The sequence below is a fragment of the Ursus maritimus genome, unplaced genomic scaffold, assembly GCF_017311325.1.
Source record: "Ursus maritimus isolate PB19 unplaced genomic scaffold, ASM1731132v1 scaffold_20, whole genome shotgun sequence".
NCBI classification, from domain to species: domain Eukaryota; kingdom Metazoa; phylum Chordata; class Mammalia; order Carnivora; family Ursidae; genus Ursus; species Ursus maritimus.
In genome coordinates this window covers 50280034-50424212 of record NW_024424453.1, presented here as the reverse complement: position 1 = coordinate 50424212, position 144179 = coordinate 50280034, and the positions used below count along the sequence as shown (strand labels likewise).

The 144179-nt window shown below is 41.4% G+C and overlaps 2 protein-coding genes across 2 annotated transcripts in view; both read right to left on the bottom strand.

The window, feature by feature from the left end:
• The window catches only part of SCN10A (sodium voltage-gated channel alpha subunit 10), a 103597-nt gene extending 100136 nt beyond the window's left edge, over positions 1-3461 (bottom strand). The window contains 2 exon segments of the mRNA XM_008710144.2: positions 1799-1932; positions 3192-3461. Of these exon segments, the coding sequence (XP_008708366.2) occupies positions 1799-1932; positions 3192-3461 (404 nt within the window).
• A 49670-nt stretch (positions 3462-53131) lies between these two features.
• Positions 53132-133230, bottom strand: SCN11A (sodium voltage-gated channel alpha subunit 11). The gene is made up of 26 exons (XM_008710137.2): positions 132964-133230; positions 129628-129746; positions 128460-128561; positions 120912-121040; positions 119519-119622; positions 114793-114966; positions 113978-114041; positions 109301-109442; positions 108551-108748; positions 107546-107719; positions 104736-104865; positions 103458-103696; positions 99645-99827; positions 97259-97627; positions 95143-95532; positions 84598-84711; positions 83429-83543; positions 81299-81453; positions 78184-78357; positions 72729-72830; positions 71990-72259; positions 71251-71304; positions 68442-68583; positions 62891-62991; positions 57812-58082; positions 53132-54741 (listed from the first exon to the last, which is right to left on the bottom strand). The coding sequence occupies exons 1-26, from the start codon at positions 133228-133230 to the stop codon at positions 53711-53713; spliced, it is 5313 nt and encodes a 1770-aa protein (XP_008708359.2). The 3' UTR covers positions 53132-53710.
• Positions 133231-144179: the final 10949 nt, after the last annotated feature.

Here is a 144179-nt window from a genome sequence, read left to right as displayed (position 1 = left end):
ATTAGAAATATAATTTTGGTGAAATAATAATAATAGGACACTGAGAATTCCATACCTTGAAGAATATCTTTTAGGAGTGGAGCTGCCAAGTTCATAAGATTTAAATATATAAATGCAGGCTTTTGTGAGAAGGAGACACCTAACAGCTTTTCTGTCCAGTTATGACTCCATCCAGCAATTATGATTCATCAAATCTCAAGATGAAAAGAATATTCACTGGTCACTTGGTTCTTTAAAGGGATTTTATTTCTAATTAGTTGTTTCTTACAGTTAATTAAGATATAACTCAACCAGGATGTGTGGAGAGGAGTTTGTATATTTGCTGTTTTTCTTTATTTGTAATTTTTATGTAATTGGATATATTAAAAAAAACAACACCCAAGTAGAGATGACATACTGAGAAAATAAATTACTTCAGTTCATTTCCATTAACTGCCTACTTCCTTATTGCTGTTACTGTTCTAAGCAGGGGGCAGGCAGGACCTCTTAACTGGCTCTGTGAACTTGGACAATTTATTTAATGCCTTTGAGTAACAGTTTCATCATCTGTAAGATGGGGATGCAAATCCCTTCTTCAAAGGTTTCTATACCTATGACAGTGATGACACTTAGAAGGTATTTAGCAAATGGTAGCCTATTATTATTGTTAAATATCCTTCTATAGGATCAGAAAATCCAAGATTGAATTAAGAAAACATAACTCCCATTGCTTGGCCATAAAGATAAAACATGTAAAAGGAAAATGTAATGCAACTATATGGAGCAGAGCAGTTTCATTTTGAGCTGACTTGGTGCCAGAGCTGCCAGCTCACTGAGTGCTGTCCAGCAATCTAGCAAGCTGCCCCAGAGTCGGGGGAGAGAGCTCCTTTTACTGGAGCCTCCCAAGAAGAGGCTGGCTACCATCTGTCAGGCAGCTGAGGCAAGGCTGTTCTTGCAAATCAACCTCCTGGAAGCCAGGGCTGAATTTGTCATTAGGAACTTCCAATTTGGACAGTCACCAGGGAAGATCCTTGGAAACCAAGCCAAAGTCTTTTTTTTTTTTTGTCCTAGTTTGGCTTGCCTTGAAAAACAAAACAAAATAAAACAAAAACTGAAGGCAGAATCTGAAGCTACCTAAAGCCATTAATGTAATACAGACATTTGGCCGATTTGTCTCTAATCATTACTATATTCCCCAGTGGCATGAACCTTGAACTATTAACTTTTTTCGACTACTGACCTTTGTAACCTGCTAGTAATTTGGGGGTAACTTGGGATATTGGCAGTGCCCATGACCAATGTGGTCCCACTGAGACAATCTACGCTCTGCCCATTGTGGTCTGTCCTCTTTGTCTTCCAGCAGGTGCTGCTCTTTTGCCCAATAAAGAGCTGGTCCTCATCATGGCTAGGGCACAGAGTAACAACCCATGCCTATTTCATCTGCCCAAAGAAGCCCTGGGGCCCTCTTATTGCTTATTATGTTGTGAGATGAGCAGGTCTCATATGGTAAGAATGTGCCAGGGTGCATCAGCAAAGTTCATTCATAAGAAGGACATTTTTTTAGGTAGTGCACGCACAGGTGTGTCCAGACTAGTCTAGGTGAACCCAAACCCATCTGTGGCTTTCATGAGCACCTCCTCTGTCTTGGGACTGCTTTCACGTATTGGATAAATTAAAGCCACAAACATTTTTCTTTCAATGTAATGATTTCATTGTTTCAGCATTCAATTAGAGGACACCTATATTGCTACCCTCTGAAGAAGGTACTCGACACGGTGGGCAAAGCCTGATTCTAAAAGGAATCATGTGGAAGAAGCACCAGTGCAAAGGATATGAGTGGACAGACACTTTGATGGCTGTTCTTCTGATCAGGTTGAAAGGACTGAATAACCACAAGGCCCGAGTGGCACTAAACCGGGAAATGGTCCTCCCTTTGTTCAGCACCATAAACGTCTACAACAAAACAAAGCAGAAGGTGGTCCTGATGTAAGAAGCACACATCCTCACACAATCATGTTTTTGAGCACGAATGGTATCATTTCAGACTTATGAGCAAGAAGGGCTCTGTGAACCATGCATTCATCAGTGGAGAGCCAAGTGGAGGGGCAGAGTTAGTGGGGATCAGGGACTGAGAGCCATATCCTCACCCTCCTAGCAAGACCCCAGACCTTGTCAGTGACTGTACATCAAGATGAGCCCATTGAGAGTGCCCAATGGGCGGGGATCTGACCTGGGCCTGGTAGGATGCATCAGCCCTAAGGCCAGGAATCTGGCAGCAGGAGGATGTGGTTCTGGCTGCATTAAATTCCTCTTCTGATTAGTGGATCGTCCCTGGTGCTGGGATGCTCCCTCTGCTCTGTGCCTTCCAGGTCTCCCCTTTTAAGCCCTCTCTCTATTGGTTCTCTCTGAGCATCTTGGAAGGTGAGGGCCCTTGGCCCATGAGAGAAGGGCAAAAGACATTTTAATGTCTTTTTATTTTCTCTACAAACCATATTTGAGATGGATGATTTCTGTCCCTCCCAACTCCCAAACATGCACACTTTGTTTTTTTGGGGGGGTGGTGGTGCTGTGTGGAACATCTAAGACACAGTACGAATGGGGGAATTGTCATGAAACAGCTCTCACTTAAACTAGTGGTTCTCAAACATTTTAATTTCAGGGCCCTTTTGTACTCTCAAAAATTATTGAGAACCCCAAAGAGTTTTTGTTACTGTTTATATCCTTTTGCTTATACCGTTTGTGTGTCTGAGAGAGAGAGTTTTGTGTGACCTCCTGAACCCACTAAAAGGGTTTTGGGAACCCCAGGGATTCTGAGATTATACTTTGAGGACCACTCATTAAATCATCCTGATTTCTGCTCCCCTTCTCTACTCTACCCCCCACCCGCAGACTCAGGATCTCTGCTCCCCACTTGCAAAAACAGCCAACATCTTTGGAGATCCTAGGCCAGTGGTCATCCAAGAGAACGGCCAACTACCTCTAAAAATTTCAAGCAGTTATTATTGCTTTTGAGGATTTGAGGTTAATTAGTCTCACCATAAATATTATAAAAATGTGAAGACAATATCAAAGAGGTGAGTTGGATATATTTGTCATTAACTGAGTCTAGCTCCCCACCACATCACCCAGGTCAGGAGAACTCCCTAGGCTGAGTATGGCAGAGGCTTCCACTCCCAGAGCTGAGAACAGCCTTCCCAGGCAATCACCCTTACCCGGTGTGTGCTGTAGAAGGGGTCCAGATCCTCCAGGGGCTCCCCAACCAGCTCTGCCGGGAGCTCACCATAGAACTTGGGCAGCTGGTTGCAAGCTTTCAAGTCTAGCTGGGGTCGAGGTTTCTCTTCTTGGTCCTTCTGCTCCCTGTGCTTATCTTTGGCTTTCTTTGCTGCCTGCTTGGCGGCAATTCGCTTTTCAATCTCCACCAGGGACTCTGGAGTGAATCGACGGAAGTTGGTAGTTTCCAGGGACCCAAAGGGGAATTCCATCTTCTCATTCTTCTTCAGGAAGAATTTATACTCTTATGAGAGTGGACACCACCACAGAGAGGTAACAGCCTGCCCACTGGCCCTCTCCCTCCAGTTCTTTCCTTAACTCACACTTCCTTGCTGGAACAGACCCTCCCTCCCCCAGTTCCCTCCTTAACTCACACTGAGCTCTCCCCAGAGTCTCACTGCCCCTGTGGCACTCTTGGGGGAAGGCTGTTTATTCCATCCTCCTCCGGGCACCTCGGGATTGAGCTATGTTCTCCATGAGCTTCTATGGCATGGCTCCTTCATCTATTGCTCCTTCGCCACCACCATCACTACCACCAGAATTAGCCATACTGCCCTCTCTTCTCAGTTTTAGGACCACTGAGCAACAAGTACTCTCCTGCATTCATCAAAGACTAGTTCGTGTGGTCTGTGGCAAAAACAATGCTAGTAAAATTTCCCCCATTGATAAGCATTTGTTAAAAAGTATGGGAGGCATTAGCATTTTTCTTGTTCTTTTATTATGCAATGATATGCTTTTAAGAAGTGACAGCCATTCCTGGACATGACAGCGAGAGGAGAAGGCCCAGTACCAGACAGCTGAGAGTGTGCTGTCTGCTGAATGCTTTAAGCTTGGTAGCATATTTGTATTTTTTCTGTTCTTAATAAAATACATTATTTAATTTTCCTAATTGGTTGCTCTTTCTTCTAATGTAAAGTTTTTCTTTAAAAAATCATACGAAAAAATTTTGATTATTTCTTTCTTCAAATGATTGATTCACGAGCCCATTCTTGCTGTTTATTTTAATCTAAGTGCACCCACATTTTCTGACAGCCTATTGATGACTTAACAGGTCATGATGATTTAAAAATTGTTCATAAGTTTGTAAAATCCTGATCTAATACTTGGTCTCTAATGCTGCCAGACAGGGTCTTTGGCACTCTGGTCCACCGTGGTCCATACAAAGATTGGAAGGCACCCCAGTGACTAGGTTTTCTATGGGCTACAATATTCTCAGGAAGCTTATCACCCTTAACACCCCTAGCACAAGTCTGGAAGCAAACAGGATGGCTCGCCATCACAGGTAGATAGAGCAGTATCTATGTGGCATTCTCCTGACTTACTCTAGGGAAGCTAGATCTGAAGCTCTGCAACAGGCATCCATCCTCTTAGTTCTCTGCAGTCACCACTAGTTCTGTGGATAATGTAGTTTTCCCACCTACTCTAGTGCAGTGATCTTTAAATGCCAGTGTACAGTGTGGTGCTGCACCAGCTGTGTCATTGTCACAGGGGGTGTGAGTTAAGATACAGATTGCTGGGCCCCTACCTACAGAGATTCTCATTCAATAGGTCTAAGGTGAGATCTAGGAAGTGGCATTTTATAGGCTCATAGCTGAAGCTTTTGAAGGTGTTCTACCTTTGAGAGGCAGTGGAAGCCACTGCAACTGTAGACGTGAGATGGAGTGAAGGTCAGGGTTACAAGATCAGAGTAGGATCTGATGACCTGCTCGCACAGCTCTAGAGTCTGGAGGAAAGTCTTCCTGGATTCTAAAGGCAAGTCAGAAGCCAGTGTTGGTTGGATTAGAGAAGAAGAGACCTGGCATCAAGTGGCTGGGTGTTCTTGTTGAGTGACCATCCAAAGAAAATGACTCCTCAGAGGTTTTGGTGGGGCAGTCTTTGGGACTTCCTCCCTTCTGTTGTCAGAATTAGGGCAACTGCTAGCCAGAAACTTCAGGGAGTTCATACTGAGACGATGGGAACAAAGAGTGGAATTTGTTTCTGAAGATTAAGTTTCTGTAGGTATTTGCTCTGTATCTGGGATTTCTGGGCTACAAAAGGACCTACTGGATCTCCTCTGGATGGGCCATAAAGACATCTTAACTTGGATTTCTGAGCCCTGGTGGTAGGCGGTTTCTAAGAAGGACCAAAGGTAATTGAATAGATAACAGGTGTTTCACATTTTTCATTTCACTGGTGATGGAAATAACTGCTTGGTCTTTAATCAAGATCTATGATCTAGGTAGGCCAGCCGACTCAGGGCTGCTAACTGGAGGAGGATGTAAATAAGGGTAAAATCAAGGGTCTCCTTGAGATTACAGTGGGCAGGGTAGATATGACATTGTGATTTATAATAAGAAATACATATTTGGTCTTTGTCCCCATTTCTGGCACAGAGCTCTTAAAACCCTTGGAATTTCCTAAGTGATGTCTTTTGTATGTTAATATTTTGAAAATTGTTTTGAAAGTCACCTAAGGATGGGGACTGATTGCCAGCAGAACCAACCATTAGAGGATTGAAACTTTCAGCTCCCCACCTCACCTCTGACCTCCAGGGAGAGGAGAGGGGCTGGAAGTTGAATTCAATAACCAACAGTCAATGTTTCATCAATCATGCCTATGTAATAAAGCCTTCATAAGAACCCCAAAGGACAGAATTTGGAGAGCTTCTGGGTTGGTGAATACATGGAGATTTGGGGAGAGAGATTGCCTCAGAGAGGATATGAAAATTCCACACTCCTTCCCCATATTCTGCCCTATGCATCTCTTCCATCTGGCTGTCCCTGAGTTGCATCTTTTTATAATAGACCTGTAATCTAGTAAGTAAAATGTTTCTCTGAGTTCTGTGAGCCATTCTAGAAAATTAATCAAACCCAAGGAGGAGGTCACGGAAACCTCTGGTTTATAGCCCATTGTTCAGAAGCACAGGGAACAATCTGGGCTTGCAACTGGCGTCTGAAGTTTTGTGTATGTGGGCAAGGGGCAGTCTTGTAAAACTGAGCCCTTAACCTGTGGGATCTGATGCTAGTTGAACTATAGAACACCCAGCTGATGTCTGGAGAATTGCACCTTGGTGGAGTGGGAACCCCCTTCCCCCACCAACACATACACACATTAGAACATCTTAGCAGGACAGAGGTTTTTTTTCTTCCAGCCTCTGTTGTCATTAGTAGAACAAATGTTTCTGTGGTCACGCAGCAAGTCTGAGTTGTTCACAAAAATGGCTGAGCCTCATGAGAAGAGTTACTTAAATTATCAATCCATGGTGACAACGAGAGTGGGCACAATTATCTCTCTCTCTCTTTCTCTCTAATGAGAGAGAGAGCATGCACACGTGCACCGTGGGGGAGGGGCAGAGAGAGAGGGAGAGAGAAAATCTTAAAAACACGGGGCTCCATCTCATGACCCTGAGATCATGACCTGAGCTGAAATCAAGAGTCGGATGCTTAACTAACTGAGCCACCCAGGCACCCCCACAATTATCTCTTTTAATTCCCATGGAAATCCTATAGAGTAAGTAGAAGGCATTTTCTTACATATAAGACAATTAATAACCAGCGATTACTATAGGTTATAAAGATATTATTGGACTAAACAAGCTAGTTTCTGAGTCTTTTGATTCCATACCCAGTGTTCTCCTATTTCTGGGATGGGTCCCACTGGCTGGAGCAGTTCTGGAATCCTACTGACTGGAGTATTATTGAAGAGGACTTGAGAGGTATGGATTGATCTGAATGCATTCAGATTTGATGAAGTTTCAAGGGGTCTCAGAGAACAACCTCTTTGTGTTATATAGTCCACTGATTCTCTTAAGAAACCAATGGAGGATTTTCCCCACTAATGTAGCTTTTGCCTCTGTATGGCAGATATGATGTAGGCAAACAGATAATTATACTTTTTCCAGAGCCTGATTAGTAGGTGAAAGTATCAGCCCCCATCCCATGTAAGATTGCATCTTTTCATGTTTCTTATGGCTGTTCTCATCTATTTATAGACAACAAAAATGATCATTTTCATGTATGTGAGTCCTAAATCTGGACCTTGCTTTTGAGCTCTGGACCCACTAATCCAATTTCTTTTACATATAGCCCTCTGAATGCTCCATAGACACCTAAACGTCATTGTCCCCCATGATCTCTCCATCCTCTCTACACCCCAAATTTTCCTCCTCCTTGTTCCCTATTTCAATAAATTATATAGCCATTTTTCCTAAATGGAAGCTTAAGAGCCTTCTTTATGCCTCTTTCTCCAACAAGTCTTCCTCTCTTATGTTTTCAACTCCAGGGATACAGCAATGAAAAAACTATAGACTTTTGGGAACTTAAATGTAGCTCTGGGTCTCAGCCAACTTAGGCCAGCTTCCTAGAGAGAGACTTTGCAGAAAAGATTGAACTTATGATGACATCATGGGAAGTCCAGAGTCACATTTGAAACATAAATCTAAATTTATGTCTTCAGCTTGGACCTTTCATGTACATTCTAAATTGTTATATTTAGCTAACCATTCATTACCCTTCACAAAGATGTCTGATAGATGTATAAAGCCTAACTATTGATATCCTCACCCCAAATGTGCTTTTCCCTTTGTCATTTCAATAAATTGAGATTTCCTCCTTCCAAGGGCCCAAACCCTGAGTCTTGAAACTTTGGAATTATCCATTACTTCACTTTCTCTCTCCCAAATCTCACATTTGGATGGCCAAAAAACCCTAATGACCTTGCATCTGAAGAAGAACTGTCTACTTCTCCTCACAGCCACTGTTACCTCCATAGCCCAAACCATTATCACCCACCTCCGTGGCTACCACCATGATCCAACCACTGCCACCCATAGCCACTGCTACATCCATGGTCAAAGCCACTGTCATCCACCTCTACTGCTACTGTCATGGTCTAAACTGCTGTCATCAAACTACTGCTACCTCCATAGCCCAAACCATTGTCATGTCCTGCTTGGGCCACTATTATATCCATTCAACATGTCTCACTGGTAGGATTCTCTCAAATCTTTGCAGCCTACGCTTTTGGAAGCAATAGAAGTGATTCTTTGAAGTGTGTTTCTGTAAACTTCATCTCTGAGCTCACCTCATATCATTCTCTCCCTTGCTTACTGAAATATAGGCCCATAGACCACCTAACTGTTTATTGGACACAACAAGCACACTCTTGCCTCAAGGTGTTTGGATTTACTATTCTTTCTTCCTACTATTCTCTTCCCATTTATAACTACAAGGTTCATTCAAATATCACCTGTTAGGGAAGCCTCCCCTGACCATTCTTTTTTTTTTTTTTAAGATTTTATTTATTTATTTGACAGAGAGATGGCCAGCGAGAGAGGGAACACAAGCAGGGGGAGTGGGAGAGGAAGAAGCAGGCTCCCAGTGGAGAAGCCTGATGTGGGGCTTGATCCCAGAATGCCAGGATCACGCCCTGAGCTGAAGGCAGATGCTTAACGACTGCGCTACCCAGGCGCCCCTCCCCTGACCATTCTTTCCCAAACAACAGCCTTTGGCCACTCTCTACGCTTTTACCTCCTTTCACTATTCCTCAAAGCACTTTTAACTAATATTAACATTTTTATCTATTTACTATCTCCTCAAACTAGTATTTTTCCTTCCTGAAAGTATGGATTTTGTGTGTTTGTTTAACTGTTGAACCCTTAACACTGAGAACAATGCTCAGCACATACTAGATGATCAACGAACATTTGTGGACTACGTGAATGAATAAACTCAAGGGATCCTGAATGGGTATCAGATATTTACAGAACACTGCTAGATTTTCATCGGAAAGCAGAATTGAGTTTGGGGAAAACAAGCCCAAGTACTTAAACTGTGAGCCCAGAGTGGGTAGAAAATTTCCCGTGTTGCCAGGAAAAATGAAAAAAGTTGTCTGTTCCATAACAACTTAAGGTTTAAGATTCCAAAAATCCACCCTGATTTGGATAAAATTTGTTCTCCAAGGTGAGAGGAGAAAAATGAAGGCTGGAACCTGAAGGGCTGTGGAGACACAGAAGCACTGAACATTATAGAGATGCTGTAGCCAAAAAGGAAGAAAAACAAGGAAATATTGGTGTCATAGAAATAGTAGGAAGAAAAGTTTTAAGAACTGCTGAGCTTTGTTCTAGTAGTGGGAATGGTTTTAGTCAGGGAGAGTTTGTTTGAGTTGTTGAAAGAGACTAGCTGGGGTGTGGGTGTAACTGTAAACTTGAATAAACTAATTACATGGGGTACCAAAAGAACAGGACCATAAGAATGAACTGCCCCAGATTCTGCTGCCATGACTTGGCTGCCTGATAGAACAGCAGGCATGCTGTAGGATGTCACTAAGACTGAGAATGTAGTTGGACCTTTCATGGCACTAGATTGAGAGAATGATGAATTGGTGGTGAGAAATAGTAACCACACTATTGACACATTTGAATGAAACTGTGTTGCACATGGTGCTGCACATGGTGCTGAGAGTGTGGTTAGGCTCTCTAGTTCATGGAATGAGCAACCAAACTAGCTTTTGCACAGGTGCCATTGCTGGATTCTCTAAGCAAACAGGAGCATGGAATTAAATGTCCCTTTTTGGAGGGATGTGGCCAGACTAGTCAAAACTTAGGAAAGTCCCTAAGATGTCAGCATTTTAAATCATCAGTGATACTAACATTTGCTTATCTGAGCCATCCATTGCCCTGAAACTTTTAATCATTAGGCACCTGATTGAAGCAACAGGGCACTGGACATGTGAGCAGGGAAGAGATAGAATTTGAAGCAGCTATGTCACTGGGAAAGTGTAATAAGCTGTTTATAGTGATGAAAGTGAGACCACATTATCCATGATCCTGCCCAGTAGTCAAAGATTGAGCCTTAGCTATCTGTGGCACCAGGAAAATATCACTAAGCCATCTTTGAAGCTGAATAGTCCTGATTTGCCCCTGTTGCTAAAAGAATGGAGTTGTGGAAATCCTTGCTAAACATAATTTACCTCCAAATAATTCAGAGATAATAGCTAGCTAATCTGGTGTCCAGGGATGGAGTACAAGAAGTGTATTTAGAAGGGGAGAAAGCACATGCACTGTCCATGTTCTGAAAGAGCAAGACTGTCTTGTATGGTCTTGAGCTGTCCGGGGTGCTGAACAAGAACTGTGCGGATGGGTGAGAGTTGAGTGGGAACAGTTTTTGTGACGTGTGGTGAATAACTGATATGTTTGTAATGCTGAATCAGTGTGCCATGCTGAAGTGCTGAGAATAACTGAGTTTCTGTGGGGGCTAAAATGGAAGAAAGGAATAATTAAAGGAAGAAAGAAATCTGGGAGTTTTGGGAAGTGCAACAAAGGCATTTAATCAAAACGTCTCTACTCAACAGAATGGATATCCAAATGAAGTTAAAGAGGAGGAAAATATTCTTTTGTGAATGATCTGTGCCTCCCTACCATCTCCCCCAAACCACTGAAATGGGATTACAAGGAGGAAAAAGATTTTCATCGTTAAGGAAGAAAACAAGTTGCTTATCACATCACAAGTTCCTGGCAGTGTTGTGGACTTAGAAACTCAGGATGGTGGATTGAGTCAGCTTTAGAGACTTTGAGTTATAATTATTCAAGAAACCCAGAAAGGTAGTGTGGTTTTGTCAAAATAGCACTGGACTTGGGGACAGAAAACTTTAGTTCTGACACTAACTAGGTCTTTTGAATTGTCTCTCTCATTTCCATGATTTGTAAACTGGTGATGATAACATCTGCCCTGCTAATTTGACACTGTTGTTGGGAGAATCAAATAATGTATGTGAAAGCATTTTGTAAGCTAAGTGCTGTACAAATGCACAATATAGACAAATATTTCCCATTACACATTCTATTTAATAACCAATAGTCACTTAGCCTGTTTCAATTTGACACCACTAGCTCTCAGCATATAATGAAATAAACATGTGGGATTATTTACAATTAAGCAGTATAAAGAACTCATAATGTTGCTGCTTTATTTCTCTATCTCCCATCTTTAATGTGTGAATACTTTTGAATATGGTTCTGCTGCCCTAAATAAAAGTGTTTATTTAATGGGGTAATACAAATTACAATAGACTCAAGAATTTGAAGGGGATTTACGGTGTGGATAAAATTTTTTATTTAAAACATATAGAATATACTTCCTTTACCCTATTTTTAATTCTCTCCCCCAACAGAATTCCTGTCCTATTCAACAGGACCCTATCAGAATATATCACTAACAGACCTTCAGAATTCTTGCAGAAGGGGGCCTGGCATGTGAGTTTCTTATAATTTTTTAAAACTGTGGCTTAACTGTGCCCAGGTATATTCAAGTAAGCCAACCATTTTGTAAGGATAAAGTGCAAGCTTGATTTAACAAGAATATTGAAATCACCATATAGACAATTTTTTGCCATTGTAAAACCTTGATGGACAGTAGAATTTGGGCAGTCAAGTTTACAATTGATTAATATTTTTAGGGATGCTGGAAGTTTCTAGCATTAGATTTAACTGGATGACATGATATTGCAAAGGACATGCATGACAAATGCATTCTTTAATACACATCATTATACCTCAATACACTCTAATATGTCTCTCCCAGCACCCTTCATCAAAGCTTTTATTAAGTCGAAAATGACCTCTGGTGTGCCAAATCCAGAGAAACTTTTAGATTTCTACTTATTTGACTTCTTAACAGGATTTGACACAGTTGACCATTGCATTTTTCTTGAAATCGTCGCTCTTTGTCACATCTGAGACACCATTGAAGGCTTCTTTTCAATCTGGCTACTAAATACTGAGCTTCTTTGGGTTCTGTCCTAACCCTCTTCTACATCCCCTCTCATGGAAATCTAATCCTCTCCCATGGTTTTAACTTCCACTCAAACCTCTCTTCTGTGCCAGACCCGACTACCTGCCTGTTTTATATATATTTCCTTCACCTAAATTGGCTTATTTCCTATTCCCTATTTTGTTAAATGGCACCATCAAGCACCTTTATCGTTGCTTACACCATAAACCCATAGACTCTCCCTCTCCTTCACTGTTCACATGTGCCTCAACCACCAAGCCTCAGCCAACTCTTACCTGATTTCTGTGCTTGCTCATTAACAGGTCTCTCTGTACATTCTGTTTTCCCTATTTACATACCAACCAACACAATCTTTTAAAAATGTAAATATGATCATATCATTACTCTGATTATACTTTTCAAAGGCTTCCCAAGCCCTTCAGACAATGCCTAAATTCATTGCCATGCCACATAAGTCTTGGCACGATCTGGTCCCTGCCCATCTCCTCCATCTACATCCCCCTTTCCCTTGCTTTTTCCTAGTAGTTACTCTGGTTTTCTTTCAGTTTCTCAAATTTATCAAGCGTACCTGATTTGACCTTAGAGTGAAAAAAAATTATTCTCATTGTCCCCCAGCGACTGAGCTTCTTTGGTATAGGACAAGAATCCTGGAGCTGTCCATGGATGCAAGAAAACTGAAATGGGGGAAAAGATGACTGAAGGAGAATTCAGTGACATTTGAGGAAGTCCTTGTGATGCAATGGAAAGAACTGACGGGAGTGAGGAGACCTGGGTTCACCTTTGGTCCTTCTGCTGACTTGCTTTCTCATGTTGCATATGTTTTGTTTGTTTTGTATCTGGGAAGCAGTTACCATACAGGAAGATGAGGAAGTACTCAGAGGCATTGTCTGTGAGCTCTGGTGGCTTATGAACCTGGAAGAAATGCTATGGCTTTGACTCATTCTGATTCCGATCTTGTGAGGAAACTAGGTTTTTTTTTTTTTTTAATGATTTTTTATTATATTATGTTAGTCACCATACAGTACATCCCCGGTTAGGTTTTGTTTAATGAAGGACTAGGTAGTTTCCATGAAGATGGATTGACTTCCCAGCAGCAGGACTGGGTTTGATCATGACCTGGAATGAGTATTTCTCCCTCACATGATTGGCCCCTTCAGTTGCCTACTGGTTGCAACTCCTGGAGGAATAAGAGAATTGCCCTTCATATTTATTTTGATTCTTAACTCCCTAGGGAAGGAGAAGCAACAGAACTGTGTTCTCTTAGCTACATTCAAATATGTGCCTGTAAGTTTCAGAGGCTTCTCTTTTCAAACTGCCACAGCCTGGAAGCGTCCAGTTGAGCTGCCAGAGGTTGCAGGGTGAGTCAAGAACACTTAGCTCTCCCTCATTTTGTCAAATACTCAGAAATTCTTTCATTCTCAGTAATTGCTGAGGGCTCACTGTGTGCATTTAGCACTATTAGGTGTTGTGGAAGATGGTGTGGTATAGAAAGAAGAGCAGTGGGCAGAAGTCAGAAGACTGAAGTCCCAGCCATGGGTCTGTAATAAACCATGTTCGGTCTTTGGGTATTTTCTGTCTCTGGACTTCAATTTATTCACCTGTACAATGAGGGGATTGGTCTAGCGGTATACTGAGGCCCTTTCATTTCGACAAGAAGCTATGTTTCTTGTGTTGGAGATCTCTGAGTCTTCTCAGGGAGAAAAGAAACCTTTATGACAGAGGCACCTGGGTGGCTCAGTTGGTTAAGCATCTGACTCTTGATTTCAGCTCTGGTCATGATCTCAGGGTCATGAGTGTTGGGCTCTGTGCTAAGCCTGGAGCCTGCTTGAGATTCTCTCTCCTTCTCTCTTTGCCCCTCCACCACCCCTGTGCACATGTGTGCACTCTCTTTCTCTCTCTCTAAAGAAAGGAAAGTGAATAATTAGAAAAGTAAATAAGGGCTACATTGTGTGGTTCTGACCATGGGTTTCAAGCAATAAAGACAAATGCCTCAAAGTTTTGAAGAAGGGAGAGGCTAAAATAGGTAAGAGAAGCTCAGTGAAGCCTTCCTGGAGGAAGTTGTTTGTAGAGCATCTTTATGATTGTATGTTTCACAGTATGAATCCCCATGTTCTAGCTTGAGAGGAATTAAGTATACTCTGGGTGGGGAACCCTGAAGAATATGCAATTGCATACCCACTGGGTATGCTGAATGCTCCCTCTGGGGCACTTTCTGGCTTGGGCTGAAAAACCTCTTAAAAGCAGAGGCACCTATATGAGGCTTCTTTTTGTGAGGAAATTCTATGGCTGTTAATCTTCTTAAACATTAATTATTTTAGAGCCAAATATGTTTCTCATGAACAATAACTTCCTTTTTCCTTGCTAAGTTTCTAAAGAAAACATATGCAAATTCTGACAGGTAGAAATGGGTTTTGGACAAGGTTCTAAGGCAAGAGCACTGTGAATATTATGTAAATGCCAACCAATATAATGAAGCCCATCAGTTTATTCCAGGGAAGCAAAGGGTACTCAGAAAATCCATTGCTGCTGCCCAGCTCCCGACATTGAAGGAATCCGTCTTTTGTCCACAAATCACATTGTGATTTGGTCCTCAAAATCTGCTTCCAAATGGCAAATTCTGACAAAAATAGTGTATTTCATTTTAGTCCTCCACTTAAATGTCACTTCCTCAAAGAGGCCTTCTTTGATCTTGCTTTTCTAAATTAGGAGACTTTAAGATGATCTCCCAAAGAATCCTGGTCTTTCCTGACACTTGTCACAGTTTATAATTCTGTTTATTTGTGTGTTTATTTAATATGTATCTGCACCACTAGACCTATGAGGGCAGAAACAAAATTTCTTCTGTCCATAGCTCTGTGTCCCCAGTGTTTGGTACCATGCACAGCATGAAATATTGTTATTAGGTAAAAGTGGGGTCTCAGTGAAATAGTCACATGTTTCAGATCATGTAGCATATGCTTATGTTTCAGACCTCTCAAAATGCATTGTGCAATTGCATCTAATATTTCCGTCCTCTACATTTTTTAACACATTTTTTGCACTTATCTTTCTCCCAATACAACAAACTATTTTCCACTGGTTAAGAAATCAAAGTGTAGGGGTGCCTAGGTGGCGCAGTCGTTAAGTGTCTGTCTTCAGCTCAGGGCGTGATCCCAGTGTTCTGGGATCCAGCTGCACATCAGGCTCCTCCTCTGGGAGCCTGCTTCTTCCTCTTCCCACTCCCCCTGCTTGTGTTCCCTCTCTCGCTGGCTGCCTCTCTCTGTCAAATAAATAAATAAAATCTTAAAAAAAAAAAAAAAGAAGTCAAAGTGTATAGTGGCAACAGAGTGTAATGGTTAAGCTCCTGGATTCTGGATCCAGACCATCTGGGCTTAAACCACCACTGCAAATTACTAGCTGTGGGACATTGGAAAGTTTATGTAAGTTCTCTGTCCTTGATTTTCTCATCCATAAAACAGGCATAATAATAGTACTATGAGGTGGTCATCAGAAAGAAATGAATGCTTAGAACAATGCCCACAACATTGAAAGCATTATATTAATTTTGCTGCTATTATTATTTTCCCCCAAGGGAACGTGATGATTAAGAAGTTGACCCAGAAGTGTCACACAATCAGTTTGATTTCACATCAACCACACATACAGTCTTCCTGGAGTATAACTATCTCCAATCCACCAATGAAGAAGCTATGACCCAGGTGGACAATGGATCTTATTCAAGTACTTCAGCTAAAAAAAAGGCAGAGCTGGGACACCAACCCAGATTTTCTAGTAATTTCCATATTCCAGTATCAATGCTATCAGTCATCTCAGGATTCCCTTTTTCCTACCTCATCCTGATTTCCCACAAAGCTGGTATTGGAATCCATTGGAGCAGGAGACACAGTGCAGTGTCTGGATGAGCACTGAACCAGTGGGCCAAGCAGGACATGCTGAGTCCCTCCTCTCCCCTCACTTGGTTACAGCTGGGCACTGAGCCAAGAATCAGCTAATATTTTCTGAGAGCCCTGATCTGTGCATGCCTGCCTGCCGATGAGCTCTGAGGCACTCTGAATGCAGCCTCTGAATAATGCTGACCCACACTTGACCTGTGATCACCCCACTGAGCCAGCCAGTACTTTAAAAAAATTAATCACAACATTATTTATTGAAAAATTGAACAAAGAAGATGATGGTCTTATTAATAAACATGTCTTAGTGTTTGCTTTCTATATGCCAGACACAGTGCTGTGTATTTCACATACATTGTGTCATTTAATCCTCACAGGATCCTAGGAAGTCTACCCTATTATTAGCCCATTTCCACAGATGAAGCACAATGCCTTGAGGCTGGCTTAGCCAAGGTCATAGCCTATTGGATATCTAAATCATCATTCTTATCTCTTCTGTCCAGAAGGTAAAGAATAAAAATATGGACATAGATTATTCTTTGGGAGTCGTATTATTGGTGATTTTTTTTAAATAGAGGGAGACTATACATATACAAAATAAATGAGGTGCACTAATCTTAAATTTTAGAGTTTGATGCTTTCCCAGTGGTTACTCTGGCCCTGCCTGGAGAGTACCACTATTGTGACTGCTGTCATTAGAGCCAGAATTTTGTAGGTGTCTCTGAACCTTTGCCCATGTCACCACACCCAGGGCACAGCAACCTCCCCTCTCTACTCCATCTCTCTAAAGCCCACCCATTGTTCAAGACTTCCCTGAAGGATCCTCTGATTTGTCCTGCTGGTCAGCTCTGAAAAGACCTCAAAATAATAATAATAATTAATAATAATCATAATATCACAATTCACTCCACCTGCTTTCGCCTAGGTCTGTGTCTAATGCAAGGTCAAGTTCACAGCTGATGCATTCATGCAGAGCTTCAGGCCTTGGCCCCTCCCTACAGAATGCGAACAAGGCATCTCCAACAGGCCTTCCTCTTGTCACCCAGGAGTCAGTCAGTGCCACATAGTGTTCAGGGTGGGACTGGGTAGGGGTGAATGTCTCCCACCATGGGCAGGGGACCAGGGTTCCTGCTCCTTGTACCAGGAACCAGCTATGTGACCTTGACTAACTCACTGGAACTGAACTTCTAAGTCTCAAAGCTTCTTTATGTATAAAATGAGGGCATCAGACTAAATAATAATGGGAATAGTAACTAATTGGCTGGGCTAAGCCCTTTATACATCCCCTGGTTTAAATCTCTTGTATTATGAACTAGGTATTACCATGGCCATTTTGCAGTTAAGGAAACAAAAGGATTGGGGGGAAGTTGCCTAAGGGGTTAATAAATAGCAAAGCTGGGATGTTAACCAAGGTGTGGCCCAGCCCACAGGCGTGTGTTCTTCGTCACTATGCTTTGCAGGTTAATAAATAGCAAAGCTGGGATGTTAACCAAGGCCCAGCCCAGCCCACAGGCACCTGTGTTCTTGTCACTGTACTTTACACCTATCTGGTGATGGTGACTGCCTCTTCTTCCTGCTCTTGTGAACCAGTTCATAAAACATGGCTCTAGTTGTCTTTGGAGAGCCAGGGAAAGAACAACAGCAAGTAGCAAAGTAAGAACAGTGACCATCGACTCTAATGGGCAAGATGGACCAGAGTGACATCTTGACTCAGGACAGAGTTCCGAGTCTCTCAGAATTGTTGCCAGTGGGGGAAGGGAGAGACCACCTTTGCTTGAAGGGGGAAGGTGAGAGAAGGTGCTGTCTGTCATATCTGAAACTCCTTCCCACATGATCTAGGACAGACACCAAGTCATGATTTTTACTCAGGAAACATTTACTGAACTGCTAATGTGTACAAAGTTTTGATGGAGGTATAAAAATCAAGGAAGCTGAGCCTCTGTCACTCATAAGTTCAGTTTGGTGGGGACAGACACTAGCAGGAGCACCACTCTAATGGGAGATGTGCTTATACACACAAACATAGATGAAGAGGTGATGCCAAGGCAGAGAAGGGAGAGGGGGCATGAGGTCTTGTGGGAGAACAAGGTCTCTCCAGGACCTTGAAGGACAGGTAAGGTCTGGGCAGGAAGTGACTATGCAGAAAGTGTGAGCCCAGTGGGTGAAGAATGTATGAGAAAGTTTACAGCAGCCTCAGAGGGGGAAGGGAAAATGTCTTTCACAGGCTCAGGAGGCATGGACTCTAAGCTCATGGTATTGGTTTTTATGTGGGACCCCAGGACTCTAGGGACTCTGGGAGGGAAGGAGAGAGAATGGGAAACATGGGGCTGCTGCTTTTGAAGGAGCTGGGGTTTCAGGAATCTTCTGGACATGATGGGCTTCTGATATAAGGGAAGGCATGGCCGTGCACCTGCCCAGAGTCAATGGTCACTGGTTTTCCTCCTCCTAGAATAGCATTTCCTTGGCAATATTTATTTGTGAAAGACTCTTTATCCACTATTTACGATTACAGAACATCCTCAGGGTCCTTTTCTATTTCCTTCTGATGATGATTTTCTCAAAACTATCTTTTCGCATATATGTTCTTTCATATGTCAGTGTTCACTTTCAATTCCTGTTCATTATTATTATCATTATTATCAACATTAGTTGACTGCTAAGTGAGTGGACAGGAAACTAAGAAATTGCTTTTTAAGACCACTCTAAATTCTTCCTAACATTACAAACCAACTTTTTGCCATTTCAAACAAATTTTTCCATCAGACTAAAAGCAATTCATTTCTTTGCGTCATTTCCACCTTCTTTCCACACCATGTGGCTAGAAAGCCCAACCTTTTGGCTTCTGCCACTCAAAATACGTAAGTGCAATTGACTCTATCTGCTTCATTTTGCAAGTCCAAGCTACATTTAAAAAATCATAGCAGACTTTTCTTTTTCTGGCACTGATCCAATCAGGTAATCTCAAAGAGCAAAATCATGATCTGGAATCAATTTATACTAAGTGCACTTGAGCTATGGGGGGAAAAGCCAGAACCACAGAAATCTCATCTCTCAATGAATCATTCTTCTGGATTTCAGAGTTGGGCTAAAAACAAAGGATAGATGGCTTTGGCCCTACCTGTTGTCAACTTTCTGGACATGTATAAATGCTCCCTGCAGGTTGGAAAACACCCTTGGTCCCCTGGATTTGTATTGTTTCATCATAATATCTTTAAACAGGAGGCCCTCGACCTTGTTGCCCATTAGAGTTTTGGGGAAAGCATCGAAAAAACGTAGATTCCTGGCTGTCACCTCTGGACAGTTAGATTCAGGAGGCTTAGAGTGGGGTCCCAGAGTCTGTGTCTCTAAAAGGTTCTCCAATACATTCTGATGTGTGACCCAGAGTGGAAACTACTGCGTTCAACCTTATCCACACTTTTCTAACAAGAGTACTTTTGCCTTGAGTTTGAGGCAAAACTTATCTCTGAAGGAGTGTATCACCTCATACCTGCAGACTATGGGTTCTCTGCTTTCTACGTCCATTTTTATATAGCTGTAACATTTTCCTCAATACTTCTAGAATATTTAGCCTCTGTTACCACAGCTTTGGTAAAATTTCTGAAATCCCATCTGCTAATAAAACATCTCTTTGTATCAATACGACTCTTTGAAGAACTTGACATTGATCTGGCATGTAGAGATTGCTAGATTTTGGATTTGGCTATAATTTTTCCCCTTATCTTTCAGAGGATGGGAAATAATGGGAGTCTTCTATAGAAATAGATTAATAATACTAGCTTTCTAAGAACTGTGGGTGTTTTGGGAAGGTCGATTATTCAAACAGCCCACAACTGTGCTTCATTTTTGGCTCATGGGTAAAACCTGTAATTCTTCCCATATAACCCCAAGCATATATCTTTACACCATTAGCCATAGATTGGCCCCCGAGTCCCACAGCCAAACCTTTGCTGGCTCAATCTTGCTTGTCTTCTAGGTAAGAGATCCTCTGTTCTATCCCAGCTCGCCTCCACTGGAATCCATGAGCTCCTGGAACACACGTTCAGCTTAATATTCAGGCAGAGCAAGAAGAAACTCCGTCCATCAGATGCCTCTTCTGCCGGAGAGGCTAGTGAGCAGCTCTGGTAGGGGAAGTGAGTCAGAGACCCCCAGCTCTGCAAAGACTTACACTTGTTTGTGCCTTCAGTGAACGTGCTCCGGCCTTTCTGATAGGAACCTCCCTGGTGTTCAGGGAACTGCAAGGACTCAGGCTTCCCTGGGTGCCATTCCCATTTCCCGTCACGAGTCCCACCCTGGCTGCTGGTGCTCCAGAAAGTGCACTCCTTGGACGGAAGCAGGGCGGGGGTGGGGGAGGGGGGCGCAGGGAGAAGCTTATGTGTGATTAGATGGTAAAGTAACAAATGTGATTTTAAATGGTCTCATGGGAAACGCTGAAACCCGAGGAAGCAAAGAGGCTGCACTTAGATACGGATGCCTCCAGCATGCACAATAGACTCCCAGCCCAGAGCACGGCAGCCTAAGAGAACTGGATGGGCTGTTTCCCACCACTGACCCAAAAGAGCAGAGCTGCGCCCATTCATACGGTGCCTTCCTTGCCTCTAGGTCCTTGGTCCAGAACAAACACTCATGTTTATTAAAATGTTGTTCCCCTTCTCAAACCAAAACCTAAAAAAAATGTACTTTTTTGCATTTTGGGAAAATTTAATAGAAAAAAGAGTTTGAGTGATTTTCATATTCTTCATGCATGCTCAGTAATAGACCAGGTCATATGAAACAATAGTTTGAAATGAAATTGTAGGAAAGGTTTCAAACCCCAGATCCGATAGAAGAAAAGAGCAAGAGAAAATGACCTGTACACATGGCCATGGGGTCAAGAGGGATGGGAGGTGATGCAGAAAGTCACAGCCCATCCTGACCCCACTGTGTCTGCCTGGCACAATGTGGGTTGGCACAGTAAGTGTCCCTCAATGCCAGTCTATATCACAGAAGCCTAACTGGATGCTTTAATGTATTTCAACTCCATTTATTCAAAATCTCCCAAATCAAACAAAAAGCAGCTTCTTCAGGTCAGGATTCAGATCACATGAAATGTTCATCTCTCTCTGCAGGGACCACAATTTTCAAAGGGTCAGGCCAAGGAGGGCCAATATCTCTGCTCCAAGGCAGAGCTCAGTAGAAAGGGTGGAGGCTGGAGGGTTTGGGTGTTGGGACACCATCATGGGAAGGAGAGGAGGGAGGATGGTGCTTCCTTGCCACCTGTTCCCTGCAGCCTCCTCAAGACACTTCTTCTTGTGGTCCACCCAAGCAATGGAATCTGCAGTGCCTCCAAAGATGATGCTTCTGAAATACAATTGATCCTTGAACAACTCAGAGGGTTAAAGGTGCTTGACACCCCCTCTTGAAGTTGAAAAGCTAAGTACAATTTTTTACTCCCCCCAAACTTAACTGTTAATAGCCTGACCTGAAGCCTTCCCAATAGCATAAACAGACCACTGACACATATTTTGTATTATATGCGTTGTATACTATATTCTTTACAATAAAGTAATCTAGAGAAAAGAAAATGTTATTAAGAAAATCATAAGGGATCATCGAACTTTACATCAAAAACAAGGGATGTACTGTATGGTGAATAACATAATATAATAAAAATATTATTATGAAAAAAAGAAAATCATAAGGAAGAGAAAAATACATTTACAGTGCTATACTGTATTTATCTAAAAAAAAATTCTGTGTATAAGTGGACCCACACAGTTCAAACCTGTGTTGATCAAGGGTCCACTGTACTTATGATGGAATGACATGCTATCTGCGATTTGCTGCAGAATAATCTAAAGGTACTGGGTAGGGTATGGTGAAAATGAAACAAGATTGGCCATGAGTAGATAACTGTGGAATTAGAGTAGGTAAGGATTTATCACACTATTCTCACCACTTTGGTGGATGCTTGAATTTCTACAACAAAGTTTTTAAAACCTGATGTTCATGCAAAGGCATTCAGTCTAGGCTCTTACATGAAAAGTGGATTATGACACTATAGTGATCCTGAACTTTATGAACAAATACTTATCTATCTGCAGAAAATATTATCTGGAAGGAAAGACACCAAAAGTTTATTTGTTTGTATATATAAGGTGGGATTAGGAGTGATTTAAAATTTTTCCTTTTTTAACCTCTCTTTGTATAATTTTTTCCACAATAAACATGGTAATTAAAGACAATATATAAAGAGCATGGTTAGGGCTCCAGCTCCCAGGATCTCTGCTCTGCAAGTCCTGTTCTGGGGGGTAGGAGGGAGGGGCTGCTGGGAACGCTGGCTGTGAGAAGGAGAACCTTGCACTTAGGGGGTGTTCCCTGAGCTCCCTGAGGTGTGTGCTAGACCCTGTCATCACTATGGGAGAGCATCTTCAGCATTCTCAGGGGTGACATCCTTAAAGGAAACAGCCTTGGGATTGATGTCAGGGAGGTTTTGTGTCCTGGGACAAGTCACCTGAGTTCTCTGGGCCTCATTTTCCCCACTACCACTTCCCACCTTCCAATACACTCTTCACACCGCAGCTAGAATGTTCTCTGTTAACAGATGTCCGATCAGAAGTCACCTCTGCAGGAATCTCCTGAATGCAGGCCATTGCTATTACAATGAAATCCCAGATCCCAGACATAGCTTGTGAACTCTCTGCCTTCTCTTAGCTTGGTGGTAACAATGGCCCACCCGCCCCATCTCCATGCCCTAGTGATACTGGGCTGCTTTTGGACACATAAACACACAACGCTGCCTTCCAACTCAGGAGTTCTTGCAGATGTTGTTCTCTCTCTTGTTTCCTTGCATTTAATTTCCTCCCCTTTCCTTTACTTACTAAAAACTGGTTATCCTTCACTCCTCAGACTAAACATCACTCCCTTGAGAATACATTCCCTGATCCTCCAAACCAGGGTAGATACTCATGTTACACCCTCACATTAATTCATTCTTTCATTCATTCAACACATTTTTATTGAGAGCCATCTATGTGCCAAGAGCCCACATGATGAGGGAGCAGAAGGCTAGCTGAGGACAAAGCAGAAGCTGGCACCCTACAGCAACCCCCCTCCCCATGTGATATATGTGAAATTCCTCAGGCACTCCTGACTGCCTTAAAGGAAAAACAAGTGGTTAACTGATGGAGATCACAGTCCTGCAGGACAGGAGTCTCCCTCAGTTTACAAATGTCCTAGTGATTTACAAGGAAGAAGCTTTCTTATCTATAGCCTATGTTCCAGAGACCCATAACTCAGATTTCTGAAGCCCTAACATCACCCTCCCATCCATAAAATTGGGGGGAAGCTGAGATGGAAGGAAATGTAAATAAAATTGAATTTCTTCTAAACCTGAAGCCCATTGACCAGGACGTGTGATAGAAGGAATGTAGCATTCCTCTAGGAAACTCCCAACTGTCTTCCTGTTAGCACCTCATTAAGGGAAAACAGGGTTGGCTTGACAATAACCAGGACTCCAGTATCCTGAGAACCGTCTTTAGCATACGACAGTCCTTCTGGACACCCCCTTTGTCCTCACCTCCCCAACTCCTGAGTATATAATCAGCCACTCCTCAGGACCGCAGTGCAGCAGCTCTTTCTGCCCATGGGTCCTGTCCCCATGCTTTAGTAAAATCACTTTTTTTGAGCCAGAGATGTCTTAAGAATTCTTTCTTGGTCATCACCCTGGACCTCACACCACCGAACCTCACCTATATTCTAAAACTTAAACACGCAGTCTAGTGTGGGAGAGAGATATTGAACAAATAGTTCTGATAATGACCATGACAATGTGTCTTGTGATGACATATCCATAATAATGCAAATTCAGATAGCAACGGGTGATTGGCTCTCATTCTTAGCAGCTGGCTCATGAGCCTCATGATAATGCATCACACATCTGACATGAATGGACTTTTTGGGCCTCACTTAAGGCATTGTGGCAGGATTCTACTGTGCAGTCAGTTACAATAGGAAAAAGCAAAGGGAATGAACTGTTTATATGACTGAGGATATAAAGCACATCTTCAAGCCATTTGTTTAATGTCTATCTTCCCTACTATTTACTTATTCAGCTAGTGCTTAAGAAGAACCTACTCCATGTCCATGCTGAGTGCTGAGGATACAAAAATGAAAGGATGAAGTTCCCCTCTCGGGGAGCTTACATTCTAGAAAGGGAGGTAGAAAATAAGCAATTAAAAAATTAATGAATGCAAGATGCCCTTCAACAGATGACTGGATTAAGAAGCTGTGGTCCATATATACAATGGAATATTACTCAGCCATCAGAAAGAATGAATTCTCAACATTTGCTGCAACATGGACGGCACTGGAGGAAATAATGCTAAGTGAAATAAGTCAAGCAGAGAAAGACAACTATCATATGATTTCTCTCATCTATGGAACATAAGAACTAGGATGATCAGTAGGGGAAGAAAGGGATAAAGAAAGGGGGGTAATCAGAAGGGGGAATGAAGCATGAGAGACTATGGACTATGAGAAACAAACTGAGGACTTCAGAGGGGAGGGGGGTGGGGGAATGGGATAGACTGGTGATGGGTAGTGAGGAGGGCACGTATCGCATGGTGCACTGGGTGTTATACGCAACTAATGAATCATCGAGCCTTACATCGCAAACTGGGGATGTACTGTATGGTGACTAACATAATATAATAAAAAATCATTAAAAAAAATTAATGAATGCAAAGTCAAAATACTATGGTGTTAATGCCAGACAACTGCAACCAGGACAGTTATTTCAATCATCAAACCTACGTTCACAGAAGGAGTCTCGTTTCTCATTAAAATAAAAATTTTAAAAATTGTATTCAGAGAAAACTTACTGAACACATACGCGATGTGATTTAGAAGAAATAAATACATGGTCTTGCCCTGTTTCTGGCACAGAGCTCCCGAAATGCTTGGAATTTCCGGTGACGAGAGTCTGTTATCATGTTAATAACGTGTCTTTGCACTGGGTATTATATGCAAGTAATGAATCATGGAACTTTACATCAAAAACTAGGGATGTACTGTATGGTGACTAACATAATATAATAAAAAATATTATTTAAAAAAGTACTGAATTGGGGCGCCTGGGTGGCACAGTGGTTAAGCATCTGCCTTCGGCTCAGGGCGTGATCCCGGTGTTGTGGGATCGAGCCCCACATCAGGCTCTTCCACTAGGAGCCTGCTTCTTCCTCTCCCACTCCCCCTGCTTGTGTTCCCTCTCTCGCTGGCTGTCTCTATCTCTGTCGAATAAATAAATAAAAAAAAATCTTAAAAAAAAAAGATTTAAAAAAAAAACAAAAACAAACAAAAAAAGTACTGAATTGGGGATCAGATGAATTTACTGTCTTTATATAATAAAGTCCTAGAAAATCATAAAAAAAAAAATAACGTGTCTTTTGGAACTCCCCAAGGTGGGAGCTGATTACCAGGAGAAACTACCAATGAGTGGAGGGTGGGAATTTCTGTCCCACCCCCTGACCTCTGGGGAAGGGAGGGAAACTGGAGGTCGAACCACTTGCCAGTGATTTAAAGGCCAGTGATTTAATCAATCGTGCCCATGAAGTCTTCATAAAACCCAACATAGCGAGGTTGGGGGTCTTTTGGGTTGGTGAACATGTGGAGATTTGGGGAGAGTGGTGTGCTAGGAGAGGGGGTGGGATCTCCCTGCTTTTTTCTGCTTTCATGAACTCTGCCCTATGCAGCTCTTCCATCTGGCTGTTCGGGCGGAATAGCCTTTTATAATAAGCTGGTAATCTAGTGAGTAAACAGTTTTCTTGAGTTCTGTGAGCCACTCTAAAAAGGAGGGGTTTGTGGGAACCTTTGGTTTATAGCTGGTCCATCAGAAGCACAGATGACAACCTGGGATCATGATTGGCATCTAAAGCAGAGGACAGTGTTAAAAAGGAGACAGGAGGCCTATAATGGAGTCATTTTTGCTAAATTCCACATCAGCAAGCCAAGACTTAACACCTAACCTCACTGCAGTTTCAGCCCCTCAGGAATGTAACCTTTAGCCAGTCAACATGGAATTACCGGGTCAGCACTAGTGAGACAATCTGCCAGATAGACCCCTTCTGTTCCCCTTAGGAAGTTGACCTTGCCAGAAGCAATGCATTCTTTGCTAATAATTTCCATTTTCCGCTCCCCTTGTTGCCTTTAAAACGCTTCTGGTGGAGAGGGTAGTGGTGGTGGCAGGATAGGGCAGTGGAGATCCTTTCTGTTTGTGAGATGGGATGCTGCCCTACTTGTGAACTGTTGAAGAAAGCCAATTAGATCTTTAAATTGACTCAGTTGAATTTTTGTTATTTAACAACAGTCTTGGGGGTCTGACCCCTGAGCTGTGGAATCTGCTGCCAACCCCAGGTACTGTCAGAACTGGGCTGAACTGTGGGATACCCAGCTAGTGTTGGAGGCTTGCTTGTTGGATGTGAGGGAGCCCCCCCAACACACACACACCCAGTTGTTGAAATTGGGAGCTCATGACAATCTTAGTATATTAAAGGAAAAGAATAATTTTCCAGAAAGCAACATATTTTTTGAAGATTTCTTCTGCCCCAGAAAACCACAGAATTATTGGGTGATGCAGACCCATTTTACTTCCTTTTACCCTATCTTTTCCTGTGCTTCAGCCTAGAGACCTTCCTGTCCCTAGTAAAGACACCCTTGAAAGTCTTTTTCCCCAGTAAGTTACAGCCCCCTCTGTGTCTTGTATGTCTTCTGTTCACCTCCCTTAGTTCTCTTTGCGCTCCTTGAGAAAAGCGTGTCCATGCCTATTCTCGCACACCTCACAATGCTAGGTGCGCAATGCACCAAGAAGGAAACCTTCTGTGCTGCTGGGACTCCCTCCTGGTAAGGGCCCTTGACTTAATGCCTGGGTCCCCAGCACCTGGCACATGCCCGTCTAGAGAGGTACCCAGCTAATACTTAAAAGGAATTGTTCTTTTTTTCTTCATCAGGTATTTGCCCTGCATGCATTTATCTCATTCTTTTGAATACAGGTTATGGTCTTAGCCTGCTGTAGCAACCATCCCTTATCTGTAAAAGGGCTTTATAGCTTACACTTTACTTTTGCATAATAATACCTGATGATGTCTGGTGGATCAAATGGTCCTTATTTTATATTATGTGGGGAAACTGGGTTGAGAGCGGTTAAGAGGCTTCACAAGCAACACCAGGCCATGCAGTATGAAGACAAGAAGGAGATTTCAAAGTTTCTTACTCCAAGGCTCTTGGCAACATAGATTTCCCAGCTGTGACTCGTCTCCTTTGATTACTGCTCCTGGGGCAAGCCAACTCTTTTCAGGCAGTAACTGGAATCATGGCAGTGGTCTGATGCGTGGAAGGGAGAGAATCATTGCCAGCGCCTTGGTTCCTCTGCTTTCCCTGCTCCTCTGAGCTCTTGTCATCCATCTCTGTGCCTGTGATGTGCCCTGGACACAAGTTGTGTGGGCGAGGGGGAGCCCGGGGTGACGGTGCTCTGTGGAGTCTGGCCTCCTTGTCAGAACTCCAAGCACCAGGAAAGGCGAACAGCTTAGTTTCCATGGCAACCTGCCCACCCGGTCCCTGCAGCTGCAGCCCCTCTCGGGCCCTTGAGGCGGGGGTTGCGGGTGGCCTGGTCAAGCCCTGTGCCCACGTCAGCCCCCACCGGGTTCAGGCCTGAGGCAGGCTGTTCATTCTGAGCTGGAGCTTTGCCTGACATGGTTCCCATGGGGACGGCTGTGGGCACATGCTCCCTATGGTCAGATCCCCAGATCAAAACTGCCCTGCAGTTCAAGCAGCTCCTGCTCAGAGCGTTTGGAAGAAAGACTGAGTTTCAGGTACCCCTGTCCCCCAACCATAGGTAGATTTCAGTACATGGCACAGTAGGGTTTTCTCTGCTATGCATGGGGGTATTCCCCCAAGCCAGGGCCTAGGAGCACCAAGATGTCAGAGGCATAGTCCCCACCCTTAAGAAGGGGCAAGAACAATGGCCCGTGGGGCTGGTAATTACACTGCAGCTTGGCCTGGCAACAGTGGAACTAGGAACAAGAAACAGGAAGGACTGACCAATTCTGGGGAAGTTTCAGAGGGGGAGAAGGAGGCATTCCAAGCACAGAAAGAATATGTTCTGTGAGATAACAAAGTTTGTATGCTATAGGAAGAGGGGAAGGTGGAGGTGGGGCTGGGGGAATGTGCAAACCTCCCCCATGGAGGGCTGTAGAGCTCGGGCTGTGTCCCATGGGAAAAGAGGAGTCATTTCACACAGGAAAGCAGCATGGCTGGATTAGTGTGAATTAGAAAGGTCACCACAGAGGCTGGGAAGAGACTGGTTTAAAGAGGGGATGAAAGGTGGGGAGGACAGTGAGGTGGCTGTAGATATCCTGGGGAGGACTCAAGACTGGTGACTAATCTCTCTGGGTCAGGGGCCTCCTTCCATGTGAGGTATGGCCAAGGGCATTGATTCTGTGCCCTTTGTGTGGAAATGGCAGGAACCAGGAGCCAGGAGATCTAGCTGTTTGCTGTCAATGCCTCACCCAGCTGCTGTCATGTGTCAGGTTTACAAGAAGACTCTCAGAGGGGGAAGTTAGCCTACAGAGCTTTATTAGGGAGAGCTGTTGGGTCAACACCTGTGAAGGGAGTGGGCTGGTGGAAGGATAGCGCAGGGGAGAAGTCAACCATCATGCAGTCCTTATGGAGACTTGGCCAACCCCACAGGCAGCTCAGGTGTTGAGGGGCCTGTCAGAGCTGTCCTGCATTGGGTGGGATGGCCAGGCCTTTATGACCCTTCTTCAATTGGTCATCAGATGTGGACCATCCTCAGAAAGATATGATTCAGGGATGCAGCTGCCAGCAGCTGAGGCATCCCTGGGAGGCTGGCAGGTGAAGTCTGCCTCCAGCATTCCCAGAGCTGGGCAGAGAGTCCTAACTGAAGGGAATCTGGCATGGTTCCTACCGTATCCACCATATCTACAAATTCTCCCTGCTTGCATGGGGTCCTGGGCAGCTCTCCCAGTTGGAAAATTGATGGGTCTGGATTATTTGGTCTAGAAAGTCCTCTCAGGCTTGATTCTAATTTTGTATGCCTCTAATGTCAGGGAGTTAGTAATAATAGCAAAAATAGCTATCATGTGCTGGGTGCCTACTATACACATGGACTCTAGGCCTTCATATTTTACTCAATATCATCTTGTTTCAACCTGTGAGACAAATACATGTATTATCCTATTTTCTAGAGGAGAACACAGGGGTCAGACAGGGGAAATAAGCACCTAGGCCCTCAGCACCCAGGTGGTAGAGTCTGTCCCTAGCGCCAGGTATGTCAGCTCCTCAATGCTGCAGCCACTGTGCCAGAGGCTGCTGCAGATGGGGCCCCGGAGTTGCAGGAAGATTTGAGGGATGAATATGTGACTGTTATATAAGTATGGACCAGTCAACAAGGTGTCTTTACTTGCCAGGATCCTCATGTTTTGGGAATGAGTCTGACAGCACCCCCTTCTTTCACCTACCCACTGCCTAATGAAGCATCCATGTCTAGGGCCTGGAACTGTCCTCAGGGCCTCGGGGTGGAGAAGTGACACAAGAAGAAAAGACAGTGCCATCAGTCTTGAGAAATGCACGTGTCTGGTTTCTAGGCAGAAATCCATTCAGTGAAAGTACTGCCCCTGAGGTGGACTTTGTTTTTCCCTCTCCACCTCCCGAAGGTGTGAGACACTCACGACCTCATTCCCTGAGCAGCTGAACTTTCCAGGCATGCACCAGGACCTCCTCTGACCCTCATGTCAGCCCTGGGAGGCAGGTGTTATCCTCTCTACCTTGCAGAGGAGGAAATTGAGGCTCAGATGGGTTAGGTCACTTGTCTGGATCATGTGGCCATGGTGGGGCAGACCTTGACTCTGGACTAGTCTGTCTGCACAACGGTGAGGCAGGGGATCAAGAGAGGGTCTGAATGAAGGGACCTGCACTGCAGAGGACGGAAAACATGGTCTGTGGGCTACAGCAGGAAGGAGGGGAAGTCAAGAGGGGCCAGAGGGAGGTGGGGGCTGGTTGTTCTGGGAGTAATGACAAAGGAGATCCTGAAGTAGCATCTTGGGATTCAGAGTTGTGAAAAAAAGGCAGTCTAGATGAGCTGGCTTGGTGAGTGTGGCAAGGAGTCTTGGGAGGGCCTTTAAAAGGCAGTGCTGAATGACAATCAACTGGGGATGCAAGAGACCTGGTCTCTCGTGTCTGGGTCTCAGGGTTCCTTGATGCAGAAACGCCTGAGGGGTGGGGAGGGTGGGGAAGGTGGAGAAAGATGAGATAGAATGGTTTAGAGAAGTGGTTCTCAGACTTCAGTGTGCATTAGCATCACCTGGAGAGCTTATTAAAACAGATTCCTGGACTCACCCAGTGATCCTGTCTCCAGACATTGAGGGTGGGGGGCAGGGTGAAGTTCCCTATTCCTAACAAGTGCAGCAGATGCCGATGCTCAGGTCCTGACTCCACTGTGGGGAACACAGGAGTGATGGCCTCTGTGGGCTCCTGCTAACCCTGGCATCCAGCTTCCTGAGATTCTGCAATGGGCTTCCCCAGCAGCTGCCCTCTCCCTAAGGATGGCCACTGCTGACTCAGGCAGGGGAGAAGGGGCCCCTGCTGCTCCAGGAGCCATGATTGAGAGTGGCTGCCATTGGGTAGATGCTTTTGTTTTTTTGTTTTTGTTTTGTTTTGTTTTTATTTATATATGCATGTATGTTGCTGTTCTTTTATTATTATTATTATATTTTTTTATTATATTATGTTAGTCACCATACAGTACATCCCTGGTTTTTGATGTACAGTTCCATGATTCATTAGTTGCATATAACACCCAGTGCACCATGCAATATGTGCCCTCCTTAATACCCATCACCAGCCTATCCCATTCCCCCAACCCCCCTCCCCTCTGAAGCCCTCAGTTTGTTTCTCAGAGTCCATAGTCTCTCATGCTTCATTCCCCCTTCTGATTACCCCCCCTTTCTTTATCCCTTTCTTCTCCTACCGATCTTCCTAGTTTTTATGTTCCATAGATGAGAGAAACCATATAATTGTCTTTCTCGGCTTGATTTATTTCACTTTGCATTATCTCCTCCAGTGCCATCCATGTTGCAGCAAATGTTGAGAAATCATTCTTTTTGATAGCTGAGTAATATTCCATTGTATATATGGACCACATCTTCTTAATCCAGTCATCTGTTGAAGGGCATCTCGGGTCCTTCCACGATTTAACTATTGTGGACAATGCTGCTATGAACATTGGGGTGCATATGGCCCTTCTCTTCACTACGTCTGTATCTTTGGGGTAAATACCCAGTAGTGCAATGGCTGGATCATAGGGTAGCTCAATTTTTAACTTTTTAAGGGACCTCCACACTGTTTTCCAGAGTGGCTGTACCAACTTGCATTCCCACCAACAATGTAGATAAAAAGCTTCTGGACAGCCAAAGAAACAGTCAAAAAAACTAAGAGGCAGCCCATGGAATGAGAGAATATATTTGCAAATGACACTACAGATAAAAGACTGGTATCCAAGATCTACAAAGAACTTCTCAAACTCAATACACAAGAAACAAATAAACAAATCATAAAATGCGCAGAAGATATGAATCGACACTTTTCCAATGAAGACATACAAATGGCTAACAGACACATGAAAAAATGTTCAAAATCATTAGCCATCAGGGAAATTCAAATCAAAATCACACTGAGATACCACCTTACGCCAGTTAGAATGGCAAAAATTGACAAGGCAAGAAACAAAAATTGTTGGAGAGGATGTGGAGAAAGGGGATCCCTGGGTAGATGCTTTTGATGCCAACTTTACAGATAGTAAGCCTGGAGTTCCCTGAGTTCACACGGCCAGCAAGTGCTAGAGCCAAGATTAAATCCTGGAGCTTAGCTGAGACCTGAGGGCATGAGGCATAGACACTACAGGGACTCATCCAAAACCTACCATGACCTAGAATGCCCATTGCTCTCAGGGAGGATATAAAAAGACATTCGTTTGAGAAGCCTGGGGCTCTGTAAGCATGAGATTCATTGAAACACCTCCCACCCCAAACTCCTGAGACAGGAAGGTCACTGGAGTGAAAGAGGGACACTGCACAGTGGTCAGGGAGTCATCTGGAAGGAGATGGAATGATACCATGGCTTTCCCCCCTTGTGGCTCCAACTTACCAGGACATGAATAGAGCAAGTATAGTAAACATCATTCAGATTCTTGAACTGTGCCTGAGCAGGCCATACTAGGGAAGAAAGACACTCTCACAGGGAACAGAATGGGGCTTGGAGTTCTACGAATTTGAATACTAAAAGAGATGTGGTTTTATTTTCTATCTGAAGCTCCTTGTTACAATAGGATTGGATGGGGCTGGCGCAGGAGAGATGCACTATTACTCACATTATCTTTGAAATAGTTTCACATTTGTTTAAATGACAATAGTTTTAGAGTCATAATTGATACCTGTTTTTATAACTTCAAAGTGAGAGAAAAAAATAGGTGGAAGAAAAGGTGCCTACATGAGCAGTGGCAGAGAAAGCTGAAGGTGCCATGGCAAGACAATAGCATCTACTCTGACAGAGTGCCATTCAAAGGAAAAGGCATTGCCTGGTGTGGATTCAGGAGAAGTTGGCCAAAGAGATTTTTAGAAGAGAATACATATGGAATCTCAAATATCTTAGCTCTTGACTAGAGGAAAAATTCAGAGATGGGCTGGAAGGAGCAAGGTGCACTCTAAGAGCTATGCCATGCCCAGGAGAATCGGGAGCTTGGAATACAACTTCATCTAAATGGACAAAGGAAATACGGAATGGCTGTTAATGGATATCTCAACCCAAGATGAAATAGGAGTCCAAGGAGCATTTCAATATAATATATATTTAATTGAAACGAACTACATATCTTAAATCAAAATGATGTTAGCAATTCCATGCAGAGTAGGAATTGCTCTGTGACCTTTATTTTCTCCCTCTCTAATGCTTATTTTGGGAGAGAACTCTCAGCTCAAGTATTAGCTGAATGAACGATTGATTAAATGAATGAATGAAGTTGAAATTGTTAGAAGTTCTTGAAAATGGACTTTAATAATGCAGTTAATTTCCTGTGCTTTCCAAGTTTTCTATGGTGAAAAGATATTACTTTGATAATTAGAATAAGATTAGAATGTTGTGTGGGAGGTTGGTTAGGAGTCTGTTCTCTCGGGGGAGAGTTTTCTGAGGGGGTCGGTGGATGTGTGCCCTCCCAGGCCGTCCTGGCTCATGAAGCAACCACAGGGTGAAAGATGAACTCAAACACTGGGCAGCAAGACTGGGGCAGTGAACCAGCTGGGCCTGAGTCTCTGTATGTCAGAAGTTGTGCACAGAGTTGGTATTTCAGGGGAGGACACTCAGATGGTCTCTCCCTCAGTAAGCCCACGGTTTGGACTGTGAAGGTTCATGGACTGGGCACATGTAATTCTAGAACAATTTGTGCCTGGGGCCAATAAAGATGGCAGTGCCATCTGAAGCTGAAGAAGGACGGCTAGCAGGTGGGTGGAGACTGTGTGTACTCAGAAACTGCTATTAATGCAAAGGAGAAGTGTGCATCTTGGCCCACGACTTCTTTCTCTGGTTAGAAATGACTGCAACATGGTAAACCATTTTAGATTTCCCAAGGGTATGCTTCCTGGCACTCAGAGCAGATAATTCATCTGAGCATTTCACTGGAGGTAGGTCAGGGTGGGCTGGAGCCCTTCCTGGGCAGGGCTCCTCCATATGAGGAGGGTGGAGAGGTAGGATGGGAGCAGGGGGAGACCCAACAATGGATGGGCAGAGGGTGGCCAAAAGTCACTCGCAGGAATATCCTGTCCAGAAACACCTGTCAACCTTAGGAATTGCCTTGGGTGATCCTAGATGTATAGTCCAGAGCCCCATTCCTAAAGATATTTTCTTTTCTCTTTTCTTTTTTTCTTTTCTCTCTCTTTTTCCCTTTTTCTCTAATTTCTTTTCTTTGTAGGTTTGGAGTGGATTCCAAGAATCTGCATTTTTCACAAGTACTGTGGATGATTCTGGTGCAGGATGTCCGGCATTACATTTCAGATAATATATTAGTGTGAGCTGTCATAAAATACCACAGGCTAGGTGGATTAAACAACAGAAATTTATTTGTTTATAGTTCTGGAGGCTGAAAAGTCCCAGATTAAGTCTGGCAGGGTTGGGCTGCTGGTGAGACCTCTCTTCTTGGCCTGTCGACAGCCACCTTGTCACAGTGTCCTCACATGGCCTTTCCAGTTTACACACAATCTCTGGTGTCTTGTGCTCTTCTTATAAGGACACAGTTCTATCAGGTGAGGGCCCCATCCTTATGACCTCATTTAACCTGAATTATCTTCTTAATTACCTTCTATCTCTAAACATAGTCACATGGGGAGTCAGATTTTCAAACTATGAATTGGGGGGTGGGCTGGGGAACGATTCAGTCCATAGCATGTGCCATTCGATAGAATAGTGGGGCCTGACTGCCTGGTAGAGGATGGTGGGGAATACTCAGTGACAAGGACCAAGACTCTGGTAAAGGATCTTGTGCAAGCAGGAGACTGATGTCAAGGCTGCTACCTGTCTCAGATCATGGGGAATCTCTGTGCAGCAAGCAGGGGTTTTACTGCACAACAATGTTCAGGGACAAGTAATGGTACATTAGTTTTCTAAAATTAAATGCCCTGTGTCTGTGAGCTGCCATCCATCCAGGAAATGAGAACCCCATCTCAGTCATCCCTGGGGCTCTTCCTCTCTCTACATCCTCCCAGGACTGAGTGAAGCTCTCCAGGCCTCCTTACAAGGTCCAAAACACCTGGGGAAGGTGCTCTGCCTTGGTGACACATCTGTCACAGCAGCCATGCTTATCATCTAAACCTGCATGGTCTCTCAGAGGTGCTAGGTGGATGCTTGGTGCCCTGCCTGATGGGACATCTTCTGCCAGGGCTGAGGCACCCAGAGCCTGGAATACGGCTTCCCTGTGGTATGTATATGCAGGATCACTCAGGCCTGGAAGGCAGGGGAGACCAGGAGGCATATCTCCTGTCTGAAGAGTAATGTGACCAGAAGAGATCCACAAGAATGTCTCCACAAGAATGAGTAGAACATTGAACATCAGTGCAGAGAGAGAACTGAGAGCTCACCTCATCAGTCTCCTTGTTTTGCAAATGAGGAACAGAGGCCCAAAGAGAGGAAGGGACCTACCTAAGGTTACACAAATGGCTAGTTCCAGGGAAGGAGTAGATCCCTAAGACCCCCTTCACTCTGGCCCTGCTCTTCTCCTCATCTGGTATGGGCCTATTTCCTCTGCTCCAACTAAGTCTTATAATTTACCTAGTTTTGCTAACCATAACATTGCCAGGTGCTTCATCAGAAAACCTACAGTACTTCTAGAAGCCCTAGGGACACGTGCACCCATGCCCATGCAGGCACACGTGAAACATGCACACTCATATATGCATATACTCCACCGCTCCAAGGTAATCCCTGTTAGCACAAGAACACTTGTTTTTCCAGAACATGGGCAAAACATCCAGCCCAGAGCTCTGGCATGTAGCTAGGGCAGAGAGCTTTCACATTTGCTCCCCACACTAATGTAGAGTGTGGATGCTGCATCCTGCTTTCATCAAGCTCAGAATGGGAATGGGTGTCCATAAAGGGACCACAACCAGACCACAGAGTCAGGGGAGAAGATTCAGAGACTACCTTTGAGGAGTGCTAAACCCACTATGCATGGCCGAGAGTCCATGAGCCATCAGAAAAGTGGGGAGCCCCTTACTGCATTTGAGATCTGGCAGGACTGCATCCTGATCTGGGCATGCTGCCACTGAAGTAAGGTGGGAAGGGGACCTGGGTGCAGCTCCAGATTCCTTAATCAGCACTGACCCTCTGCAGCGAGCTGTTCTGACCATGAAGGATGGTGAGAGCGAGAGAGGACAGCACTAATGCTAGCAATGGCACGGGCTGACCGTTGTTGGTGCTTATGTGCCAAGGGCCTCACACGGATCATCTCATTTCAGTCCCAGAATGAGTGTGGACAAGGTGGGGGAGCAGCAGATGAAGAGAGGGGGCTTGATGAGGGACTTTGGGAAGGCTGGGATTGCCAGGGCTCGCTGCTGGATCAACGTGGAGCACAAGGGAGAGGGAGGAGCTAGGATAACTGCCAAGATCCTCTGGTAAAATATGCTAAGTGAGTTTTGGATCTTCCCAGAACTTAGCCCTGAACTCTTCAGCCATTAGCTGGAAGTGACCCCAGGTAGTGAAAGCAAGTGTGTCTGTGTTCTGCCGGCCACAGATCTACAGTAAGGGTGGAAAGGGAGCAAGCAAAGAAGGCTGCTCTCGGGACCCCTGCCCTGTCTAATTCTGGCCCCCGGCACCATGTTCTCCCTCTCCTGGTATCCACTGACTTCTTCCTGACCTGCTGCTGCCAGGAGAGGCAGCCAGTGGGAGGTGGGGGACAGGAGGAGGCAGCTCTCAGAAAAGAGCGGAAGAAAGGCTCACTTGGTCCAGTTGTTTCTCTGGAAAGCAGCTCGGGTTAGTCAGACAGATCTCAGAGAGTCAGATGTCAGAGGCAGCCACTGCCTTCACTGCCTTGCAGAGCATGTGAGTCCCTTAGTGGGGTTAAGTGTCCCTTTGCCGTAGTTATTTAGGCAGCTCCCTCTCCTTGTGCTCCCCCAGGCCCAGCACCAGGGGGCCTACTGCAGTTCTCCATGGCCAGCCCTCAGGGAAGCAGCAGGTGGGGCTGGCAGGCAGACCCCTCAGCCAGAGAGGAGTAGAGAAGGAGATTCAAGTGGGGCCAGACACAGCGGAGGGAGGGCAGACACAAACCATCATCCTAGGGGACAGGCAGCATGCCCAGCCTCCTCACCTATAAGCATCACTGAGTTCTGACAGCAGCCCTGAGAGCCTAGATGTTTTATCTTTCCCATTTTAATGCCACTCACTGTCCTTGCACTGAGGATGGTGTAGGGTTGGGGGCAGACAGCACTCACAGACCCAGTGGCACCCTCTCTAGCTCACTCCACCCAAATTTATCCATTTCTGGTCATTTTATTTTACTTTTTACGTTTTTGTTTTAATTCCAGTTAGTTAACATAGAGTGTTATATTAGTTTCAGGAGCACAATATGGTGATTCGACACTTCCATATAGTACCTGGTGCTTATCACAACAAGTGCACTTCTTAGTCCACATCACCTATTTCCCCCACTCCCCATGCTCCCCTCTCTAGTAACCATCAGTTCTCTATAATTAAGAGTCTGTTTCTTGATTTGTCTCTATTTTTTTTCCTTTGCTTGTTTGTTTTGTTTCTTAAATTCCACAGATGAGTGAGATCATATGGTATGTCTTTCTCTGACTGACATTTTGCTTAGCATTATACTCTCCAGCTCCATCTATGTCATTGAAAATGGTTAAGATTTCATTCTTTTTTATAGCTGAGTAATACTCCATTGTATGTATCTACCACATCTTCTTTATCCATTCATCTGTCGATGGACACTTGGGCTGTTTCCATATCTTGGCTATTATAAATAACACTGCAATAAACAGAGGGATGTGTGTATCCCTTTGAATTAATGTTCTTGTATTCTTTGGGTAACTACCTAGTAGTGCAATTGCTGGATCATAAAGTAGTTCTATTTTTAACTTTTTGAAGAACCTCCATACTGTTTTCCACAGTGGCTGCACCAGTTTGCTTTCCCACCAACAGTGCACAAGGGTTCCTTTTTCTCCACATCCTTGTCAACACTTGTTCTTTCTTGTGTTGTTGATTTTAGCCATTCTGACAGGTGTGCGGTGACCTCTCATTGTGGTTTTGATTTGTATTTCCCTGATGATGAGTGATGTTGAGCATCTTTTCATGTGTCAGTTGGCCATCTGGATGTCTTCTTTGGAGAAATGTCTGTTCATGTCTTCTGCCCAGTTTTTAATTTCAGTATTTGTTTTTTGGGTGTTGAGTTTTGTAAGCTCTTTGTATATTTTAGATACCAATCCTTTGTCGGATATGTCATTTGCAAATATCTCCTCCCATTCCGTAGGCTGCCTTTTAGTTTTGCTGATTGTTTCCTTCTCTGTGCAGAAGCTTTTTATTTTGATGTAGTCCCAATAGTTTATTTTTGCTTTTGTTTCCCTTGCCTCAGGATCTGGTCATTTTAAATCCAATTTAAACTCCATTATTTTGTTCTGGGAATGGAATACATAGGAAATGTTGTATTACCCTTCAGGGTTGATGACAGAACTGTTGTATCAGTTAGAAAATCCCCACAATTGCTTGAAACAGAGATTCACTAAAGAGCGGCTTGAAGAAATGTGGATCTTTTTCTCTAACATAATGTGATGCACAGAAGAAGGTGGTTCTGAGTATAGCAGAATGTAACTTCCATTCTTTAGGGTGCCTCAAAGTCACAAGATGGCTATTAGAGCCACACCATCACATCTGTATTCCAGGCAGGAAGAAGGAGGAGGTGGGAAAGGATAAAAACACATATCAACTGAGTTAGTCCCCTTTTTAAAGGAGCTTTTCTAAAAGCCTCATTCAGTAATGGTCACTTACCCCTCATTGGCCAGAGCTTAGTACAAGTCCACTCTTAGCTTAAGGGTGAATTGGAACTGTATTTGTTTTAAGGTGGGCACTTTGGTGCCACTAATAAAATCTGATTTCTTTTACTAAGAAAAGAAGAGAGTGGATATTGGGTGAGCCCCTTACACCCTCTGCTATAACTTTAATTTGCCTTGGCCTGACTCAGGTCACGACAGTCAAGGACAGCCCTGAGAAGCCTTTTTATAAAGACTAAGCTGTAAGTGGCTTGACCATCAGAAACTTTGAGATGAGACTGGCCAGCTCTCAACTCTTCCTAATAGCATCCTCAATAGCACAGCCTGTCTCTGGGTTAACCTCAGGTAGGAAAGCACCTATATACGGAGAAAAATTACATTTGTTTTGGCTATGCCCTGGGGCTGCTATAAGTCTCAGGGGAGCTAATGCACGTAGCAGCACCTCATATAATATGAAGTACTACCGTTGTCCAGGACTGCACTACTAAATGGGGTCTAAGAACCAACAGCATTGGCACCACCTAGGAGTGTGCCAGAAATGAAAATTCTCAGCTTCACCCCAGCCTTAATGAGCCAGAATCTGCATTTTAACAAGATCCCAGGTGAGGTGCATATTTAAGCTTAAGAAGCACTTCTCTGAAGCGTTGAGGGCTTGTCTCCTAAGGGAGGGCAGGTGACAGGAAACAATTCAGCTCACCCAGGACACTTCCTCAAGCCTGATGAAGTATCTTGGGAGTGTCACTCTCCCCATCTGGGCTCATCCTGCCTGTTACAGCAGTGGTATGTATCAGACCCTTGCTCCTTGAAGTATGGTCTTGGACCAACAGCATCAGCATCACTGTTAGAAATGCACAATCTCTGACCACACCCCGGAGTGATGGAATAAGTCGTCTGCATTTTGGCAACCTCCCTAGATACTGCGTCTGTCCATTCAAGTTTGAGAAACCCCACACTAGGTGCTCTATGTGCCTTGAAGTGAGAGAAATCAAAGTAATGTAGGCAAGTGATCCCAGGGGCCTGGACTGATGTGGATGATGAGAGACCACTGATTCCTGCAGTAGCACAGGTTGGGCTGAATGCAGATAAACTCCCTCTGAAAGCTCAGTGACTGGCAGACTACAGGGTCAGGGAATGTAGGGATCCCCACCACTGGTACTGTAGATAGATGCCTGGGCTACGTCTGGAGCAGGATCAGCTGGGGATTTCTCATCTGCTACTTCTCCTCTGGAGCTGGATGGGTACCTGGAGATCAAGGCAGGAGCTGCAGGGAGGGCTCTGGAGATGGCTCTGAACCATGCCTCCCTCTTCCCCTTCTCTCTTTCCAGGGTAGGTGGCACAGCCGAGGTGTATGGGTGGGCAGTGCGCACACCATTGAGTCAATGCCGCTGGCTTTCAGCAGCAGAAGGAAGAGGAGCGTACCTTGCCAGTCTTCTTGCCACTCAACACTTGGTTATTAAAAAGAAACCTTTAAGACTGTTTGATGTTTGGGACTAAATAAAGCTGTGCTCCCACTCCATTTGAGCTTATAATGGAGTCTAATTTTATAAAGAAGCCGATTAATGGCTTTGTAAATATAAAAGAAAGGATCCCTGCTTTTTTCTTGACCAGAAGGCCCCAGAAGTTAGTCCTGTAAAAATGTCAAATCTTGCTTTAAAGAATGGCAGGACTTCTCTGGGGAGAATAACAGGAAATGACTCACAGAGGGCACCCCGAGGCAGCTTCACTCTACAAAGGGGCCCCCTGCTCAGTAAGTGAGGCTGCTGGCAGCTGCAGGAGGAAGGTGCCCTGCCGGCCCACGTGTGTGTGTGTGTGTGTGTGTGTGTGTGTGTGTGTGTGTGTGTGTGCCTGTGCCCATGCTGTCTTCTCTAGGCTGGGTCTGTGTGTGGGGCCTGGGAACTGCTGGCATGCTGGTCCACGGAGACAGAGCAGCATGTGAGGCTGAGAGCCGACACAGGCAGCATTTGTTGCTTCAAGAAAACTCACCTAGAAATAATGCTAAACTAACCACACCAAGCTGTCAGCCCACACTCTTACCTGTAGTAGACTCTCTTTGGCTCTCACCTTGATCCTATTTGATGAGCAGGTGGAGACAAGGAGATGGCTCTCCTATTTTCTTGTGGACTAACTCAGGCCTGAATCTTCTGTCATCTACCCCTTTTCCACCATCCTTTCTCCCCCTTGTCCTATTCCCGCCTCAGTCCTGAGGCTTGCCTTGCCCAAGGTCCTCACTGCGGATAACGGCTCTACCCCAGACTTCCAGATCTCATGTGATGAATGGAAAGGAAGATATTCAGATGGAACACGCTGGTACAACCACAGCATTGTTAAGATATTGAATGTTTTCCATGCAAGTTGTTAAATGGTTACTGCCTTGAGCCTCTGTATTAGTCAGAAAGCAGACTCCACCTCAGATGGTTCAGGAAATGTGAATGGAGTGACTGTTTACAGAGGTATGGATGCAGTTGTATTAGTTATCTACTGCTGGGTAACAAATTACCCCAACATTTTGCAGCTTAAGCCAATGAACATTTATGAGCTTACAGAGTTTCTGAAGGATGAGAACCTGGGAGTGGCTTAGCTGGGTGGTTCTGGCTCAGGGTATCTCATGAGGTGGCATCCACGCTGTTTGCAAGGCCTGCAGTCATCTCAACACTTGCCTGGGGCTGCAGGGTCCATGGCTGGGCTCACTCAGGGGATTGTCTATTGGCAAGCCACAGTTCCTTGCTGGCTATTAGTAAGACCATGTGGCCCTCTCCCTTGCTCATGACCTGGTGGCCTGCCTCCCCCAGAATGAGTGACAAAGAGAATGCAAGACAGAGGGTACCCAAGACAGAAACCTGCAGTCTTTCATAGCCTATTCCCCAAAGAGGCATATCATCACTTCTGCTTATTCCACTGCCCATACAACACAAACCTGGCATGGTGTGGGTGGGAGGCACTCAAGGCAATGAGTACCAGAAGGGAAAGATCACTGGGGCCATCCTGGAGGCTGGGTCCTGCAAGCATTGAGGATGTTGAAGCACTCAGAGCCCAGCAATGGCAGGATGCTTTTCTACCCTCAGACCCAAAGGGGTACCCAAAGGGGTAACCAAAGGTATAAAGTGGAGCTAGACCTGTGGAAGAGGAGCACATAGCAGGACACAGCCACTGCTGGAAACACAGCCTGGAGCAAGCAGGAAGCAGGGAAAATAGCCTGATTTATTCCTCTTCCTTCCCTTCAGTCTCCTCCTGGTGCCTCCAATGAAGTGAACGCAACTGGAAATCAGGCGGCAAGTGAGTCCAACTGATGCAGCCTGAAAGGATCATAGAAGGATGCAGAGAATGATCTAAGGTGAGCATGTGGATAAATGGATTCTAACCAGCACCCCCAAGTGTTCTCTGGCCACCTCACTGCCCTGGTTTCTTCCCTGTGACCGCCAACCCCAATTAGGTCCTGTGATCCAACAGTTCAAGGGCTACACTGGCCATAGGCCTAATCCCCACACTCACTACCTGCACACTGGCCACTCTCAAGGACCCTCCAGTATTTAGTGACATCTATTCTATCTGGTCAGTGCCCAAGTCTTACCAGTTTAAATATTTTGAATACCACCTCTGATCAGAACAGACAGCAAAGGAAATAATTTAAACCAAAGCAGAGAATGATGGCCCAAGGAGAGTTATATGAAGGAGTTCTGTCTAGAAAAGGGGGAGCCTCCGGTTCACACACTGTCCCACATTTCTGAAGCAGCCTGAACCCAGAGCAGATTCGGGCTCTTGGGTCCCATGGGGAAGGACTCCGTGGCTCAAAAGAGCTGCCTTTAGCACATGGAATGAATCTGTCAGGGTCACCAGCATTTTATCCATTGTTTGTCGTGCAGTGTGGGGCCCCAGTGGTGTGATGGGAGAGCAGATAAAATATGTCTCCAGACAGAACCTCCTCTGAGCTGTTCCCTGCATAGTGATGGCATATGTAGAGTTTAAGGATAGGAATCTTCTAAGGCATCTCGGAGTGAAGTTAGGCAGAGCAGTTTTCTGAGGTGGAGCCCAGAGCTGCTTTGGAAGGGAATAAGAAGGGGAGGGCATTCCAGGGGAGGGGATTGAGGGGAAGAGATTGGGTGGGGGGGAGCAGGAACCACCAGGATTATGCAAAGATCATCTGAGGGATGGCAGGGCATGAACAGGAAGTAATGAGTGGGTAGATTAGAGGTAAATTCCTCATCCTGGCCTGCACAGGAAGACCCAGGCCCTGGGGCCTGCCTGAGACATGTAGCCCATACCCGAAGCAAGCTGTGGCACATCTGGGGCCAGCTGATGAGATGTCTGGAATGGCATACAGGAAAGGTGGCCAGGTCACTGTAACCTGGACTGTGCTTTGCATAAATCTCTGCATGTTAATTGTAATATATTTACCCTCGAAAAGAACAGAAACCCATCCAGAATTTCTCTCCCTTTTCCAATACTTCTGTTTTGTGGCATTTCTGCCCCTGGCCATCCCCTTCCAGATCTCTAACCTGATGTGTCCTCCTGTTCTTGCTCTGTTCACCCAGCGATGGGGGACTGTGAGAATGACCAGGTGAGCACATGCCTCAGAGAGCATCCGAGGCAGCCCTTCCTTTTTACTCACTTCAAAGTTAGGCCCACAGAGCGGATGGGCCTTGTTCAAGGTCACATAGCAAGTTGGTGGCAAAGCAGAGGTCAGAACCCTGCTCCACTGTGAGGCAGGGCAGAGAGGTTTTCTCAGCATCGTGTAGAGGGAGCGGGAAAGCAGCTGCAGGCCCCAGTGGCTGTGAGAAAAGGCTGCTGTGGGGCTCATCAGAGCATTCTTAAGTGTAATTGACTTTTAGGCATTAAATTTTTACCAGAATGAGCTCACAAGGTCTTTAGGGAGAAGGAAAGTGCCTGGCATTTCCTGCCTCTTGGGGCAGTGTCTGGGGTGCAGAAAAGCTCATCCTCAGGGCTGCAGTATGGAGCCCTCCCCTGGGAGGGAGAAGAGGGGTGAGGCCCCGGGAGAGAATGCAGACCAGGATACGAGGTTCAGTGGCCTAGTGGTTCTCATTAACTCTAGGGGAGGAAGGGAGGATGGGAGTTCAGTACCCACCCAACAGCCCCCAAGCAGTCCTGTCTATGCCACGAGTGCCTACTGTAGGGGTAGGATAGAAGAGATAGGTAACTCAGTCCCTGCTTATAGGGAGCATCCCTCCCTCCCCTAACCATGCTCACCTACCATTTTATCCCTGAACCTGTTCCACCATCAATCATGGACCTTGAGTTGGATCACTACCAATCTCAGGGCAACGGTGTTCTTACGTACAGACTTTAATGACGAGTTGGTCAAATTGATATCTGGAAGTTTTTTTGAGCTGTGTCGTTTCTTAGTAAGGTAGTTATCCAAGGTCTTATCCTAAGAGCTTCTTTGCATCGGCTCCTTCCCCCCAGGCAGGATGTCACCTTTGATATTCCGGTGCCAAGGCTTACGTCCCTGAACAACAGCAGCCACTCCCTTCAGACTTTAGTGCTAAAATAAAGATCCAGAGGCTTATGGACATTTATTTCCATTTAGATCCAAAAAACTCGAAAGCTGCCCTTTTTTTTTTGAAAGCAGACTTATTGACATGTAATGGACATACTATGAATTGCACATTTTTAAAGTGTACAATTTAATAAATTTTGATATGTATTATTCACTTATAAAATCATCATACAATCAAGATAGTGAATATATCTATTATCCCCCAACATTTCCTCATGAGCCTTTATCCACCCTTTTACCAACCCTTCCTTCCCCTAGCCCCAGGTCACCGCTGATTTACTTTCTGTCACCATAGTTCAGTTTACATTTCTTAGAGTTTTATATAAATGGAAACATAAAGTGCTTATCTGCTTTTATCCAGTTTATTTCACCTAGAATAATTCTTTTGAGCATCATTCATGTCATTACTTGTATAAATAGTTCACTCCTTTGTACCAAGTAGTATAGCCTTGGATGGATGTACCACAATTTATTTATCCACTCAGCTGTTAATGGACATTTGACTTGTTTGTCCTTTGGGGCTATTAAAAATAAAGCCACTATTAATATTTGTAAATAAGTCTTTGTGTGGACATATGCCTTAATTTCTATTAGATAAATTTCCAAGACTGGAATGCCTGTCGTGTAACAGGTTTATGTTTAACTTCATAAGAAATAATCAAGCTATTTTCCTAAGTGTGTGCACTACTTTCCATTCCTACCAGTAGCATGTGACAGTTCCCATTACTCCACATCCTTGCCAAAACTGGGTGCAGACTTTCTCCCTTCTTTTCTCTTTTCTTTTCACTTTTCCAATAAATGTGAGGTGGTATCTCACTGAGATTTTAATTTGCATTTGCCTATTGACTAATGATGTTGGGCATCTTTTCATGTACTTTCTTATCAGTTCTTCAAAATCATTCATCCCCTTTTTTTTTAGATTGCTTTTCTTCTTATTATTGAGTTGCAAGAACCCTTTGTATATTCTAGATACAAGTCCTTTGTCTGGTGTATATTTTTCAAATATTTTCTCCCAGTCTGTGGCTTGCCTTTTCATTTTTTTAACAGTGTTTTTTAAGAACAAATGTGTTTAAGTCTGAAGTCCAGGAATACTATATCCAACAAAACTGTTCTTCAGAAATGAAGGAAAAATGAAGGCACAAACAAAAGCTAGAGAAGTTCGCCCCTAGACCTGCTATAAGAAATGCTAAATGAAGTTCTCAGGTTGAAATGGAGGGATGCTAAGGGCCAACAGGAAAACATGAAAATATAAAATCCACTTGTCAAAATCAGAATACTCTAACATTATAATGGTGGTGCACAAATCACTTTTATCTCTAGTATAAAAGTTAAAAGTCAATAGTATTAAAACTAATGTAGCTACACTACTGGGTATTTACGCCAAAGATAACAAATGTAGTCATCTGAAGGGGCACCCCGCCCCAATGTTTATAGCAGCAATGTCCTCAATAGCCCAACTAATATACACATACACAATGGACTACTATTACTCAGCCATCAAAAAAAACCTTGCATTTTGCAATGACATGGATGGAACTAGAGCGTATTATGCTAAGCGAAATAAGTCAACCAGAGAAAAACAATTATCATATGATCTCACTGATATGTGGAACAAAACAGAGGATCATAAGGGAAGAGAGGAAAAAATAAAACAAGATGAACCAGAGAGGGAGACAAACCATGAGACTTTTAATCATAGGAAACAAACTGAGGGTTGCTGGAGGGGAAAGGGTCGGAGGGATGGGGTAACTGGGTGATGGACATGAAGGAAGGCATGTGATGTAATGAGCACTGGGTACTATATAACATTGACCAATCACAGACCTGTACCTCTGAAACCAATAATACATTATATGTTAATTAATTGAATTAAAATTTAAAAAATGTTAAAAAAACAAACAATACCTTGGACGTATATTCAGATACAGTGAGTCAGAGATTACTGTGGCATTTTTTCCTTTATTTAATAATCATGTTTACTCAATTCACTTTATTGTGATGAACAATTTAATAAACATCCTTCAAGTTATTAAAAAAATGTAGCTACAATAATTTGTTAATGGATGCATGACATAAAAAGATGTAAAGTATAGCATCAATATCATGAAATGTGGAGAAAGGGGAAGTAAAGGTGTACAGTTTTTGTATGTGATTGTAAGTTTGTTTTTTTTTTTAGTTTTAAATAGACTGCTACAGCTAGAAGATGTTTTATGTAAGTCTCATGGTAATAACCACACACACACACACACACACACACACACACAATACCTCCAGTAGATACACAAAAGATAAAAAGAACGGAATTAAAGTACACCACTCTGAAAAATAAATAACAAAGGAAAAAAACGAGAGGAGGAAAGGAACTATAAACAGGCAGAAAACAACAAAATGGTAATAGTAAGTCCTTACTTACCAATAATTACTTTAAGTGCAAATGTATTAAATTCTCCAATCCAGAGATGTAAGACCTGACACCATAAAACTCTTAGAAGAAAACATAGGGGAAAAGCTCTTAGACATTGATCGTGACAATGATTTTTTAGATATGACACCAAAAGCACAACAAAGCAAAAATAAACAGGTTGGACTACATAAAACTAAAAGCTCCTGCACACTACTGGGTATTTACCCCAAAGATACAGACGTAGTGAAGAGAAGGGCCATATGCACCCCAATGTTCATAGCAGCAATGTCCACAATAGCTAAATCGTGGAAGGAGCCGAGATGCCCTTCAACAGATGACTGGATTAAGAAGTTGTGGTCCATATATACAATGGAATATTACTCAACTATCAGAAAGAACGAGTTCTCAACATTTGCTACAACATGGACGACACTGGAGGAGATAATGCTAAGTGAAATAAGTCAAGCAGAGAAAGACAACTATCATATGATTTCTCTCATCTATGGAACATAAGAACTAGGATGATCGGTAGGGGAAGAAAGGGATAAAGAAAGGGGGGGTAATCAGAAGGGGGAATGAAACATGAGAGACTATGGACTATGAGAAACAAACTGAGGACTTCAGAGGGGAGGGGGGTGGGGGAATGGGATAGACCGGTGATGGGTAGTAAGGAGGGCACGTATTGCATGGTGCACTGGGTGTTATACACAACTAATGAATCATCGAGCCTTACATCGGAAACCGGGGATGTACTGTATGGTGACTAACATAATATAATAAAAAATCATTAAAAAATAAATAAATAAATAAAAATAAAAAAAAATAAAAAATAAAAAAATAAAATAAAAAAAATAAAAGCTCCTGCACAGCAAAGGAAACCATCAACAAAAGGAATAGGCAACTATGGAATGGAAGAAAATATTTGCAAAGCATATATCAGATATGGGGTTAATACCCAAAATACATAAGGGGTTCATACAACTCAATAGCAAAAAAACCCCAAATAGCCCAATTAAAAAATGCACAAAGAACCTAAGTAAACATTTTTCCAAAGAAGATATACAAATACCTAACAGGTACATTAAAAGGTACTCAGTATCACTAATAATCAGGGAACTGAAAATCAAAAGTATAAATATCATCTCACACCTGTTAGAATGGCTACTATCGAAAAGATAATACATAACAAATGTCAATAAAGGTGTGGCATAAAGGGAAGCCTTGTATACTGTTGGTGGGAATGTAAATTGGTACAGCTATTGTGGAAAACAGTATGGAAGTTCTTCAAAAAAATCAAAACATAACTAACCGCACAATCCAGCAAACTCATTACTGGATATATATCCAGTAATGGAAGGAAATGAAATTACTATCTCAAAGAGGTATCTGCACTTCAATTATCATTGCAGCATTATTCATAGCCACCAAGATGTGAAAACCACCTATGTCCATCAACAGATAAACAGGTTTTTAAAATGTGAATGGAATATCATTTGGAATGGTAATGGAATACCATGTAGCCATGAAAAAAGAAGGAAATCTTGCCATTTGTGACAACACAGAAGAAACTGGAGGGCATTATGCTAACTGAAATAACCCAGACACAGAAAGACAAATACTGCATGACCTCACTTATATATGAAATATAAAATATGTCAAACTCATAGAACCGGAAAGTAGAAAGGTGGTTACCAGGAGCTTGGGGGGGGGGGGTTGGGGGGAGTGAGGGAAACAGATACATTGGTTAAAGGGTACAAGATGGTGTATAAAGGTATAAGATGTATAAGTTCTGGGAATTGAATGTACAGCAAGGTGACTGTAGTTAATAATACGGTATTGTATACTAGAAATTTGCTAAGACAGTAGATCTTATGTTTTCTCAGCATGCCCCCCCAAAGGAAACAGAGGTGATGGATGTGTGAATTAGCTTGATTGGGGTAATCATTTCACAATGTATACATATATCAAACCATCATGTTGTGTACCTTAAATATATACAATTTTTATACCTCGATAAAGCTGGGGAAAAAATAGAGTACACGCCATCAGTGTGATTTGGATTCAAAAGTGATTTTTAAATGTAGAAAGAGGGGCGCCTGGGTGGCACAGTCGTTAAGAGTCTGCCTTCAGCTTAGGGTGTGATCCTGGAGTCCTGGGATCGAGCACCACATCAGGCTCCTCCGCTGGGAGCCTGCTTCTTCCTCTCCCACTCCCCCTGCTTGTGTTCCCTCTCTCGCTGGCTGTCTCTGTCAAATAAATAAATAAAATCTTTAAATAAATAAATGTAGAAAGAGCTTTGAAGAGGTAAAGGCACTTGAAGTTGCAATGGCTCAGCAGACACAGTGGTTTTTGGTGGACTGTATGCTCCTTGAGGGTGGCTTGGGTTGGGGGACTGATGGAGATTAAGGCAGACTAAATCAGAGTGGCCACCCTACTTCTTGTACCACCACCATTACATTAGCACACTTGAAGCCTGCATTAATTGCTGTACATATGTTGTCCAAAAAGAGGGGGGATTCTGCTCCTGCCCCTTGCTAGAGGGGACCAGTATTCTGCTCTCTTTGCACCAGCTGCTAGAAGAGTTTGCCCTGAGGAGGAAGAGAATGATAAAAGGATGGAAAACTAGGTCAAAATATTAGGGAACTGAGTACATTGACAGAACTGAGGATGCGGAATTTGCAGAGCGGGCACAGCATCTGCATCTCCCCATGTAGTGGATGCTTCCATGATGGAAGAACTTTGAAAACATGCATCATCTCCAGAGGAGAGGAGATGGATGGTGAGACATTTACAGAACGTTACCAGGGAAACTGTGTCCTCCTTCAGTTGCAGTCATACTATCCCTTCGTGTCTGGCCAGTGTGATGCAGTGGTTGATAGCTTGAGCTCTGTGGCCAGACTGCTTGGGTTTGAACTAGCCTCTTACTTCCTCCACATGCCTCAGTCTTCTCATCAGAACAATGAAGATTAAAAATAGTTTATGTCTAATAACGCTGTCATGCAGATTAAGTGGGGTAATCCTGTTAAAGTGGCAGCCAAGTCCAGAGTAAGTGCTCAGGAAATGTTAGCACCTGTTTTCTCACCGCCTCTATGATTACTCCTTGTGCAGCGACGGACAGGATTGCCCAGCGAACGACCCTGGAGCTTCTCTGTGGGTTGCCAGGCAACAAGCTATCTGGGACCGGGGCCCCCCTCCTTGAGCAGGAGGAGCTGTACAGGATTTCAACTTTCCCAAGGGCACGGAGCACTAGTAGCTAACATTCCAAGACAGCTCCCCAGAACAGCTGGCTCCTGAGCCTGGATTGTTTATAAGGCAAGCTCTCATGCTTGCTCAATAAAAAGGTAGAAGAGTAGGGATTGGGATCCTTCCCTGGAACACAGCTACTCTGTGTCCTGGCTCCTTGCTTGCTTCTTGGTGGAAGGGATGAAAAGGTGGGACCATGTCACTCATCTCATTGGCTGTGAATTTCTCATGAAGTCTGCTCCATGCCCAAACTGCATGTCATGGTGTTTACCTTCACCTACCTCCCTCACACCCTTCCCTGAATTGTCTCTCCTCCTCATCTTTACTCTCTGAAAGCATGCCCCCAGGACGAGTCCTCTGCCTCCTTCCAGATCTGTGTGTGCTCCACTCCCCCATAATTTCATCTGCTCCTGCTGTTTCAAATGTCATCCCTGTGCTGAGGACTCCTGTTCATGTCGTATCCTCAAGTTCCTGGCTGGATTCTGTCACTTGGAACTGGCATCTTAAACCTTCAAAATGTTCCAAACTGAATTAATTTTAAAATTTTCCTCTGCCATAACCATGAAAGCAAACAAACCTTTGCCCTCCTATACTCATTAACTTGGTAACTTGTACTGCCATCTACCTCGTCACCCTGACAAAACTACTAAGGTTTCCCCTATCCTTCTGCCATGGCCATTTAGTTGGCACAAACGTCCTAGGGTCACACTTGATTGCCCCTGCCTCTCTCCTCACTCAGTGCCTCTTCTCCTTCAGGACCAGTATTCTGCTTGTTTTCCACTGCATTCCACCCTGCATACTCTGATTAATTTTTCTCCCCCTTTCCAATACCTTTAGTGCTTCCCTATTACCTAAATATGTTATAACTCCTCACTCTGGCATTTAAGGCTCTCCACTAAACAGCCCATTTCTAAGATTCTGCTGGGGTTGTTCCACTAACCATACTCTTAAGTCTCAGTTGGTCACTTGGATAGCTGGTACTTCCTTACACTTTCTCCTTATACTCCTTACACTCTGGGGTCCCCTCCACTTCAAACATCTTCCCAAACAAATCCCCCTCCATCACAATTCTGTACATCTATCAGTCTCATCTCAGGTCCCCACTCTCTCTCATGAAGCCTTCCCAGGAGCCTGCCTACAGCGACATTCTCAGAGCAGAGGGGTGTCCCTGGTTTACTGCACCTGTTATGTTGCATTGTATTATCATCACATAAATGCTTGTCTAATACTCTTTCCAATCAGCATATATGCTCTTGAGGTTAAGAGCCATTGATTGAAAGGAGTTTATACAGGGTGGCACTGCACTGGCTCTCAGGAACATGTCTGTTGGTTGAATTAAGCAGGGGTAGATTTGCCAGGAAATAAGACTCAGAAGACAAGTCGGTTGGCTTCTTGTGCCTGTAGGGCTGTTTGCCCTGGACATTCAGCATGGCCCCAGGAGGATGGAGCTCAGACTATCATCTCTGAGTCTTGGGGGTGTCTTGGATCCTCACACAGTGAGAGCAAGCTCAAGGGAGAGAGCTTTCTAGCATCCATCCATGATTTAGATAATTCACCACTTCCTGCCTTGACTTTTCTCCCTTAGCCCTCTGGCTCTTGGAGGGCCAGGCTCACAGGGATACTGAGAAGTGCTCAGAAAAAAAGCATGTTGGGCATTTGCTGCCATCTAGTGAAGGAAGTGTGGCTCAGTTTCTTGCTAAAGCTAAGCAGATCCTGTGCTATCCCTGAAAGCTGGCTTCAGGAAGCCAGCCTTGGCAAAAGGGGTGTATGGAAAAGGTGAAACCTCTGCACAGAACAGATCACACCCAGGCCCCTAAACTGTAATCTTGGATGGGCAAGACCACATCCTTCTAGAACCTCCCCTACTGGGTATCCCTTCTGGAATGATGGCCAACCACCTTGTTCAGAAAACTTGGTAGGCATCTGTAAAACACCCAGTGTTCATAATCAGAGGCATCTTTTAGGGAAGTCATCAGGCATCCACGGTGCCTCAAGTGGAACTGGCCATGACTTTGGAACTGGTGATTTCTTTTTTTTTTCTTTTTTTTCTTTTATAAATTTTTTTAAAGGTTTTATTTATTTATTTGACACAGAGAGACAGCCAGTGAGAGAGGGAACACAAGCAGGGGGAGTGGGAGATGAAGAAGAAGCAGGCTCCCGGCCTAGGAGCCTGACGTGGGGCTCGATCCCAGAACGCTGGGATCACGCCCTGAGCCGAAGGCAGACGCTTAACGACTGCGCCACCCAGGCACCCCTGGAACTGGTGATTTCTACAAGGTCCTTGCAGCCCTGTAGGGGAGCCCCTGTGGCCCTGTCTCAAAGCTTTCCTGGCTCTGGGACGACCCACTCCCCTTCCCCAGCATGGCACAAAGGCTCAGGCTCCACCAGGTGAGTGACCGAACACTCATTAGGTTACTGGGAGGTACAGCTGAGATTATTCATGACAAATGCTCAGCCAGTGCCTGATGCACAGCAACCACTAAGTAAAAATCAGGTATTGATAAAGATTAGATAATGATAGTGTTGCTATTTTGCCAAAGCTCCAGAGCATAAGGCTGCCTACAAAACTCATAAAATTCAAGTCCTGGATATGAATACACACTGAAAATAATCACCGGTTCAGTGCACTGGAGCACCCAGTGCTAGACAAGGCAAAGCAGGTCAGAGGCTTGGAGGCTCAGGCCTCAGACGTTGGGCTGCTGATGGCATGCCAGCCCCTCCAGCCTATCTGCGGGACTGGTTCGCACATGGTTTTCCTCCACACTTCAATTATCACGATGTAAGTTTTCCACCCCCAGGGCAGCCTCTTGCCAGGCCTGATGTCTTGTTTGGTCTCTGGGCATCTCCAGTTTTTAGGGAAGTCCTGGGCCTTTTGATAGGCCTGGCTTGTTCTCTGGACTGCATTTCACGCATTCAGCCAGAACTGAATACAGAGGTCATCAAGCTAAGATTTCTAGCTAACCAGTACATTCTCTGGCTCTCCAACCCCAAGGTCCAGGTGTGGCTAAGAAGGTGCTCTCTCAGTCCAAGGTGGCCACCACAGATATTTTAAATGAGGCTTTCTTATTGGTTCCAGCCAGTGGTGTGCTGGAACCAGCTAGGGCCAGCTCATAAGAACTGATTGGGCATCTCATCACACCTTCACATTCAGGATTATCATGGTGGTAGCCTGAACTCAGTCCTGATGGGAGTAGTCACCACAGAAATCAATACATGTTACAAATTGTGGTGCTTTTTTTTTTTTTCTGAAGAGCCAATCATTATACACTTATCAGCATATGATGGGCTCCCATCTCAATTTCAAGCAAAGCACCACTTTTGAATGGCTACTTAATGCAGACACCAAAGATTTTTTGAATGAAATGTACCACCTAAATGAAATACATCTGAATGAATGTACCATCTGAATGAAAATACAAACTGAAAGTCCAATTTATTTATTTTTTTCCAAATGTAGGTAACGGAGACTACAGCTGGTGAAAGATAGGGTGGTAAATGACAAGTCAAGATCACACCTTTTGTTCAAAATAAACCCAAAATACTAATGTTGGTAAAAATATCTGTAATAAGCTATTTGTTTATTGGCAGGTTTTGAATTTTTACTCAGCATGCAAGAGAGTTATATGTGATAAGCCACATACTTGCATTGGGGAAATCATTGAACAAAGGTATTGAACAATGTACCTAGAAACAATATGGAAAAACACTATCTAAATTTTTAACATGTTGTTTCTTATTCTTTTTTTTTCTTTTGATGTGATTTGAACTGTGTTTCAATCCTAACATTGGTGTGTCTTCTATAGCCCTTCTAGTGTCTTTTTCCTTGGTAAAACTGTACCAGTGATTCATAGTCAGGCAGCCTTATCTTCTATCCCTGTAAGACCTGTTTGAAATAAACATTGAAATATTATTTCTTTTAGACAGAAAAAAAATGGGATGGCTAGTCATCCCAGTTGACTAGGGGAGTCAACTCCTTGTTCACACGCTGAGCTGTGGACCCCTGGAGCTGAGACACCAGAGGCCAGGTTGTGAGGCTATGAGGTAGGAGTGGAAGTAGGGGCTCAGTCATAGTGGACCTTGCCCTCGGTCACCCCAGAGCTGGACAGGTCTCCATTGCAGAGTGTGTGGAGTGGTGAATGAGGCCTGTCTTCCAAGGCACCTGTGGACATCTTCAGCCTGTATTTTCGAAAGGCCTTTTGAATAACAGCAGCACATCTTTCCTCTTCCTTCCTTTTGGTGGTGGTGACTATGGGTTCATATAACTTCTTGGAAGGGTTGGCTTCCATGAACTTCTCTTCCATCATCACTTTCATGCTGTCCAGGCCATCAGAGTCACCAAGTACCCTAGTGGTGAATGCAAAGAGAATATCCAGGCAGTGGAGACGATCTCCACTCACCATGGGCAAGTCCATCATGAGAAATTGAAATTTATTTGGCTTTGCCACACGCAAAGGCTCAGGAAGGGCATCAGCAAAGTCAGAAAGAACAGAATATTTGATGAACTGTGTTGCTTCTGGGTCAAACTTTTCCCAGACTTCATAGAATATCTCAAAGTCATCTTCACCCAAAGGGTCCTCACTTTCTTCAGTAGCTGTGTTGAAGTTCTCTAAAATCACAGCAATGTACATGTTGACAACGATGAGAAAGGAGATGATGATGTAACTGACAAAGTAGGTGATGGCTATGGCAGGGAGGTGACGGCTGTCTAAGTTGGGGTTGCATGAATCCTTTGATTGCAGCATGGGCTTGAGGAGAGCATCCCAGCCTGCTGAGGTGGTGATCTGGAAGAGACAGAGTATGCTGCCGACGAAAGTTTTGAAGTTAAATATGTCATCAATTCCATGCTCCTCCTTCACTCTGCAAAAACAGCTCATACCAAAAATGGCATAAATAAACATAACCAGAAAAAGTAGAAGACCGATGTTGAATAGAGAAGGAAGAGACATCATCAGAGCAAAAAGCAGAGTCCTAATTCCTCGTGCTGCCCGAACAAGTCTCAGGATCCGACCAATCCGAGCCAAGCGGACAATCCTGAAGAGTGTTGGAGGGAAAGGAATGTGCTCCTGGTTCTCCAAGGCAGAAACCATTGTACCTTAAGAGAAGGAGATAGGGCAATTAATTTCCAGCAGGCACCTGCTTTCAGATCCAACCTGTCTCTCCTGCCTTGGAATCTTAGTGGGACCAACTTTTATCAGTACTTTGTAATTTATGCACTGAACAAATTAAGAACTTTCTTTATCAGTATCGGGGAAAATATCTATCTGTGCCTTAACTTGGAAAATAATTACCGAGCACGGTACAACTTTAGATGGGACTTTAGATGAAATAGGATGTCTATAATATTGAAGACACCCAAGGAAAGGAAAGAGAGTGCAGTTTATGAAAGGCTATTTTGTGACTTATACGCTTGAAGTACATTATCTATGTTGGGCATTGAAAGTCACTCATGGGATAAAAAATATAATAGTTTTCCATATTTATTGGATACATAGAATGGAAAGCAGAAAAACTAAGGATGGATTCCTTCAGATTCGTGTAAGGAAAAACTTCTGATACTGATTGATGGTTGGCTTGAACTTGAGCTATCAGTGGAAATTGTGGAACTTCTAACCCCAAAGCTCCTTAAAAAGGCAGGTTCTAATTTGTATAGGGGAATTTGAACACAACCTGCTACAGGTGAGGATAGGACAGGACTGGAGTGAGATGGTGGTGTTGGGATGTTCAACTCTTGTGGAACTTCTAACCCCAAAGCTCCTTAAAAAGGCAGGTTCTAATTTGTATAGGGGAATTTGAACACAACCTGCTACAGGTGAGGACAGGACAGGACTGGAGGGAGATGGTGGTGTTGGGATGTTCAACTCTTGTGGAAGAGTTCTCATATTTGTCAATATGCTCATTCCAAGGAAGGACTCCTGAGGTCCACTCAAAAAGCTTAAGGGACTAAGTTGGAAATACTTTCCTTATTGTTGTAGACACCTCCAAAAATAACATCTCAAGCAGAGGTGTCTGCAAACAGTGGAATATTTGGTCTAGAATGTCATCCTGTTCTCTCATTGTCTATTCTGTAAGCAAGTGATACAAGATTTGAGACAAGTCACATTTTGGCCCAAATATTATGGAATGGCTGGGACATGCTTGCCTTGTGTAGACATGGCCTTGCTCTTGCTCTGGGGGGTCCTCAAAGTCATTAGGGGTGATGGGCAGCCAAAATTGTCTGCTATCACTTAATGACTAAAGAGAACTAGTTCATAATATATTTCACCAACTGCCCAATTGTGTCAACAAAGCTGAATTCATAGGTTAATTGGGCAGTCAACACTAGTGAGATGTGGAATTTATTAAGTTCCAACTTAACAACAACTGAAGGAGGTCCACTATTTAAGGCTACCTCCTTCACAAATATTTCTTTGACTAACGAAGCCCATAGTAATCTATCCTTTATCTGAGCTCAGTTCCTCTGTGTACCATGGGATTTGGTGTGCAGTTAATTTCTCTATCTTTTTCTGACTTTAAGGTGAGTAAGTCTTAATACTTAAACTGCATTGTTAACTCCTCGAGAGGGATTCACTTTGGCTCACGCTTATTTTGTATCTCTCTAAAAGCTTAGAAAAGACGTTGGGAAAGTGCAAAGGCTCTGTGTTGGGTGGCAGATCTACTGGCAAAGGCATATAAAATGCTGCCCACATTGGTGAGTAGGATTTGGCTCAATGTGTGGATTTTCTCATCCACTGGAGCAAAATGCTTTACAGTGCTCTGCTGTGTAACTGCAATTGCCTAGCAGCTGTTCAAAGGATGGAAGTAAGAGATATCTCCACAACCTGCACGATAGCTGGCACTGCCTGGAAGGAGTTCAGTAAGTAGTGGAATAAATGAGCTGCTCTCTGCATAGTGGAGGAATGGGCTCTTCAAGTTCTCAGAGGGCTGTGCCAGAGTCATTCTACCATCATTTTCTGACATTATTTCTGCTGTGAGTTTCACCAGGACTTGGAATTGGAATTGACTGATAAAGATTAGCAGTCTATTTCACTGGAGGCATGTGGAAAGATCTGTTGCTAAACTTTACCTCCATAAACTTCATGGCTTAGAAACCAGAACAGACTATGAACTGTACCATTTTTTTGTTCTTGGAAACATCTGCATTGCTGCTGTAGTGATAGGAACCAAAATATTTTGATCTCACATATCTGTTTAACACATCATTTCCGAAATAGTACAAAAGCTTCCACTTGTGAAATCAGTTTTCATTGTCTTCATTGCTTTTTGAACTATGAGAACGGCCCCTGGGTGTTTGCACACAATTACAAAAAGTCGAATTATCAGTTTAGTTAAAAGCAAACTGCAAAAACCCAGAGTGTAAAGTCTTACGGTTTAGCCATGGAGAATTTAATTTCAAAGTTTGTGTGTGTGTGTGTGTGTTTTATAAAAAGGTATATGGCAACAACCCTTTTTTTCTCTATTCTTCTTCCACAAACCTTATAGTTAATGCTGCCTGTGTTAAGAAAAATATACTCATTATAGAGTAAGACTGATTGGTGAAGGGGGTCCTAGCAATTGAGACAAGCATAGTTCATGCTGTGGTTTAAGTTAACATAGGATACAGAATAAAAAGAAAGCACTGCTTGTCCTCATGACATACTCTTGGAAGTACAGTCTAGGCTGGGCCATAGAGGTCCTATCTAGAAAGCAAGAGAAGGCTTAGCAATATCACAGGGGTGTAATAATTGTGATCTGATAGCCACATGGATTTTGAACTAAGGAAAACCATGGGAACTAAGTACCAAATCCTTAAAACTAAAAGATGCTCATGAGAGCTTATAGTTGTAATGGAAAGGTAAAACTTTGACTCAGTTACCTGGATTTACCAGATACCCCCACAAAGACTTTAAGGTCATCTTAATTTTGTCTATCTCCATTGAATAAATGGATCTACACAATTATTTAACTCTCTATTTCAGTTGTGTAAACAGTCAAGGGAATGAAAATTGCCCTGTATCTCCTAGCAATTTCCCAGTAGAGAATGGCATCAGTATACCTGTTTATTTTTTCAGAAACCACATTAAGCCTAATTTGTTGCTTTGCGGATAGTTTGGACATACTTCCAAATGAAAAGATTTACTTGTAGCTCTCAGATTAAAGACCCTCAGGCTTCTGATATTACTTACTAACAATAGAAAGAACCACGATCACACAATCAAATAAATTCCAGCCAATGGTGAAGTAGTATTGCCTCAAAGCTAAGATTTTGATGAGACACTCAATTGTAAAAATAACCACAAAGGCCAGGTTGAGACGCTCAAGGATGATTTTCGTGGCTTCAGGCTGGTCATTTGATTCAGCCATCATGCTAAGCATGTTGAGGAAAATGAGGATGATGATGATGATGTCAAAGACCTGGCTTGTGACTAGGTCAAACATGAGACCCTGGCATTTATTCTGAGAGGGAAAAGAAAAAAGGAATCTTAGATCATTTTGCATTGTAAGAATGAAATCATATACATAAAAAAGGCACATACAACAGAATTTGTCCTCTCTTACAACTGAAGCAGTTTCTTGAAAAAATGCATACCCTTTTTAAACAAGAAATTCTTACATTTACATTTTCATTTAAATTCAATTACATAACTTTTGAAGTTGTAGGCTTAGAGCTTTAATTCCATTTTAAAACGAAGAAAATGTTTGGTAATGACATAACTTTGATTTGATGGATGATGTTTTGCTGAAATAAAACAGCTCATGTTGGATTTAATAATAAAAAGATGAACTTTGGTTTCTGTATTTCATCTTTTCCTTTATTTGGGCTTCAATAATATTAATGCAGATACCTACTCACATAATTATGTTGGACGGAATGGAATTAACATCCCCAAGCCTCCATTTGTTAATTCAGAATAATCAGACCTAAGTATACTTAACCAAAACTCTGTATTCAAGCAGTTCTTGAATGCCAATTTTCTAAATATGGTTCACTTGAAAATAAGGCTGGATAAATGGGATTGTGAGGTAATGATTACTAAAAACAGAGATAGAAAAATAGATTATTTCATTTTACTATTGAGGGTGAACTTACATATTGGCTGGTACATAGATGGTCATACTGCTCACAAAGTAAGTCTATGTTAATTGCTCCAGTACAGGTTCCAGCTCAAGTTTGCATGCCTAATCCACCATGTGCAATGAAATGGCTCAGTTGTCTCACTATATTTTCTGTAATCTAAGAGCTGTGAAGCACTACTTCTCTTTACTTAGTGGAAAACTATTCTTTTTTTTTTTTTAAGATTTATTTGTTTGTTTATTTATTTATTTATTTATTTATTTATTTATCAGAGACAGCCAGTGAGAGAGGGAACACAAGCAGGGGGAGTGGGAGAGGAAGAAGCAGGCTCATAGCGGAGGAGCCTGATGCGGGGCTCGATCCCATAACGCCGGAGGCAGACGCTCAACGACTGCGCCACCCAGGTGCCCCATTGTGGAAAACTATTCTTAAACACAAACTCAGACATTAATATTGTATGGTATTCTTGACTATAAATTGATTGTTTTACAATATATGTATATATTAAGGTATTTTATATTATATTATAATCTAATCAAAATATACATACACTAGTCTATTTAGAAAACTCATAAACTGCTGAGAATCATTTGTAGAACCCTAGGTATCTATTATGGTAATCAGGCAAAAGATGATGTTGGTTTGTGGTGGTAGTAGTGGAGAGAGATGTAAGCATTTAGGCTTAAGAGCTAATATGGAAGTAGATGTAGAAGGAATCAGAGAGTGTTTGAATGGAGGTGGCTACGGGAAAATGATAGGCTGAGGCTATAATTTTTGGTTGGTGGAGCCATTCAAGAGAACAGAGAATGAGGCGTTTGGAGGGAAATAATAAGCTCTGCCCTGAGAACATTGAGTTTAAGGGGACAGTGGGGAATCTGAGGGCCTTGGGCAGGTAAAGGTATGGGTTTGGAGTTCAGGTGCGAGCTGGAATGCAGGTGTAGAATTCAATGGCACCAATACTGACATGAATTAAAACCATGAGAGTGGATGATATCAGTCAGGCAGAGCAAGGGCGATGAGAAGAGAGAGGGTAGGGACAGCACTGGAGGATACTACATTTAAGTTGGTGTCTTCCAAATTTTGTTCCAGAATCATTAAAACTTTTATCAAGGAGTCTGCAGAAGAAACTTGAAAGTCAATTGCATTTGCTGTGTGAGAACGCGTCTAGGAAGTCAGAAAGGACCTGGAGAAAAGATGCTTTTAAGGGTGCTCTCCAGGAAATCACAGTGAGTGGCAAGAATAACAGTGAAGGAGAGTAAGCCTAGACCTAATAGTTTAATACTTAGAGAAACAGAGGCAATCAAGGATACAAGTTACCTAAACTGGAAGATATCAAAAAGCATTCAATATCACTTTAGAATGTACAGGGAATCCTACACCTCAGTATCATTTTTAAATCAGTAATGAAGCCCCCCTGTATAGATGGTTCAGAAAGAATCAGAAATTATTCCAGATCCCTTCCTCTATTGTTAAAAACAAAATGCATCACTACTCAGGTTAAAACAGCTAGATTCCAAACCCCCCACCCCCATGCAATTGCTATTCATTTGTTTCAAAGGTCAAAATAATATTTAGATTTCAGAGATAAAAAAGTCTGTGGGGAGATAAAGTTGTGAGTTAAGGTTAACAGCTGATTTAAAAGTCTTAAGTCAAATTCAGGGACATCTGGAATATGTATTTATCTCATGCAACACTGCTCTCTGGAATATAAAAGTTAAGGTAAATGTGATGCATTAACTGGGGAGATGATACCTGCTGGTTGGAATTACTCCTTGTGAAGTCCGAACTGGAATTACTCCTTGTGAAGCCCTGACTACACAGGGAGGGCTATGGCATGACACCTATTCCCAGATGAACCATGTGACGAACATGCCAGAAGACATAGTTAAAGCATGGAGGTGGAAGCTTGCCTCAGGTAAAGTAGTCCTTGCCCACTTGAAGCTTAGCATGCCCAGTGCAGTGGAGAGGCCTTGAAGCTGCAGCTGTGTCATTGCAACTTCTGTTTGGCTATGTGCTGCCTTGCTTGATTTCATATTCTTTATGAAATAAACAGGTAAATATGTGGGAACCTTTTGTGTCTCATGATTCTTTTAGTTAATTTCAAATCTAGGATCAACTAGTATTGAGTCAGTGGTTGCACAGCATGCACATACAAATAAAAATTCTCTTTGTCTTTTTTGTTGGCTCAGGTTCAAATAAGAACCTTTCCAAATATAATTGTATCATTAACCTCTCAGTAAAAAATTCTTCATTGTATAAATTCTAAACACTTTGCCCTAACATTCCCAGATATTTTTAGTGCAACACATATATTTAATCCTAGTGAGATGGACTCTGTGTGTACCCTAAAACATACTCTTTCATTCAATTAATAATTACTGAGAATACACTTTAACCCAAGCTCTTTTCTGAGTCATGGGAATAGCAGTAAACTAAACATACCTTTGGTAACTTGGGGTCTCGTGTTCCAGTGAAAATCTCCAAATCCTATACATGCTTCAAATATCAAGCCCCTCTTCCATACTGCTTTCCTGAACTTTCCCACTGACCCTGCCTTGAAAACCTTCGAACTTACTTGTCAGAGCTACCAACTATGCCTAGTGTATTGCTTTATTATCATAATGCACTCAAGTTCTAGCTCCTCAATTACATTGCAAACACGAAGCATCTCTGGAGTATCTGATAAAGCAAGATTCATCGAGAGCAAGGGTCAGCAAACTATATCCTGTAGGCCAGATCTGGCCCACTACTGGTTTTTGTATAGCCCATGAGCTCAGACTGGGTCTTACATTTTTTAATATTTGGGGAAAAACTCAAAAGGAAAATAAAATTTGGCATGTGAAAATCAAAGAAATCCAAGTTTTAGTGTCTACGAATCAAGTTGCACTAGAACACAGCCATACACATTTGTTCTATACTGTCTATGGCTGCTTTCTGTTACATGGCAGAGCTGAACAGTGGTGGCAGAGACCACGTGGACTGCAAAACGTGCAATATTTACTATCTGGCCCTTTTTTTGCCAACTCCCGAAATAGAAATTTTATCATAAATACTGGTGGAGTGGAAGTCAGTATGTATGACCTAGACTTTATACCAGAAAAGACTGGTAAAATATATTATAAATACATTTTAGATTGGTCAAGATTTAGTCAAAACTATAACAAGATATCACCTGTCATCATTCTCACACCTGTCAGAATGGCTAAAATCAACAACATAAGAAACAAAGGGTGTAAGTGAGGATGTGGAGAAAAAGGACCACTCACGTACTCTTGGTGGGAATGCAAACTGGTAGAAAACAGTATGGAGTTTCCTCAAAAACTCAAAAATAGAACTACCTTAAGATCCAGCAATCACACTACTGGATATTTACCCAAATAATACAAAAATACTAATTCAAAGGGATACATTCACCCTGATATTTATAGCAGCATTATCTACAATAGCCAAATTATGGGAACAGCCCAAGTGTCCATCAACTGATGAATGGGTAAAGAAGATGTGAGATATATATTATTCAAAAGAAGAATGATATCTTACCATTGGCAATGACATGGATAGAGCTAGAGAGAATAATGCTAAGTGAAATAAGTCAGAGAAAGGCAAATGGCATATGATTTCACTCAAATGTGGAATTTAAGAAACAGAACAAATGAACAAAGTGGGGGAGAGGGGAAGAGAGAGGCAAACAAAGAGACAGACTTTTAACTATAGAGAACTGATGGTTACCAGAGGGGAGGTGGGTGGAGGGAAGGTAAATAGGTGATGGGGATGAAGGAGTAACTTTCTGTGATAAGCACAGGGTTATGTATGGAAGTGTTGAATCACTACGTTGTACACCTGAAACTAATATAACACTGTATGTTAACTATACTGGACTCTAAAATTAAAAAAAAAAGATTTAGTTAAAACAAACTATTACATTTACATCATTGCAATGAGTATATACTAAGCACCTATTGTGTGCTCACTTAAAAGCAAATGAAAGTTGTTGCTCAAGTTCTTATTATTGAGTTTGAATGTCTAATTTTCCTTAGGACTTGAGCCAGACACCAGTGTATCTAGGTCTTTGTTGAGTTCTTAGATAATGTCTGTAAACTTAAAAAATAAAGGAGAACAGCACTGCAGAAATCTGAGCTCAAGACCACTTAATGGATCTATGTATTTAGAATGAATCAATTGCTCTCACCAGAGGTCTTGGAATGGGCTTTTGAGGTTTTTTGGATCCTAATTTTTTCATTGCATTATAGTATTTCTTCTGTTCTTCTGTCATAAAAATGTCTTCACCACCTAAGTATATAGAGAAGATGTGAGCTAATTATCATTAACAGTTTTTTTGGAAACAAGTTCTGAATTTTCAGAAATAGTTTCAAAGTTACATTATATTCTATCAATAATTCCTAAAATTCCCATGGGAAGCAAAAGAAGCTGAACTCTATAAGAGGACTGAAACAAGATTTAAGTTAAGGAAAGGAAAAAATGTTACTTTTATCAGCTATATCTTTTTAGAATATGAACAAAGATTACATACTCTTTGCAAACATCCACCACATCTTTAAAAAAATTGAGTATATTTTAGGTTGCATAAATCAAATCACAGTGCAAGAAAAATAGATATTAGTAACAAAAATTTAAACAAAAATCTCACAAATGGCAATTAAATATCTCCTAAATAAATGAATAAATGCATATATCACTATTAATAAAATTTCATAAATTTTCCAGACCCATTCTCAGGAAAAAAAAATTTATAGAGCTTTAAATGTTCTCACTACTGAACAAGAACAAATAGAAATATGAACAAGAAAAATGAAAGGGGGGTAAACAGAGGGGGAAATGAACCGCAAGAGACTATGGACTCAAGGAAACAAACTGAGGGTTTTAGAGGGGAGAAGTGTGGGAGGATGGGCTAGCCTGGTGATGGGTATTAAGGAGGGCACATATCGCATGGAGCACTGGGTGTCATACGCAAACAATTAATCATGGAACACTACATCAGAAACTAATGATATACTGTATGGTGACTAACATATCATAATTTAAAAAAAAGAAATATGAGCAAGAATTTTCACTTCTGGAAATTTTAGGAGGAAATAAAATATCTAGAAATGCTGGTAAATTAGAACAGAATTCTTTTAAAATGTATAGCTAAACTTGCACAAAAGTAAGAAAAATCTCTGGGGTCTGAAAATCAACAGTGATCAAAGAGTAGTAAATTAGCCTGAAGCCATTGTTGGCCTAAGAGCATTTGCTAATCTCTGAAAAACTAGAATCTTGGGCCTTAATAACTACAAGGGAGTCATGGGGAAAAGGCTGTGGGTTTATGCCAAGGTTCCTGCATGAATCCGAGACTCCTTAAGTGCTGTCGATGAAAGGGTGAAGAAGAAAACAGAAACTGTCAATTGGCAGTGGAAGACAAGTAGGAAACTATGTTAGTCTGGACTATGGATAAAAACCAGTCTTCCCTGACAATCTGTGAATCCAGGCCTGCCTTGATGAAGGTGTGGGATTTGAATTTTCACCACTACCAGTATGGACCAAAAATATACAGCCCTAGGACAGTCTTTTCAACAATGGTGCTGGGGAAACTGGATATCCACATGCAAAAGAATAAATTTAAATTCTTACTTAACACCCTACACAAAAAAATAACTCAAAATACACCAAAGACATAAATGTAAGATCTAACAACAAAACTCTTAGAAGAAAACATAGGGCAAAAGCTTCACAACACTAGATCTGGCAATGATTTCTTGCATATGACACCAAAGGCACAGATAACAACAACAACAACAACAAAAAGACAAATTGGACTTCATGAAAATTTTAAAATTATGTGCATCAAAAGATACTATCAGTGGAGTAAAAAGGCAACCCACGGAATGGGGAAAAATACTTATATATCATGTATCTGATAAGGGATTAATCAGAATACATGGAAAACTCCTAAAATTTAACAACAACAACAACAGCCAATGTCAGAGAAATTACTATCTGTGTTCTCTTCTAGAATGTTTATGGTTTCAGGTTTCACATTTAGGTCTTTAATCTGTTTTGAGTTTATTTTTGTATATGGTGTTAGAAAGTGGTTCAGTTTCATTCTTTTACATGTTGTTGTCCCGTTTTCCCAGCACCATTTATTGAAGAGACTGTTCTTTACCCATTACACATTCTTGCCTCTTTTGTCATAGATTAATTCGCTTTGTAAGTATGAGTTTATTTTTGGCCTCTCTATTCTGTCATGGATCTATGTGTCTATTTTTGTGCCAGTACCATACTGTTTTGATTATGACAGCCTTGTAGTATAAAATCTGAAACTGTGATACCTCCAGCTTTGTTCTTCTTTCCTTAAGATTGCTTTGATTATTCAAGGTCTTTTGCAGTTCCATACAAATTTTAGTGTTATTTGTTCTAGCTCTGTGAAAAATGCTGCTGGTATTTTGATAGGGATTGCATTGAATCTGTAGATTGCTTTGGGTAGTATAGACATTTAAATAATATTAATTCTTCTAATCCATAAGCATGGAATATCTTTCCATTTGTTTGTGTCATCTTCAATTTCTTTCATCAATGTTTTAGTTTTCAGAGTATAGGTCTTTCACCTCTTTGGTTAAATTTATTCCTAGGTATTTTATTCTTTTAAGTACAATTGTAAATGGAATTGTTTTCTTAGTTTCTCTTTCTGCTACTTCATAATTAGTGTATAGAAGTGCTACCAATTTCTGGATATTAATTATGTGTCCTGCAGCTTTACTGAACTCATTTATTACTTCTAGTAGTTTTTTGGTGGAGTCTAGGATTTTGTATGTATAGTATCATGTCATCTGCAAATAGTGATGGTGTAACTTCTTCTTTAACAATATGGATGACTCATTTATTTTTCTTGTCTTGTTGTTGTGGCTAGAAGTTAACTAGGTTGTTTCAGGATGCCTGGCAGATACAAGTGCCTTCAGTAATTACATTCATCATGGTACTATGTATTAATACTATTATTCTGAGACTGTCCTATGTGTGTGTTGGGGGATAAAACAAAAATGAGTAATTATGGAAATTTTTAATTCTATTATTTCCTGTGCCCATGAGAATCAGTTTTCTCAGTGTGGAAAAGAGGAGATAGAGATTACTATTAGAGAAGAAGTTAAGTGAAAACCTTGTAGTTCTGAACTTGAATAACTAGCATTCATATTTCCAAATACATTTCCTTGAAGTCCTAAATTTGAAGTAGGGCTGCCCGCTGAGAAAACATTGAAGCAATGACAATGAGCATTTCGGGTTGTGATCTCGGAATACCACCTCCCCCCCCCAAAAAAACAGAATTCCTTAGCGAAATGGCTGATTCTTGATCTGGCACAAAAGTGGTATGATTTAGCCCTGAAATATCTTGTCATTCCAGAGAGCAAGGAATCTATCAAATGGGAGGACCTGACTTCAATCCTAACTTTAAAAGAATATTAATTGATCAAAGAATGAATAAATGAATAAATATTTTATGAAAATGAAAGACTCAAAGAAATTTGAATGTTGGCTGGATATTTGACAAATTTAGAGAACTCATGTTAAACTTTTTAGGTGTGGTAATGGAATTGTGGTTATCTTTAAAAAGAGATATGTTTTGAAATATCTGTGGTTGAAACAGTGTGATGTCCATTTGTTTTATTAAAAAAATCTGGTGATAGGATTGGATAAGGGCACAGATGCTATGAAGATGTTCTTAAGTCAATAAATGTGTTGGGTGATGGATCTTTTAGGTTCATTTTAGTATACTCTTGTGCATGGTAGAAATTTTCTATAATAAAAAGTAGAGCAAAACAAAACAAAATGCCATGGCCTGATCAAAACAGTGATTTCAAATGTAAGCTTCCCTCTAAAATTACAAGGTCTGACATCCAAATTGCCAGGATTGATTGCAATCAAGCTGCATATTACAGGGGTGACTCCACACAGCACACTTCCAAATACCAGCAGCAATGTAGTTACAGAAGGACAATGAGTGACTCTCCCAGCAGATACTAAGAAGGCTGATCAGTATCAGGATACATTTTGTATAGATTGCAAGAGTTCAAAAAAAATTAAGAAGATCCATAAAAATAATTAGGAAAACCAAAGGTGCATATTTAGTTACCCTGTTTTAGGATTTTGGGATTCAGTTCCTACATGCAAGAGAAGAGGCCAAAAAGGACAAGATTGGGAATCTGACTCCACAAAAACACTAATTATAGAAATATCAGAAGTCACAAATTAGACTTAATATTTGAAAACATAAGAAAAAGATGACAATCTTGACTTTAAAAAAGAGACAAAGGGAGAAATACGTACAGCCATCAATCTGTGAAAAAAATGTATAACCTTACAAATGACCAAATAAATGAATATAAATCAATGAGATAATACTTTTACCACCAAGCTGGAAAAGATGATAAAAAGTATAAGAAGGAAGGGGGGGTAAAAAGAAGGGGGAATGAACCATGAGAGACTATGGACTCTGGGAAACAAACTGAGGGCTTTAAAGGGGAGGGGGTGGGGGATTGGGATAGGCCGTTGATGGGTATTAAGGAGGGCACGTATTGCATGGTGCACTGGTTGTTATATGCAAGTAATGAATCATGGAACTTTACATCAAAAACTTAGGATGTACTGTATGGTGACTAACATAACATAATAAAAATTTTTTATTAAAAAAAAGTATAAAAATAAGAATGGTGAAACAGAGCAAACAGGCATATTTACATCTTGCAAAAGGAGAGTACCCAGCATAGCATTTCCAAAAGGTTATTTGATAATATATCTTTAATGCCTTAAATTCTAGAAACTTATCCTGAAGAAATAATCACAGATACAGAGAGAATTTCAAGAATGTTCATGATTGTTTTAGAAGAGCAAGAAATTTGGAAATGATCTAAATGTCAGAAAAAGAAAGGAATGATTTAGATAAATTATTATTTATCCATAATATGGGATGCAATTTAGCCCTGAAAATTCTTATAAAAAAGATGATTTCATCACATGGCCTCATAACTAATGGGGAGGAGGGGAAAGTACAAAATTAAAAGTATCATGTAATCGCAACCATGTACAAGGAATACATACATATTTAGTGAGAAAGTAACTGGAAGAGATTATGTCAAAATGATGAAGCTTAATCTAAAATTGTTATCATTTGGTGGTCACCTTATGGGTGGTTAAATTTTTTTTTTAAATCTTTCTTTATTTTCCACATTTGCCACACATCCCCTATGAATTATGGAATCAGAAAAAAAATAAACATCTGTTTATTACAATGCATGAAGAAAAAGATCTCCCTAAAAAAACCTGCCACTTCCTCAAACATCTTCTTTCCAAGTTCAATAAATCTGCTGAGACTTACATGCTGGAAGCTAGGACACAAGTTTGCTGGAAGAGGAGAGTTTTTCTTTTTATCTTGGATAACAAGGTACACTTGAAAGGTTACTTAAGTATGACTACAGTGTCATAAATACTAATACTGGTATTTGTTTTTCTGTTGGGGTTTAACAATGCCCTCCATTTAAAGAGGGTAGAATAAAAAGTAAAAACAATGATTTAATAAAACCCAGCTGTGCTCAGTCTCTTTTCAGCCATGTCTTCAAGAATCTTCTCCAGGTGGCTTTGTTCCCATGCAGATGATAAAGGTTACTTTGCACAACAATCTAGATTAGAACTGTGTTCCATCCAAGCCTTTGGAAAAGAGAGGTGAAAATACCAAATCAGGACAACTCCCATACTTATCTTTTTCTGCTGTTGGTTGAAGTTGTCAATAATAACACCAATAAAAAGATTCAGAGTAAAGAATGAACCAAAGATGATAAAAGCCACGAAGAAAAGGTAGTTCACTGGTTGTTCCTCAAACCCGGGCTGTAGTTCTTTCTGTTAGGGATTTTTTAAACAAGAAAAGAAAACAATTACTGGAGAAAATTATAAGCCATCTTAACTGCCTTATCTAGAAGTCCAAAGTGTTTCTCAGCAGTAACATTAACTATTCAGGCCCTTGAACAGCCATGGCCTCTCCAGGGAAACCCACTTTCAGTTTCCCCTAGAGGAGCTTGACTGGTACCATGCAATGGGGAGGGGATGTGACAAGAGGGTTACGTTTTTTCTTCTAAGCAATGGAGAACCATGAAAGGGTTGTAAGAGAGAGAAATGATGTGATCACATGTGTCCTTTGAGAGGGTGTCTAGGATGTGTATATGGACACATAACTAGAGAGAGCCAGACTGGAGAGGAGGCCACTGTAGAAGGGGCATAGTCCCATCAGGCACAGGTGACTGACTACCAGCTCTTGATGAATGATAACATCCTTCATATTAGAGCCCACTGTTGTATTTAGTCTGTGGTTGTGTCCTGTCACTCTTGAATTCCTAGGGCCTAGTATACTTTGTGACATGTAGATTCTCAATACACATTGAATGAATGTTTGGATGTATGGATGGATGGATGGATGAATGAATAGTCAAGCTATAGAACAGACACAAAAATGGACTACAACCAAGTTCCCCCAACTCAGAGTATGACCGAAAGCATACAAAATCCCTTTCATCCAAGTTCTTCACATTGTCATTGGCTTTATGCAGTTTGGGCATAGGTGGCAGGACAATTTCTCTTTTCTTTCTCCAGATCACGTTCAAAGATATAGCTATGAGTGTTGATAGCTCTATCACCTGTTGAATGTTTTTATGATATTTGTTATTCAACACCCACCATACAGACTAATGTAATGAAGGTAATATTTGAAAATATTTTTCTTTTGCCTTGAAGAGTACATGACCTTAGTACCAGTTGGCTTGAGATGTCCATTTGTTCAAACTAGGGGTAGGCATTAGTACAGAAACAATACAGTGAAAAGAAAGAATTACTGTCAGCATCTGACATTTAAAATAGGATTATATAGCAGACTAACTATCCTGCAAAGAGAGATTCAGATAGGAAGAAGAAAGACAAAAGATCACCCCTCTTGTACCTAGGGAATTGTCAGAAAAAGAGAGACAGAGAACATCAGAGCCATGAGATGTGTGTCCTGATTCACCCTCTTTGGGTTTGGAGAAGGGACTTGGGATTCAGTAAATTGAAGGTAACATGGGGATATAAAGAGGATATTCTTGCTCAAATTCTGTATTTTTCTAAGAGAAAGCTGCTGCTGGGAAGGCCTGGGATACACTGCACAGGCAGGATGACTTAAGAGGCTAGAGTAGCATAATTAGACAGAGAAAGTCTCTCAAATTTTTCAGTTTTCATGAGGCTTGGACATGGAGTTGATGTCCAAGGCCTGCCATGATGGGCTTTTGGCAAGAGATGGGAGTAGACTGCTGGGCCAGGGGACCAGGTAGAGGACATGGCAGAGAGTCAGTGTTTGAGGCCAGGAGGAATTGAGTGGGAAGAAAGGCCCATGGTTTCACCAATATTTGAGACCAGCAAGATTCTCTGTGATTACACAGACAAGGGCATCATCATGCTAGAAGCCAGTACATACACACCAGCTATAAGGTCCCAGGACCAGCATCAGGATGGGCATCCCACCATACACCTCCACTCACCTATCATTCATTCTGAGAACATGTAAGTCACACACCTCTTCCTACATACATCTGCATAAGATTTCCTCCCCATCTCCCATCTCCACCTCAAGGCACATGGATGCCTAAGTTAAACTAAGGTGAAGGTCATGTATTCAAAAGACCAAAAAAAAAACACAAAAGCACGTTAATATTTTAAAATACTGTCTTAGTTATAAATTGCCTCCATTACTACTACTATAACATTTCTTGGCATGCATGAGTGGCTCAGTCAAACATCTGACTCTTGATCTCAGCTCAGGTCTCGATCTCAGGGTCATGAGTTCAAGCCCCATGTTGAACTCCACACTGGGCATGGACCCTACATTTAAAAAAAAAATAACCCACTTCTCATACCACCTCCACTGCCACTACCAGCTCACACACCTACTATGTGTCAGGTATCAACTCTGCAGATTCTCAGAGCAACAACACGTGTGTGATTACAGGAAAAAATAAACAATGCTGATTCCATTCTTAATTCAACCATTTGCTTACTCCATGGCTTTGGGCAACACTCTTCCTTTCCAATTCTCAATTTTCCCAACTAGAACATGGAAATGAACCATGAGAAGGTCTCTCTTATCAGACCCTAGTCTAGCTGTAAGGTTTTCCAACAGTTCAGGGCTAGTGCCTTTTGAAATTTGGTTTCTGCCTGAATACCCAGTTGAAAAAGAAGCCAGAGAGGAAAATCAAGGCATTCTGTGATTCTATTGTTTCTGGCTCCATCTCCTCCATGAGAGGTTTCTCCCTGGTCGCTATGGAGAAACAGGACTGGACTTTGGAGCAAGATGGGATGCAATACTCATGGCAGGATGAATAAGAACCTCTTTTACCCCTATGTCATAGTCATTGTCCCAAGGAAAACAAGGCACAGAACGCTTGCTGGTGGAACTATGATGTGGGAAGTTCTAGACTGTGTGAGCAGTCATGATATCCCTGATTTGACCGTAGCACTCTAGAACAAGGTAGAACAAAAGCTCACCCCTCTGGAATCGACAGCTGCATACATAATATCCATCCAGCCCTTAAATGTTGCCTGTAACAAAAGCAAATAAACATGAACATAATTATAGACTTGCTATCAACAGACAAGTGCCATACAACAGCAAGCAAGGCCCGCTGGGCAGATATATATAGATGGATAGGACCGAATGTCCAGGACAGAATGTCCAGATAAAAGAACAGTAGAAGGGAACTAAAAAATGGGTATCTTGGGTTTTTTTTCTTCTTCATTTGTACAAGATAAAAAGTATTTTTTTAAAGGAATTTCTGCTTTAAAATTTTCTAGAGAGGCTGTGTAACAATTGCTGGAAAGAGCCTGGCTGAGGCTTTCCTGATGCCACATGTTTGCACTGTCTGCCTAAGACCTGGCAACTGTGGTTTGACCAGGGGACTGACTTCCAACAGAGAACTGCTACTAATGGTGTGGCTTTGCATCTGAGGCTCCAGTCCTCTTTGGCTGGAGCTCTGGAGAGTAAGGAACCATATAGGACAGGGTGAGATGTAAAGGAGCATTGCTTGGAGGTTGAGGCTTAGTAGACAGTAAAGTTGGAGATGCTCAATGGGGAACAATTCCAGAGGGCATCGGCTTCCACTTGGGAAATTGGGATCTGATTCTACTATCTCAATGGAGTCAATGTATTTTTATTAAACTGAGAAATGATTTATGCTTCTTTTAAGGTTTCTCTCCTCACAGTGAAAAACATACCAACAGTACTTACCACTTGCAGCAGGGCAAGGTAAGCCATTCCCACATTGTCAAAGTTGACTGGAAGGATGACCCAAGATAAATTTCCACTTTCACATTGAGTTTTGCTTGCAACAGTGTTGTAATTTATAACTGAGTTTATATCTGTTCTATTAATGCATCTTCCAAAATTTCCAGAAAAGAAGTTTACTCCCAGGATACAAAATATCAGCCAGAAAATGAGGCAGACAAGCAAAACATTCAGAATGGCAGGTATGGCACCTATGAGAGCATTGACTACAACCTTAAAAAAAAAAAAAACAGAAGAAAAACATAACAGATGCATGGGATTCACCAAGCTGTGGATCTCAGGATGGGCCTGATATGTGGGACTGGACTTCTTGGAGCTCTGTCTTTACTTTCTACCTCCAACTCCCCCAACCCTGTATCCTATGACAAGCCCTGCTCTCAGCTCCATACATAAAGGGTCTTTCTTTATCACTGAGGATCACTTGAGAAGTGTCCTTTGATGACAGTGTTACAGGCTTATGGGACACCTGCCCTAGGATTGAAAGGAAACCAGAGTCCATCTTGGCTACCACAGAATGGATGCTATATCTTAAATTTTCCTCCATCTCTCAAATTCTAAGCAGTGGACTGGATGGGAAGGAGCCCAGGAAAAGCTTGGCAATTTAATGGAAGCCCAGCCCAAGAAGAGCAGTTGGCTCTTCCACCTCTCCCTGACCTTCCTCCCATCTATCTGAAGAACGTACCTTCATTCCTTCGAACTGGGACAATGCTCGTAGGGGCCTCAGGGCTCTTAGGGTCCGGAAGGACTTCAAGCTCTTTAAGTCAATGAGACTGGTCACAGAGACCTGGTGGGAAGAGAAGCCACAGGTAGTGTACCTGACTTGGTTTCCAGGGAAGCAAGTCAGGGACTGGCAGCCCTCATTCTGAGAGGCAGACACACGGTGTCTTCAGCGGATTATCCAGAAACAGAAAGCAGTCAGCTCTCCCTGGAAGTGGGAGGGCAAGTGAAGAGGCTATTTTTCTCCTTGCTTGCCAAAGCTACAGCCCATACAGGTGAGGACAATGCATTTACATTATTTATTTAATGAAAGACAAAGAAAGGCTGAGAAATTGTTGTGAGTTAAAGGAAACCAAAGGGACATAACGATGTTGTGTCATTTGGGGTCCTGAATTGGATCCTGGCTTGCGGGGAGGTGAGGGGAGCCAAGGTGGATGGATAGAAAGAATTATCCATAAAGGACCTTGTTGAAACAATTGACAAAATTTGAAAATGGATATGGGGTTTGCTATTGAGTCATGTTAAATTTCCTAACTTTGATAATTGTGCTGTAACTGCGAGACAATAACCTTTTTCTTAGGAAATACACACTGGAATGTTTAGGGGTAAAGAGGTGTGGTGCCTGCAACCTAATCTCAAGCAATTTAGAATGAAAAATGGAGAGAAAATGACAAAGCAGATGGGGTGAAATGTTAATAATTCGTGAACCTGGGGAAAGAGTATAAGGGGTTCTTTACACTATTTCTTGCAACTTTTCTTTAAGTTTAAAATGATATAATAAAAAATTACAAGAAAATAATAAACTGTTTGCGAATATTTCCCCTCACTCAGATGCCTCCTTTTGGAGGAATTAAATCCAATTTTCTCTCCCAACATACTTCTTCCCAATGGGTCAGAACTAAGGAGTGGAAAGTTCTGCAAACACACTAAATTGAAACAACTATAATGAGCTTAAATTGAAGACCACTATTCACAGATTCTAGTCATTCTTACTGATAATGCAGAGCCTTCAGAGGTTGAACTTGAAAGAAGGGCTGCTCAGCAGGACAGGAAGTGAATTATCATATGACTGACTATGCTGATATCAGAGTTCATGATTATCTAAAATCAGTCCCCTACCAATCTCATTGTAGTAGTAAAATACTAGCAAATTGAGAGAAATTAAGTGAGTTAATATGGCAGAATGAAAAAATTTTAAAATGTGTAAATCACTTTTTTTATATCACCATCAATTCAAAATGCTTTTATTTATAAAGGTTTTCCAGGGGTGCCTGGGTGGCTCAGTCAGTTTAGTGTCTGCCTTTGGCTCAGGTCATGATCCCAGGGTCTTGGGATCGAGCCCCACATTGGGCTCTCTGTTCAGCGGGGAACCTGCTTCTCCCTCTCCCTGTGCCTGCCCCTCCGCCTGCTTATGCTCTCTTTCTCTCTCTCTCTGTTAAATAAATAAATAAACTCTTTATAAAGGTTTTCTAAAATAGGCATTTTGTTTGTTCTCTTGTTTGTAATAGCACTGCCTGTTGGGAAAGTTATTTCAGCAGATTTTCCACAAATATTTCCTTGTTCCTAGCCAGAGGGAAAAGGATGGCACAGTTCAGCAGTTCTTCTGACTTTACCAAATAACTGTTATCGCAGGTGGGGAAGAAGGGTCTCTAGAGGGACACTGTACACCTTTTCACCTGATAAGGTTATCCTTAGTCTATTCCACCAAATTGGGAAGCATTGATGAGACATGTAGACATAAAAATGCTCACATTATTTCCCACTCTATAGTACTCTTAAGGTGGGAACTCTTCTGCTGGTTCTATCTTTTTTTCTATCTAACTTGCATTTATTACTCTGTACTGTTAGGACATTCACCATTTTGATATACATATTCTTGTGGTTTGTTCCTTTTAACTGTTATAAAATATTACAGGATAAAAATATTCATATTTTATGGATCCATTCCCCCTTGGTGTTATTTCCAATTCTTTGCTATTATGAACAACAAACTGGACAGGTGTGTGCATTTTTCTTGCATACATACACAAGAGTTTTCCATAGATGTATAACTAGAAATAGTATTTCTGGATAATAAATTGGGCACATTTGTAATTTTACTTAATGTGCAAAATTTTCCCTAAAATAACCATTACCAATTAAATTGTTAGTGATTAGAAATTCCATTTTCTTATATCCTTCTCAATATTAGAGATTATCCAACTTTAAAATTTTTGTCAGTCTGACAAATAATACAAAGTCTCTTATTTCAATATGCGCATCTATGCTAACTGGTGAAAAAGCTAGTGTGTATTTCTTCATATATTTATTTGTAATTTGTGTTCCTTATGTGAATTACCTGTTTGCATCCTTCTCCCATTCTTACATTAAATTGTCTTTTTCTTGTTGATCTGTAGAGAGTCTTTATATACTATGGATAATAATTTTCTGTTATGCATATGGCAAGCACTGTCTCCAGGCTCTAGCCTGTCTTTATAATTACAGTTCTATTGAAAAAAACCCAAAAGTTTTACATTTTGATATAGTTGAATTTAGATATATATTTTTTGTGGACGTGTTTATATTTTCTACTTCAAAACTATAAAGGTCATTTTATATAATGTTGATTAATGAGCAACATAAAAGGATTATTCACGGAGTGCCTGGGTGGCTCAGTCAGTTGAGCATCTGACTCTTGACTTTGGCTCAGGTCATGATCCCAGGGTTGTAAGATCAAGACCCATGATGGGCTCTGTGCTGAGTGTGGAGTCTGCTAGGATTCTCTATCTCCCTCTCCCTCTGTCCCTCCCCCGCCCCCCACTTGCACGCTGTCTCTAAATTTTTTTTTTTAATTTAAAAAGGTTTATTTACATACTTTCTCTTATTTAATCTGCACAATAATGTTCTGAATTAAGTAGCAGTATATATCACTTACCATGTTTCAGACAAAGAAAGTTGAAGCTCAGAGGATTGGCAACTTGTTTCAGGTGGAACTGGGATTCACAACTTGGTCTATATGATACTAACGCCAATAATAGTAATAGTAGACCATACTTATCAAGTACTTTGGGATTTATAAAAATAAATATTTACAAGATTATTTCTTTTCTTGTTCTACTCATCTTTGTTCCATTCATTTTGTTACCAAGATTATACTTATCTCATCCAAGAAAGTCTGCAAGCTTCCTCTTTTTTAATTCTTTGTAACAATTTGAATAAGGTTGGGGTTAACTATTTATCTTAGTTCAGCCTGCAAAAACAGAATATCAAAGCCTGGGCTGCTTGTAAATAACAGAAATTTACTTCTCACAGTCTAGAGTCTAGGTAGTCTAAGATCAAGGTGCCAGCAGATTCAGTGTCTTGTGAGAGAGCACATCCTGACTCATAGATAGTTTTCTTCTCCCTATGTCTTCACATGGCAGAAGGGGTGAGGAAGCTCTGTGGGGTCTCTTTTATAACATCACTAGCCCCATTCATGAGGGCACTGCCCTCATAACCTAAACACCTCCCAAAGGTACCACCTCCAAATACGAACACATCGGTGGTTAGGCTTCAACATATGAATTTTAGGGGATGCAAACATTTCAGTATATAGCACTATTCCTTGAAAGTTTGGTAAAACTTGCCTGTAAAACCATCTGCACCTGGTGCCCTTTTTTGACAGTGTGGAGTTGAACTACTGTTTTGATATTTTAAATGGTTATTGTTAGATTTATGTTTTCTATTTGTATCTGGTCTAATTTGGGCAATTTGTAGTCTATACTCTCATTTTTATTAAGGTGAAGACTTACTCAAAAGGGGGAAGTACTTTGCCTAAGGTTACACAGAAAGAGAACAGACAAGATAACTTTAGGATCAGTTTCCTGAGTTTAGGTCAGTAGACCACAGGTCCCTAGAATGGAGATACCAATCATCTGTCCACTGTCTTATGGGTTCTTCACTATACTATAAGATAATGGGTGAAATCACCTTGGAAACTGATAGGGTTTACAGACATGTGGATATTTTTATTCCTTTTTATTATTGCTGTTGGAGCTCCCATGTTACTGATGCTTTTTTAATGCTTAGTGAAATAAGTCAAGCAGAGAAAGACAACTATCATATGATTTCTCTCATCTATGGAACATAAGAACTAGAATGATCAGTAGGGGAAGAAAGGGATAAAGAAAGGGGGGGTAATCAGAAGGGGGAATGAAACATGAGAGACTATGGACTATGAGAAACAAACTGAGGGCTACAGAGGGGAGGGGGGTGGGGGAATGGGATAGACCGGTGATGGGTAGTAAGGAGGGCACATATTGCATGGTGCACTGGGTGTTATACACAACTAATGAATCATCGAGCCTTACATCGAAAACCGGGGATGTACTGTATGGTGACTAACATAATATAATAAAAAATCATTATTAAAAATAAATAAATAAATAAAAGAAGAGAGAGAGAAATAAAAAATAAAATTCCTGAACCACATGCCTACTTGTATCCAACAACAACATTAACAACATTATGGTTCTCCAGTTGCTATGTTGACCACATGGCTTATGCTTATGCATTTGTCGTGTCTACTTCTTTAAATAGCAGGGACAAAGTCTAACTAATAGCACATGATAGAAAGAATATAGATGTTAAAATCAAGGGCTTCGGAGTAAGGCTTACTGGGTTCAAGTTTCATCTCCAACACTTCTAGCAGGCCAATTTTTGACATGTTTCTTAACCTCTCTATTACTTAGTTTCTCCTTGTGTATATGAAAAAATAATAGTACCTACCATATGGAGTGGTTGTGATAACTAAAAGAAAGAATGCTTATGAAGCATATGGCAGAGTACCTGGGATAGAGAAAGCACTCGATAAATGTGATGTATTATTATTAGCCTTAGCATAACACAGACCAAGGTGTGAATTCCAGTTTCATCTGAAACAAGTTGCTGACCATCTGAGCTTCAAGTTTCCTTATCTGTAATGTGGTAGGTAATGTATGACTCTGCTTAACTCAGAACATTGTTGTGCAGATTAAATGAAAGAATGTATGAGAATAATCCTCTTATGTTACTTGGCAGTTAAGATGGAGACCAGCCTAGTCTGTTGGCTGCTCACCTGCTTTGAGAAGTTTTGAGAGAAAATAGAAAGTTGGAAGAAGGGTGGGACACTCAAAGTTATTCTATGTATACATCAGACATAAGCAGTGCTTATGGAGAGAAGTGGATGAGTGCCATCATGGAAAGTACTGGTGTAGTGAGAATATGAAGCGCAGTGTGAGGAATAAGATCCAGGACAAACAGGACTGCTGATGGATAAATGACAACTACTTACAAGTACTGTGAAGAAAAATATTTTGGAGGGGTACCCAAATAAGGCACACAGGAAAAGCAGCTTCCTTATGGTATCTTCCCCTCCCCTACCCCAACCCCTGCTGCATGGAACACAGAGATGGTAAACTTACAATCACAATGACGAAATCAAGCCAGCACCAGACACTGGTGAAATACTTCCCAAATCCAAAGGCCACCCATTTTAGACCCATCTCCAGGATAAAAATGTATGTGAAAATATGGTCAGTACAATTTAGTAATGCTTGGATATTGGGTCGTTCCTCAAGGTGAACATCTTCAAATACCTGAAATGATAAAGCATAGCCATAGGCCAGGTTGAATATTTGCTTAGAACTACTCGCTGACCTTACTTTTTAATTTTTCTTCCTTATTTGAATAAACTAGAATCTCCTTTGGTGACAAGGTTTTGCTCAAAAGGTATTAAGAATGAAATTTCCCAGTGGAATAAATTCCTTGAGTAAATAAAACTGGAAGAAGGAAAATTCTATTTCTAGACTCCTATTGCCACAATAGCTCCCTAGGCTCTCATCACTGATCCCTGAAATATGAAAATATTTTCCTAACAGATCACCACACAATTTCCTGGTCTTCCTGATCCTTTCAACTCTTGCTAACAATATCTTGCCAACTTTTCCAGAACCACCCAATGGCATACTCCATCCCTTTCATCCTCCTAGTTACCTTAGTGGCTCTATATAGAGGCTCTCCATTGCTCGTAACACCTTAGTTCCAAACACCTTAGTCTACACTATATATTTTGCCAACTCTGAGGCCAACGATCTACAACAAACAGCCTTATGACTTACCCCAGTGCTCCCAATGTATGTGCCCATTTTTTGTGTACCAAGACATGCAAAAGTTTGGGAAGCTCTGAGCTAGAGCTTCCAGTGTAAATTACCCTGAATATTAAACATTTGTTGAGTGTGATCATGAAAGTGAGACGTCCTAGCCTCTGGAGAGACCCTTTTTCATTCTACATCCAAACATCCCCCTCAACTGAAATGTGTATGTGATTCTCTGGGGTCTATATAACTAGGGTAGAAGCAGTCCTTTTGGCCTTTATAAAGTTACTGAGAATGAAAAAAAGAAGATAAGTCTCCCTGGTACTTAACCTGTCATGACATTTGGGCAAACACTGAAGGTAAGAAAAAAATTGGTCCTGCTGTTGGGTACTAAGGTAATCTCATAGTCCCATGGTCCTGGGGAAAAAGAATGCAAAAGAATAAAACAGTCTGACTTCCAACTCCTAAGTGGGCTTCCTGTCCTCTGCTGGCTCCTCATCATTGTTAAAGTCTCATTTCGTTTGATATTTTCTTTGGAAACTGTCCTTCTTTCACCAAGACAATTAGGTGACTGTTCTGCATGGCCCCATGTCATCCACTGCTTCTCTGAGTGTCACTGTGGCCTTGGTCTATAACTGCTTGGACCCCATCTGTCTTCCATACTAGACTCCATGCTCCTGGAAGTCAGGGACTTGTCTTTGTGCCTCCTGAAGAGAGACAAATCTGAATAGTATTGGAAGCTCATTTCCTCTCTCATTTTGGAAGCTGAGCAACAACCTGGCTCAGCAGATCAGACTTTGCTCAATCAAAGAATAGGTCAATATCAGCAACTGAACTTTGGAGCCTCCCACATTATAATGAGGCCATTTCCTTGTCCAGAAAGCTCCCAATATTACCCAGTTGCTCAGACAAGAGCTTCCCAAACTCTAATGAGTCCCAAAGCACTTAGGTTCTGATTCAGCGGGTCTGCGGTGGGCCCAAGACTGCATTTCTAACAAGTTTCCAAGTGATACTGAGACTGCTGATCCATATACCACAGGCAGTGGCAAGGGACTAGATGTTTCTTGTCTCCATTTGTCTACAAATATGTAAAGTGAAACAGGACCTGAGTCCTTCTCCTAGAACCCTCTGCATTGTGTGTTCAGTCTTGCTCTGCCCAACCTACACTTGCCTCATCAGAAGGCAGATGAGAACTAGGAGGATGGTATCATATGTCCTTGACCTTCTGACAACACCATGCTTTCCCACTTACAAACACAGGGCTTGGTAGATACCAATTATCATTTGTGAAATAAATTAAAGAACCCTATTACTTGAATAAGAGTAAAGAGCCAGTGCAAATGTGAGCACCAGAAGGCTACAAGGAATCCTAGACCAAGGATAAGCAATAAAAATAATTAAGAGAGTTCTCTGGCATGGTTTAGAAAAATTTACTGTTCTTTAGCTTGAGAAATAATTTACACTGTAGTAAGTAGATAAATGGAGATGTGTGCTGATCATAGGCTCTGGTGGGCCCCAATGTGTGCTCATCTCCTTTCACCCAGAGATCACATAAGTGTAAAGCACTAACCAGGACGGCAATGGTGAAGAAGCAAGACATTTCCATGTCTCTTCTAATTGCTAGTGACTTACTATGAAACGTTCTGTGATTCTAAATCGATAAGGGGGAACCTAAGACTCCATTCACTTACACAACAAATAGTAAGAGAGTTTGGTTCTATATTATGGCCATTTTAAGGGAAAATATAAAATAGAAGGGGGAGAGAAAAAGAGAGAAACATGTAGGTGATAAGAGAGAAGATGCTATTACTCAAGTAAGGGAGGCAAGAAAGACCAAAAGGTGAGGAGAGAGAGCAGGAAGGAGTTTATGACTACATGCTATTGGAGGCATGGATTTAGTTATTTCCAAACCTTACTGGGACCACTACACCTCGATCTGGAAGGAGCTGCTATGTGAATAAAGCAGTATCTGTTTGTCTCTCCTCTCAAGGGACCATGACTGATGGACAATACCAAGACAAATTATTATATCCAAATCTGGTCCCCGTAGCCTTCTCCTCCTAATGTTCTACCTTTAGGAAACCAGCATTATGGTTTTCCAGGAAGGAGAGGTAAGAATATTGCTGTCTAGAGGAAGAAACATGTAGAATAGAGTGAAAATGTCTAGAAATTCTCCAAGAATGAGGGTCAGGCATGGGGTTCAGGGCCAGACTCCAGTAGCCACTTTAAAGTGTTGATTTGAACCATGCTTCCCCATAAGTAAAGTGTCTTTGGCTTGGGACTTCCCAGTTGGAGCTGGACTCCAGAAGTTGTGCAAAATCCTGCCCTCAAGGGGAACCAGCAGCAAAGATCCCACTTCTGCCTCCCCATATTCACAGCCCCATGTCAGAATGTTGCCTAGCCACCTGATGCCCAATGTCCCCACAAGACTGTGATAATTTACCAGTGCCCCACTGCTCAGCAGAATCACAAAGATAATAAAACTCTCAAACCAGCTGTGTTTCACTATTTGGTAGCAAGTTTTCCGCAGGTTCCACCAAATGAGCCCGGGGGACTTTCTCTTGTCTATGGCACAGCATGGGAAGCAGTGACCCAGGCCTGCAAAGAATGAGCAGCAGCATTATACTTAGTGTCTGTAAAGAACTGCATTAATAACCCTAACTCTTCACCCCTCCCTTTATGCATGTCCCTTACCTCTGCAATTCTTCCCACTGAAGAGGTGGAGTCATTTTGCAACCTCTGAATCTGGGCTCAGCCATGTAACTTGATTTAGCCAATAGAGCAGAGTGAGAATCATACACACCAGTTCTGAGCTTCGGCCTTGAGAGGCCACTTGCTCTCTGGCACCATCTCCATAAAGAGAGGAATATTTGCGCCAATCCACTGGTTTCAGGAGAAGGAGAATGGACATGTGATACAGAGCCAAGGGACCCAGTTAAGCCAAGGGGCCCAGTTAAGCCCAGTCCAGATTGGCCAACTCCCAGTCATTATCACATATGAATAAAGCCAGCCAAAATCAGTAGAAATAACCAGCCTTGATGAGTGGAGTCATGTAGACACATGTTTATTATTGTGTGCCACTGAGACTTCATGGCTGTTTGTCATGCAGCAATTTCTTTTGGTAACAGTAAACAGTGTTCTAAGGACTGAGGGGAATGAGGTAAGGATGGGCACAGGCTCTATGAACAACCCAAACCACACAATCTGATCAATTGTCAAGGCATTTACACATAGCTAAGGCATTTACACTAGCCTTCAGCATGAATTACATCACCCTTCTCACCTTGTCTCCTTCACCCACCCTCCAAGTTCCATGGAGGTTAATTTCATGGTGATTACAACATTCCACTCCTTTCCACATCATCTTCCTAAGCTACTGTGAGGTCTCCTCAGTCTGTCCCTGCCCTCTTCCACCGTTCAGAACATCAATAGGTTAATCTCCCTTAAAGGCTTTCTTTCCTGTCTTTTATGCCACTTCTCCCTTCTTCTAGAAACCAACCTTTCTTCTCCAACTTCACTGTTGACTGATCCTGTACGCACCTCAAGCACCAGTCCAAATGTAAGTCAGGATAACTAACAGTAGTCTATCCCCAGCCTGACCTCTGACCCCGTGGGCAGTTTGGGGGCTGTCAAACAACCTGGAATAAGTTTGAAACTCATTCTTGGTGTCCATTCTGAGACCAATCTAGTGTCAAACTTATGAAGAAATTTTAATTTTAGATTCATTCATTCATTTAAGTCTCTATGTTGAGCCCATAATCTGGGCAAGATTCCATTCTTACACTAGAGATACAATATTGATTAATTCAGTGCCTAAGTTCTTAAGGACCTCACAAGAGAGACAGACACAAATAAATTTCCCACAATGAATACAGGAAATAATAAAGACACATAGAAAGGAACCACTATATCCACTCAAGGAATTAGGAAAGACTGCATTTATTGATTGCTTATTATGAGCCAGATATTCTTCTAGGTGATGCACATTCACTCATTTAAGACCAACAATAATTCTTTGCAGTATATACTATTATAGCCATTTTATAAATAAAGCATAGAGAAGTTAAGTAAATTGAACAAGCCATACAGCTAGTAAATAAGGAGGCCAGAACTGAGCTCAGAGCCAAAGCTCATAACTACAATATTATCCTTCTTCCAGAAAAAAATCTTGAGGGATGTATTGAGGGTCTGGCAGGGCTCCATTCAACCCTGGACTTATGGTCAGCTTCCCTTGGTCTACCACCTCAACTACATCTTGACAACAGATGTACTGGGGGCTATAGAAAGTGGCAGACATACTGGCCCAGTGGGAAAAGTTTTCTAGAGGAAAGTTTTCTACAGTTTCTGCTCTGATTGTTAGGCTGTGTTAGTTGAGCACACCTTAATCAAGAATTTCTGAAATCTCCTTTGCCTGGATCTGATAATGGCCCAGAGAACCTATAGATGCCCTCTCTTCACTTCTGTCTCCAGTAGAAGTAGAAAGAAGGCATCTATCAAAATCATAGCGCTTCAAAGAACAAGAGAATCTCATCCAAATATTCTGTGAACTGGATGCAGGAATACTGCCACTTACCTTTGGGAAAACATCTCTCCGGTTCTTTTTTGGGAACCATTTCAGGAACGAGCCCAAAGGGATCCTGTGGATCAATGGTGCTACATTCTGAGAGCACACTGGTAGTATCACACTTCTGGACAACAGAACAAAGGAAGAGGGGAATCATTTACTAAGACTGACTCTCACAATGGTAGCACCTAATACCTTAGTGTATAACTTTTTAGGCATGAAGCTAGCTAGGCAAAGGATTCTAGGTATAAGTGTATCTAGAAACTATCCCTCTCACTAAGTGCTTTTTAAAATGCTCTAAGAAATAGCAGGAAGGGAAGAATGAAGGGGGGGTAAACAGAAGGGGTAATGAACCACGAGAGACTATGGAGTCTGGGAAACAAACTGAGGGCTTCAGAGGGGAGAGGGGTGGGGGATTGGGATAGGCCAGTGATGGGTATTAAGGAGGGCACATATTGCATGGAGCACTGGGTGTTATATGCAAACAATGAATCATGGAACACTACGTCAAAAACTAATGATGTACTGTATGGTGACTAACAAAACATAATAAAAAATTTAAAATAAATAAATAAATAAAATGCTCTGACTAGCTCTGATTTTAGGAGAGAATTCTCTAACTGCTCTCCCCTGGCTGAAAAAAGGTGAGATATATAAGGACACAATATCTCAACTTTTTCCTCCCTACAAATCATATCTCTGATACCACCTAACTCCAGATAAGAAGGCTGGGTGATGAGGTGAAGGCTATTTGACTGAGACTAATTTTTAGCTCTTTCAATTCCTGGAATAATAGGTCTAGACTCCAGAGCCGAATGAGTCTAGACTCATTGTTTTGGTGGTTCTTATTATTTTGCCCTCCAGGAGACATGCTGACAATGTCTAAAGACACTTTTAATTTCACAACTGGGGGATACTATCGACATCTAGTGGGTAGATGCCATGGATGCTGCTAAACATCCTACAACAGACAGAACAGCCCAGCACAAGGAGGAATTATCATACCCCAAATGTCATAGTGGAGAGGTTAAGGAACCCTGGCCTTTGCTTAAGATCTGATTCTGGCAGTTTGCTCTGCATTAATCCTGATATTTTAATCTTGATAGCCATAGTGGCTATGTTGGAGAATGTGTATGGATACGCTCCATGTTCCTTTTGGAACACCCTGGGAAAATTACCTTTTGGGGATCCTGTTCTGACAAACATATGTCATCTTCAGAGAACACATCAATTTCCACACTTTGAGTTCCTGGGCTGATGGACTTCTTGGTCGTCTGGTGGAGTTCAAAGGCCTGACACCAAAAAGCACAGAGTAAGATTAATATTCTTCCTGGGCATCTCACTTGAGATAAAACAAATTTGAATTGTGACATTATTACTTTTTTTCTTCTTACTTTTTAAAACTGCTCCTGGAGAAACTCAACATAAAATAATTCTGGGAAACAGGTAATGAAACTTACTCAGAAGTCATATGATCAAACAATATGGTTTTGGTACAAAATTCACCAAATAATTCAGAGGTGAAACTTACTGTATCTTTTCACTTCAATGACTAAATAATAAATTATTTAATAAGTGATAGTGGTATAATTAGTTATCTCTGAAAATATAATATAATGCCAGAATACCGTAAAAATAAAATCCATAATGACTTGATATACTGATATAAAAATAGATGAGTAAAAATGTTAGAATAATTTGGAAAATAATTTTTTTATTCTTTGGGTTACAGAAGGTTGGCTTAGTGAAACAGAAAAGAGCATTAAAGAGAAAAGTGAAAATGTATTATAGATAAAAATAAAAAATAAATTTTGTCTTATGACCTGCAGGTATATCCAAGAAAGATGTGCAAAGTCATGCCTTAGGTGAGGGTTTCATGCTAAAATCTGTGTGAGTGTTCCTGTGACTCTGACACTGTAAGGTCATAATTTAAGAACTCTTCTCCTATTTGAACACATGCATTGATATATTACAAACACACACAACACACACACGTGTGTGAGAAACAAGTAAATATAGCTATGAACCAGACACAGAACAGAAATATGAAGTAGTGACAATTCAGAGCATGTAGCAGGTAATGATCACTGAAGGTACCCCATGTGAGGAAAGGAACCACAGCTATGTTCAAGGCTTGAAACTTTGGACTGGGATGAAGTTCTTGCACTTAAGAGAGAAAGCCAAAACAAGTTGTGGCCAATACTTGGAATTATAATTATACACAGCTGCATATCTATGCAGGCAGGAGGAAGTACAGCTTCAGAAATAGAATCTGGGTAAAGGTACCCACTGGATCTGAAATACACCTAGTATCACTATTAGACAAGAATCCCAAATTGTCAATGTGAGACTTGGTTCTGTAGTGGCTGCCCTAGGAGGGTCTATTAAAGACAGCACAGAACCTGGACAGCACAAAGAGAGTGACAGATCCTCTCACTAAAGAGAAATTGAAACTAACACTCCAAAATATAGGAGGAGACAAACAAAATAAGTGGCCCTAAAAATGAACTACTAGGAGGTGAATCTATTTCAGAAAAAAAATGAATATAATAATCTGAAAGTGTCATTAAAATGAATAAGTTTAGGATTTAATGAAAAAGATATATAGAGCTTTGCTTTCTGGATGGCAGTGTAAGGAGTTCCATGGACATAATCTCCAGAGAAATAAGAATAAGCATAAGTGGTGAAAAATATTTTTAAAAAATTATTAAAAGTCTCTGGAAATTGTCCTAAGGCATACAGCAAATGAAGAAACTCGTATTCAAAATTTTTTTTCAGAATTCAGTAATAGTAGCAGGAATTCATGGCAACTGAAACATGAGCTTCCCTCTCTTTCCCCACCCTCCAGCTCAGTTGATGGAAGCCCTTCTCTAGGCAGCTGTGATCAAGAAGATGATGCTCCCTCTACCCTCAGCCCCCAATCAAGAGATATGTATCTTAGCAGGAGGTGTAGATCACCAGCTTTTCTCTTCCTCTCCAACTCTGAGTTGAAGAGGTTACATTCCTCATGAATATGGCCAAGAAATTGGGCTCTCTTTTTCCATCCAGCCTCTACTCATAGGACAGAGACTTTATTCCAGATTCAGCAGCTTGAGCATACTGGGGTCCTCATCACCCTCACCCCAGCTAGTTTATAGGGAAGAGGTTCCATGAAGAAAGAAGGAAGTGAGAAGATGAGAGGCTACTGCCCCCCCCAAGTACTTGGATTATAGCTAAGAAATTTTGCCTATGGCAGGAGGCATTCCATAAGAAACAAGAACTCTGATGCTCTCCCCAAAAGAACTGACTTTATGTGGAACAATGTGGGGGGGGGCGGTTAGGGGGAGGGTTCAAGTCTAAGGGTATTCTTGAAAACAATGGAGACTTTGATGGTAAGCAAATAAGAAGAGACTGGTAGCCTCTTCTTCATTAAAAACAACAAATTAAACCACAGGTCAGCAAGTTCACTACAGAGAACCATGGAAAGAGACAGCTAAGAAGAATCTCCCTGGGGTCAGAACAAATCTCCAAGATGGCCTTATAAATATCCCTCCCTGAAATTAATTAGATCAGACTGTGGAGGAATTAATGCCCTGTGGTATTGTCAGAAACAATAGAGCAATTAGCCAGCAATTAGTTCAGCCCAAAATCTGGGTGTGATACCGAAGAAGGCAGACAGATTAACAGAGAAAACATGGAAAGAGATAGTCAAAGAAAGCCCTGCTAAAATAACTGTCATCCTGCAGTGACTGTCTGCAAACCCAAGGGTGTGTCCTCTGAGGAGTGACACCAAAGACTTCACATTTGTGTGTGTGTGGTGAGAGTAGGCAGAGGAAAGAGGGAAAATAGACTTCACTAGAACAGTCTAGCCAAGTCACCAAACAAGCCCCAGAGAGGAGAAAAGGGAATCAGTTCCAGATCTGCTGCAATATATTACTTAAAATGTCCGATTTTAAACAAAAATGATAGAACATGGGAAAACCCAGGAAAGTATGATCCACACTTAGAAAGAAAGCAGACAACATAAACTGCCTGTGAGGGGGCCTGGATGCCAGAGTTAATTAACAAAGAATGCAAAGTAGTCATTATAAATATGTTCAAAGAACTAAAAAATATTTAATAAATAAAGGACACTATGATAACAATGTATAATCAAATATAGAGTATCAGTGAAGAGACAGAAGTTATTTAAAAAACTAATAAAAATTCTGGAGTTGAAATGTGTGATAACTGAAATGAAAAATTCACTAAGTGGAGCAACAATATATCTGAACTGACAGAAGAAAGAATCAGTGAACTTGAAGAGAGATCAGGAAAGAGTATGCGATCCAAAGAGCACAGGAAAGAAGGAAGAATGAAAACTTAAAGGAAGCTCAAAGAAATGTAAAACACCATGAAGCATACCAACCAGAAAGAAAAGAGAAAGGGGAGCAGAATAAGGGCTGAAAACTTCCCAATTTTGACTGAAAGTATTAATCTACACCTCCAAGAAGCTCATAAAACTCAAAGTAGGATAAACACAGAGCTCCAAACCTAGATATATCATAGTAAAAATGCTGAAAGCCAAAGATAGAGAAAATAATGAAAGTAACAAGAACAAAGCAGTTCATTGCATACAAGGGGATCCCAACAAAATTAACAGCTGACTTCTTTTTTTTTTTTTAAGTAGGCTCTGTGCCCAACATGGGGCTTGAACTCATGACCCTGAGATTACAAGCCATGTGCTCTACCAACTGAGCCAGTCAGGCACCCCAACAGTTGACCTCTTATTAGAAACAATGGAGACTAGGAAGCAGTGGAATGAGATACTATGACTGCTGAAATTAAAAAACAAATGTGAACCATGATTTTATTATCTAGCAAAACTATCTTTCAAAAATGAAGGTGAAATAGAATAGCACATAAACAAAAACAGAAAATTCTTTGCTAGCTGACCCACCTTACAAAAAATACTGAAGAAGATCCTCCAGCCTGAAAGTAAATGATCCTAAATGGTAATAAAAGTCCACACAAAAGAGCAAAGAGCACAGGTAAAGGTAAGTCTGTAATTATAAAAGACGAGAAAAATTCATATTTATTTTCCTTTCTTCTCTATAGATGACTTCAAAAGAAGTTGTCTAAAACAGTTAAAAATTAATGTATTATTGGACATGTAATATATGAAAATAAAATATACGTGGTAATAACAGCACCAAAGAGGCGAATGGAAGCAAAGTCATCATAAGGAAATGATACCTGAAGTTTCCTCAAATTCACAGAAACAAATGAGGAGAGCTGGAAATGGTAAATAAGATTAATAAAAAAAACTCTGTAAATACATACTTGCTTTCTTTTCTCAGCTTCATTAGTAAACATATATGAAGGGATAATAAAAATGTATTGTTGGGTTTTTAACATATATGGATGTAATATGTATAATAAAGAATAGTACAAAAATGTGGGAGAGGGAATAGAGCTATACATGAGTAATGTTTCTATATCTCACTAGAATTAAGTTAACTTACCAGACACCAATTCTGATAAGTTAGATGTATGTGGCAACCCCTAGAGCAATCAATAAGAAAATAACTTTAAAAAGTTGTGAAAAATCATTAAAGGAATTAAGACATTACATTAGAAAATATTCAAACAATGCAAAGTAAGGCAATGAAGGAAGAAAAGAGGAATAAAAACACATAAAACACATAAAAACAAAAAATATGAGAAATAGAAAAACTAGATCAATAATAATATTAATTATTAAACAATCTAACAAAACGGCAGAAACTGTCAGGCTGGATAAGAAAACAAGAGCCAAATATGAACTGTCTACAGGAAATACATTTTGGATTCAAAGACACAAATAGTTTGAAAGCAAAAGAATGGAAGAAGCTATCATACAAGCAGAAACCATAAGAAAGCTGGAGTGACTATATTAATGTCAGAAAAAATAGATGTTGGGGCGCCTGGGTGGCACAGAGGTTAAGCGTCTGCCTTCGGCTCAGGGCGTGATCCCAGTGTTATGGGATCGAGCCCCACATCAGGCTCCTCCACTATAAGCCTGCTTCTTCCTCTCCCACTCCCCCTGCTTGTGTTCCCTCTCTTGCTGGCTGTCTCTATCTCTGTCGAATAAATAAATAAAAATCTTTAAAAAAAAATAGATGTTGAGTTTTCTTGTTTTTTGTTTTTTAGAGAGAGAGAGCACACAAGGGCGGGAATCTTAAGCAGGCCCCATGCCCAATGCAGATCCTGAGACAGGGCTCAATCTCATGACCCAGAGATCATGACCTGAGCCGAAATCAAGAGTTGGATACTCAACTGACTGAGCCACCCAGGTGTCCCAGACAAAATAGACTTTGAAACAAAAAAATTTACTAGAAATAAAGAGGGACATTTCACAATGACGAAAACATCAATATATCAGAAAGATAACATTTATAAACATTAATGCACCTAATATAAGAGCCACAGAATATATGAAGCAAAAACTGACAGAATTGAAGGGAGAAATAGACAATTCAACAATAATAGTTGGAGGCTTCAATAACGTGTTTTCAAAAATGAATATAACAACTAAGTAGAAGGTACAAATAGAAGGCTTGAACAATATTATCTATCAATTATACCTAAAAGATACCTGCAGAGAGAAAGACAACTATCATATGATTTCTCTCATCTATGGAACATAAGAACTAGGATGATCAGTAGGGGAAGAAAGGGATAAAGAAAGGGGGGGTAATCAGAAGGGGGAATGAAACATGAGAGACTATGGACTATGAGAAACAAACTGAGGGCCTCAGAGGGGAGGGGGGTGGGGGAATGGGATAGACCGGTGATGGGTAGTAAGGAGGGCACATATTGCATGGTGCACTGGGTGTTACACGCAACTAATGAATCATCGAGCCTTACATCAGAAACCGGGGATGTACTGTATGGTGACTAACATAATATAATAAAAAAATCATTTAAAAAAAAAGATACCTGCAGAACCCTCAACTCCAAACAACAGAACACATATACATGGATTGAAACTGTACAGAGTGTGTTGTCTGATCGTGATGGAATAAAATTAGAAGTACAAAAAGACATTTGAAGAACTCACAAATAGGTGGAAATTAAACAAAACAGTCTTAAATAACCAACAAGTCAAAGAATAAATCACAAAAGAAATTAGAAAAGACTTTAAGATAAATGGAAATAAAAATATAATATGCAAAAATTTGTTGGATGTAGAGGGAAATTTATAGCTATAAATACCTACAATAAAAAAAAAGTCTCAAATCAATAACCTAAACCTCCATGTTAAGGCACTAGGAGAGGAAGAGAAAATGAAACTCAAAACAAGCCGAAATAAGGATACGGTAATTATATGAGCAGAGATTAATAAAATAATAGGATCAACAAAATCAAAACCTGATTATTTTAAAAGAGCAACAACATTGACAAAACTTTAAAAGGACTGACCAAGAGAAAATGAAAAATCAAATTACTAAAATCAGGAAAGAGGGAACATTGCTATCAACCTTGCAGAAATCAAAAGATTTCCAAAGAAATACTATGAATAACTTTATGTCAACAAATTAGACAGCTTCAGTAAAATGGACCTGTTCCTAGAAATATAAAAACTGCCAAAACAGACTCAAGAAGAAAGGGAGACTCAAGAAGAAAGGGAGAAAGGAATAGCCCTGTAATCCCTATAAGTAAACAGATTGAATTTGTAATTTAAAAACTTCCCACAGAAACTTCCAGTTTCTGGTCTGACATATAAGAAGCCAGGAGGTCTCCACTCCATCCCAACATGTACAAAGCTAAACAAACTGGAAAACCAATAACTCTTCTTAGAAGAGCCATAAGAGCAGTGAGGTCCAGCACAAACTGCTGCCCCCCAAATTAGGGAGAAAGACTGATACAGAGAATTACAATTTAGCAAAGCAGAAACCCAGGAGCAAAAACCTCTGTCAGAACCAATTCCAGAGTAAGGAAACCTGAACTATAATTGACAAACTCCTGGAGGCTCAGTGTGGACAAGTCTAAGAGATAAAAGCTTGGTGGAACCCAGTCAATAGGGGCCCCCACATTTTTGAGAGTTTTATCTCTTAGAGCTCTACCAGGTTCTCACAGAGTATGGGAGGAAAATCCCCACTTGCTTCCAGCAGGGGGAGAGTAAAAGGAACCATTTTGAAACAGGCACATGCATTCTGTTCTTCACAAGGCCTTCCCTCAAGAGAAACTAATTAACCAGAGCCTAACCTGCTGGGGTTCTATCAGGACTTGACTGACCTGTGGGGTGGGAAATACCCAAATCTAGCCAGCTCTAGATTTCCACCTGGAGGGAGGCAGATATCCAACTCCAGCTCACACTAGCCATTCTGAGAAGCACTGTTCACAATCCAGAAGCACAGGCTCACTAAAAGCCTGAGACCTACTCATAGGACCACAGAGCTTCTTCATTCCCCTCACACCTCACCAACACATAAATAAAGACCTATTTAGAACACTTCCATCTACCCAGTACATCATGTCTGACTCTAAAGAAAAAATTAGAAGGCATTATAAAGGCAAAAATATAGTTTGAAGAGACAGAGCCAGCATCAGAACCACATTCAATACCGTAAAGTTGTTGAAAATGTCAGACCAAGAATTTAAAATAACTATGATTAAAATACTAATGCATAAAGTAGACAGCATGCAAGAACACACAGGCAATGTGAGCAGAGAGATGGAAATTCTAAGAAAGGACAAAAAAATGCTAGAGACGTAACACATTGTAACAGAAATGAAGAAATGCCATTGATGGGCTTATTAGTAGACAGGAAAGAATCTCTGCTTGAGGCTATCTCAATAGAAACCTCCAAAACTGAAAAAGAGAAAAAAGTATGGAAAAAAAGAGACAGAATAGAATACTCAAGACCCGCGGGGCAACTACACAGGTGAAACATACATGTAATAAGGATACCAGAAGGAGAAGAGAAAAAAAAAACAGAACAAATATTTGGAACAATAATGACTGAGAATTTTCCATGCAATATTTTAGGTCAATTATAATTGATAATATTTGGATGGATCCTGAGGACATTGTGGACAAGTGAAACAAGTCAGAGAAAGACAAATACAGTGTGATATCACTTATGTGTGAAATCTGAAAAAGCCAAATTTGCAGAGACAGAGAGTAGAATGGTAATTAACAGGGGCTGGGGGGTAGGCGGAGTAGGGAGATGTTGGTCGAAAAATACAAACTTTCAGTAAGAAGATGAGTAAGTTCATAGGATATAATGTACAGCATTGTGATTATAGGTAACAATACTGTGTTATATAGTTGAAAGTTGCTAAGAGAGTAAACCTTATATATTCTTACCACAATAAAGAAATAATTATGTGACATGCTGGAGGTGTTAGCTAATTCTATGGTGGTAATCATATTGTAAAATATAAATATATCAAATCAATGTGTTGTATACCTTAAACTTCTACAATGTTATATGCCAATTATATCTCATAAAGCTAAAGGTAAAAAGAATAGAAATAGAAGAGGAGGAAGACCTCTCAACTCATTTAATGAGGCCCATATTAACCTGATACCAAAACAAGGCAGACACATTATAAGGGAAAAAACAAGGGATGCAAAATCTTTAATGAAGTATTAGCAAGTTGGATCCAAATATATATAAAAGGATAATATACCATGACCAAATAGGGATAATCCAAGGAATGCATAAGGGATTTAACATTCAAAATAAATTATATGATTATCCCAATAAATCTAGGAAATGCATTTCAGAAAAATCAATATATATTCATAATTTAGAAGAAAAATAAAACCTCCTAGAAAACTGGGAATAAAGGGAACTTCCTCAACTAAGTTCTTACTTAATGGGGAAAGGCTTTATGTTTCTCCCTAAGATCAGGAGCAAGGCAAGGAATACACTCCCATGATTCCTATTCAACATTATATGAAAGGTCCTAACCAATGTAATAAGGCAAGAAAAAAATACAAATTAAAAAAAACACCTGTTTTTATTTACAGGTAAAATAATTACATGTGTAGAAAATTCTAAGGAATCTACAAAAAAGCTGTTGGAATTAATAAGTCAGTTTACCAACATCGTAGGATACAAAGTCAAAATACAAAAGCCCATTCATTTCTATGTACTAATAGTAAATATTTGGAAATGGAAAATTTAAAAATTACTTTTACAATAGCATTAAAATATTGACTTCTTAGGGATAAATGTAACCAAATATGTCGAGACTTATACACTGAAAACTACAAAACATTGCTAAGAAAAATTAGAGAAGATCTAAATAGGTGGGGAAAAATACGTGTTCATGAATCAGAAAACTCAATGTTGTAAAGATACCAATTATTTACAAAATAGTGCAACACCAAACAAAATCCTAACAATCTTTTTTATGGAAGGGTAACACACTAATTCTAAAATGCATAAGGAAATGTAAAGGGCCTACGATAGCCAAAACAAGTTTGATAAAGAACAAAATTATACAACATGCTTTCAAAACTTATTATAAAGCTACCATAATCAAGAGAGTGTGGTATTGGTATAAAATAGATATATAGATCAACGAAACAGAATTAAAAATCCAGAAAAAGTCCTAATAGATAGATAGATGGATAGATGATAGATAGATAGATAGATAGATAGATAGATAGATAGATAGAGCCAATTTGATTCTGACAAAGATATCAAGTTGATTCAGTGGCATAAAAACAGTCTTTTCAATATATAATACTAGAATCACTTAGCTATATATACGGGGAAAAAAATGACACAACTCATTGAATTAAATTGAAATGGATGGTGGACTTGATGCTGAGAGGTAAACCTATAAAATTCTCAAAGAAAACATGAGAAAACTTTCACAGTTTTGGATTATACAAAGATTTCCTAGAATGGAAACAAAACACATGAACCATAGGAACAATAATTGATAAATTATACTTCAACAAAATTAAAAATTTCTGCTCCTTAAGATACCATTAAGAAAGTAAAAGATAAGTCACAGTTAGAAAATATGTGCAGTGCACATGCCAAAGGACTTGTATCAAAATATGTAATAAACTCTTACACCTCAATCATAAGAAACTCCTCAATAAAAATGGGGAATAGACATTTTACCAAGGAAGATATATTAGGCAACATCATTATTTATCAGTGAAATAAAACCTGAAACCACAACAAGGCACCACCACAAACCCATTAGAATGATTAAAATTACTGCTGGGGGAATGCAATATGTTACAACTATTGCGGAAAACTCAGGAGTATACAGCCAGCCATTCTGCATTCAGAATGAAGTCTGAAGTTGTTTATTTGGGGTATCTATCACACTGCGACTCTCTGAAAGCCCTCATCTCCCACCACTCCTCATCCACTGGTCCCTTCAGAGGCTGAGTTTGTTCCCACCACTGTCTCCTTTTCTATGCTATTCAGTTCACTTTCCTTACCTTTCAGCTAATCTAAACTTTATACTTCCTTTAAGGGTCAAACAAAGTCACTTGATTTCCCTGTTGGCCCAGCCCACTCTGATCTTGCTCCCCTCTGAACTCCTCTGCCATCTCCCACCTCCATATGTGCGAGACCACGATTAGAACCAGCACTGGGATATGCACGTGAGTAATGAAGGGCAGCCTTCACATTTTCTACCCTTATTATCCCTTCATGGTGCTCAGAACAGGGCAGGCAACCAATGTCTCATGGCAGCTCTAGCTTCATAGGACCTCCATGTCTATGTATGAACCTTCATACCTGTTTTCCAGCCTCAGGTTGTGTGACGTGCTGGGCATTATTTTCACCAGAAGATTCAAAACCATCCTCTTCCTCTGCAAGTGGGGCTAACCAAGTCCGATCATGCTCCTCCCTCATCTCTGGGCCCTTTTTCATCTCTGTGACCAGTGGAATGATGTCTTTGCTTTTGGCAGCAGGGCCTCCTGTCACCTCTTTTTGCCTTGGTAAGTTTCGACTCCTGCACCACTTGTGACAAAAATGCTGAAGAGTATGTATTACAAAGCAAAAAGCCCGGTGGAACCGATCCAGGGCTAACTGGACTTTGGTTTTTTTGGACTCTCCATCCAAGTTTCCATCTCTCTCCTCATTACTGAAGGAATTGAGCAGCAAGGCAATGAAGAGGTTGAGTACCTGGGGTGGGGTGGGGGGAACACACAAGGAGAATGGAAAGTTTAACAAGGGGAAAGATACAGTAGGTTTCCAGAACAACTTTTCCCCAAGACCCAAAACTAAGTCAAATAGGATGTTATGCCCTTCTGTCTCTTGAGAAAGTTCATCTATAAAATGAACAAAAGGAGACAAGATTGAGGAAGACAGGAAGATAAGATGAAAGAAAAATTGAAGTGAAAGGGTGCCACAACCAAGACCAGTTTGTCCACATACAAGCAACACGTGTTGTAAACTCTGGCCAGGGTAAAGAACTGTGTGACCACTGGCAAAATAAAAAATGTATATTCCTTGAGAACAGTTGAATAGTGAGCTTGGCTTTGCTGGAATGGGATATGGGTCTGATGTCTAATACTGCTGTGGGTTCCTCCCCTGTTGGCACAGTTTGAGAGATAATGTGATTTGTGCAGGCTCTTTAGGTCCTGTTGCCCAAACCACAACAAAGTATTGGAGCTGAACTGGAGGAGTTTGGATCAAATCTGCAACTCTTCTGTTGAAGCAAGGATCACTTTAAATTCAGGTCATCTCATCAGCTTCCTACTTGGGGGTTTTCTTTTCTTTTCTTTTTTTTTTTTTGCTTACATTTACATACCCTCCAATTCATCATCTTCACCTCCTCAAACTCCTTTGTTTGTGGCTGTCACCAGCTCAAAAATATACAGCCTTTGGGGAGGAGTATCTTATGAGTGTAAATGGGTCTAGTCACTCTCCCACAGCTTCACCACAAGAATTCCAGCTGTGGATGTTTGCTCAAGCTTTCCTCTGTTTGCCAAGTCCTCCTTGCCTCTTTAGTGCCCTTCTCAAGTACTGTATCTTCCACATATCCTTTGTTAACACTTTCTTCCCACTTCCATTCATTATATTCTGCTCTTCTGAACATTTGTATCACTGTCTATCTAACATTGCTGATCAGGCACATAGGATAAAGCCATTGTGTGCGTGTGGATGGTTCAGTATATTTGCACGATAACTCCAACTTGACTCTGAAGACCTTGTGCTCAGGTATCCTGTGTGTCTTCTGTCTTTTCATACCCTTACTGGGTACCCAATTAGCTAATAATATCTATGTTTCCAGCTGCAAGTGACAGACTCAAAGCAACTTACACAATAAGAAAATGTAACTTAAGAAGTTTGAAAATAAAACGGAAGGACCAATTATGACATGAATATATAGGTCTGTTCCCCCTTTTCCCTCTACCTTCCTCAGTGCTGGCTTTGTCTGAGGCTAATTCTTATGCTTGCATAATGTTTGCAGTTCTATCAGGAATCATAGTCGTAAAAAGGCCCAGAGAAAGTAAAAGGACCATTGTTTTTTAACTCATTCCCTTCTTTTTTTTTCTTAAGAACAAGAAACCTTTCTCACTAGATGTCCCTTTACAACTTATTGACCAAATCAAGTCACAAACCCCTACTTCAACCATTCACTGACAAAGAGAATACAATTATCTTAGAATAATCACCTGGTATAGAATAGATATTGGGGCATCAGTCAATACAAGCACTATGTGACAAGAAGGTTTTGTTTCGTGCTTTTTATATTTTCCTCAAGTCAAATTCAAATGCAGATTTTTAATATCATAAAACATTAAATGTATATTATATTTAGAATAATAATTACCAGTGACGTGTTACAAAAGAAGCTAATACATTTGTGTAGCCCATATATTAAAAAAAAAACTAAGACACTCACCACAAGTTTTCCTATCACCATGATCAACAGAAAGACAACAATGCACAGTGCTTGATTTGTTTCTTGCATACATTCCCACATGTTTTCAATCCATTCCCCACAGAGGATGCGGAATACCACCAGAAAGGAATGGTAGAAATCCCCCATATGCCAGCGTCGTAAACATGGGACTGTAGGGCCACAGGATGTTTTATTGCTCCTCACAGAATTGAATTTAGAGCCAAAAACCTGCGTGCCAACCACTGAGAAAATAAAGACCACAATAGCCAAGACCACAGTCAGGTTTCCCAGGGCTCCAACGGAGTGGCCAATTATCTTTATCAATGTGTTCAAAGTTGGCCAGGATTTGGCTAACTTGAAGACCCTCAGCTGTAAAAACAGACAATAAGCAAAAGTGGAAGAAAAGCCAGTTAAAGACAAATTCCATTTGTTCAGCTATATAGTAAATGACATGCTCCCAAACCACAGCATTTATGATTTTCAAAAATCTTTTCAAGTTCAAATCCATCCTAAACATAATCATCAACTCTCTGGCCCATGATTATACCTATATCTACTTTTTGTTTTAAAAATAGAAATATTTTGTTCTAATTTTTGTTAAATGATTAAGACTTTGAAGTCATAATGATGAAATTAAGCATACATGTTTATTGCATAAAGTGAATGTTTTGAAATCCTATATAATATACCAAGGGTCAAAAAAACTATGGCCTGAGGGCCAAATCTAGCCCATTGCCTGTTTTTGTATGGCCTGAGGGGTAAGAAAGTTTTACATTTTTAAATGGTTGGAAAATAATCCAAAGAAGGATATTTCATCACACACAAAAACTGTATGAAGTTCAAACTTTTGCACCTGTAAATAAAGTTCTATCGGGACACAGCCACACCCATTTGTTCTCAAATGTCTGTGGCTACTTCTGTGCGACAACAGCAGAGCTGAGTGAATTCAACAGAGACCATACAGCTTGTATGAAAATACAAAATATTTACCATCTGACCTTTTACAGAAAAAAATCGCTGACTCCGGCATTATATAATTCAGGGCACAAGTTTGAATCTAAACTTCCTAACAGTGGTAAGAGGAATACAGTGTTTTACACCCAGGAGAGAAAAGGCAATCAGCTACACAAAACATACACACACTTCTTTCAAAAAGAAGTCTTTTCCATGGAATTTTACAGACCCTGTGGGAGACCACACAACAACTAGTTTCATAGGTTATTTCTTATATTAACTTCCAGCATAAACCAATGGTTTCACTCCAAAGTACAATCCTGTTAAGTATCAACTATTTGGGGGAAATACTGCAGGTCAGTGAGACCTATGGCCCAAGAGAAGGAACAGCACTGTGTTCTCAGAAGGTAGCTTGGGCCACCTCAGGGAGAAATCACAGTTCTGTTATACCCAGACAATTCCACAGAATTCCTTTCCCTCAGAGCATGGCTGAAATAAGCCTAAACAATCATAAAGCAAATGTAATTTTGCTCACCTGAGTGCCAATGAAACTTTAGGAGAGCAACTTAATAACGTCTGACTTTGAGCAGTGTGATCACCTAACATATCTCAAATACAAAATGTAGGCTTAGGTAACTGAAACAAACGTTTTAATCTGTAGGCTTAGAAATCCTATCCCTGCCAAAAGAAAAAGTAAAGCTCTGAAAGAGGACCAAAGTCACCTTTTATGGCTTCCCAATCCCCCGGTCAGATGTGGATTCCCTATAGCTTTTTATCTATATCTCTCATGGGGTTTGTCACACACTCTACTTTGCCTCATTTCTGGCCCTGTCTTGTCTCATCTCTAGATGGCAAACTCCTTGAAGGCAGTACTTTCCTCGTCTTTGAGCGCTCCTTCAGGTCAGCTCCTCTTAAGTGCCTCTGCAAAAGTCACCAGAATGCCTCCATGGTCAGTGGATGGAGGACAGACAACGGGACAGGAATGTGGCACTGGAAGCAGTGAGGAGGAACCTACAGAGACAGCGTCTGCCAGCAGCACCCGGCTCCCTCCTGTACTCTGCAGTCTTCACCCCCTTGGTGATCCCAGATGTGAGGGTGCCTGGCTCAGAGCTCAGGGATGAGTGGTGGTGAAGAGATCATGGGAGGGGGTTACACTAAGCAAAGAGCAGAATGCTGACACCAGAAAACACCATGTTGAGTCAGACTGCCTAAGGGGTCATCTTGGGATAGGGGAAATGGGGGTTCAGCTGGGAGGAGACCTCCTGGAACTCCCGAGTATGCAAAACCTGGGTGGGAGGAGGAGCACAATTTTGATTCTCAGGTTAAGGTAAGATGAGTTAAAGTAATGCAAAATAGCCACTGAACTCAGTCAAGACTCTTGTCAATCCTGGCAGCTAAGGTATTCAGTAAAATAAAACAGTAAGTGCCTTACCACTCTTAAGGGACGGAAAAACAGCAGACTTTTTTTCCCTACAACTATACTGTTCATCACATCTGCAAAACTCAGAAGAGCAACGATGCTGTCAAAAATGTTCCAGCCTCGGCGAAAGTAGTTGTAGGGATCAAGCGCAATAATTTTTAGGCACATTTCTGCCATGAAAATGCCAGCGAAAACCTACAGTGAGACAGGGAAGAATGAGAAAACGAAACTACCTCTCCTTGAAGATACACTTCTAAGAAGGGTCCAAGGGAATTGCAGAGGTTACAAAGAAATAAAGTGCACTTTCATTTACTGTGCTCCTCTCCCCCCTCCCCACCATAGCGCCCATTACAATATTAGCAAGCTCACAGACATCAGGGTGGAGAATAAATATTATTTCCCAATGCACAACTGGCTTCTTGATAGAGGACAGAGCGATAGAACGTGTTAAGTAGTTCCTCCTCTAAGTTCCCTTTAAAATGCCAATAAAAACTCCCCTATGAGGGAAGGGGCAAGATACATAACAGCTCTGAAACCTGGAGATAAATATCCTCCATAAAGCAGAATCAGGAGGAGTTCACCTAACCACTTACTCTCAACACCTTGATCAGAAAAAAAAAAAAAAGAAGAAAGAAAGAAAGAAAAAAGAAAAAGAAAACATTTAAAAGGGGCCCAGAGCAAAGAATTGAAAAACACTGCTAGGAACCGGAAAACATCTTTAAGCAACTCAATATAGGCTTACCCTATATGATGAATATCTTGGGATAAACCCTAGATTGGTTATGGTTGAAAGGAGGGTTAGTGAGTTGGAATATAATCTTAAATCCTATAATTCACTCACAGAATGCAGGATTCATTATTCCAGAACAAAATACCAAAGAATTAAAAGGAAGGGCAAGAGTTAAGAAAGTGCTAAACTATGTGATTTCCGTGGGCACAAATAAGTGTTTTTGTTTTTGTCTTTGAAAATTAGATAAATACAGTCTTAAAAACATTGCACAATGTTGAATAAGTGGTAGCCAAATTCAAAACTAAATCTATCATCTACGTCTTTGTAGAAGATAAAACAAAGCATTTCTTCATAGCAAACAGCACATTCTGACACAGACACAACTAAATAGATATGAGAAAACAATAGTATGAAAATAATAAGGTTATATAAAAAGATTGTCAGTAATAAGACTCTCCTTTATAGTTCTGGAAAAGAAAAACAACTCAGAAATGATTTTTAAATCTCCTTATTAAAAGTAACAGACGATCCGTTTTTATAAATAATTCGATGACTTACTATTTATTTTTAAAATCCCTAAAATAAAGTGACACAAGTTAAAAAAGGATAGGCAAAGACAAATCCAAGATAGACAAAGAGAAAAGAAACCAAGGTGGCAAAGAAAACCCAAAGCTTGTATCTATCTCTTCCTTTTAAATATTGTTATCTACCTCTGCCCTGAGCCACAACCAGTGCCTAAAAGCATGAATATAACCTATTGTAGTTAATTATGCTGGACTGATCCCTGTCCCCTTTTGAGCTCCTCCTCCCCTTCCTGTCTCCTTCAAGCTTTAGGTATCTAGCCCTACAGCAAAACCCTACATGCCTTGGAATCATTGGTTTTGCAATCCAATTCAACTGCTATTCATGGCTCCTTGGGAGCTCAATGTACTCCCCTGAGTCAAGCAATACCAAAGCCTGGAGAGTGTATTTTCATGTCCAGTCCAACAGAACTGCACAGGCCAGCTGAATCCTGGTCCACCTGTCAGAGGAGGGAGGTTTGGATGCGTTCTTTGGAACTCAAGGCTCCAAATCCTCCCTCTACCATTGCTATGGGGTTACAGTAGATGAGGTGGCTGCCACCTTTGTATTGTGTGTTAATTTATTTTTTTAAAGATTTTATTTATTTGAGAGAGAGAGAGTGAGAGAGAATGAGCTGGAGGAGGCGCAGAGCGAGAGGGAGAAGCAGACTTCCCGCTGAACAGGAAGTCCCACGCGGGGTTCCCTGGGATCACAGCCTGAGCTGAACGCAGCTACTTAACCAACTGAGCCACCCAGGCGCCCCAACGTATTGTGTGTTTAGGGAATGGGGCACATGGAATGGAAGCACAGGCTACAAGGCCAGTTCTGCCTGTTTCTTGTCAGTTTTCAGGGGCTGGGGCACAGCTGCTGCCTGCGAACTCAGACACCAACGATGTCCCTGTGCCTCCTTCTGTACCACTTCTGGGGAGAGTGAAGAAGAATGTCACTTAATTATCCAGCTTCTGACTGCAAAATGCAGCTTCATGTCAACACTCAGAACATCTAGTCAGTGGGAAATCTGAGAGGGTGGCTTTTATCATTTCCCACAGCTGGATCAGTAAATGAAGGGGATGGACCGACCACTTTTGCAAACTGGGAAGCCCTGCCTAGGGATATGACTCTGGGTTCTTTGGGTATTCTCTGGAACTTATCTAATAACTCCATCTACCAGGAGGTGCTGAAAGATGGGTCTGCTGACTCTGCTGAGACAGGAACCTGCAGTCACAGCTTTCTGTCTCCAAGTGAAACAACACTGTCAACCCATTTCTGGGATACATCATTGGGAGATAGCTGAATACCCTGGCCTGGAGCCCAGAAGATACCAGCCTGTTAGAAGGTGCCATGTGTGTTAGGTTTATCGTGTAGCATGAAATCTAATCTGACCCACACACACCTACAGAGCACTTCTTCCCAAGGGCAGTTTGGGGAAGAAACTTAAATGCAGGCTGTCTGTAAGGAGAACCACTCTGGCCTTGCACTGTGGTCCCGCTGTATCCCTGCTTCTCCTGAAAAGGACGTGGAATTGAGGGTGACCTCCAACATGTTGCACAGAAGCAGCTCTGTGGACCAACTTCTGATTCAATAGGTATAATGGGTTCTGATCAGTGTAAAATAATTCATTAAAAAATACATGCATACATATGGACGAGAAATCCTCTGTAAAGCTAAAAATGATCATCTTTGCTAATAGGACCATAGGAAATGAGTTTCTTCTTTGTATTTCCCTTATTTGTACTTTTCCTTATTTTTAAAATTAAAAAAAGCGTGTATTGCTTCTTAAGTTGGAAAAATAAAATAAAACTTGAAGAATAAAGTTAGATACTCTGGTAAGATTAACTCATTAGCTAATTAGGGTAGAACATTTAGTGGGTAATTTTTTGTTATTTCTGATATTTGGGAAACTAATTAATCCTTGGGGGGGGGAATGCCTTCTCCAGGAACAATAAATTGAACAGTTCATGGGAAGTCTGCTCTCCTATCTTTGTTTTCCCAATTTAACTGGGACTAGATCCATCCAATGAGAAACATACTGAAAGAGGCTCAAGTCTGGAGGCCCCACTACCACTCCATAAGCTCTGCACAACTCCTCCTAGGAAAGTACACCCCATAGCTGCCAGGCCCTGACCTGCCTTTCCAGGAGGAATAACACCTAGTAATGACAGTCACATTATTTTGTGACAAATGATGTCATCCATATCACCGGGGACCATGGGACACATTACCAGGGTCTCTCGATATGGTTAACATTTTCTCGATCATCCCAAATGGCTGAACTTTTAAAACGTCTGCTGGCTTCTGGCTTCCCACTGGATGACTAAAGCGATGTCTTATCATACCAGAGGGCCAACACAGGGCCCATGGAAAATTACTGAACTGGGGAAAAACAAAATCCTAACAGTTGTCTTTTCCCTCTACTCCACTTAATGGGAACAAAGACTTAGGCTAGGTTAGGCCACTCACAACATGTTTAGACTTTGAAAGAATTATAATTCACAGTTTGAAATATTTTTATATTTTAAAAAGTCTAAAGTTACCAAATTCCCTATATACAACATAGACTCAAAACTCTGGTCCATGTTGTAATGATCCATGGCCAAGAAGATAGTGTTGATGATGATGCAGATGGTGATGGCCAGCTCAGTAAACGGGTCAGTCATTACGGTTCTTAGGGCCTTCTTAATGCACAGCCACTGGGGGCTACAGTTCCACACGAGGTATCTGGATGCCAGGTTTCCCCCACATGGGAGGCAAGGCTCCTGTGATTTTTCTTGTTCTGGAGAAGGAAAAGGAAAGAGCAGTTGAGTAGTTAGCTCTGAATCCATCTGGCTGCTGTTGGCCTGAGTGCATTCCTTCCTCCCACTTCCTTAGGGTCTCCTATGAACAACCTGATTAGCCAAGAAGGGCACTGATGGGTGTAGTTGGAAAGGTTTCCCATATACAACTTTCATGTGGTATAGCCATGTACATCTAGTCTTTATACGTGTATTAGGCATCTGGGAGCTGGGTTGCACTGCTAGAGATAACAGATATGGAAGCCAACACTGGATGTGAACCCATAAGAGAGAGAAATATAAGAAATGTTCATTCAAGGCAGACCATGGTGACAGCTATAACAGAGGTACACAGAGCCACCAGGGCTCAAGGGAAGGAGAGGTGTTCAGGCAGGGGCATCTATATGCATTGGAAGAAAATGTACTCTCCAGCTGGTTGAGTTCAGGTGATAAGGCCGCTGGACCCCCGATTTCCCTGGAACCATTTCAGGGTCTCATACAAGACAAATGAGGTGATACAACAGGCTCAAAAGTGCTAAGGATCAATCTGACCCCATCCTTGTAAGGACTTGAGTCCTGCCTTTGAACACCAACCCCTTAGCTGGGTCCTGGTTACCTGCTGTTAATGAGGCCCATCAGACGGTTCCAGCCTATCTACATAGGTGTTCCATTGTCCATGCCAGATTCCTAACTCTAACTTCAATGACAACTGTCACCTCTGGAAACTTCGGTGTCTTCTCTTCTTTGGTCACTATCTTTGTCACTGAGACCTCCTGTGACTGCCTGGCCTGATTGGGAGGTCCTGTCTGTATTCTTAGTCCCAAGTGCCATCCCAAGGCTAACCGGTTCCCACACTACCCAAGGGCCAACTCAGGGTGGGCTCACTTCTTCCAAGTCACTTAGCTCACATGCTCCAATGCGGCACAAGAAGTGACTCTGCAAGAAGTACAGGGGGCTTCAGAAGGCTTCTGGGGGAGGAGAGGAGAATGGAGGGACATCACTGCAGTTCAGCTCTCCCTGGGGCTGGGAGACAGAGCTTACCCTGCATGGTGATGGTGAGAATGCTGACAGCGCTCAGGGCCCTCTGTCTTTGGAAGGGGTCTCCGTGCTCATCAAAGTAATCCACTGACAGATTCTGGGATAGTCGTTTGGTTTGCTCTAGGATGTGTGGCTGTAAGAGAAGGCAGGCATGGTAGACCTTCAAAGCAAAGGGGCTGCCTTTCCTCAAAACTTCACAAGCTACTTTGTTTCAATGCCACATGCCTCAAAGACACTTCATATCTTATACAGGTCCACTCCCATTTCATGGCACACTGAAGGTTCAGTTTTTGTATTTCATATTTAGTAGATAAGTACAATACAGTTTGACATTTCTTATGTATGCACATTTCCAGGGTCCCAGCTACAGAAAATTTTCTTTCTCTGTGATTTATTCATTGTCAACAAAGGGCAAACAAAATTTTACAAAAACTAATAAGCAACTGTTCAGGGGACAAAAGCAATAAAAAGTTGAATTTAGAAACAATGTTTTTGAGTGGCAGAAGTGGGGGATACATTTAGAAGTGTGGTTTGGGGCCAGACAGTGAAGTACCTTGAATGGCTGCCTAAACCGATTTTGAAACAGTCAGTAATTAGAAAGAACAGCCAAAATAAATACAACAAAAGCTATATAGTAAACCTCAAGTACTCTTTCAGGCTGTGCCCAGGAGCTTGACTCTCACCTTACCTGCAATTCTAAAGTCTCTGGAGGTGAACAGATATAAATCTTCAGATACCTAGAAAACTATCCACAATGACTAATTTCCCCAAAGTTCTGACCAACCAGGGCCTCAGAGGGAACTATCCCTTGTGATAAGCTATTTTAAAGGCAACCTATAGTCTTTCTTTAGCTATTTCTCTTTTGGTTTAGGGAAAAGTCTTCTTAATAGCTATCTGGTCTTGGTCTATTGTTTCGTGAAATGAGGAAAAACCCTCGAAATATTAAAAAGTATTTGCATTCTCTTCATATGCTATGACCTGACATTAAAGAAGCCTCTAAACCAAGAGATCTGTCCCTGTCACTCCATCAGAGAACTGCTCACAGTAGTGGATGAGGTCTGTCCACCTACTTCTGCAAAGATCCCCAGACCCCCTTCCCCCACCCTACCCTCAGATGTGCAGAGCCCCCTTCTGACCACTTCAACTCCTCCTTTCATCTCAGGAAGGTGGATCTAGACATTATTCTGTGGTCTGTATCTTCAACATTTTCCTCTCCTCTGAAGTGTCTCTCCACAGTTAAAACATGTTTGAACATCCCCCACCTCAATGATTAAAAAAAAAAAAAAGGCTTTTTTCCTACTGCACATCCCCCATAGCTTCATTTCTGCATATCCTATGGCCTACTCAGTATCCCTGCTAGGATGCCCAACAGGCATTTCAAACTTGCCCTGTCTGAAACTAAACTTGCCCTCTTCCCCACCTCCAGGACATGTTCCTTTCCTGTCTCAGTAAACTACCCTCTATCAAGTTGGCTACCCAAGCCATCAACCAGATATCTTCCCCACCCTGTACATCTAGTTGACTGCTGAATCTTATCCTCTGGAGATCACTGCACCCTGTTATTCTCTCTTTATCCTCCTGCCCTAACCAGAGTTTAAGCCCCTGTCGCCTCTTGGATTACTGCCACAGCTTCTTCTTAACTGGTTGCCTCCAATTCTGTCCTAGTCCCATCCTGTCTCTTCAATGCATCTAGGATTTCAAAACTGTCAACCTGGTTGTCACTCTTGCTTAAAAGCTTTCAATAGTGCTTAGCCCTTGCTCTCTGGTGAACCCCTGAGCTGGCTTCAAGGCCTTTTGTGATGACCCCATCTTGCTGCTATAGGCTCTTACCACCCACCCTCCAGCTGCATCACACACACACATGTGCGTGAGAACACACACTCCCAAGTGTTCCACTGGATCATGTTCTCCTGCTCTCCTTTGCCTCCATGCCTTTGTATGTGCTGTTCCCTCTATCTGTGGTGCTCTATTCACTTCTTACCAGAGGGTGAAATATTAATTCACCCTCTCGGCGCAGACACTTCTTCCTCTGAGAACTCTTCCAATCTATGGCTCTTCTCCCACTCCCACCAAGTCTGGGTTGCTTGTCTGAAGCAGATGCTGCTGTTGGCTGATTCTGTATGTCCCTGGGTCCTACCTAAGGGCTTTCTCTGGTGACTTGACCACCCTCTGCCCTAATGCATACCAAGTCAGAAATCCAGGAAAATTATTATCTCCGGAACCCAGCAGTCTGGAACCAATGATGGACTAAACTTGGTGTATAAATACTCTAGTGCCCTCACTCCATGGAGATTAAATTTCAACCACCTTCAGTGGTAACTGGCTTGATAATGAACCTTAATTGGCCACCTTCTCTTCCATGTATCTTTGTTCTCTCTCCTCTTGGTGCTTCCTGGGATAACTTCCCAAATAATCTACTTGCACTCTAATGTCTCAGGGTTTCCTTTGGAGGGAACCCCCACTAAGACAATGCTCCTTCTCTGTTCTCCCATAACAATCATGTCAGTCATCACACTAAACAATAACTGCCTCCTTTTTAGTGTGTCTCCATCAATAGTTGTCTGTTTCATACATCTCATTTACCCCCAGTACTTACCCCAGTGCCAAGCAGATAGTAAACACTGTCAACACTTCAAATAGAAGCTTGTAAATAAATGGGTAGTTGAATAAACACATGGATGTGGGAAAGTATGCACAAATAGATGAACATGTAAATGAGTAAATGTATGAATGAATCCTTTCGAGTAGACTGACAACTTGACCTGTTCCCCTAACAGTGCTATAGTATCATTAATTCCTGGGCCAAGACTTGCCTTTTTTGTGGAATCTTCATCAGAATCCGATCCTGGAGGCTGGTCCTTTCCAGAGTCTCTCAAAAAAAAGGACTTTCTTTTCCTTTTACCAAAAAGCTTTCTCTTCTTTGGGGAAAAAGATGATGCTTCAAGGGAATTAAGTGAACTTCTATCAATTCCCATGGCAACCAGAGCCTTAGAAAGTGAACAAAAGCAATTAATAAACAGATTATACCTCCCCATAGAACGCTGCAAATGACCTGATCTTTGTGAGCATTCTCTTCTCTCTTCTGGAAGCATCATACCATTTCGATTGCTCAACACCCACTTGGAACATGCTAGCTTTGTTACTATTTACCAGAGGAACATATTCTGTTTATCCACAGAAACTGTGGTCTCAAAAGCAAAGTTAACTCTTTCATATCTACCACTAACCCTTAGCACAGAGTCCAGTATGTGCTAGGCACTCAATAAATGTTTGTGCCTGATGATGCAGGTATTAAACATGCTGGGCTCCCCACTGACAAATCTCTATGGAGGATGAGAAAGAGTATAAAATATGTTCCTGAAATCTTAGAATTGGGAAAATGATATCAAGGAAACAATGAGAATGGGCTATAAATATGAAAGGAATTTCAGGAAGGGAGAGGTGACCACAGCTGTTGTCCTTAGAGCACCATTACTGTTTTCCCAAACCATCCCAAGCAAAGGCCCTGAACACATACATTTCCAGATTCCCATAAGAAATCCTACAGCAGAGCCTTAGTTTACACATATGTACATTTTGTCCTCTAGCCTGCAGTCTGGGGTCTGCCCTAGAAAGCCCGGGTTTCAGAAAATCTAGGGTTCCCTGTTGTCAAGAGATCTGTGCCTGGATATCATAGTGAGAGACAGCAGCAGAGCCAGTCTTCACGGGGCTTAAATTCTCCAAAAAGGACCAGTAGAGAAAGCTCTGAGACCAAATCTCATGGCCTTTGCAGCCCCGCCCCAAAGCAGACCCCACTTTCTGACACTGCGTGCCCTTACCTCCTTCTCCTCCTTCAGCAGCCGCTGGGCTTCCTGGAACATCTTCTCCTTGGCCTCTGTCTCAGCAGCTACATTTCTGTTCTGTTCCTCATAAGCCATGGTGACAACAGCCAGGGTTAAGTTAATCAGATAGAAAGAACCCAGGAAGATGACCACCACAAAGAAGAAGACTGAGTAGAGCCCTGAGGCACGCAAGGTCTGCAAAGGACAGAGCACACACTTGCCTCTAAAACCTTTTTCTACAAAGGGGTGACTGTCACCTCAAGCAGACATGATACAGTAGCAACCAGTCCTCCCCCAGCACTACTTGGGTCAGCTGCCCACAGCATCGTCTACAGCCTCCCCTCACCCAGTGACTCCTGGCACCCATCAGGGATCAGATGCCATCTCTGCATTCCCATGTAAGATGTGGTACTTTGTTATGACTTTCTCAAGGGTAGTTGCATTTTAGAATTTAAAAGGCAGGCGAGAAAGGAATGCTTTGTGAAAACTGAAGCACCGGAGAGGGCTAATATTTCTAGGGAGAGGAGATGGTTTTTGATGTTTCTAACAGAATATCTAAGGTAGAAGTTAACAGTACAACTATTGAGGATGACAAACTGATGACAAAGAATAGATGGTAAGTTATGAATAAATGACAGAAGGATAGATGAGCAATAGAGAGGGAGGGAGGAGTGGAGGGGTGAGGGTGGGAGAAAGGAGGGGGAAAAGGGAGTGGGGGAGGAGAACGAGAGAGAATAATTAGATAACCTGTTGATAAAGTTTCTCCCAGGAATCTTGGGTCATAAGCCGAAACATGGCAAGAAAAGACCAACCAAAGTTGTCAAAATTGGTATAATTATAGTCAGGATTCCTTTTGGTGTGTTTGCATTGAAAATTTTCAGAACAGGCACTAGATGGAAACAAGGGAACAGAGGAGGAATTACATTCCCTGCAGGCCAGCTTCCCTCCCACCACCTACCCATCCCAGCCAAGACACCGGCTCTTCTGAGGGCCACGGACTCATACGGGGAAGTCCTGGGTGCAGAGTATTTGTAGAGGAGCCATGCCCCACCTGCCAAGCCTTCCAGCCTATCCCTTACTGGGGGCACTCACTGACTCTTTTCAGATGGATTGATCAGTAAGCTCATATTAGCAGTTTTTCATTAAAAATTAAGTGCAATGATACAGTGAACAATTAGTGGTAATAAAAGGCAAGAGAAGCACATATGTACCAGTGCACCTCTTTTGCAATACATATATGGGAGTGTTCTTTGACTATTCTCTTGCACCTTGCTTTTTTCATGGGACAATATAGCTTGGAGGTCTTTCCACACAAGCATACAAGAAAATATTTCTTTTCATGTCTTATAGTTCTATGATTTATTTAATTGCTCTGCTAATGGTGAACATTTAGGGTTTCAGTTGTTACAGTCTTTTGTTCTTATAAACATTTGGGCTTACCTTACAAACAGATCTCTTGCACATAGGTCTTCACCCAAATCACCAAGGCACACATCATTAAATGTATCTACCACATAATACTAAGGTCATGTACTTTCTCCATTTTTGATAAATACAGTATTTTGATCAAAGTAATACATGCACGTGGTTTAAAAATCATGTGGCACCAAGAGGCTCGTAATGAAAACCATTCCATCATTCTTTAGCCATCATTTACACACTGCAAAGTCAACAACTTTCAACTCTTTTATGTACATATCTCTAAAGGTAACGTTTATGCTGATATATACCAACTTTAGTCCTTGGTGATTAAGTTCGTGCTAAGATGAGGGTTAGCTCCTCAACATCCTATCCCACTTCATCACTACTTATATCCCTCTTTCCAGAAAAATACTGTGGCCTGTGTCAATGGCTCTCTGGGGTTGGATATGTTTTTCTTGGCTCTTGTGTGTTGCTTTTTCCAAGTTTTACTTTCTCGTTTTTTCTGGTACAAATCTCAAGTGACTTCTTAAGAAGACTGGGTGATCTTTGCGTATGTGAGTAAATCTTTATTCTACCTTTACAGTTGATTGATAGTTTGGCCAGAAGTAGAAATCTGGTTTGAAAATAATTTTTCCTTAGAAATATGAAGGCACTGCACAGTTATTATCCTGTGTTGCTATTGTGAATTCTGATGCCATTTTGATTTTTGTTCCTTTGTGGGTGACCTTTTTCTCTTTGGTTTTAGAATCTTTTCCTTGAAAGGCCACAATAATGCACTTGGCATGGACCTTCTTCATTCATTGTGTTGGGCACCTTATGGGACACTGAGGGACTTGCATCCTCAAGCTCAGGAAAATCCTCTGTATTGTGGCATTGCTGATTTTCTCCCTTTTGTTTTTTTCTGTGCCCTATTTCAGGTATTTCTGTTTAGTCAAATGTTGGGACTTCTGGATTGATATTTGTTCTCATGTTTTCTGTCTCTGTTTTTTGTTGCTACTTTCTGGACTATTACCCCTACTTGATGTTTTAATTCTATTATTGATTTTTCGTAATCACATTACCAAAAAAAATCTTTCTTGTTCAGTGACTGTTCCTTTTTCATAATGAGCTATTTTCATTTTTATGTATATAATATTTCTCTTAATTTCACTGAGGACCCTATCTAAAGTTTTAAAAGTCGATTTTGGTTCTCTCTGAACTCTTGTTTTGTCCACGGCTCTTATGGCCTGAATGTTTGGTTCCTCCCAAAATTCATGCATTGCAATCCTAATCTCCAGTGTGATGCTGTTGGGAGGTGAGGCCTATGGGTGGTGATTGGGGCTGGAGGGCAGAGCCCTAATGATGGGATTCGCAGCCTCATAAAAAAGACAATAGAGAGCTCCCTTTCTGCCATATGAAGATACAACAGAGAAGACTACCACCTACATCCAGAAGAGGGCCCTCATTAGAACCCAACCAAGCTAGTGCCCCGATCTTGGACATCCAGCCTCCAGAGTGGTGAGAAATAAATTTCTGTTGTTTATAAGTCACCCAGTCGGTAGCATTTTATATAGCTGCCTGAACTACGATAATGTTCATTTTTCCTGTTTCTTTATCTCGACCCCCTTTATGCCAAAGTCTTTCTTCAGCTATCTGGTGTGTTCAGTTGCATTTAATCAGAGGTCCTGACAAGTTGATTGGGAGTTTGCTTGGTGGGCAAAGTAGTACTCAGTGAGTGGTAGGCTTGGCGTTAGGGTGACTCAGAAGGAAGACATCCACTGTGCCCTCTTCCCTACCAGACCTCAGTGAAACCCTGTGAAGCCCCAGCACCCTTATCTTCCAGGAATCTATTGGGGATGAACCTAACATACTTGATTTATCTTACTTCCTAGTCACCATTCAAAATATTAGCTTGTTTTGCCCAATATTCCCCTGTCTGGATATACCTTCCCGTCAACCTATACAGGTGATTAAGTCTCTCCTCCAGTGTTCCCATCTTGACAAAGACATCACCAGTCACTCACCCCGGAAGCAAGAGAAATACCTCTAACAGTTTTCTCCCCTCAACACTTCCCACCATCCTCCCACACATGCACTTATGCACAGTGTACATGCCAACCCCCCTCTTCAATTCGCAATCTTGTTCTTTCTGTCTCCTAAATGTCTTTGGAATTCATCCATCTATTTCTCATCATCTCCACTGCACTGCTTCGTGACTTTCATCTGTATCAACCTAGTCTTCTAAGTGGCTGCCTCATCTACTCTATGCATCCATTCTCCACATAGCACCCATAGTGACTTTTACAAACAACTAATCTGCTCAAGTCTTGTTTCCTTCGTGATCAACGTCAAAATCCTTGGCACTGATGGGCTACCAGGTCTTGCAGTGTTAGTTCTTGTCTCCTGCCTCTCTGCCTAACAAGCTGCTGGGCTTCTTACTGCACCTGATCTCATGTCCTCAGGCCCAAAGCCTTCACCCTTACTATTTTATGGACTTAAATTGTTCACTCTACCTCCTTACCTACCACTTTATATCCACATTGTGGTCACCAGTCAGTTGGTTCTCAGGGAAGGAGGCAGCGAGTAAAGGCTGAAAACTAGGCCTGGGCCCTGGACAGACAGAGAGCTGCCCCTGAAGGTGACCTCAGACCTGCCATCTCCTTGGAAACTACTGTGTTATGATCAGTGGGGAAGGTCATGTACTAGGAGCCAGTCTTCTATAAAACTCCTGAGCTTTGAGACTATGCCAAGACTAGAGAGCTATGATCAGCACACAAGCTTAGAGAGATAAGGACACAATAAGGACCAGCTGGAAGCCAAGGCTACTGTGTCTTTGTATCCAAGTGGCCCACCTCACCTTGGATTTTGCCTACAGCAACTACCTGTGTGGGATGAAGGAAGCACTGTATGTAACAGCTATTGGTCCCCTCATTAAATGAAAGCACTGTAGATGCAGTGCATCCTGTCGTGGATCATTTTATAGAACCCAGTAATCCTTGTATTAGATTAAAGACTATGATGTCTTGTGAGTTTGACTAAATCTGAACTTATGAGCATCCCAGGTGGCATTAGAGGACACGTCCCTCATTTTACAGACAGGGTTATGCCCTCTGTTCAGTTTCTCTCAGTACTTACATGTCTCTCTTAAAACACTCATCACACTTTCAAGGAGTCAAACACACTTTCTCTCCTTCCTGTGAGATACCAGATTCAAGAGGGAAGTGATCTCTAGTTCATATTTGCATTCTCTGGGCGTAGCACAGAATTTGGCATGCTATCAGCCTTTGATACATATTTGTTATTGAGGAACAAATTTAGCCTATTTTATCAGAGTGACTAGTATATTACCTTAATTTGAAATACACTCACTAAATCATCCTGAATTGAATTTCTCACCACAGAGAGCACTGATACTCTGGAAGAAAGAAGGGTATCCCTAAAGGGCCAGAGAGCTATGAGCCGCTAGGGTGAATGCGTATGAACACACATAAAACTGTATATGAAATTAGAGACAGTGGTGATCAACACATGAGCAAACAGAGGAAGATTCTCAGATAGTCTTGCATCAGGTCCATGCCACTGGACAGGAAATAAGGACTCCCTGGGGCTCTCAGTCATAACGTTCTTCTTACCCTTTGAAAGTCTTGAATACCCACTGCACAAAGTCAAAATATCACATTTTCAGTAGGTTTTTTCAGCTACAAATTCAACATGACTTGGGGGAGAAAGTTGCTCTAAACACTTGGAAATAATTATTATAATATTAATTATAATTAAGTGTATCATTTTATTATTAATTTTAGAATTAATTGGTTAATTTTATCATTAATAATTATAATCATGAATTATTAATAACTTAATGCACATTTAAACTAGACACCTAGACACATGAAATAATCAGTACTGTTTGCCTACTGCCATCACTGCTTCCACAAGTCATTAGATGAAGACTGTTTGCCACATTACCCCAAAAGGTCCACCAGTGCTGCGCTTGGGAGGAAAATGGATATATGAACCTCTTACCTGTTACCCATCCAGGTGCCACACATTCTGAATTCAGAGGAATTTTTCTTTTCAAAGCAATTGTCTGAGAAGGAATGAATCATAAATTCAGATTTTTTTAAAAAACTGAAAGGAAAGAGAATAGCAAATATGCCAGATTTGCTTGAAACAAATGGCTTGGAACCCTCTGAAATGATCAAAGTGGACTGCCAGAGAGGAACCAGAGCATAAGCCCTCAGGAAGGAGCAAGAGACAAGGAGGGAAAGGAAGAAGGTGGAGGAGGAAGCAGTGACACCAACATGTCCCCCAGGCTTCTCAGTGCATAAAACTGAACCAGAGTCCATGCCCAGGGGAAGCTGGACATCAGCCCATGAGAAGCTCATAAACCAAGACAGACATGGAGAGGGGTTAGCCACATGAGGTCCCAGACACATGAAATTGCTGTAGGGTTGACCTCAGTGTGGAGAGGATGCAGCAGAAAAAGAAGTAGTATCATTGGAGAAAATATCCAAAGAGGAGGGCTGGGAAGTTGCTGGACCAATACAGGCATTCTGAAGACTTCTGCAAAACATGACAAAGAAGTGGGCAGATCCACAGGGGAAGGGATAGGAGCTGACACCACCTGTGTGGATATGGCTGCAGGCTTTGCCTTCTCCATGGAAACCCAAAGAATGAGGCAGTTCTCTAAGAAACACATCTGCCTGCATGAGAACCCTGAATGGATGAAGTCATCCTTGCTCCTAAGAGACTCTGTAATGCAGATCTATAGATAGTATGAGTGATGACAATAAAAGTTAACCATGCACAGACCAAGGCATGAAAGGTGGAATATTTACCATCAGGGTTATCCATATTCTTACAGTCATTATGGATACATCTCTGGTTCAGACTTCCCATGAAGAGCTGCTGACCTACCAGGGCGAAGATGCTGAGGCAAAAGAGGGTCAGGATCATCACGTCAACAAGCTTCTTCACAGAGCGCAGCAAGGCCCCAACAATGACCTTCAGACCTGGGGAGGAGAAGGACAAGCCCCCACTCACACACACAGCAGACACAGGCAAGGGGCAAGGAGGGAAAAGCCAAGGCATCAAACGTCACCCGACTGCAGGCTGGAATCAGAAACTGGCCTGGCCTAGGATTCTGATGCCATGGGTTCTGGTTCTAACTCTTTCTGAGAAGTTGTATGATACTGAGTAGTCCATCAGTCTAGAGCTCAGCCTCTTCATTCTGCCCTGTGTCTGCCACAGGGTTGCTCTGAAGAGCTAGTGGGAAGACTCTGAGTAGAAACATCCCATACAAACAACTTGATTACAGTTGTGCAGACACCTCACAGCTGGGGTTTCATGCAGCACCACAGCCAAAATGAGGCTACCCTAGAGGAGATAGACCTGTATTTAACATTCAGTAGTCACTACTTACTACAAGGTATGCAAAGTGCCATGAAACAGTGCTAAATTGGGGGGCAGAGAGCTAGAAGGAGGAGCTTTGTCTGGACCCAGATAATGAGAATATTCTAGGTAAAAAAAAACTCAGATTACTACTTATAATAGGTTTTTTTTTAAATTCAAGAAATATTTACTAAGCACCTACTGTGTCCATGGCACACTGCTAGGCTGCCAAGTTACAATATAAGAAAGACATAACCTTGTGGTACAACGGTAAATGTTTAAAATCAACTTTCTGGGGTTGCTGGGATGGTGCAGTCAGTTAAGCATCTGACTCTAGATTTCTGCTCAGGTCATGATCTCAGGGTCATGAGATCAAGCCCCGTGTCAGGCTCTGCACTCAGCATGGAGTCTGCTTGGGATTCTCTCTCTCTTTCTCTCCCTCGGCCCTTCCCCCTGCCCCTTCCCCCACCCCCGTTCTCTCTCTCAAATAAATAGTCTTTTTTTAAAAATCAGCTTTCTGTGTGGGGGGAGGAGTGTGTGTGCAGAGAAAGTCCCATCTATAGCATTTACAGATTTCTTTGCTGAATTATGTAGTGTAGATCCCTTTTCTCCCTCCATAAAGCCCTCTCACCCTAATGGTTTCAAGCTAACACATGACATCCCTGGATGCAAAGCTGGAAAAGGACATGCACAATCTGCTGCTGAGGAGCCAGAAGAAGTCAGCTCCAGTACACCACTGAGTCAGGGGCTCTGCTCTCAGCACAGCTGGAGAGATAAACAACCAGATATGACTTACAATGTGTGAGATGACACAAAGTGGCATCGTTTCAACTAATCAGTGTAAACCATGACTGGTAGACTTGAGAACAGAAAGTGACACCTAATGGGAGTCCAAAGCTGCAGCAAATGGCCCTTCCACAAAGTGCGATGCCACATAAGGAGGAGGCTTCAGTATAAGCTGGGATATTCACTGTGTCCCAGCTGCAGCCAAACAAGCAGATGCTTCAACCTCATCTACATCCGACTCTCATCTATAACAACATGCTTGAGTCTTCTCCAAAGCAAGAGGATCTGGCTGAGAGAAGGTTCTGATTCCTGAATAATTTTTCCAAAGTCCCTTTAAAGATCATACCTCACATCCTTACTTCCAAATGTATCCCGGGATCTCATGTGTTTCATGGGAAAAAATGGAGACTATGTTCACCTGCTTAGAGATGAAGAAGGAAACACTACAGCTGCTAAGTGACTGCCTGATGTATATTTTGCCCATTGGAAACACAAGGCACAAAAGCCCTAACTTTACCTGGGAAACCAAGGTCCAACTTGCAAAAGAGGAAGGAAAGGAGGAGAGGGACAAATTCTACATAAAGTGTCCTTGGCTGCCAGTTTATCACCATTTCTGAGGCCTCAAAAAATAACCCACTGCCTCTGAAAGAATCCAAATTGCCTAGAGTTTTGGTAGTGGAGCTAAGAATTGATAGAAGAGATTAGAAGGGAAGGGAAGAAGAAGGGGGGAATGAAGGACTCCAGAGAGGGAATATTTTTTAATAAAGATGTTTTAATGTAAAGGAAAGAGGAAGGAGTGAAGAAGGTATGCCATAATAACCTCATTTTTTATAAACTCCAGTTCATACTCACAACCCATCTTAGCTTCATCCTGATTCACAGAACACCTTCCTTACATAGCTTCCAGGATCCACCTTTCCCTCTTATGTTCTGGTGTCTCCTGCTCATCCCTTTTGCTGGTTTCTCCCTTTCTCCCTTCACCTTTAAGGTGGTAGTGCCCTGGGACTCAGTTCTTGGCCCTCTTCTATTTTTCATCTAAGCTCACTCTCTTGGTGATCTCATCAGATTTCATGACTCCAAATATCATCTATAGGCTCCTGATTTCCAAAATGATATCAACAGCCCAAGCTGCTGCCTGGAACTCCAGACTTGTAAACCTCATTACCTACTTGATACTTCCATTTGATGTCTCACAGCCATCCCAAACAGAACACGTCCAAAGCTAACTCCTCATCTGACCCCCAGATCTGCTCCTCTCACAACCTTCTCTATGTCAGTCTGTGATGACTCCATCCTTCCAGTCACTCAGGACAAAAAACTTGACTCATCCTTGACTCTTCTCTTTTGTTCACATCACACAATCAGCCTATCGGGAAATCCTATTGTTTCTACCTTCAAATTCATAAAGTCAGACCACTGTTTAACAAATCCTCTACCACCATCTGATCTGAGAGCACAACCATCTTTTTTCTTGGATTATGACAGTGGCCTCTTGTGTCATTTTGGGTTCTCTGAGAAGCAGATACTCTGGAACCAGAAGTGCAGGAGATCTGTTGGGTGACATGCCTGTGAAGAAGAAGGGGAAGCGAGTACAGCTGGCAGGGAGAGCCTCAGACTATGACACAGGACTGGCACCTGGGAAAGGAGAGTGGTAAGGAAGCAGGACTGGGCAAGAAGAGACTCAGACTATAGTGCCACTGTGAGAGAGTCTCAACCAAGCTCTCGAGGAGCCCCTGAGCTACAGTCCTTCAGGACTTTATCCTTTAGGAATGGGCCTGCTCTAATCCCCCTGACATGCAGGGAAAGTGTGATCTTGGCATGAACATGACTGCAGTTGTGAATCCAGAGATGTGGCAGCTGGGATCATCAGTCAGCTATGCTCCCTGCAGCAGGAGATCTGAGTGGCACATTTTCGTGGTGATCACCATGCCTCCTATCTGATCTTTCTGCTTCCACCTTTGCTCCCCTGCATTCTATTCTCCATGCAACAGACAGAGTAGTCCATTTAAAACCTGTCCAATTAGATGAATGGATAAAGAAGATGTGGTGTATTATATATATATATATATATATATATATATATATATATATATATATATATATATATATATATATATATATATATATATATATATATATATATATATATATATATATATATATATATATATATATATATATATATATATATATATATATATATATACACTCAGCCGTAAAAAAGAATGAGATGTTGCCATTTGCAACAACATGGATAGACCTAGAGGGTATTATGCTTAGTGAAATAAGTCAGACAGAGAAAGACAAATACTGCATGATTTTATTTACATGTGGAATCTCAAAAACAAAACAAATAAACAAAACAAAATGGAAACCATAAATACAGAGAATAAACTGGTGATTACCATGGGGGGTAAGAGGAGGGGGATGAGCAAAAGGGTGAAGGGGGGTGGGAGGCACAGGCTTCCAGTTTTGGAATGAACAAGTCATGGGGGCAAAAGGTACAGCATAGGGAATATAGTCAATGGTGTTGTAACAGCATCATATGGTGACAGATGGTAGCTACAATTGTGGTAAGCACAGCATAGTTTATAGAATTGTTAAATCACTATGTTGTACACCTGAAACTAATGTAACATTGTGTGTCACCTCTACTTCCATAAAAACAAACCAAAACAAAACCCCCAGATCATGTGACTCCTCTTCTCAAAGCCCTCACCTGGCGCCCATTTATCTCAGAGCAAAGTTCAAGTCCTCCTAGTGGTTATGTGCCTTCCCTTTTCCTATGTGGTCCCACCTCTACCACCTGGCCCCTCACTCTGTCTACTCAGCCCCATCTATATTTTTTCTATTCCTATGTCCCTGCACTACTGGCTGTTGCCTGTGTGCAGAACACTCTTCCCCATATATCTACTTATGAAACTCCCTCACTGCCTTCAAATCTTTTCCCATCTCCCCTCCCCAATGACACCTATTCTGATTACTCTCTTGAAAACTGCATCCTGCATCCCTGGACCCCTGCGACTTCCAGTAGCCCTCATGTTGTTTACTTTTCCTTTTTATTTTTCCATGGCACATATCATTTTCTAAACAGGATAGTTACCTCTTAATTATAGTTATTGCTTAGTGTCTGTCTCCCCACCCCAACCCAGAATGTAAACTCCACGAGGGCAGAGACCTCTGTCTGTTCACTCACTCTTATGATACACCCCAAGCAGCTAGCACAGTGTCTAGACATATGCTCAAACACACATTTGTTGAATGATCAAATAAATGAGTAAAGCAGAATTTGTTTGGTTTTGGTTTATATGACATCTTGAGAAAATTTTAAATATAAAAGGACATTCCGCCTGCTAAGAGGCAATGTTGAAAATCAGAGTGACTTACCCGAAACCACTGAAATTGCTTTTAAAGCTCTGAACACTCGGAAGGTACGCAGGGATGACAGACTGAAGCCGCTTTCCCTGACTTCTGGTACGTATGTTGCAAACCTATAAGACAAAGCACAGGAAAAGTCTGGGCCTATTCAGTCCTGCAGCCACGCTGTATATCTCCACAAAGGCCACAAATAAACATGGGCCCTGTATCTACCATGGTGAAATCTGGGGCTTTGCCTTATCAGCCTCACCTTCATCTCAGGGTCTGGTAATATCATTCTCTGTTGCTGTGGACTACAGATTGCACAGGATGCTTGCTAATTTTTATATTTGGACATAGATGAGGATTCCTTGAAATAGTATGCAGTTGTGGCTACATCCATTGATAACAGAAATCAATCGAAACACTTATTAACGACCAAGATCCAGGCCCAGTGCACTTCCCTAAGGTCTCACCATGTGGCCAAGCCCTGAAGAAACCCAGGCAGTCTGACTCCAGAGCCCTCATCACTGCACTACACTACCTTTCAATAGCCAGGAGCACCCAATCATTGAATTTCAAGTGTAAAACTCCGATATTAATAGCATCTACTTCAAAGGGCTTTCGTGAATATTAAATAGGAAAGCATATGCAAAGTGCTTAAAACAATGGCTGGCACAAACTAAGTAATGTTAGGTTTATTATTATTGTGCTGGCAATGGGCCATGGCTCTTCTTGTTCTTTATTTTGCTGACTCTGTTTCATCATTCAGATGCCAAACTGATGTCTTTTCCTTCAGGAAGAACTTCAACTCTCACCTCATGTCATATACAATATACATAATAATTAACTCAAAATGGACCATGGACTTAAACATAAAAGCCAAGTGTATAAAACTTCTAGGAGAAAATGAAAAAGAAAAAACAAAAAACTCCTTGAGAGCTTGCAGTAGCCAAAGATTTTTAAGACTCTGTGTTTCCTCCTACACATTCTGACAGCCCAATATATGCCCAATTCCTGTCCTAGCACTCACCCTACCAGATTGTGATGGTTGTTAATTTTCTCTCTTCCCATCTGGACTGTGAGCTTCAAGAGGGTGAGAACCATGTCTATTTGTTTTGTTTTGTTTGCATTATCACAACCCCTGTATCTTGCACAGAACTTGGCCCATAATAGGCCAGTGTTTGGGAAGTGAATGGCTGAAGGAATGAGAGCATGAATGTGGCCTAGAAATGGATTCATACTGGTGGCCTCTGGCCAATTGGCTGCATGGTGCTGTTCAGGGCCAAGCAACACTGCACTCAGAGCTCTAGGCATTATTAGGACACAGTTACTCACGTGGACCCCCACAAAGCCCTGGTGGAAGCCAAGGAGATTCTTTCCCACCCTGAGTTTCCTCAATAAACATCTTTGACATTCTTACGCTGTTACAATGACAATGGAGTCCAGCCAGTTCCATGGATCTCGAAGAAAAGAAAACTCATCCAGAATAAAACCTCTTGCCAATATTTTTATCAAAGCTTCAAAAATATAAATCCCAGTGAAGACATACCTATAAAGCAAATCATTCAGAACAAGTAGGAACATGATAAGTGATGTGAAAAGCAGAGAGCCCATCCGTCTTATCTGGCCACTATGCAGTTTTATTCCATTTCAATGTGACATTTAACATTCTTATTTTCAGCAAACCAGAGTTCAGAGTGGTAGGTTCCTTACGCAAGTTCTAGTAGTTAGAATATCTGAGAAACAGGCCCGCAGATAAAATTGTAAAGCTGCTGTTCAATGCCAAGCTCTACAGCCATATTTTTGAGAGTCGTTTTAGCCAACGTGGGACCTTAGGACTAGGGGTTGTTACTGCTATTTTATCACCACTATTCTAGCATTGTCATTTTGACGTACAGAAGAGGACGGTGGCAAAGGAACAAAGAGAATAAATGACAAGGCTAAAAACTGGATCTATCCATATCCCATGTTCATGGATTGGAAGACTTAATACTATTAAGATGTTCATCTACAGATTCAGCGCAAAATTAAAACATCTATCCTGAAATCTATCCTGAAATTCATATGGAATTTCAAGGGACCCTGAATAGCCAAAACAATCTTGAAGAAGAAAAAGGTGAAGGTCTCATACTTTCTTACATCAAAATTTATCACAAAGCTAAAGTAATCAAAACAGTGTGGAGCTGGTATAAAGACAGACATATAGACCACTGGAATAGAATAGAAAGACCAGAAATAAGCCCTAACATATATGGATAGATGATTTTCAAAAAAGATGCCAAGACTTTTCAGTGGGAAAAGGACAGTCTTTTCAACAAATGGTGCTGGGAAAGCTCAATATCCACATGCAAAAAAATGAAGTTGGACCCCTACCTTACACCATGTACAAAAATTAACTCCAAATGGATTAAATAGCTAAGTGCAAAAGCAGAAACTATACAACTTCTAGAAAATATTTGCAAATCATGTATCTGATGAGAAGTTAATACCCAAAATATACAACTTAACAACAAAAAAAATCACACTATATACAAAAATAAACTTAAAATGGATTAAAGACTTAAATGTAAAAACCCAAACCATAAAATTCCTAGATGAAAACTTGGGCAGTAAGCTCTTTGACATCGGTCTTAGCAATATTTGTTTGGATCTGTATCCCCAGAAAAAGGCAACAAAAGCAAAAATAAACAAATGAAACTACATCAAAGTGAAAAGCTTTTGTACACCAAAGGAAACCATCAACAAAATGAAAAGGCAACCTACTAAACAGAGAAGATGTTTGCAAATACTATATCCCATAGCCTCCTATGGGATAACATCTAAAATATAAAAAAACTCATACAACTCAACAACAAGCAAACAATCTTATTAAAAATGGGCAGAAGACCCAAATAGATATTTTTCCAGAGAAGATATACAGATGGCCAACAAGCACATGAAAAGACACTTAAGGTCACTAATAATGAAGAAAATGCAAACCAAGACCACAGTGAGATATCACCTCTCACTTATCACAATGAATATTATCAAAAAGACAAGAAGCAAGTGTTAGCAAGGATGCAGAGAAAAGGGAACCCTTGTGCACTGTTAATGGAAATGTAAATTCGTTCAGCCACAATGGAAAACAGTATAGAGGTTCCTTTATTTTTTATAATAATTTTTATTATATTATGTTAGTCACCATACAGTATATCCTTAGTTTTTGATGTAATGTTCCATGATTCATTATTTGCGTATAATACCCAGTGCACCATGCAATATGTGCCCTCCTTAATACCCATCACCAGTTCCTTTAGAAATTAAAAATAGAAGTACCATATGATCCAGCAATTCCACTTTTGGGTATTTATGCAAAGAAAACAAAAACACCAATTTGAAAAGAATGCATACTGCTACATTCAATGCAGCATTATTTACAATAGCTAACATATGGAAGCAATCTAAGTGTCCATTAACAGATAAGTGGATAAAGAAGATGTAGTATATACGCACAATAAAATATTACTCCACCATAAAAAAGAATGAAATCTTGCCATTCATGACAAGAAAGACAGACCAGAGGGTATTATGCTAAGTAAAATTAGACAACGAAAGAAAAATACTGTAGGATTTCACTTATATGTGGAATCTAAAAGGCAAAACAAACAAAACAAAAATAGACGCCCAGAAACAGAACAAACTGATGGTTGCCAGAGGGGAAGGGGATGGGAGATGGGGGATGGATGAAATAGGTGAAGAGGATTAAGAGGTGCAATCATTCAGTTATAAAAGAAATAAGACATGGGGATGTAATGTACAGCATAGGGAATACAGTCAATAATATTGTAAAAATTTTGTATGGTAACTAGACTTTTTTAGCCTTTAAAAGGAAGGAAATCATGACACATGCTACAACATAGATGAACCTTGAAGTCATTCTGCTAAAGGAAATGAACCCATCACAAAAAGACAAATACTGTATGATTCCACTTAAATGAGGTACCTGGAACAGTCAAATACATAGCAACCCAACATAGAATGGTGGTTGCCAGGGACTGGAAGGGAGTTAGTGTTTAATGGGCACAGAGTTTCAGTTTTACAAAATGGAAAGAGTTCTGGAGATAGATGGTGGTAATTGGTTGCACAACCCTGTGAATATACTTAATACCACTTAAAAATGGTTAAGATGGTGATTTCTCTCATCTATGGAACATAAGAACTAGGAAGATCGGTAGGGGAAGAAAGGGATAAAGAAAGGGGGGGTAATCAGAAGGGGGAATGAAGCATGAGAGACTATGGACTATGAGAAACAAACTGAGGGCTTCAGAGAGGAGGGGGCGGGGGAATGGGATAGACTGGTGATGGGTAGTTAGGAGGGCACGTATTGCATGGTGCACTGGGTGTTATATGCAACTAATGATTCATCGAATTTTACATCAGAAACCAGGGATGTACTGTATGGTGACTAACATAATATAATAAAAAAAACATTAAAATAAAAAAATAAACAGAAAAAAATGGTTAAGATGGTAAATTTTATGTAACATGTATTTTACCGGAATTAAAAAGAAAAACCTATTTCCATTCTCTTCCCTGAGTCTTTCATTATGTTCTATCCTCTAATTTATTTCCCTTCGTCCCCTTCCTCCTTCAAAAACAAACAAACAAGATAAGCAAATAAAAAACAACAACAAAACCCCACAATATTCCATCTCTCTTGTTATAATCCCTAGCTGTCAAAAATGCTGGTTCTGCGCGCGCGCGCACACACACACACACACACACACACACACACACACACGTTCCCCTTTAGGGACAGAAACAATCAATTCAAATAATCTAAACAATCTGTCATTTCACAGTAAGAGAAGTGGACCTTTTCTGGTATAATATCCAGCCACTGTCAGCCCACAAGGCTAAAGAACTAAGGCCTTGGGAACTTGAAAAATCCAAAGTAACCAAATCCAAGAGGAGAAATGGTTATGAGCAGCTCTCTCTTTCAGTCTTTTTTTAAAAGCTGATCACCTTTTAGGTGACAAATGAACACAGCAGATTAATTCATGTCTGCCCTGAAATACCATTTTTAAAACTCAGGTATAATTTACAAAGTTAAGGGTATTTTGAGAAAAGGCTGTAATTGCAGATTTGTGTGATTTTGCAAGTCTTCATCTAGATCTCAGACAATTGAGGCAACAGCCTCTGACTGCCATTTCTGCCCTACCACCTGGCCTCCCACCTCCCATCCCCCCCATTCTCTCTTTTCCAGCAGAAGCCTGGCCAATAGAGGGACAGGCAGAGCAACATGACATATGATATGGAGTAGAGCCATGCCCACCACCAGGAACAGGGCTTGGGAGCTCCATGATGGGGAAACCCCAAGCCACCAGGCAAATAAGGCCCTCTGGAATGTTTCACTGTCAGTTCAAGCACGGTTAGGGTATCCAGTCAGGGCCATGGGTGGTGTCCAGGTAGGTTAACAGAACACTATGACCTGATCCTAGGGCGCTCTGGCATTCACTCTCTGAGAACTATCAGCTTGGAATCAATTTCCCATTTAAAAGGTTTCTAACCAAAGGACACTGACAAAACTAAAGAAACTCTTCCCCCATGGGCCTAACAACTCAGCTACATGCCTTCTTTTATGAAACCATTTTCAACAGCCTTCTCCCACCTCCACTTTCATGAATCCATTGCCAGTCCAAATGCCACCAGGGGATAGCAGCACCTTCCCTACAGCCTAGACAAGGGTTCTTTCATATCTCTGCCTTATGGGTCTGTTAGTAGTGAAAATGGCCTTTGAGCAGATTAGCATTCAATTGGGCCACTGCTTTCTACTAATAGAAAAAGAAGACTCATATTGCATGGTGCACTGGGTGTTATACACAACTAATGAATCATCGAGCCTTACATCAGAAACTGGGGATATACTGTATGGTGACTAACATAATATAATAAAAAATCATTAAAAAATAAAAATAAAAAAAAAAGAAAAAGAAGACTCATTGCATCTCACCAGAAGTGCTGGCAGGTCAGACCACTACTATGAAGCAATCCCCACTCCTGTATCTGCCTCCTCCATAGATCTCCCTTTGTTGACTCCAAAGGCTTCCAGAGACACTGCAGTAAATAATGAGCAGCAGCCCCTGCACTATCAGTTAGCTCCTCACATGGAATAGCCAACTCTCTAGAGGGGAGACCATTTTCCCCAGTGATATTACCAGGATGGTTTCTATTCCCAGGGGTGTCCATGCCCCTTGTTCTAAGGCACAGGCCTGAGCTCATGAGCCTTAACTAGATCCCAAGTCCCACTTAGCAGCAGAGAAGAAGTAATCACTAAAAAGTAATGCAAAGAAGGAAAGCTCAAAAAACAGCAGAGAATTAAAATGAAATACTACACATAACTGATTAACAAAAAAGAAGGCAGGAGTGAAAGAACAACAGAAGAGCAAAAGAACAAAAAACAGATGAGAGCAACAGAAAACTGATAGAAAAACAGGAGACCTGAATTCAAGCATATTCATAATTATATTAAATGCAAATAAAATAAATATTCCATCAAAGGCAGAGATTAAAAAAATAGACTGCATAATAAACAAGAACCAACTATGTGCTCTTTACACATATACACCATTAATACAAAAGAAACACTATTAGTACAAAAACACTAAAATACAAAAATACAATACACTATTAATACAAAAAAGGGTTGAGAGTAAAAGGATGGAAAAAGATATGCCACACAAACAAGGAGCATAAGAAAGCTGGAATAGCTATAGTAATCTCAGACAAAATAATACTAAAAGGAATAAATAGTAAAAGGAATGCTACTAGAAATAAAGACATTTTATAATGATAAAAGAATGCATACATTAGGAAGATATAATAACCATAAATCTGTACATGCCTAATAATAGTGCGGCAAAAATACATGAAGCAAAGCTTGGGTTTTTCTAAGTGAAAAATTGTGAAGTGACAAATTCATAATCATAGATGGAGACTTCAAGCGTCTCCTTGGCAATTCATAGGAGTACTAACAGAAATGGTTAAAGGATAAAATCTAAATGACACTATCAACCACCTTAACCTAACTGGCCATTTTCAGAATATCATACCAAACAACTGCAGAACCCATGTTCTTTCAAGGGCATGTGAAACATTCCCCAGGGTAGAACCATAAAATAAGTTTCTCCTAATTTCAAAAGATTGAAATCTTACAGAGTATATTCTCTACAACCGAATTAAATTGGAAATCATTAACAATAAGACAACTAGAAAAATATAAAATATTTGGAAATAAAAAAACCACACTTCCGAATAACACATGGAACAAAGAAGAAATCACAAGAAGTAGGGAATATGTTTAACCAAAAGGGAATAAAAACACAATGTATCAACATCTGTGGGATGAAGCTTTTTCAGTGCATGGATGGAAATTTATAGCTTTATACAATTGCTCAAGAAAAGAAGACCTCAAACTAACCAAGTTTCTACCTAAAGAAGCTAGATATAGAAGAGCAAATTAAACTCAAAGTAAATTGAAGGATGTAATTAATAAAGACTTTGAAACTTTCACATATTGCTAGCAGAAATGTAAAACAGTGCAGCCACGTTGGAAAAGTTTGGCAGTTTCTTAAAAAGTTACTCATATACTTATCATATAACACACAGCAGTTCCACTCCTAGGTATTTATCCAAGGGAAATGCAAACATATATCCACAAAAAGAATTTTATATAGAAATGTTCATAGTAAGTTTGTTCATAATAACCAAAAACTAGAGATAACCCACATGTCCATAAACAGGTGAAAGGGAAAACAAATTGTGGTATACCTATACAAAGGAATACAACTCAACAACAAAGAAGGGGAAAGCTAGTGATACAAACAAGAACATGGATGCATCTCAAAACATGCTAAATGGAAGAAGCCAGACATGAAAGTATGGTATCATATATACCACATGAGTCCATTATATGAAATTCTAGAAAAGGCAAGACTAGCCTAGGGTGACAGAAAGCAGATCAAGTCTGGCGTTGGGAGTCGTGTCAGGGGATTTACTGCCAAGAGGCACGAGGAAACTTTAAGGGTGTCTGGAATGTTCTGTAATGTTGAATGTGGTGGTTTCTATCATATAGTTAAATATGTGATCAAAATAAGAGATCTCTTATTATTCTGTCAATTTATTATCCAATATATTCCTGAAAGACTAAAGCAGTAAATATGTTAAGCTAGAAAAACTAAGACAACATAAAGAGAGTATTTATCAAAATATAGAACTTTCTAAGTTGAAAAATTAACTTGTATGTCTGAATAACCAACTAAAAATTACAAAAAGTTAATATTTTAATTATGCAAAGAACTCACTCAAACTCACCAGGATAAAAGCAAAAGTGATACATGGGCAAAGATGGGAATACAGAATTCACAAACTAAAACCAAAAAGTCCAACCCATCCAGAAATTAAGGAAATGTAAATATTTTCAACTCTATTTTGGAAAATATTTTGTCACCATATATTTTTTCAAGCATTAAAATGTACCTTTCAATCCAGCAAACCCATTTCTAAGACTCTATCTTAAGAAAATAGTAATTTTTAAGAAGTAGCTATATGTAAAAATGTTGCTTGTTGCAATATTTATAGTAGTAAAACACTAGAATGGTTAAGTACATTATGGTTTATTTACCTGATAAAATATTGTATAACCATAAAAGAAGATTCCTATAAAGCCTATCTAAGCACAAAGAAAACCACTTACAAGCTAGACATAAAATTTGTATGTGTACTGTTTAGTATTTTAAAATGTCTTCAAAAAACAATTATTAAAAATATGTATACGAAACTAGAATTGACTCTGCCAGCATTTGTGTTGGGAAATTGGGATTATGGGTGTTTGTCTTTCTCTGTATATCTGAACTTTGATGTAATCATAAGTCTTTTAGGTGTGTTTGTTTAAAACCTTAGGATGGACGAGTGCAGGACAAACACTTACTCAGCATTGTCGGTATCTGTATTACTGTTTTCCTTCCAGAAGGCAGAGGCCATGAACACACAGTTAATGATGACGGTGCAGATGATGAACATACTGAACAATGTGACTGCTGTCTGTTAAGGCAGGTACACTACAGGGTGGCACATGTCATCAGTCATAACGAAGGCTGTGGGCATACCTCCAGGTCTCCTTTTCTGCAGGTGCACCTGTCTGCTTACTGTGAGTGTTGGCGAAGAACAACTCATAGCTGTCCCCTCCCCTGAGGGACTGCTCCATCCTGCTTCCCTCTTTCCTTCTCCAGAGAGCACTCCTCAACTAAATCACTTAAATAAGAATCCCCATCTCAGGCTCTGCTTCTAGGGAATCCAACCTGAATAGTTATTCCTTCCCATGCCCCCAGTACTTCATTATGTCTACCAGTCTATGTCTTTCTCACCTCTCCCAGTCTAAAACTGCCTAGTGTCTCCACTACCTGCTGCACACATCAGGAATGCTTCCTGTCTTTACTCTTTAAGACTGAGGTTGGAAGCTCAAAGTCTTAAGAGTCTGGGGAGTAATTTAAGTGAGTGAAATGGGCGGATGCTGGGTCACAGAGAGGCGTGGAGATGTGGTAAAGCATAGTTTGCACAGCCCCTCTGAAAGAGGCAGTGGTTTCTCACTACACCAATTTTTGCCAGGTAGGAATGCAGACCTAGTCTTTACAGAGGTTCCATCTTCAAAAGATGTTGGAAATCTGGACTTTTAACATTATAGGGTGTTTCCATAAAGTTTTAAACACTTGTAGGTCCAATACAACACATTTAGCTGCTAAATACAGAACACAGGTTGACAGTGTGCAACCTTCGTTTGGGTCTCAACTTAGATGTTCCTTTCTCCAGGAAGTCATCCTGGATGCCTTCAAAGCACAACTACCACTCCCAAACTGTCCATCTCACTAACGAAATCACCTGCCTTTTGGGCCCATCTCCTTCTGCCTTTTGGATCCCAGAGCTGGGCCAAGTCTTGTTCACACACAGCACTAGCACAGCCCCTGCCGTGCAGCAATAGGCACTCAGCCAGTATTTGTTCCAAGAATGAGCTAATTCCACTCAACAAGCATGTGAACAATCTGGGGCTCTTGCACTTTTCACATGACCTGGACTTAGTAAAATATGCAATGAAAAGATATGAATGGACCGAGATTTTGATGGCTAAACTTCGGATTGGATTGAAAGGCCCAAAAATGAACAAGGCACGCTTGGCACTGAAGCGGTAGATTGTTCTCTTTTTGTTCAACACCATAAATGTCTGCAAAAACAAACAAACACAACAAGAATTACATGTAGTGACAAAACAATATTTATCATGAGTTCATTTAGAAAAAATTCAGTGGAACCACAGATTGAGGTGTGGCTTGGCTTATTATGATCATGACAGTTTCTAATTGGACTGCTGTCATTCTGAAGTCCGAGGTGCTTTCTGATCGGCCTACACTGTGGTTCTGGACACCAACCGTTCTACAATGTGGCCTAGGTCTCACTCAGAGTCCCAAGATAAGTACTGAGCTGTGGACTGTTCAACCAGTGGAATACTCTGGAGACTCCAGAAATGGAGCATATAGTCCCTGCAGATAAACAAGGGTGGAGACTAGTAACTGGGGAGAGCAAAACCCTTCATATTGTACTCCATGGTATGTATCTATGGAGATAAGAACTAGAAGGGAACTTGGAGAGATGGAAGTAGTATTGAACATTCACATTCAGCAGATTAGTTTAAATTATTTTGATTACAAATGAAAACTTTGTAACACATCTTAGAATAGTCAGGAACCTAGAGAGTCCATATTGTTGTACCTGAGCAGTTCTACATGAGATAGTCTATCAGTCAATTCTAACCTTGAGGATCATCAACAAGTCATCAAGTTTCCCAGACTTGCTCTCCCATTCTCCCCACAGACATTCAGGCAAATCTGCCCGTGATTCCTAACTGGTGGGAGAGGACCTACAGAAGGCACCTGGAAATGCATGTGGGTGTTTTTGATTGTCTGTCACAATTACTGGAGGCCCTACTGGCCTTTATTGGATAGGTCTAGGGATGCCAAACCTGAGACAGATCTGCTAAATGGTATGTTGTCCCATCCAAAATGCCCACTGGGCTCCACTGAGGAATACCTTACATGCACCCATTTCTTCCTAGTATGTCTTCCTGGGCTTTGGGAATGAAGCAGCCACTGGACAACAACCCATCACTCACAGGCTTCTAACATCAACACCCAGACCTCCTTCTTTCCATTTAGCCATAATCTGGCTATTCCCTTGCATGTCCCTAAGGTTGTTAGTTACAAAAGCCTTCACAGAATGAGGGTCATTCCTGTTTCCCCATGTCTCTGCTCCTTTAAGATTTGCAAAAGTACTACTTGACATGTAATCCAGTGTGTTCTTATAGAGAAAAGACAGGCCTTGTCACCCAGGCCCAATATAGCAGGTAGATGCTGCCTTGGCTGAGGTACCGGAACTTCAGTCACCGCCAACCATCAACCGTCCTTCATTGAGTTGTTGGAACTTACTTGTCTGCTGGCCATCTGGCTGCAGGAAAAAATGGAGAAGGATATTTTCTGTTGCCTCTATAATAAAAGGAAATGGGCCACAGAGTTCTTTGAAAGCTATGAGCTCAGGAGCCCAAGACCCACTTTAGGGATTCTGGGCTCTTCCTTTGGATAGAAAGACAATTTTAGGGCAGAGAGCAAACCTCTCCTTGAGGTGGGTCACCCCAGATTAATAGGTGGCATGATATGGCTCTGCCTCTGTGCCCCTTGATATTTTATTAATGCCATCTCTGACTGCTTTAAATATTTCAACTAATGGTGTATTTAACTACACTCATCAGGGTTTTAATTATTAAAATGATAGGTACCAGCTCCTTCTGTCTGCTTGCTGACTCCACCCCTTTCTCTGTAGCTCTTTAAAACGGAAATTTCTAAAGATAGGAAGTAGCTTTAGACTACAGAAGGAGCCCCTGGGTTTGAGTCACAACTCCATTCCTTACCAGTTGCTTGGCCTGGCCTAATCCACTTCCCCATCTAGTCGGATTCCTCATCTTTGAGGTGGAGTGCTAACTACCACATATATCTCACCTGACTACTGAGAGTACAAGCCACATGGGGTCATGGGTGTGCAGAGCTCTAAAAAAGTATCATGTCTTCTGATTTAAAGGGAGAGCCCAACCTGAGAAGAGATGATTCTAGAACAGAACCTATCCTTCCAGGACTATTTGCAGCACACCAAGCTGCTGCCTACTCCGGCCCTGAGGCAGAAGACCTCCAGCAGTCAGCTCACATTTAACAACTCTACCTCCAAGAAGGCCCTGGAATTCTGGGGCATAAGAAGGAGAAATACTGGAGTGTTTTTGTTCCCTCATCTCTCATCCCCTTTCTTGTTTTTCTCACTCACTCCCCACTTTCCTCTATACACACAGTTCCCATCTGGCCTGGTAACTCTAGGTCTTTCCCAATACAAGGACACACCAGGCAACATTTCTCTGGAGAGTTCAATTTCTTATGGTTGCCAGCAGAGAATGGTCTCAGTATCTCATATTTCTAGGACTTCTCCCCAAATTTCCTTCCTCTCTGAACTAAGTCTGGTGAGGTAGGTTTTCCATTCTTAGCTGGATCACACAGTGAAATGATGATGGTAAGGTCTTCTGAGCTTTTCCTGAAGGGGCAGGACTGTCCTCATTGCCCCAGTCTTTGAAACAGCCATTAGAAGAGCCCAGAGCTCACATTTCCTCACTCAGAAGCCCCTTTAAGGAAATTTACTAGAATTTCCCTACAAGAACTACCTTCAGGTAGGTTAAACAGCAAGCCTATCACATATTGGCATGGGATTTACATAAAATCTCTATATGCCCAGTTCATTCCATATTCTTTGACTTCATTTATTGAACTTCTATTATGTGTCATGTTGGTCTATGGCTCAGGCCTCGAAAAATCTCATTTAGTAGCCTAAAAAGCCTATAGTTGAGGAGTTTTCTGAGGAAAACTCTTATTACGGAAATGGACATTCCTGGACAGTGATATTCATCTTTCATGTAGGTCTAATGCTTTACAGTTTATAAAGTGCTTCCATATCATGTCCATATTATAGGAATCTGGCATGATCCCCATTTCACAGATCAGAAAAATGAGGATTAGTGAAGTGGTTTATCCAAAGTCAAAAAGCCAATCACTTACATGGCTTACACCCAATCTTTCTGTTAGTCCAGTCCTCTTTCCATGACACCATTTATGTTTTTTCTGTTTTCCTTTTAATCATCCTGCTACTCCTAGTCCTCCTCTTCCTTGCCAAAACATATATTACAGAGAGAAAATGAGGGCTGAAAGAGGTTTTCAGGAGTATGAAGACAACAACAAGTGGTGATAACAAAGGAGGACAGACATCCCTGCAAACTCCAAGATCAGTGTTTGGGAATTCTTGTAACAGTCATTATAACTGCATGGTTAGAACACCCCAGACCCCCATTCAATTACCTTATGATTTCTGTAGAATGGGTCCAAGTCTTCCAGGGGCATTGCTATCAGCTCATGGGGAATGTCACCATAGAGTTTGGGCAACTTCCTGGAGACCTTTAGGTCAAGCTGAGGCCGAGGCTGGGGTTCTGCTGTTGTCTGGTCTTTGCACTTTTTTTTCTCATTTTGGATGGCAATCCTCTTCTCAATTGCAGCCAGAGTGTCGGAAGTGAAGGGACGGAAATTCCGCTCATCTGGAAAGATCACTGGGTAGCACCTGTCATCCATCTTCATCCTTGAGACAGAGATAAGCAGTAGATCCTCAGAGAGCTCTGAGGTAGAAATCACACAGCCTGCCCTGGAATTCCACTCTCCAAGGATGTGTCATGGGGGGCTATAAGAATTAAGTAAAGTGAGGGGGCTTGGGAGCTCATGGGCTGTAGAGCAGGTCAGAAGAGGTGACCACCATTGTGGATACAGCAGGAATTTTGGGCACAGGGAAGACCAAAGTAGGCCATCACTCCTGGAGGACCTGGGTATAAGTGGCAAGTTAAGTTCAGGAACAACGAGCGGAAGAAACCCAGTATCTAAAACTGATACCCAAGCACTGAGCAAGACAGTAAGACTGAACCCGCCAAACTACTGAAGTGGGGACTGCAGATGGTGGTCCAGTGGCCACAGTGTGAACAGGAACAGAAAGGATAGGGAATTAAGAGGGACACAGCTATGGGTTGCAAAATCAAAACTATAGGTGCATGCGTCTTCTCACTGTTTGGTCAGCAAAGTTCTTCAAATGTGATGGAATGGAAACAAAAAGGCTATAAACATAGGCGCAAACATTCATACTAACACCTATGATTCTATGCCAACTCTCTTACTTCTGAGACCCTGATCTGGCAGAAATGAGACCCCAAGAAAGCAGAAAGGATTTGCCAAAGCTAACAGGGTAATTCTGCCATGGGATAATAGCTGTACTAGCCCCTATCCCTGACAGCCCTTTCTACAAGGACTTCCTCTACAACCTGAAATTTAAAAATAGTCTGTGAGAAAATGCAGTAGAGCTCAGTACCTTTACTCCCCATGCTAGGCATCCTCTTCCTTCCTTATATACCTGAATGCCAATCTAATATTGATTCCCAAGGCACTCCAGAGAATTAAAATGGGTAATCTAACATAGCATTGGTTTGCTCATTCAGCAACCATGTACTCAGTGTCTGTTCTAGGAACATGGCTAGACACTAATGGAGAAGAAACAACAGCCCTTCCACCTAGTCCTACAAATTATGCTGCCCTGGTGTAGTAGTGGTGAAGACAAATAAAAGACAGGAAATTACAACAGAGTAAGACAGATGCTAATATAGGAAGAAGTAGAAGGTGCTATGTCTGTGCATGAGATAGGTGTCTAACTGGACTTGGGGAATCAGGGATGATCTGCCAAAGCTTTAATGTCCCAGTTGAGACCTGAAGAGGATGTAAGACATAGACAAGAAAAAAAGGAGGACATTAGAATGTGGAAGGAGAAACAAACAGCATGTACAGGGTCCCATGGATGAAAAAGAATATGGTGTCCATCAACAGGTTCTGTCTGCCAGGGATGGAGATTTTGTGGGATGGAATGGCCAGATAAGGCTCCAGTCAGCATTGAGAGAGCATGGGGGGGGGGGCTATAATCCTTAGTAAATATCATGGATTTCATCCTGAGGGTAATGGGGAGTTGCTAAAGAGTGGATTGTTGTTGTCGTTGTTGTTGTTACAGAGGAGTAACAATATCAGGTTTTTAAAAAATATCCCTCTTACTGATGAGACTGGATAGGACTTGCAGCGAGGAGCTGAAGGAGGTGAGGACCTGGAACTGCAGAGATTATTGCAACAATCACAACCACTAAGGATGACTTAACGGAGTGGTTGGATCTGATAGTCACTTAATAGTCTTAACAAGTGATTTGTGGGGAGGGAGAAATTTGAGGGACAGGAAGGAGCTGAGGTTCCTGGCTTGGGAGCTGGGTCAACACAGTGCCACTCATGCAGACAGACAGCACTAGGGAAGGAAGAGGCTTTGAGGGAATAAAGCGAATTTAAAACAGATGACGTCAAAGTTGTTTGTGGAACCCGCAAATAGAGAAAACCAGGAGGCATTTGAATACAGAGCAATCATAGCTTACACATGTTAGCCCCTGAAAAAAGCATATAAGAAAAAAAAAAACAATCAAACTTCTCTTGAAAATCCCTCAGGAAGGCACAATACTGAAGAGGCATCCCAACTCAGTGGCCAACAAGGTCAATACGGTCAATTTTTCTTCCGGTGCCAGAACCGATCACCCTTTCTTCAGTTAATCCACAAATTGGTCAGTTTGTGTTAAGGGCCATGATAAAGGTAACATATGTGTCTTTAAACACACTAAGGGTAATGTGATGAGCATATTCTGAGTCATATGTCAACTGAGATGACATAGGGAATCTAGATTCACTGCATTCTGTTCCATTCATTCAGGGTCAAGCTCTTTATGGAGGTGCCTGGATGATGGAATTGGCCACACTTACTTAAATTATTCTTTCTCTTCCCACCCCTCCACTCCTCTTCCCTTCCATTCCACTCCCCTCTCTCTCATAAACATATATGATTGAATTGGTATAAATGAAGTGGAAAACAATGAGACTTTACTGTATTTGGTTCTAGAGCTCATGAAAGACATTTGAGACGGGGACGAAGTCCTCTGCAGTCAACATCATATGAATGTTAGGTGATCCTAGAAAATGTTAGGTGAGCCTAGAAAGCCCCTGGATGGTAAAAACTAGACCTCATGCTAAGTTATAGCAAGGAATCCAGTGCAGGGCTTCTATCATGATAAGGAGACTATTAAAGAAGAAACTGGACACTCTGCCCCTCTTGTTCTGACCCTGGGGATATTTCACTCAATTTCTAGTAGAAAAGAGGCCTGATGGAAATAAGTAACACAAATAAAATTGAGAACCCCAGAAACCGTGCACATTAAAATTTGTTATAGATGCTGAAATAACTAAAGAATCACGTGTTAAAGTTAATATTGAAAATTACAAAAATCGAACTTGGAATAAGAAGACTTTATAAAAGTTATCAACTCAAATAAATCTGACAAAATAAAATCACGTGCAGTAAAATTTTCTTAATAACTGAAAAAACTGATGAAAGAATGAAATATTTTTAATAAAAGCAGACTCAGGAAAATTGGACTGTAGAAATAGAGGCTGTGCATGCAAAATTAATTAAATTAATAAAAATCAATATGGTATAATTGGTAAAATTTGGAATGATTCAAATGTTCATTGTGAAACTTATACCTCAAACACTTGATTCTGAAAATTTTATCTGTACAGAAAACAGACTGCGTTGCATGGAAAATTGTTTGAAGAATTAAACTGGCTAAAGTACAATTCTTTCCCAAGCTTCACTAATAATCAAGTATGATGGCAAATTTTTCAGACACTGAATGACTCTTTACAAAAAAAATTATTTGAGCATATGCTTCCAAACAATGAAAAGAGAATCCAAAAAATGGCGGATGCTTGAAACCTCAAACATAGTATACCTAACCCAAGAATGAAAAAAAAAATTCCAGGGTAACTGCACTACAGTCAGCTAAAAAAAGCAATTGATCCAACTAGAATTAGAAGTCAAAGAGCCCTAAGAAAAACCCTTCGAGAATAAAGTAAATTCTCCGTAACAAAAAATATGATTAAGCAACTGGTTTCTTAATAAGTAAAAAAGAAAGGCAATTAGACGTTCCATCAAAACAATGGCTCTTTGGAAAGTCAAGTTTTACGTATGAAGCCAATTAAATGGCTTGAGCAGCTGATAGAGGAGGAAAAAAGAAAGCCCACTTGATCTTGACACTTAGGACATTCTTCTTCATGCAGCAGAAGGTCAGTGACATCAGAGTCCATTCCCTTTTCTCTGGGTCTAAATATGGTACTTGGTTTTAGAGACTAGAAGCTACAAAATCATTGTATCATAAAAGTTATATACAGTTTTTAATTTTAACAAACATCCTATAGTAAAAGCAGAATTAATTACAATTACAGAATAGAATTCAAATGATATAAGTATTATAAAATGTTATTGCAAGTTAGAATTGGAAAGCAAAGACGAAAGGAGGCTCAGAGCTACCAACTTCCTCATCTTAAACACCTGGAGAATCAAAACATTCTATGGAAGGTTGATGGATCAAGCAATTGAGTGTAAGTCTAACCCGTAAAATTATGCAGGTATTTAAGGGCAAGACCAAATGAAAAATATACTAAGCAGCAGAAACTGAAGGAACCACAGGGACAGCAGAGGATTACTGTCAGTACACTAAATTCCTCATCTTGCACAGAGACAATTCGATAACTGCTACTTAACCCTGATGAATCAAAAAATAGAAGCATAAGAGAATCAATTAGAGTTAGCCAGACAATGACCGGAACACTGAAACACTGAAAGGGAGACTGAGGATACAGCCGAAGGTGGGGACATTTTATTTTTTGTGTGATACCCTTCCCAGCATTTCTTCCTTCAGAGTTGTTTGAATTATGCGCGTGTGTTACTTTTATAGATTTGCAAAAGGACTGTAAAACTCCTTCCAGGGCTCCAAACATCCTCGGATTTAACATAGACAGTCAAAATATTGGGTACAATGACAGGCTCTAAATCTCCTTGAGTCATAAAGGAAGGAAGCATAATCTCAACTTTCTGTCCAAACCGGGAGGCCAGCGACATGTGAATTACGATTTCACATAGGAAACCACAGAGACTGGGAGGCCCATGCGGAGGCCCTGCCAGATGTCCCTGAGGTAATGCACTAGACTTACAGGGGAGGTGGGGAGTTGCCCATCAGAGAGGGCTCTGTTCTGCTCCTCTGAGGACTGGCCCTCAGCAGGCTCACTCTCTCTGAATAGAGGGAAAACAAGCACTCATCCAGGGGAAAAGGCTGAGGCTTCACTTTCCTAAGCAGAGACCCAAAATTCCTCGGGAATTCACTTGCAGTTAAGATTAGGTAGCTCCAGGCTTTACTTCCAATCTACAAGCCTTATAGAGGCATTAGATCTGAATTCCAATTGCTCACTCATTCATGCACTAGGCCTGAAAATGCAAAATAATTTAAAACACCATCCCAGCCCTTGAGGTTCTTACAATGATGTGGGGAATTAGGTGAGTCAGGGATGGAGGACGAAACCATACAGTGGGTGTGGCTACACTAGGGGGAATTTTAGGTGCTGTGGGAGCCCAGAGGTCACAGTGGTAATGAAGAATCAGAAATCATTGAGCTGGGAGAACAACAGGAGGTGTGCGCATGTGTGAAAACACTGAGGGCAGCAAAGGGCTTTTGTTTCCTATTCATGACTCTACCAGTCATTATAAAAGTTGCATAACTTTGTGCCCCACATCTGCAGTTTGCCCACCAGACCTCTCCCCATCTTTCCCCTCCCTTCTCAGTGCCTATGCAGCTGATTCACATGGACCCCTCAGTGGGATCCCTGAACTCTGGCTTCTGGTTGGATTTGGCCGATGGGAGGCACCAGCAGGAGACCCAGAGAATGGTGGAGAGTGAGGTCAGGGTTTTCCTCCCCACCTCTCTGCCCAGTGGCAACCATGCACGACAGCTCCTGCCAGGTGGCCTATCCACAGAGCTGTCTTGGGCTCTGTAAAACTTCCGTCTCCTGGTCCCTTCAGATGTAGGTGTAATGGCACCCATTTTCACCACACCTGAAAACTGCATCCTCACTGGTTCCTGTTACTGAACTCTGCCTGCGTTTAAAAAATATCCCTTTAATAAAATAGCCTCAAAATGCCCAGTTCGAATGTGCCATCTGTTTCCTGCCAAGGCCCTGGCTGATGGAATCATCCATTAAATAAAATTTAAAAAACAAGAAAAGGAAATGATCACCCACAAACCAAAGTCACCTAGCACATGCCAGTTTTCACATTTTGGTATATTTCTTTTCAGCAATCTTTATGTCCATATATTTACATAGCTGGCATTGTCATGCATATGCAGTTTTACCTCATGAACTTTTCAATTAATGTGATACCACAACCATTTTTACAATGATAGCTATCATTTAATGGCATTTACCCTGTTTCAGGTAAAATTTAAGTGTGTTAACATTACATTATCTCATTTAATCCTCAGAACAATCTTGTGAGATAAATATTATCCTTCGGGGGTTTCTGAAAGGAAAAATTCATCTGGAATGGAGGTGAATTATTTGCGCCTTCTCTTACGAGGCAGGGGTTTTAACCTTATGTCTTCTTAGTGTTTCTCTCCAATTTTCTCTGTCAGTAAGAAGCCAAACTGGACAACCTGATCTTCACAATTTACCCTAACCAGTAGGGGAAGTCACCAGAGATTTGTAAGTGCACACCCAAAACATTTCAATGTGGTCCACACAACCTGAAACACCACACTGAGGTTAATAAGAGCTATAAACTATGGGCTAAGCACTGGGTCAAATACTTTAAATGGATTATCTCTCATAATCTCTCTTAACTTCCCAGGAAATCTACAAAGTAGATATTATTATATCATCCGCATTCTACAGAAGAAAACATGAGGGTTCAGAGAAATTGAGATACTTGCCTATGATCACATAAGGAAGTGCTAGAGAATCTCAATCCCAAGTAATCACCACCATGTAATCCACCTACCTGCCTAGTTCTTCATACTCCAAGCTAAGACATCTCAAGGAGATGAGAGAAGGGAGTCAGGAGGAGAAAGTGACACAGATTCCAGCTGGGCTGGGCGGGGTCTGTGACACCCTCACTGTGTGATATGCTTCCCAAGACATCAGCCTCACTGCCATCTCCTCATTCACCTGTCACTCCCACAGGCATTCCACCACCCCCACCATGACACCCTCCCGTCCACCCAACCCAGACAGCCAATGGTAATGTACCTTATAAGATGCCCCTTTGTCCATTTTGGGTAGTGATCTAAACAACAAGATCTTATCTTTGGTAACACAGAAGCCATGTCCATTAATGCAGGTTACAAAAAATAATATCTCTTAAGAAAATCAGAAAACAAATTAACATGAACAGATTTTGACACAATTGATCTCAATCCAAAATCAATCCCAGATTGATTAGCTCTTCAGAAAAAAAATTTAAGTGTACATTAATTTCTGATTAAGTTAATTGGCCACAGAACTCAGAAACTATTTGGAGGATTTGCATGATAGTCTCAGGATATAAGACTTAAACATATCTTTTCTAGAAAAAACCAATTCCTGACATGAAATCCAGTGTTGTGAGCACCTATCAGGCCAGGTAGCCGCCTCCTGTCCCCATGGCCCCAGGCCTTCTCAGAGCACTTGAAAGGAGGAGAACCACCCCCATGGACTCCATCTCCTGAGCCATGAATCTTGTACCTGGTTCCTGACTTGGATTTAAGCAGGAAATGATTTAAAAAGGCCTGTACCCCATCCTGATAGAAAAAACAGAGCACGTTCCATAGTGACAGGTCTAGCCTTGAAAGCACAGAACAAAGAAAGAATAGGACTGCCCCCAGCCCAGAGGACTTACCTGCCTTGGTAAGGTGGTTCCAGACAGCAGCCCCCGTGGCACCTCTTAAAGCTCTCCACAGAGCAAGTCTCTCAAAGTCTGAGCTCCTGCTCCTGGCAATTGGAGGCCTTCTGGGAGGGGCGGCTCGGAAGCTGGGTGGAGAGCGTGAGGAAGGCAAATGGGAACACGGCCAAAGTGATTTTAAAGAATCGTGTAGGAAACCCTGTAACTGGAGAAGTGACTGAGATGGTACTTACATTTATACTTTGGAAGCATCTGCCTTTAATCAGCGCTTAATCTAACTCTACAGAAAGCATCATTAATAAAGAAACAGGTTGTTTTTTTTCTTTGGCCGCATCCAAGTGGGTGAGAGAACAGCGAAGAGTCTATCTGAAAAGCCATGCTGGCTTTCTGCAAGCAGCTGAGCCTGTAGGCCACCTAACCCGGGCACTCTGGGGTTTCACCCTACCCAGTACGTACTAAGGCCCACAACGTGAAATTGTTCATAAGGCACCCAGTCAGCTGCTCCTCCTTTCTTTTTTCTTGTGCCATCAACACTGAGGGTTCCCCTATGAAAACACCTATGTGGTTGTCATAAGGCACACCAAGAAAATCCCTTGGCCTCCAAAACAACTCCATAATGGATCTGTCCTCACACCCCAAACTCCCCCAAGTTAGCTTTTGATCTAAGGACAACTTAGATCTCTTTGGAAAGTGTCACACCATAAACTATTTTCAGCCATTGTCACCTTCCAGAGGCTAGCAGACAGCCAACAGGGATAAACAATGCAAGATGGGTGTTTACATAGAGGCAGAAGGTAGGAAGTAGGTGTTTAGAGGAGTGTTGGAGTAGAATTACAGGCAGATTTGGGTCCTGCCAGAAGTGGCACTGAACGCTAGTCAAAAGAACTGGGCATAAATCCCAGTTCTACCACTAAAGCTGCATGGTGTTGGATGAAGCACTCAGTTTCTCTGAGCCTTAATTTTCTTTGCATAAAATGGGATAATTCTTTCAAACCTCCTTAGTCTTAAGAAGCAAATGTGATGATAGCCATAAAAACACTCTGCAAACACTGGATATAAGTATCTTCATTTTTAAGAGGGAAAAGGCCTGGTTGCTTTTCTCCCCCAACTGACTCAACACCTAGATCCCACGTAGAGAAACTGAAATCACAGACATGGGATTAGTACCAGGCTTGGCACAATGTGTATGCCCTGACTTTTTAAAGCAGTGATCAGAAATTCTAAACCCCTGTCTGATTTCAGAGTGATTCTCAGAATAACAGAAGACCAAAGAATAGGAGAAGTACTTAGAGAATAAATAAGCGTTTTTTTATATGGATAAAAACGTGTGTGTCTGAAGAGGTAAAGGAGGTCTCTAAATCCATTATCTTAAAAGGTCCTGGCCTTTTTAAACATAAACTCTTTGCAAATATTATTTTCCTAAGCTATTAAGTCATTTTCTGACTTCCCACTCTGAAGGTTCAGAGAACATCCTAGTTTTATCTTCAAGGTAAATACAAATGATTCCAAATGTAAGGATTTCTCAGGAGTAACACACCAACACAGGCCACCTGAGCAGTATGGGGTTTGCATTCAGGACTTTCCCCAGACTCACTTCTCCTGTGGAGAACTTGGGGAAGGCAAACATGCATTTGAAAGCTGAAGCAGAATCCTGTGTTGAGTCCTCATAATAAGAGGATGTTAACATCAACACAGGGTCAGGATACCCCACATTTGCATTCCTGGAGCCATTCAGCATTGTCACCTCTCTTGGGTGCTAGCAGGCAGCAAGACCCTGATGGTCTCAGTCTTGCCATCTGATAAGCTGACCAGCTTCGACATCAGTGCCCAAGTCAGGATCATCAGCTTTAGCAGCAACCACGCATCCATCTGTTTATTTAGCAAAGGTGACATTGAATCTCCACTATTCAGAACATCTGAAAATACCAAAAGAAGACCTGAGTCCTTAAGGAGCACGCAGTCTGCTGCATGAGAAAGAAAGATGTGCAAAGAACTATAAGCAACAAAGAGGGCATCAAGGAGCTGTAAGAAAGATGCAAACAGAGGTCTCCACAGAAGGGAGCAAGGAGCAACTCATTTTGGGAAGGCTTCGAAGAGGAAGTAGGGTTTGAGCTGAGGCTGAGACAATGAAGAAGAACTCAATATCCCGAGCGAGAAGGGATGAACTTTCCAGGAAAAGCCTGAGCAAGGACACACAGGCCTGGAAGGACAGGACATGTGTAGAGAATCTCAAATGGTTCTATGAGGATGGAGAGGTGACAAAGAGAGAGGGGCACAAAAGAAGAGGAGGTTTTGCATGGCCTTGCATACCACTTGAACACCACTAAGGAGTTTGAACTTGAACTTGTATTGAGTCACAGGTATGACACTGGCATAATCTTAAGTTTCTGATAATATATAACCACCAAGTCTTCTGTTTCTGGGATGTGCATGACTACTGGTATCTCATTGACAATAAGACATCCATGCAAGTAAACAATGTTCATGGATAATGCTGAGGGTAGTAACATACACCATAGCAAGTGTGGCAGCCAAAGTGAATGGAACGCTTGTGGGAAAATTTGGAGGGAGCAAACCAACCAAGAGGAACTAACTGGCTGTGACTGATTTAGCTTAAGTCAGAGGTGGTCTGAGGAAATGTAGCAGTGGTAACAAAAGCAGCTGCTTTACTCAGAAACCTAAAAGCTGGTTCCTGTATATTCTGCCTTCCCCTGATGCCATGGGGTCAGCCAAAGGCTTGTACATACATGTAGAGACTGAGCAAAGGTTTCAATGTCCAGCTCCTGAGGTCTCTTGCAACAGAAGAGTGAAGACTGTTCCATCCTCTAACTTCCACAGTTCATTCCTGGCACCTGCATTTAGCATTTAGTTCACTGTACTTCCACTTTCTGATATGTATGCTGATATGATGTGCATTTCTGATATGTAATATTGAGGAGTCTTTTGGTTGCAAGTAACAAAATCCTAACCCTAGTATACAGCATAAGCAGAAAAGAAACTTTATTGGCAAGGATCACAGGTGTCACACAGAATCCAAGGGCAAGAAATGCTGTGGACCCTCATGGAATAGAACCAAAAACTAAAGACCTGCAGGAAACTCAGGAAGCTCTGTCTCTCTTCACCACCTGTTTCTATTGCTGTTCCCCAGCCTCTATGCTCCTTTTTCCTATTGTACACTAGCTTTCTCTCGTCCTAGTGGACCTGAAAGAAAATGGCCATTCTCAACCACTGTGTTTAAATGCAGAGCCCTTTTATTCTGGCATACAAAATCCCCGGGGAAGGACCTGAATCATCGCACTTGGCTCCAGGCCCTGACTCTGAACAAATCAACAGAGGTCAGGGAGCTGGAGGTCAGGCAGCTCCCACTGCCAACCTAAGGATGGATCCGGGAGGAGCAGTTCTAAAGAACCCCCAAATGGGGATGGCACCAACATCACAATGTTTTAAGGATTAAATGAGACAACATGTATGATCTTCTCTTTGTATACTCCTAAATATTATACAAAGATACAACTTCATGGTTCCTTGGGAACCAAAAGATCTTGACTTGAATCCTACCTTGTCGTGCCACCTAAAAGCCATGTGATCTCTTTTTAAAATTTCTCTAAATCTTGGTTTTATTCATCCAGAAATGGCACTAATAACACCTACTGTCCACAGCATTTATGAGATTTAAATGGTCAGGGGATTATAC

Excerpts from the sequence above, each read along its gene's own strand:
- SCN11A (XM_008710137.2), bottom strand. The coding sequence starts at position 133,230 with ATGGATGACAGGTGCTACCCAGTGATCTTTCCAGATGAGCGGAATTTC. Across the intron at positions 114,042-114,792 it reads GAATATGGATAACCCTGATG|ACAATTGCTTTGAAAAGAAA; the intron begins GTAAATATTCCA and ends ATTCCTTCTCAG. Across the intron at positions 58,083-62,890 it reads AGCCCATTCCAAGACCTCTG|AATAAATGCCAGGGTCTCAT; the intron begins GTGAGAGCAATT and ends TTTCCCTCTCAG.